The sequence below is a fragment of the Ambystoma mexicanum genome, chromosome 1p, assembly GCF_040938575.1.
Source record: "Ambystoma mexicanum isolate Mex_15411 chromosome 1p, UKY_AmexF1_1, whole genome shotgun sequence".
Classification (NCBI taxonomy): Eukaryota; Metazoa; Chordata; class Amphibia; order Caudata; family Ambystomatidae; genus Ambystoma; species Ambystoma mexicanum.
This window is the reverse complement of record NC_090921.1, coordinates 215,599,377-215,738,753: the sequence shown is the minus strand read 5'-3', so window position 1 is coordinate 215,738,753 and position 139,377 is coordinate 215,599,377. Positions and strand designations below refer to the sequence as shown.

Below are 139,377 nucleotides of genomic sequence, written 5' to 3'. Positions count from 1 at the left end.
GATACTATGCCCCGGTACAAGTACAGGGGCAGGGTACGATTTCAGCGCTGGTGGACACGGGATCTCAAGCTACCCTTCTGTCCAGAAGGGCCTTTGATGAACTGAATGCAGGAAGGGGAGGGAATTACCAAATTCCTCTCACCACTCTTCCTGGACAACTCCAGAACTTTGACGGGAAGGAAATTCCCGTCGAGGGGACGGCAGATTTGGACATTAAAATTGGGCGACACAAGTTGAAACACCCGGTCATAGTTGTGACCCCAGAGGGCCTGCCTTGTTTACTAGGGAATGACCTCCTGAGAAGGTTGTCACCCATAATAGATTGCGTAAACAAGGTCCTCTGGACCCAGACTAGCCGACCAATAAAATTAAAACCAAGTGTTAACCATGTTAGTTAAAACGGCACCTGCCACATGGTTGAACAAAAATCTGACCAAGTAGAATTTCACTTCCAGAACAACCAGATTCCAGACGTAACAGTAATAGCAGTAGGACAACAGACTGGTGATGGGGGGTCCTCTCTATTTCTGAAAATCAACCTTCCTTCCAGTTTAAGGTGGTATTCCATGCTGGAAGGAAACACTCTGAAATTCTATACTAATCCACAATCAGAAACTCCCACTTCTATAGTCCAGAATGATGTGAAATCAGCTCAGAGCCTGGCTGATATTCAGCAAATTGGAGAGCAGTTGTTCATCCCTGTTCAGCTAAATGATGGGAAGGACTCTGTTCTCGCTTGAGTGTGTGTGAACAACGGTAAGAGCTTCATCAGCGAAGCCATGTTCCGCCAACTCCCAAAAGATCCAGCCATTCCCACATTCAAACTGATAGACAAATGGGAAATGGACCTGGAAGCGCCTAATTCCAAACATCTCCTGCCAAGCAGGTGTATGCTCAAAATCTCCATTGGCAACAAGAGCATAGTCCATAATTGTTGGGTCGTGCGAGACGTCACTGCTGCCTTTTACTTAGGCAGTGACATTCTCAATTCTCAATATCTCAAGGGCGAAACATGTTTGGGGATGCTTGGGGTCTCGTGCAGAAGGGATGTGGCCTAGCAGTTCGGGCTGGACTGCCCCTTTTGGGGTGGGGCCAAGCCTGATTTGCATATGGTCTTTCCCTTCTGTAATGGCTTGGCAGGCGAAGAACGGTGGTCTGGAGGGTTGCCCAGAGCATTGCCAGTGGTTAAGATTAATTCTAAACCTTCCAGCCATCACCTCTTTGTTTTTGCTATGTCACCCCGAGTGGGACGGGCATGCCCAGACGTGGGTCCCGTGCCTGCTGGGCCTAGAGACCCAAGCTACTCCTCACTGATGAGCCCCTACAAGGGCGAAACATGTTTGGGGATGCTTGGGGTCTCGTGCAGAAGGGATGTGGCCTAGCAGTTCGGGCTGGACTGCCCCTTTTGGGGTGGGGCCAAGCCTGATTTGCATATGGTCTTTCCCTTCTGTAATGGCTTGGCAGGCGAAGAACGGTGGTCTGGAGGGTTGCCCAGAGCATTGCCAGTGGTTAAGATTAATTCTAAACCTTCCAGCCATCACCTCTTTGTTTTTGCTATGTCACCCCGAGTGGGACGGGTATGCCCAGACGTGGGTCCCGTGCCTGCTGGGCCTAGAGACCCAAGCTACTCCTCACTGATGAGCCCCAACAAGGGCGAAACATGTTTGGGGATGCTTGGGGTCTCGTGCAGAAGGGATGTGGCCTAGCAGTTCGGGCTGGACTGCCCCTTTTGGGGTGGGGCCAAGCCTGATTTGCATATGGTCTTTCCCTTCTGTAATGGCTTGGCAGGCGAAGAACGGTGGTCTGGAGGGTTGCCCAGAGCATTGCCAGTGGTTAAGATTAATTCTAAACCTTCCAGCCATCACCTCTTTGTTTTTGCTATGTCACCCCGAGTGGGACGGGTATGCCCAGACGTGGGTCCCGTGCCTGCTGGGCCTAGAGACCCAAGCTACTCCTCACTGATGAGCCCCAACAAGGGCGAAACATGTTTGGGGATGCTTGGGGTCTCGTGCAGAAGGGATGTGGCCTAGCAGTTCGGGCTGGACTGCCCCTTTTGGGGTGGGGCCAAGCCTGATTTGCATATGGTCTTTCCCTTCTGTAATGGCTTGGCAGGCGAAGAACGGTGGTCTGGAGGGTTGCCCAGAGCATTGCCAGTGGTTAAGATTAATTCTAAACCTTCCAGCCATCACCTCTTTGTTTTTGCTATGTCACCCCGAGTGGGACGGGTATGCCCAGACGTGGGTCCCGTGCCTGCTGGGCCTAGAGACCCAAGCTACTCCTCACTGATGAGCCCCAACAAGGGCGAAACATGTTTGGGGATGCTTGGGGTCTCGTGCAGAAGGGATGTGGCCTAGCAGTTCGGGCTGGACTGCCCCTTTTGGGGTGGGGCCAAGCCTGATTTGCATATGGTCTTTCCCTTCTGTAATGGCTTGGCAGGCGAAGAACGGTGGTCTGGAGGGTTGCCCAGAGCATTGCCAGTGGTTAAGATTAATTCTAAACCTTCCAGCCATCACCTCTTTGTTTTTGCTATGTCACCCCGAGTGGGACGGGTATGCCCAGACGTGGGTCCCGTGCCTGCTGGGCCTAGAGACCCAAGCTACTCCTCACTGATGAGCCCCAACAAGGGCGAAACATGTTTGGGGATGCTTGGGGTCTCGTGCAGAAGGGATGTGGCCTAGCAGTTCGGGCTGGACTGCCCCTTTTGGGGTGGGGCCAAGCCTGATTTGCATATGGTCTTTCCCTTCTGTAATGGCTTGGCAGGCGAAGAACGGTGGTCTGGAGGGTTGCCCAGAGCATTGCCAGTGGTTAAGATTAATTCTAAACCTTCCAGCCATCACCTCTTTGTTTTTGCTATGTCACCCCGAGTGGGACGGGTATGCCCAGACCTGGGTCCCGTGCCTGCTGGGCCTAGAGACCCAAGCTACTCCTCACTGATGAGCCCCAACAAGGGCGAAACATGTTTGGGGATGCTTGGGGTCTCGTGCAGAAGGGATGTGGCCTAGCAGTTCGGGCTGGACTGCCCCTTTTGGGGTGGGGCCAAGCCTGATTTGCATATGGTCTTTCCCTTCTGTAATGGCTTGGCAGGCGAAGAACGGTGGTCTGGAGGGTTGCCCAGAGCATTGCCAGTGGTTAAGATTAATTCTAAACCTTCCAGCCATCACCTCTTTGTTTTTGCATTCTCAATCGCTTTGCCATTAGTTTGGACCTAATAAACTTCAAAGCTTGGTCCCGATTAGCGGATAATCCCATGGGCTTTGATGATCCAGAAAAAGCATTTAGGTCAGCTCAATTGCTACCTTATGCAGTTGAAATTCAGATCAAAGAGGAAGTCACCATCCCAGAAAGGACCCGACAATTCTCCCTGGAAGTGAAAGTTAAAAGAGGACAAAAATTGCAAAACCCTGATGCTTATATTCATCTAAATGCTTCTCTCCAACAGCAAGGGTTAGGGGTAAACCCAACACCATTAGTCAACATAGAACATGACACCATTCTAATAGAGGTGGATAACAGCGACTTAAAGAGTATTACTCTAGCCGCAGGCACCATTATTGGAATGGCGGTTGATGACCGACATTTTTCCATTGATTTAGGTAATGAACTGTTAGGGCCAATCCCCAAGGACTGCATTGACAGTGACAGTGAGGACAATACAACACCAGACAGGATTTTTACCCGGCATGGGGGTAACTTCCTGGTGAACACTTCCTGCCCCTATGGTAAGGAAGATGTGACTTGTGACTTCAGGAGGGATGAGGTGATTTTCCAGGTCCATGAGGGCTGCCTTTCCCACCTGAAGCCTCCGGTCCAAATCAGCACTCTGACCAGGGACTTCTCCACCCAGCTGGAGGAGGCCGCGGAGCTAGCCAAACCAGAAGTCTTTCCAGGCTTCAGGCAGATGGTGGAAGAGAGAGTCAACCTAGCTGATGCCTGTGTGACTCTGGAACAAAAGCAAAAGTTGAAACAAGTTTTCTTGGATTTCCAAGATCTCTTTGCGGTAGACTCATATGACTGTGGTCGCACTGACATCCACACAACAACAATCCCCACGGACCCTGGCATGACCCCTGTGTTTGTGAAGCAATATCGCTTGCCTCTCGCATCAATGGAGTCCCTTACTGAAATAATTAAGAACCTTGAGTCCCGGGGAATAATCCGTCCAGTCCACAGCACCTTCAATAATCCGGTGCTGGGGATATTAAAGCCAAATGGCCAGTGGAGACTCTGCGCCGACCTCAGGGAGCTCAACAAACGGGTCCATACTTCCCGATGGCCTCTTCTCTACATTGACCAAGGGCTGGCCCAGATTCAGGGATCACAGGTATTCACTGCAATAGACCTGACCAATGGATACTGGACTGTGCCTTTCAGTAGGGAGGACCAATACAAGCTGGCTTTTACCTTTGGGGGCCAGCAGTACACATGGACCCGGACTCCCTTCGGATACCTTAACTCCGGTAATGAGTTCAATATTTTCCTACATAAGGCCATGCCCGACCTGGGTGCGAGGGATAACCTGGCTTATGTAGATGATGTCCTCATCAAAAGTTCATCTGTGGAGGAACACATAGCGGAGATCCGTTATGTTCTGACGCAGTTGAGGGCCGCCGGAGCAAAACTTTCCTTTCAGAAAGCACAGTGGTGTAGAACCTGTGTTAATTTCTTGGGGCATGAGATTACTCCTCAGGGTCTCTGTCCCCAGGAAAATAAAGTGGAAGCACTTCAGAAACTGAAAGACCCCACAACTCTGCGGGAACTAAGGAGCCTCCTTGGACTGACTAATTACAGCAGAAAGTTCATTGAGGGCTACGCAGAGATCACCAGACCCCTGATTCATCTCCTGAAGGGGGGGTCAAGTGGGAATGGGGTCCAGAACAAGCCGAGGCAGTAAAACAACTCAAAAGAAGCCTCTCAAAAGCGCCTTGCCTAGCTTACCCTGTCAGAAACAAGGAGTTCTTCCTGGAGACTGGGTTCTCTAATACGTGCTTGACGGCAGTATTATACCAAAAGCATGACAAGGTCAATAAAGTAATCTCCTATGCGAGCAAAACGTAATCCTCTGTGGAGGAAAAATTCAACGATTGTGAGAAGGCACTCCTGGCAACGGTGTGGGCATTGAAGAATTACCGCCCGTTTATCCAGGGGGAACACATCATAGTGGAGACTCCACACCAGCCTCTGCAATATCTCCAAAGTGACAGAATCCGGGCCGGAAATGTGAGTAATTCCCGAATTACTTCCTGGATTCTGTCAATGCAAGGCTTTCCTGTGGAGGTCAGATATGGCCAAAACAAGAAGAGTCCCCTCGCGCAAGGTCTGGCTGACTTGCATGATTGTGCCAGAGAAAACTGTCTCGAGGACGAAAGTCTAAAAAATCAAGGACAACATGGAGGCATACCTTAATTCCCCACACAAAGTCTTTGAAGAGAACAAGTGTGAGGGAATGCCCACTGTCTATGTGGATGGATGCTCTTACCATGTTGACAACAACGGGGAGAAAGAACTGGTGGCCGGCGTAGGGAATGCATGGGTGAATGAGTCCCCAGAACCCTCCGCTGGATACAAAATTGGTCCCCGAAGTAGTCAGGTGGCAGAATTGATGGCTGTGCATCAGGCCATCCTCACTGCTGTCCAGCATCAACTCCACGAACTGGTCATAATCACAGATTCTGATTATGTACGGAACGGGTTCGTGGAGCACCTGGTTAATTGGAAAACCAGAGGCATGTTATGTGCTAACAACAAACCCTTGAAACATGGGAAGTTGATCCAAAACATTGATGATCTGGTCACCTCGAAGGGAATGACCATCTATTGGAAGAAGATCAAGGGTCATTCCAAAGTAGAGGGACCAGACAAAACTGGAACTGACTTAGCTGATCAGCTGGCCAAAACCGGGGCCATCCAAGGGGATCTAATTGAGATTGAGTCCCTGTTGGGGGAAATCCAGGTCACTGCTATCACTAGGTCCCAGACAAATGCTCACAACGACCTTTCAATTGCACAATGGAGTAAGGAGACCCCTGATGCTGATTTAATTACCGCTCAGAAGGGGGATCCAATAATTGGTAAATTTTACCAACACCTTGAGGACCCTGAGAACTTTCCCCTGACGGATACCGATTACATTGGGAAAGAGGACCTAAGAGTGTTGATGAAATGTCCAAAAATGTTCCGAATGCAAGACGGTTTGCTGGTAAGGAAATCCAAAGCTGGCCACGATCAGTGGGTGGTTCCTACCTCATTACGAAGCCTGATGTTAAGTCACGCCCATAATGCGGCCACCGCCGGTCATAGGGGGTTTCACACAACACTGGAAATCTTAAGAGAGGTTGCATACTGGCCACACATGGGGCAGGACCTTGACCAATACTTGAAGGGGTGTCTTGTGTGTGCACAATTTCAGCCATCATCCCTCACGCACCGCGCGCCTCTCCAAAAGCGGGGAATGACACTGCCATGGTCAGATTTGCAAATCAACTTTGTAGGCCCTGTGATTCGCTCGTCTAGAGGAAACAAGTACATGTTGACCGTTACATGCTTGTTTACCAAGTGGGTGGAATGTCTCCCAGCCCCAAATTGCAAGGCAGAAACTGCAGCTGCCCTGATGATTAACCACATCTTTTCCCGTTTCGGCCTACCTCAAAGGATTGAGTCAGACATAGGTAGCCACTTCACCAGTGAAGTGATGACAAAGATGTGGGAGATACTGGGGGTCAAAAGGAAGTTGCATATTGCTTACCGGCCAGCTTCTTCTGGGGCAGTAGAGAGATATAACCGAACCATTGTGAGCATATTAAAGAAGTTTGTGGCAGATTCTGGGCCAAGTTGGGATATCCGATTACCTCTGGTCCTAATGGCCATCAGATCTACCCCTTCATCTGCAACCAAAATGTCACCATTTGAGTTGACGACTGGGTGCAAGATGGTGCTTCCTCAGCATTTGCTCTACAGGACCCAAGAGCAGACACTGATAAATGCCTCCACAACTCATGAGTATGTGGAGAATTTAAGGAAACACCTTCAACATGCTTTTGCTTATGCTCAGCAGAATCTAGAAAGATCAGCTGATAGCATGAAGACTCACTATGACCTGAAGACTTCCAGGAAGGAATATCAGGTGGGGGACCGGGTCTATCTATACAATTTCCAAAGGAACCAGGCCAAACAGCGAAAATTGTTGCCTACATGGAAGGGACCCTTTGAGATTATAGACAAAATCTCCCCTGTGGCCTACAAGATCCGCATCCCCAAAGGCGGTTTGGCAGAGGGGGAAGACAAGTGGGTCCACATTATCCAGTTGTAGTGTTGCCATCCCAGGCACACTCTGCAACAACTGGAGGAATCCTCTGGAATCCTAGAGGGTACTGTCTCAGACTAATTCAGTTCTAACTTAAAAGATCCTACATATCGCCTATCAAATTCTGAGTTTCTCAATGTGGGTGTTTTCGTTTTTGAATGCAAAAAGAAATGTGCATGTTCATATGTTTTGACTATAAATTTATATGCCACCCCACTATATCAATGGTGGGGGAAAAATGTCCATGAATAGGTATTGCCGCTCTTCCTTTGTCGTCCTAGGAGAAAGAAAACCTGTAGACTGGCCAAGGAGGACGATCCAGAGACTGGGAGGATGATCCGGAGACCGGGAGCAGAGACGCAAGGGGCCCAGGGTACCGCCCAATATTCCCATCAGGACCGGCGAGGAGAACCGATCGATCAGTACCGGATGGAGGAAAAGATATTGAACTGTGCCATCTATTGGAAGAAGATGAGGAAACATCCCAGGTCTTGCGAGTCCCATCAGTGAAACAGAATGGCCATCGCAAGAGGGGGGCTTGTGGGATGTTTTTACTCATGCATCCGAGCCCTACCTCAAAAACTGTGCAGTACTGGCATTGAAAACATCAGGATGGCCAGAGCTTCCCAGAAAATGCCCAGGGAAATGCATGAAGAATAGGCTGCCCCCCATTTTTGCCGATGTTATGGGCACAGAAGGGCACTGCCTAAAACCACCATTGGACTACCCACACAGTAGCCTGAAACCATTGGGAATGGCAATGCTGATTGCCAAAAGCAACCTACAATTGTGGGGAATACATTTTCTTAAATCCCAAAAATGGGTGCATTACCAGTACTCGCCACTATCAGAAAGCAGGCGTTTTAAAACAACACTAGACTTTTTTTTTGTGTAAAACTGAATAAATGAACCCAAAGCAGGCCAAAGAAAGACTTACTGAGAGGTGGATACAATGTAAAGTTATATTCTGAAGTGACTTGAAGGCTTATAACAAGAGTGGCTGAGCTGTGGATTTCAGCAGTTTAAGTAAATTTGGACTGAAAGACACTAAAAATCTAAATGTTTAAAAGAAATGAGTGACCTACTTTTGAGTGTCACATAGGTTGCAATTGTTTAAATGTCATAGTTTTAAACTTAGAATCAGCATTCTAGCTGTATATGTAAAAATGTTAGTTTTATTTGAATGCAGAAAACTGGGTAACTAAAAGTGACATTAGCTGGGGCCTGGCTTAAGGAACTGGATTCTGCTTGACAACTTCCCCCCAATTGGAGTGAAACTGGATCCACAGCAGTTCCCAGGCCTAGCTGCCTTTTGCTGTTCCCACCAAAAGGGATATGACACTTCTCTGATTGAATTACCTGGGCTCTGCAGGAAATTGAACAAAGCCCTGTCCTGACTCAGGCAAATGTTTTATTGGTGGGAGTCGTAAATGTGGCTTCCTCCTGGAAGGAAAGGGGAGGAGCACTGCCTGTGAGAGCAAGCTGGCTTGGCAGAACTGGAAAAACCAGAAATTCAACCTTGTGTTGGGGGGAAACCACACCCCTTTGGGGCCAGAACATAACTCTAAAAAGATGGATCATTCATAGAGCGGACTTGTGAACATTTTATAAATGATACCATAATTCTTGTGATTTTTCTGCCCACATTTTAAGAGGTTTTTAGAACCGGTGGTATGATCTGGGGGCAAGCTAGCAGTTAAGAGGGTATTACTTAAAATGTATGCATGTTAAAAATCTGACACTTCATCAATTAATTTCCATACTCCTTGCGCACATGTGTGTAAATTTGGGTTAATGTCCGAAATTGCAAAATCAGTTAAAAAGTGCAAATGTTGCCATTTCTGAATGCAAGCCCCCAGGAAGAGCAGATTTGGACAGGGTATACCTCCTGTGATATGTGATGGGTGCATGTAATTTTAAACAAATGTGTACCTGTGCAAATATGTCTTTTTGATCAAATATAGATTGTGTGTAATTTGATAGGGGAGTGCCCTTTCTGAAAGCCATTAAATGACATAATTCTGACACACACTCCTGCTCTCCAGTGAGAACGCAAAGAATTCTCCAACCTATCAGAACTCTGAAGGGGTTGGGCCGAGAAAGCTTAGCCTCTCCACCCACTTCAAAACACATAAAAGCAGACAGTCAGGACAGATAGGGACATTCAATTCCATTTGCTTCAACGCGCTCTGCCGGACCACACATCATCCAGAAGATACTAGATTCAACACTTAGACTTTAAAACTCCAAAGAACTTGATTCAGAACTCAAAGCAAGGGCCTAAACCCACAAACTGAAAACTCTTCTCAGTGGGCCTCAGCATCCAGCAGACCTAACAGCGATAGCCGCATCCAGGAGCCGTGCAGATCAGCGCTGGGTCCAGAGAAAGCTGTGCAGAAAGATCCAGAAGCAGTGCTGTACCCAGAGAAAGCAGAGCAGTATCCAGAACCAGAGGCAGAGCAGAGCTGACCCAGACCGCTGTTCGCAGAACCAGAGAGCTGACCCAGACCGCTGTGCGCAGAGACCGTCCGTGGCGAGTGAAGAAAACCTGACCAGATCCGTGGCGAGGCCCATTCTATTTCTAAATATATTGTGAGTACCTAGCAGAACCAATCTCTTAGTTAAAATAATATAATTCAATCTATTTTAATCTAACCAGAACTGTCTCCTAGAAGTTGTACCTTGTCATTTTGCAAAACTGTCACTTGTCACTTTGAATTTTAACATTCCAAATCCGAAAAAATACCTTTATTTAATCGCTCATATCTCCGTGACCGTTTGTCTTAGAGACTTGCAGTAACTTCCCTCTGAAAGCTGGGAGTCTTGGCTTTTCAACGAACCTAGAACCGCATTCCTACTCCCTATATTTTCGCCGCAATCACGAAAAACGCACTTGCGAATTTGTCGCGATTTGCAAATTTCTCCACGTGTGAAAACAGCAGCTTCCGTGCTTTTATTTGACAAAAATCCGTTTAACCTGCCAATCATTCCTAGAACATTGCTAAAGTAAGCCTGAACTAATTTAAACCAACTAATAATCAACCTGAACCTCCAGAGGGAATTAAAATCAGTTTAGCACATTTTCACTTCATTGCCAGCACATATAAAAGCATTTTGGGCCTGTGTTTTAAACTTCTGTGGTCCAAGCTGCTGGGGTGAACTGAATTACATTTGATTGCATTTCTGAGAACTGTGTGCTTTCCTTCCATTTCCTTGCATTGCATCAAGGGGTGGGGGGGAGTGCATTGCCAGAGAAAAGTGATTACATTGTTTTGTTGAAATCATATTGAGTATTTTCTGTATTGCATTTCATTCAACATTGCATCCATCTGAACTTATATAAAGTATTCTCTACCACCTTATTCTTCTGTTCCTATTCACAAGTGTGCTAGTGCCAGACTATCCATTATTGATTACTGATCAGATTAAGTGTGATATCCAATTATTCATTATAAAGTGTGATATATATCTATATTGTTTAAATTCTCAAATAAACCTTTTAACTTGCAAAACAGAACTACTTCTTGGCTCAGTGGGGTCAGGGGGATTCCAAGAGAGGGGTGTTATATAGGGGTAGTCATCCAGAACGCATGAACTGGACATAAAGATATATCAATAAGAGTTTCCTTTCAGTATCCCAGACTAGGCATTGACTTAGCTGTAGTGTTGAATTGAATCCTCTTACAACTGTGAGGGACATGCAGAAGTTTCTCGGCATATGTAACTATTGCCAAGCATGGATAGTAGATTGTGCAGCATACACCAACCCCTGTTACAAGCACTAAAAGAAGCTCAAAAAGAAAGCTCGGGGATCACATGGACTCCAGAAATGAATACAGCATTTGATACATTAAAGACCTAATTTCCACAGCGCCAGTTTTGGATACCCCATACTACGAACGCAAGTTCTTCTTATTCTCCCACTGTGACGGAACACTCATGACAGCAGTGTTGACGCAGAAAACATCTCTAAGACACAAGCCCCTGGCCTATTACAGCAGCACACTTGACGCAGTGATGCAAGGCCACTTCACGTGCGAACAGGCTCTCGCAGCCACCGTGTTCGCAACCATCAATAAAAGCACCACCATAGTGATGGGATGTTCAGTGACATTGTTTGTGGAACACTCCTGGTTTGCTATTCTAGAAAAATAAAAATCTACATTGACAACACAAAGAGCCACAGCATATGAGATATTATTCAGTTCAAATATACAAATTGTTCCCTGCAAATCAGTAAACTCAGCAACATTCATCACAGAAGCTTGCACACTGGAGGACATGCAAAACCATGATTGTGCCACTTATGAGGGGAAAGGTGACGACATACCCAAAGCAATTGAGAATGCCTTAGAGGAGGGAGAGGTGTATTTTGTGGATGGGTCAGATGGGTCAGCATCAATCAGGAGAGAAGCACGTAGGCAGTGGCAGTGCGACTGGAAGATGGAGAATATGAAACAATAGTGCAAAAGAGATTACCAATGCATTTTTCAGCTCAGGCAGCAGAGTTGGTAGCATTGATCGAGGCAGTTCACGCAGCAAAAGGGTGCACAGTAACGATTTACAAAGATTCAGCATACATGACGACAATGGTGCATAGAGGGTTGTCAAGGTAGGGGAGGAGAGGATTCAGGAAAGCAGATGGGACAACGGTACAGAATGCAGAGCTTTTAAAAGACTTAATAGAGGCGTTAGCAGAACCCTCCATAGTAGATCAAGTGAAATACCAGGCAAACACTAGTAACAGTGATGTTATCTCATTGGGCAACGCGGCAGCAGATGCCACCGCGAAGGAAGTCACCTATTTTAACAAACATATAAGAGGAGAACTCGTACTAAAAGGAAATGAGGAGGGGGAAAAAGGGACAGGGTATAATTCTATGTACATATCACAAATTATTGACCTGCAGAAAAAGAGCCTCCATTGAGGAACAAGAATTGTGGGTCAAAAGAGGATGTGCACTATCAGAAACCGATCTCCTTTGGTGCCAAAATAGCACAGGGAAAGGGGTAATGCCCCTAGAATTGTTACAAATAGCATTTCAACAATTGCACTTCCCATCACACGCTGCAAAGCAGCATATAGCAGCTGATATACAGGAAGACTGGTTGGTCCCAGGGTTGCAGGAACACGTGGCAAAGCTGACAATAGAATGCACAACATCTCAAACATATAATTCAGGAATGACCCTAAGAACAATGAGATGAACATTACGCCCTGTCATCAGACCGTTCCGTGAACTGGATATTGATTATGCAGACATGGGAGAGAGGAGCAAGTTATCTCATTGTGGTGGTCTGCCCTTTTTCACGGTTGGTGGAGGCAGGGCCCTGTGCCCACCCGGATGCGAAATGTGTGGCAACATTTTTAGTGAGAGAGGTTTTCCCTCGGTGGGGCATATGTGACGTCATAAGCTCCGACATTGGAATGCATTTTGTAAATGACTTGTTCAAGACAGTAACATCTTTATTGGGCATTAACCACAAATTATGCTCCATTAATCACCCGCAAGCAAACAGGATTGTAGAAAAGATAAAGGGCCCCCTCAAAAGCAGATTGTCCAAATTGTGTCACACCCTAAAGAAAAATTGGGTGTATTGCTTGCCCCTGGCACTATTTCAACAGAGAACACAACCCAGCAAAGACCACCAGTTGTCCCCGCACAAGATAGTGACAGGGAGACGCATGCATACTCCAATATCTCCCATCAGGAGGGCATTAGATGCGCACAAAACAGCCACAATACTAGAAGAAGAATTCCAGGAATATTTAACACAGCTAACAAAAGCAGTAAGGAGTATAGCAAAATAAATTGCACCGCCCTTTAAACGAGAGAATGAAACAGACAATGTCACAGTTGCAGACAGCCCCAATACACAGTTAATGCCTGGAGAGATGGTATATGTGCGCAGTTTCGTAAGGCGATGGAATGCTCCACGATTTCCTGGCCCATATGAAGTGATATATTGAACACCAACAGCAGTGAAAGTGAAGGGCCTGAAATACTGGATACATCTCTCGGACATACGAAAAGCACACAACAGCATAACAATTGAGGGAGGGCAACAAGAAGGGCACGACATAGCTGTGCCATGAGGGAATGAAAGACACATAAGACAGGTATGCCAGAAAATAAAGTGTGAGATCACATAAAAAGGAAATAACAAATATGATTACAAGCGTGCAAAGGGAAAATGTGTATATGCCTATGTAAATTGGTTAGTAGCTCTCCTATCTCTCTCGCTTTCTTTTCTCTCACTCTTTCTTTCCTTCCTTTGTTCTCTCCATCTCTTGTTTCAGCATTTTACAAACTTGGTACTGAAATGATTTATGACAAAATGTGAAAAAGGTAATGATAAATATGAATGTTTACTTAACCCATTATATCTCACTCTATAGGTACAAACATGGTTGAGAGGAGGGCCCTCAATACCAGCGACACAGCAATAGATAGAAATAGGGGAAATGTTATTATTAGGGCCTACTCCTATGAGTGCGGCCTATATTTTGATGTAATAGTTTTTTCTACAATGCTGTTGTGCCTTGGCATTTACTGGGCTATATCTTTTATTTGAATGGGTATAAAAGAGGGGTGGTGGGGGTTAAAATGGTACAAGAGGGCACCCACCTAGTATGGGATGGTTTTAACCTAATTTGGGCCCACAAAGTGTCAATAACCGTCACTACACTACACGAAACCAAAACTATCAAACTCCCACTGGTTGAATACTCAGTAATTGACACCCCCGATTATGATCTCAATGTGCATGATATGAATAACCCTAACACTGATGCATTTATGCTGCCACATGTTTATGTTTATACAGCCACACAACCTACCTCAAGAGGTGACTATATGTATGATGAAGCACAAACCCCCACCGTAGACCCCGACACAATGTATTGGCAGCAGAATAATGAAAACAGTGTAAACACAGTATCTGGAATATTCCCCATCCGTCACGAAAAGTTATTAAAAGCTCAGACTGGCCTAGAAGGGAGCAGGAGGTGGAAAAGGGGGGCAGGGCAGCAATGGTATGACGCATATCGTTGCCTGGGTCTAGATGCAGTAGAAGACCCACGTCACCCCGACCAATCAAACAAGTGGTAAGCAGATATGAGCAACATGGCAAAACAAGCAACTAGTGAAAGTTGCCATTTGTGCTCCTTGATACCCCATGCATCATGGACCCCAAAAATCTTATTGCCACAAGAGGCGTCTAGTGCTGAGGCTCAGTGTCTTATTCATCTTGCACTGTGTAGAATTAAAAGCACCTGCCAAGCACACACAGTTTTGTTGCAACAGTTGCAGAATGAAAAAACCTGCCAGAGCAAACCATGAGGAGTGATCTGCGTCAAAGAGCCATTCTTTGTTATTAAGGGGACACTGTTCATGGACAATGATGGCAAGAGGAGCAAGTGATGTGCAGAGCAGAAGCATTGCGAGGACTTGCGGAAGAGAAGTTGCAGTGGATCGAGAGAACATGCACTCCAATCTGGTTCCAGCACATTGCCAAACTAACATGGATAACAACTCTTGAAAAACCAATCAAGGTGCAACGTGAAATACTGTATGAACTTTGTTTCCATGGAGAAAGGAAGGTGCCCTTGGGCGCAAATAAACACTGCAAAAAGACACTCATACTGCCTGACATGAAGAAAGGAACGGCAGTGTTAATGGACACTTACTGGGTGTGCGGCAAACAGGCATACTTGCACCTCCCGCCATCATGGAGAGGAACTTGCGCCCTGGCTATGCTGCACTCGACCCTGATGGTAATTCCTGAAAGCCATGTCCAAGGGGAGAGGGTGCCCACTAAGATGTCCCAGGCACCCTGGTCTACAACTGTCACGAAAATAGAGGGCATCAAATTACATCTCTTCAGAACTATTAGCACAAGTTCCTGATAAGTTTAGGCTGTTCAATACAGCAAGTTTTTATTTCTCGCATCACCCATACCAAGCATTCAGGCTCGAGCAAATGCAAAATGGCTATAGATTGTCCGGTGGGAGCTGATCCAGTTGGCCAATGACACCGAAGAAGGATTCAACGTCATCAAGGTAGATCTTAGAGCCCTGCGACTGATGACCATGCAGAAAAGGTATGTGCTGGACCTATTGACAGCAATGAACGGTGGTGTTTGCCAAAAAATCAGGAGTGCATGTTGCACATTTGTGTCTTCTGCCGACGCAGACAATGGGACCCTGTTGCATGTGATAGTAGCAGTACACAGCCTCGGCGAAAGGATGAAGGAAGAGTGTGGCATGCAACCAAGTACATGGTTCGACAACCTGTTTGAGTGGGTCCCATCGTGGCTAGGGATGGCCATTAAAATGCTGATACCAGTCATCGACTTTTTTTCTACTCCTTTTATGTTTGTGCCAGGTGGTACTCAGATGCTGTGCACAATCCATGCCTAGCAGTGCAATGATGATGGTAACCATGGGCAACACAGCAAAGGTGCTTCAGGTTGCATGGGACACCCAGATCCAAACTGGGGAGAGCGCAGAACCCAAATATCGAATGACCGCAGTATATAACACGGGATACAGGGTAGATGACCTTTACCACACCACGATAAAAGAACCCTATGAATTAGAATGGTATGAAGAGGTATGGGTGGATCTCTATGGGGATGGTGGGTGCATTTATATGACTTGCACCCCAGATGAATACACCCAGAGAGTTGAGAGTCTCAGATCGGTGTGCAGGGCTTGGATGCCAAAAAGGGAACCCCAGCTTGGGATGAGGCAGTGGCTGAGATGGAAGAATGAAAACGTTTGAAAGCCTTAGCATCTTTGTTACTTTAGTAACAAAAGGGGAGGAATGTATGGGAGGAAGAAGCCGTTTTGAGCCCCCCAACATTCAAGGCTAAAACATATGTTATGCTCATTCAATTGTTGGCAGTACACCCTCGGCCGAACCCCGATGACGGGTGGGAGGTAGCCATTGAATGACACCCAACAATGCAGATCACAGGACTCCATCTTGCATTTACAACAACTCCATCTTTTGCTAGGACTCACATGAAACTCGCAGAGGCAAGCCTGAATCTCTCCCATGTCCAGCGCATTGCACAGTCAGCCTGATAACCCCCACCACCTCCCCTCTGTCTGTGTTGCGGCTGTCCTGTTCTCACGGAAGCGTGGGCGTGAATTGTTGCATGCTGACACTGTATCTCTCTTCTTCCTCTGAGATCATTTCCTTGTGTGTGACCGGGCCAGAGCCTGGTACTTGGAACCCATTTGTCTCCACATAACTGCCCAAGCACAAACAGCCCCCTCCATTAAGAGTCACTGTCCGAATGAACCCAGAGCCCCCCACCTCTTTGATGTAGCAGAGGTGGGACCCCGGACCATGGGCCACCCTTAATTGCCCCACAGTATAACTAATCCAGAGCAGACATATATTCTCTGTGTACTAACAAATCCTGACACCCCGGTTTGATCCTTGAAGCACCTGATAAATGTGCCCTAGAATCACACACGAGTTAAGGCACCCAGACCACCGCACAGCTGCCCCCCTCGGGTCTGGGTCAAGAATGCCCACCTTGGTTTACAATTTATCGATGTTAATGTGTTATGATGAACCTTGTGTGCCATACTAAATCATGCATGCCTGTGATTACTGTGAAGTCTAGCTTAGCCATAAATTATAGCTGTGGACCCAGCAAGACCCATCACCCCTCACTGATGAGCCCAGCTGCCCCACAAGCCTCTAGAAGTAATAACTTCAGCTCCAGCCAACCAGCACCGGCACTATTATACACTGTATAATGTCTAATGTTAACTTGTCCAATTAGAAGCATTTGTGTATCCCGTATAGAACACGCCATAGATGACACGTTTTGGACTTTGCGTGCCCCATTTTATCTTTATATAAAGATTACCTTTTACTCACTCGCAAGTTCTCCTGGTCTCATTCCCTACTGGGGTGTGTCCACTGGTGTCCAATCCTTCTATGTTTTTTATTATATTAATGGGAATGACCGCCTTCAACTTCTTCCTGTACGTTACTATACCTTTCCTTGTAGAGCTGTGCAGGATTAAAATAATGGCACATTTTCTTGCCTAGATGCTGCAACATTGGCTTATAATTTTTTGAAAAGCTGTGACTAATTCTTTGTCTACTGACTCCTTGGTTAGGGAGAGTAGAAATAAAGGTTGCACAATCTCTCATGCCCTTGACCTCAGAAAAGCACACATAAAATCCGACCAAGACAGAACTACTGTGATGAATCCAATGATATTATCACCCCTTTCCCAGAGGTAGCCTCTGCTCATGTGGCCAGGGGATGGCAGCCGCTACCTGATCCTGACCTTGGGGTGGATATTTGAGGGAGGACCACATGGGTGGAGGCGACCCTCAGGGGGTGGGGGTGAAGCAACATTATTGGGTGAGACATGCTATCCCCCTTGCCCTTTTAGGGACACCCCTTCAGTACCTCAGGCCGTCATGGCATGTTGTGGTCGTAATCCTCAATATTCCCCAACACTTAGTCATAGAACTCTCAAATACCCTGCAGTGTTATCAGTAACAAAGACTGGCGTGAGGAAGAGAGCAACCATAATGAAGAGTACTCTGCTAGACCGAAGTGAACACTCTAGCTGTTGGAAAAATCCAATTGGCTCCAAACAGCTCCCTTCACTATCACGGGAATTCAAAGATAAACCCGTGCAGAGCTGCCATGAGACACTACTGACTAGTGATTGGCGGGAGACCAGAGCGGTCAGCTGGACATGTAAGCAAAGAAGGGACCCGAGACCAAGCAGCCCGCTGACGCGAGACACAGAGCAGAGGAAGCTCTGCCACGTATGCCAGAGTGGGGAAGAGGATTGGGGAGTGTTGGAGATTCTGAGGCTTACAGAACCACAACCAAAGCGGAGAGGGGCACACGCAGAGGACGCCAAGGCCGCCAAATAAGGAGGGCAGTGAACAAGAGAGCTGGGACATTGTGAAAACCACCAAGTGAGCAAAAGTGAATCTCGGAAAACCAAGTGTTGTGGGAGTCTGGGACCCACACCCAGAATCACATATGCTGTAAAGAATCCTCAAGGAAGACTTGTACCCTTTGAGAGGTTGACCTGGCAGGAGAGTATGCCAGGGAGACCACGAGAACGAACAGAGTACAATTAAGACCTGGCAGGAGAGTATACCAGGCATTGTGCGAGTCTGGGACCTGCACTCATACGTGTAATTGTTGAAGTATACTATGTCAGGAAGAATCATAACCTTAGAGATATTGTTCTGGCAGGAGAGTATAACAGGAGATATGAGAGAGTGAAATCAACATTGACAAACCCGGCAGGAGATATATAGGTGTTTTGCGAGTCAGAGAATCCAAAGGAAGATTCATTCCCTGTCATGACTCCTGCCCCTAACCCTCATAGGCAAGGCACTGGAGACAGGCTATGATCCTCCATAATGGACTTAAAGGCCTTCCCATCTCATCTGAGACTCTCCTGGAGTCAGTCCTGGCGCATAAGGCGCCAGGCTCATGCATAATGTGAGGAAGACTTGACTACTGGACTTGTTAATGAACTTTTGTTCAATATGGATGTCCCCACATAGCTCAGTTCTATGAACCGTGCTATGCGGTCTAGTGTTTTGGGTGTGGTCAGGCCTTGGGATACCTAGGATACCTGGGGACTATAAAAGCCATGCCCGGGCAGAGGAACATGCTTCGTATTACTCTGTGGTCAGCAGCGTGACGCTCATAACGCTCAGCTCATTCTCCAGAGATCCGCGCCTGCCTTCCTGGAACTGTGTACCTGAAAGAACAAGAACACTATCAGCACAACACTTACCTGTGAGTAGAATCCTGTTCGCCATTCATAGCTCCTCTGGTCCAGAGAACACAGCATCTCGGCGGTGCCTCCTCCTTCTTCGGAACGCCGCAACCTGGGAAGAAGAGAACAAAAACAGCATTAGTAAGCGTTTCCATATTCCAATTCTAAAAATTGCAAGAACAATGACACGCTTACCTGGATTCGAGCCGCTCTTGGTCAACATCCGTTCCGGAACATAACAACCACCTACAAAAGAGAGGAAACACAGGTTAGCACATGAAGTCAAGAAGGCGCCGTGTACTGCGCATTACTCACCGCTTAGTGCTCTTTCAGCCAGCATCCATTCTGGGACATTGCAGCGGCCTGCAAGAAAAAAGAGAGACATGTCAGTACAAGAAGAGGCGAATAGCACCGTGCATCGTGCTTTCAGTCACCGGCTTGTGCTCAGCCCCAAGCAGCACACCACCAATGACCTCTTCCTGCACCTAGAGGAAGGAGAAGAGAAAAAGGGCAAGAGAAAAAGAAAGATCACCAAAACTGCAAAACCAATAAACCTACCTTGACGGACTGGAGTTACAGCAGGTCTGGACTCATAGGGCCCGCACCAGTGAAGCAACTTGGCCACGATGCGCCCACATCAACAACGTACCCCTGCACCGAGAAGCAGGACGGAGAGCGCATCATACAAGAAAGCAAGGTGAGGAGAAGACTTAAGGGGAAAGTTTGGTCCTCAAGGAAGGTGGGAGCCAAGCAACAAGAGACAGTAAGGCTAAATCTGATATTCCTGTATTTCAGGCCCAATCCTCGGCCGAACAGATTCCAAGGGAGGGGTTTGAGATTTCAAGTGGTCCAATCAGGCTGAGTGGCGTCCCCGTGGATATCAGGTGAGCATTACATTCCCTTAGGATTTTTAACTGAATTAAAAGTGGAAAAGGAAGTCATTTCCCCTGGAGTGAGCTGCAATATCAAGAGGGGGTTATCCTCTTCAAGTACAAAGAACTTGGTTATTATTTTGAACTTTTGCTTGCTGGAGAGAAACCCGGGCAAGGGAATCAGTCCATGTAATCGTAAACATCGTTCGTTTGGAACCTTTGTTGGATTTATATGTTTTTGCTGAACTCGAACATTTGCATCAAGACAAAGACACTACTCTTAACACCTTAGAGTTACTTTTAGAATGAGGGCTAGTATGGGATTTCGGACACAGGGCATTTTGCTTTAGACATCTTGACACAGGACAGGCCCTTAGTTTTTGGTTGAGGTAGGGAAATACCTCCTAGATTAGGGATACTGAGGCATTTCCCAACCCCTTTATTATTTAATAAAGGTTTAGGCCAATCACCATCCATGAGTCCTCTGTGCCTGTGTCTCCTTTCTGGTTCCTCACACTACATAGCTATACAATATGAGTAAAGTACCCCTCACACTCCGTGCTTGGTCAATATAGTTAAATAATGTCTTTTTTTAAAAAGTGATCCATAACATTAGTATCCCAAAGTCCTGAGTTGGTTTGCTGATTCAGTTTATTTTCTGGTAGTAACTAGTGCAAAAAACTCCTTTAGCCCCATTAATATATGATACAACAATAAACCATGTTGCTGCATTATACATTTCTGCCTCCATGAAGAATAGCCTAAGTATGAATCAGATAATGAGCCTGTCACAGCCAATGCCAGGTGGCCACACAGGCAGCCAGAAACACAAGCATTACCCAGGCTTGGCACAAGGTCCAGCATCAGTATTAGCCTAACAGTAGTAGAGGTGGGTAGTAGGCAGTAGTAGTCGGCAGTCACAAGCTGCCAATCCGGACTGAACCTCAGAGCACCCACACATATTTATAGACGCAAGTGAGTCAACTACTCTGCCCCTCCAATAAGTTAACAGGTTAAAAGAAAAAGTCCAGGGAAAGGCAATTCACAAATGCTTTGTAATGGTCCCCATTAAGAACCATTAAGGCCTAAGAAAACAGAAACGAGATGTAAAGTTCTGCGTTTCATTTCGCCCAATTGTGATGGACACAAAATTAGCGAACTATGAGGCATGATACGAAGGGTGGGGGTATAACTTTCAGACCACACAAAGTACAGCATGAGCAGAGAAACACACAATTTCAGACCATGCGAAGAGCTGCTGTCTGCGAAAATAAGGGAGAAGAGGCATGAAAATTTAGAGGTATGCAAAGAGCCGCTATGTGTGTGAAAAAAGCAAAGGAGGCACGAAACACAATGGTGTAGGCCAAATCAACTGCGAATACTGCAAGTTCCACCTTGCTTTCAGATATTTCAGCCAACCCCACCCACAACAACATGAGCCCTTTTTGCAAAACTGATTAAAGACTAACTACGCTCCTGTGACTGTAATAGCCCTAAACCCGTGGCCCAGACAAGCCTATATTTATGGCTATTTTGGGATGACTTTTCAAAATATTCAGAGTAAAATTAAGTAGGTCGGAATAAAGAGTGCAAATTATCTGTCCAAAAATAAAGTCACCCGCAAATAAAGCACTGGCTTGGATAGTGTTATTTCGTCAGAGAGGAAAGGGCAAGGAAAAGAGTCAACCGTAGGCAAAGGGTATACACTTCCCATATACACCAACAGAGCTATTTATAGAAAATGACAATGGGAAAAAGGCTAAAGTCTATTAGAAATTATAAGATTAATTTTTGGGTAAACTTTATTTTTCATATTTGAACTTTGAGAGATGTGTTCAGAGGAGGAGAAGGCTTTCATTATTGCAATGGGAGGGAAGATACATGTGAAAGGGAAGGTAAAAGCACCTCAATGAAGACCAAGTGGGCATGATATCCAAAACTAGCCAGGCTGCAGTCCCACTGGAGGCTGGGCTTACATTTCAACCACGATGGTTGTATCCTACTCTGTGTTCAGCCTCATTGGCTTTTCTTGGCTACTCGGGTCAGCGAGAGATGGGCTTGGGACAGCAATAGATGAAATTCCAAGTGCAGGCATAAGGCAACGGGTGGGGCAAACAAGGGAGCCATTTCAGTGGACAAAATGTGCCATTAGCGGAACCATAGTAGCGATTGATACAGATAGGTCTGGGGACTAGTTTCTTTCAGAGCCACTTGGACCTTTATTGAAAATGTATTCACTTTTAAGTCTGATCAGATGGTGGTGGCATTTAGTTTGCCCTGAATGCATATAGAACCGATTCTGTAAACCATTAAGGCTGGTATCTTCTTTCCAAGTGGTCATCATCTGGTCAATATAGGAAGGAGGAGAACCAATTGCCAGGTAACCAACAAGGGCTACACCTGGAAAGTAAGAGTCAGGTGACCAGGGGATATGGTTCTTCCAAATAGGTGAGCTTGTCAAGTTAATAAGAAACAACTGCTGGAATTTCCAATAGGCGTTGGGGGGGGTATCAATCCCTTTGCTAGTTGTGGAATTGGTCATCCTTGCATGCCTCGGAGGGTGGCAGCGCGACAAGCGCAGAAGCAGACAAGGATGCAGCAGCCTGCGAGGAGTGTGATCCCTAGTAGAATGTAGACCAGTGTGGTTATCCAGAAAGCGTAGAGATACAGCCCTTTGTGGCAGTATTCCGGTGACGCGGTATCCGTATATTCTGGGGCATAAATAGAATAGATCCAGACATTCCCTGCAACAGAGACAGAGAGACAGGTTAGTACAGCTTTCTGCTGAATAAAGATAATGTGACCTAGATCTGAACACTGCATCAAAAGGGAAAGGCAATTTAGAATGAAGATGGGATTGGGGGCCGTAGAAGGAGGAGAGAAGAAGAAAAGGAAGGACAGAAGGGATTGAAGACTGGAGAACAAAATAATTCAGCTGAGGGAAGCTGGATGAGGTGAGGGGTTGATAGCAAAGGAGGGTAAAATGGAAGAAAGAGGCAAGGAGCGAGGGAAAGGAGAAAATAATGAAGGAAGGCGAGTGGAGCAAAGGAAAGGAGGGAGGTAGACAATGCCAAACCCTGAAACTGGGATCATAGGTCACCGAGGAGGCAAAGCTCGAAACCTGGATCCCCTGAGTTTTTGTGCACGCGCTGCGGCAGGTGATATAGAACCGCTCTCCAAAACACATGGCAGTTGCCCATATTCACCTTCATTTTCTACCCTGCCCTTCTGCTGCCAGTTGTATTGTATGAGACTTCCCAAATATGTATATCTTTATATTTGAGAATACTGCCATGTGTCCCCTCAGTTCCCCCTCTCGGACCCACCTCTCGAGCATACATGATTTCTCTCATTGCAGGCTTACTTTGCTTAAAGGTTCCTCTAGCAGGGGTACGAGGGATGCAGAGTACCCTGAAGATGAACATCCTAGCCTTGCAAACTGACATGGCCTAGGCTGCTACATGGATTACTACCTAGCAATGAGAGGTACAAGTGTAATGTTCATTCATTCCACCTGGCCCAAGCTCTTTCCTAGTTTATTTATTTTTTTATTTATATAGCGCACTAAACCGAGGGGCATCAAGGCGCAGTTACATGAACCAGTTACTCACAGGAAGGATGCACAGATAGTCAATTGCGGCATCAAGATTAGGATCACTATCACTGTTTTAGGCAAACAGGAAGTCTTTATAGATTGGTGGAAGGTCTAGTATGATGGCTCGCCATGCAGGGCCAGCGTAATAATTAATAATAATTTGGCATTTATATAGCGCTATGAACCCTCAGGTATCTGAGCGCTGCTTATTATTACCCACGGTGTGTGGTGCTCATTTATCGACCTCGGAAGGATGAAAGGCTGAGTTTGGCCCTGCCGGGATTCGAACCTGCATCAGCAGGCTCTGCACGGATGTCAAAGCGGGCGTTCTACTCGCTGTGCTATCGGACCGGCTGCATTGTTTGGCTTGGGTGAATAAAAGTTTACAGAAATACTACTCAGGACTATCAGTCACACCAGAGCCCTACCCATAGTTCCAGACCATGTTAGAGCATTTCCCCAGTTCTCGGCTCAAGCCGAGAAGTGTAAGATAATGTCCCAAATAGCGGGACTGGGAGGCCAGCCAGGAAGAGAATGTATTTGCCACAACCACAGAGAAGTACTCACCTGCAATGAAGAAGGCCAGATGAAAGAGGGTAAAGATTCCTTGCAATGCCAGAATAGCTGGGGATGTCTGAGGAGGGTCCCTGCCATCCCCGCAAGGCAGACTGGTCAGAAGGATGATCACCAAGCTCGAGATGCCAGAAATAATCAGGTAGTATGGAATGAGGTGCTGCGCTTTGCACTGACTGAAATACACAGAACCTGCGGGAAAACAGAGGGCTCCATTAACTTAGCAGAATTGGCATTAGAGCGCACCTTCCATTTTACAAATCCACCACGCTCCCTCTCAACAAAGGCTGTAATAACAAAGCAAATGTGCATTTCAATAATTTGGGGGACAATAACTCGCAGGATAGCAGTGCCTCAACCCCAACCTCATAATGAAATATTAAACTAAAACATTGTCGCTCAGCCTCTCCATTCCCCATAAAAAAACATGTAAATAAATGTATTAAATGTATGTAAGTAAAGTATTTTGAGGCAGTTAAGCCAATTATAAGGGGACATACTAAGGGTGCTTTTTAAATTATTTTCTGTAATCCCCCACATTTGCTGAACTCTTCAGCACTAGCTTTTCTGAGGAGGAGAAACATGCCTTTGAATTAGCACAAGAGAGCCTGGTTACTTCTGTTGTCTGGGGCATAAACTGGGGCTGTACTACTGTATTGTATATCATGAATGATAGCTACAACCTTTGGGACAATGCACCTCCTCGGGGCCTGGTCCAAGGATGGACCAACTATGTAGCCTGGGAGTGCTCTCTTGCCCATGCCTGTGGCATCTGTTCAAATATGTAGAAATGCATGGGATTGCAATAGAGGGCTAGCAACAGAGTGCTGTGCAACAAAAACAAAGTTACATGAAGCAGGAACAGAGATAATATAAGGGAAAGGGGAGGCCATCACTGATTCAGTAGTTCGTATCCGAAGAGGTGCTTTCTTTGGAGAGCACAATCTTCAGTCACTCCTGAAGCGCAGGAGAGAGGGCATCCATCTGATCGATGGAGGTAACTGATTCCAGAGTGCTTCTGTATAGCCGAATGCCCGTTTTGTCTTTTTTGTGCTCCTTGCTTTACTGCCTGCTGTGGTCATTGCTCCTATTGGTGTGTTGGGCTCCTGAGAAGATTAGATAGATTTCTTGCCATGTATGTAGGTGCTTTTGTCATCCCCTTGTAGGAGATGCAGACTGATTTAAAAACGGTGGGGGCTTGGGAGGACAACCAATTAACCCTAGCAGCGCCTGGTTAGCTTGATAGCAACAGCTACCAGGAGCTATTTTTTTCTCCCTGGGCCAACTGATGCCAAACAAACACACCTATGTGACGGTTTACATCTTTTATGGAGGTTTGATTTGCGGAACGCTACGTACTAGATCCTTAATCCCCAATGGTAGTTCCTGGTCACTTATGAATACTGGAACCCCAGGAGCGTCTTTCAGCTCCTGCTCAGCCAATCTTAATTTCGAGCCCTGCCCCTCTTTGTTATTCATGGGGCTATGAAGGAATGGGAGGGAAAGGAGAACGGTCTCACTACACGGTATGATCTTCATATTCTATATTTTGGGTGACTACATTTGGTCAACTCTACCAAATGCAAAAACTACATATGTGTATGTGTGTTTGGGTAGAGGAGGGCATGGAGGTGGGGATTGTGCTGGTGTGGGGTAGTGAAGGTGTGCATGGGGGCAACTCATAACAAGGTTGCATTAAGGTCAACCAAAATGTAGACTATCAAAATGACTGTCAAACAATGTAGAACTCTTACAGACAGTTCATCACTTAAATTCTGCATCCTAATATGAGGACTGGCATTGCCTTACAACAAGTGAACTACCCCGGTGTGGACAATGCTAACACACCTTAGTAGCCCACAGTGCCAAAGAAGATGGTTACACACCCCATGGGCACTGGCAAAGTGCAGCATAGCAGTGGCCATGCTGCAAGATGTCCCACTTGCCACGGTAGACAGACTGTATGAACAACACTCACCGATAGTGATGCTTGCAATCGCGATGGCTGCTGTGAAGACCTTACTAGACCCTGCAAAGGAAGCAGAAGATCAGGTTAAGGGAGGACAGCAGCAAGGGGATCCAAAGAAAAGGTCCCTGGATTGAATACAACATGGTCAGCACTGCCTCTTAGGAAAGATACACTTGGAGTAGGGCTGCTGAGGTTCCAGCACTCAATCTCACGTAATGAAATTCATACCTTCCATTCAGAGAAAAACTGCTCTGCTCTCAATGCTGCCAAACTTGCAACTTCTAATCCTTTGCCAAAGGTAAAAACTGAACACTGTTAATTTAAGTAAATAAAGTAAAAAGACTTCCGTTTATCACTGGGAATGGAAGTCTTTGTACTAGGACTATGCTTAATGTAATATGTGGCGATCCAACTTGCCCACGTTTAAGCATTAGAAGGTATTTTCTCTTGGTATCTGGTATTATTTAATTACTCTCACGTTTTGAGATGACAATATCACTGTTGAACGTAAGTCTTTCAACTTGTCTGTGATCAATGTAAGAGTGTGCACAGCTAACTCCCACATATTTTACACTGGGCCGGGGGAGCCCGGGATGCTTATAGCGAAAACCACTGCAATTATAAATACAACGTTGTTGTATTTATGATTTCCATGGTTTTCTAACCATGGCAATCGTAAATACAACAACGTTGTATTTATAAAAGTACTTCGCTGCTCTCTGCGTCTCACTAATGAAGCAAAAGCTGCCACTGTAATAAAAGCTACTAGCAGGTGGCTTTTACTTCATTATTGTTCCGAGGGCAGAGATTATCTCAAGCACAGGAGGCTCACCCATTTCACAAAATGGATGACTCCTAGTGCTTGATTTTAAAGGGGTTTAAACATTATTTGTGTAACATTTTACATAGGAACTTTAGTTAAAAAGAGGTTTATTACATATTTTGTATTATTGCCCATCGTTTAAACCCATGAAAAATGTTAGCGCACTATTCCTTTAACAAGGTGCATGTTTTCTTTCTTTAGCATCGGCATCTTTGCTGTTCATACCAGAGCTGCACCTCATCTTGGAGGAGGCAGATGCTACTGCACCACCTCGTGGGGTGGCACATGGACCAGGCGCAAGAACTGTCTATGCAATTACCCGGAAGTGCAGGAAATACAAGAGGAACGGGAGAAGGCAGGGAGTACTTTCGATAGAGCACCAGGCAATTGATGTTCCCCTGTGCTGCCTAGTTTGCTTATTGAGTGGAGTTCTTGCAGGTAGACTGTTTCTGCTACAACACAGGAAATCGCAACCACTAATGTCTGTCATTTCATACATAAGCCTGTTATTAAGTGAGCCTACCAGCCACTGAACATGCTGAATTGATGTCCGTTAACTGACACTACGAAAAAGGGTCACATCAATAATTGTGTTAATAAATCACAGATCGTAACCAAATGGATTAATGTGAGGAACATTATTATTCTCATATTCGTTTTCATATCACTTTGCATGCTATTTTAGCAGTGAATAACACATTGTGCATAGAGACACTGATAAGTGTTTGCTCCCATTATTTGGCATTTATTTTTTGCATGGCATTATTGTGGCAATGGGATGGCGCCGCTCGGAGTCTCCACACGGCTGGAGGTTTCCATCGTCCCCCGCCGGAGACCACGGGATAGAAGGTAAGTGGGGTGGGAGGAGGGAGGAAAGGCTGGGGGGAAAAAAAAAAAAATCTTACCTGCGTCCCCGGCACGGGACGAAGGAAGCCTCCAGCCATGGGGAGGCTCGGAGCAGGGATTGCCCCGTTTAGAGCCTCCTCATTGGCCGAGGGGCTGCCACGCCCCTCGCCGGGAACAGAGTAGCCGGCACGCACGGCGTGGACGGGAATACCGTGTGGTATGGCTCACAAATGAGCCAATCACCACACAGTATACCCGTTCAGCCGCGTGTGCCGGGTACTAATGTTATTCAATTATGTGTCCCATGATTAACTGGACACATAATATATTTTGCCTGTTACTTTATAAATATGCTTGGATACAAGTACATTTTTACAGGCATCATCATTTAGCCACCCAGAGAGTCAAATGACAAAAAGCAGGAGGCTCCAGATTCCTAGTTATCGCAGCCAAATAGTGGAATATCATGCCCCCAGAGCTAAGAGTAGACCCTTCTCTCCGGTCTTTCTGTAGAAGCCTCAAAACCTGTCTCTTTAGCCAACACGCCTATTAAACCACTACTTTCTGGAAATGTAACAGCAAAATGAATACAATATATTGTCACTCGCTCATGACCACTGCTTAACCCATGCATGCAAAGATAGTATTGCTGAAGCATTGACCCAATGTAACCCCTGTACTCTGACTAAGCATCTAATGTAACCAACTTCTAAAGTATTAGAGCTCAGATGCCTGAGCCAGAGTAATCTTGCGACTAAGACTACAATGTAACCAACCTCTTAAACAATGTAGATCAGTTCTCTGAGCCAATGTAACTAATCTCATAAGTACAAGCGCCTAGATGCCTGAGGGCTTGGTGCGCGGTATAAATGCACAAATAATTTATTGGACTACTTGAGTTTCTTAGAAATCTTTATGTTTTTTTACACCTGCAAAAGACCCCTACTCAGTATGCTCCTGGATGTACAGATGTTCAATGTACTGTGCAAACAGAAGCTGCATTAATAACAGTGGGACCTCGCTGTAGAGGTCAAGCAGCGGGCAGAAACAGGCTCATGGCTTCTTTTTCACTTTATGCTTCAGTTATCCCCTCCTTTGGTCTATCACACCATTTATACAATGACACTTTTCAGAATCTCCTAATTATCTTCTTTTTGCCCCTATTTATTCCACTCTTTCTGCCCGCTTACTGGCAATCTAACCTTGAATGTCTGACCACTGTTTACATTTCAGTCCATCTGTGACAACTCTTGGATGTCGTCACTTCTACCTGAAGGGGAGCCTCTTCCCATGAGTCCAGGGAGGTGAGGACACTACGCGATAGTCTCCCTGGCGACGGTTCTCAGCGGGAGGATCTCTTGTAGAGAGACTCCCCCTCTAGGGACAAGGAAGACCATCCAAGGAAAACATGGTATGCCAACCCTTCATCACCTCCACCCATCTTCTACACATCCCCCTATCCCTTCACTAAACCCTCTGTAGCCCACACTTTCATTTGCCTCTGTAACATTGAAAACCCAATAGTAACTGAGGCGAGGAAGAGTAGGGATGAATTAAGGAGGACTTCACTGGAAGGTACTGGGACAAGGAAAATATGCAGAGGAAGGAAGAGTCCTCAAGAGAATGTATGCACATGTTCTAGTTGTTATGCTACATTTGGAATAAAAACGAAGGATGGATTTACGAAAGGGAGAAGTCGTCCCAGGAGAAACCACGGGGAAGTAAGCAGTTCGTCCGGGTATGGAGAAGAAGCCAGTGACTTCAGAAAGAGCGAGAGAGCCAGGAAGTCCCTGTTCGGTCTACAGAAGCAGAACCGAACGGAAACCCGGCAGACAGAAGGTTAAGGCCTGCAAGAAGCCTGGACAGTGCGCAGCAGGCTGATGTGTACGCAGAGCGAAGAACCACGCTGTGGAGCCACAGCAGCCAGCCAAAAGAGCATAGAACCTAGGGAAAGACCGAAGCAGAAACCCGGAGAGCCACAGACCAACCGGAGGAAGCCAGCAAGAACCCAATGGTATCTGGGTTGCTGGGAAGGTTGGTGAGGACATAACAGAGTTGTGGAAAACTGAGAATACTGACCAGGGGTGAGGAGGGAAACCATGGGAAAGAGACACAAATACAGGTCTGTATCCTGCACCAAAAGAGTGAGAAGGGTGCTCCAAGTCATCTTCTGCGTGGAAGTACCTGGCAGGAGAGTGAATCAGGTCTGCCAAAGCCTAGAGGAACTTGTGCAAACTATCCTCTTCGTGGCAGTGCATGATTAAGAAAGGCCAGGGGAAGGGAAAATTCCCCCTGCGGTTGTGAACTGTGAAACCAAGTGAAGAGGGGGCCCAGGGGGAAGGGAGTCATTCCCCTGAAATTGTGAAAGGGTGAAACCAAGTGAAGAGGGAGTCCAGGGCAAGGGAGTCATTCCCTCTGGCTATATGTGGAGAAAAACAGAGTCAGATGCCTAGAGAAGGGAGTCATTCCCTCAGGTAAAGGTCCCATCTACAAATGGAACTGTGATCCGCTGTCCGGAAGAAGGTGGATAGCTTCCACCATACCACCACTCCCCCGTGTACTGGACATGGGCAACAAGAGTAAACGGAGACATCTCTGCACCCACTAGGCTGGCTACTCTCTGGTGTCACAGATAATTCATCTGGTCCACAGGCTCCAAGGAAAAAGAGGACAGGTATCTCCTTTGCCAAAGTACTCATTGACAGCCATTACTCCAGAGGACAAGGAGGCCCTCGTTAGCGTCTGCAAACCACAAAGAGAGATTATCTGCAGTCTGTTCAAACATTTGGTCAGTTTCTAGCAGCATCAGCAATGGGTTGAAAAAGTTAACTTTTTTAGCTCGGAGAGCAAGGCATCCCTTAATCAGAGAAACACAACTCTATCCTTTATCCATAGCAGGCCAAGCCCAGGCTTGCAAGAATATGATCACTGAATTTGGAAGATGGAGTGACTGCATGACTGGCAATTACTGAACAGGCCCCACCCATGCAAGCACCCTACCGGCTTATTCAGGGAAGTCTCTTTCCCACCCTGTTCCAGCCAACACACAACATGCCTTGAGCCTTCAAAGACTCTCCAGGAAACACTACAAAGTAGCACATTCCATTCCTGACTAACCACCCTCGGGAAAATGAATACTTGTTTCTTTCTTTCTTGATTTTTATTAAACAATATCTGTAAATAAAACAAAAAACAAACAGCAAAACTGTGGGTGTTCTCTGTCTGTATGCACAAATGGTAGAGATAATTCCCGTGGAAAATCAAAAAGTAAATTTGACATTACTAAACATCAGCAACCTGTTGATACAATTATCCTCTGGGGCAGTGGGAGACCACAGATCTTTCCTCCACTGTATTCCAACATTTTCCACTACTGTCCAGTAAACAGCCCTCGACTCAACACAATTTGCCTTTAGCCATTCCCCACAACAGGTTGAGTAAAACTGCTGTTTACAAACGCTGAACGAGTGCACATGGACAGATAGAGTATGGTGCAGCCAGAGTCTGGTGTGTGGTGGAATGGAAACATTTAAATTCAATGCATGTTGAATGAAGGTATGCACCTAATAAAGATGAAGAAACCTATTAGTCCGTATAATGCAAACCAATAGAATCCTGCTGTGATAGTTAGGCCAGGTTAGGATAATTGTGCTCTCGTCTATATAGAGATGCGACTCTGTGTTTTCTGTAAGATACTTGCACATGTGTACGTATTTCTGCTTGGCAGATAGAAGGGAGAATTGACAGTAGGCCATCCCTTATGTTCCCTTTTGAGAATTGTTACAGGTAGGTCTAGAGAAGTGGAAATCCCTCCTAAAGGGAGCCCGGCTCACTTTATACTTTGTGGCGACAAGAAATGACAAAAGTGTTGCCATAGTTGATACTATAAACATTTATTCAAAGAAAAGACAAACCTATCTAACCATCTAAATCATCAGGAAATCTGAAAATCTGAAAATCCAAATTAAAACTGTGTCCCAGTTAAAAGCTCCTACGCTATCCTGGTCACTGCAATAAACAAATACTAGTTCTGGTTCTGATATTGAGTTCCAAACCCCTCTTCGTATACCTTGCTCGACTAGCATCTTGGGTTCCAAAGTGATCGCATTCGTCTTGACGGACTGTACCATAATGGGGAGTGTAATGTTTTTCGGAATCACCCCAAAGCAAATGCGCACAGAAACCAACCCTGCTACAAGTTCAACTTTCGTGCTGCAGTCATGAACTCATGCTAGAGAGACAATTCAAACATATACATTAAGCATTTATTTGAAAATTAGTAAATAACACATCAATATGGCATTAATGGGAAAAGGAGTACAAGTTATAGGTTACAGATACTTAGAGCACAGTCTCACATTCCTTTAAAGCCAATGCCCAGAAGCCGGTTCAGCATAAAGACTGGCTTCTCTCTCTGGTTGGCACCCCTCTGATCAGGCACTGCACAGTCTTCTCTGTTCTGGACCACAATCCCTGTTCCCTCCTACTCTGGTCAGCCCTCAAGTTAGAACATGGCAAGTAAGGAATTGCTTCCTGAGGGCAAATGAAAGCCTGGGTGCCTGCATGTGCTTGGTGCAAGTCCACGGGCGAGACCCTCCCTCCTCTCCGGGGTGCAAACCTTTTATCAGGTGGGCCCGTCACTCAAGGTGATGTAACGTTTATCGTAATTTCAGTGAGAAACATGTCTTCTAGTGGAAAAAACTCCATGCTGCATCTATCCAATTGCTCTCCCCCAATCCCCTGTCAATGCCTGTTTGCATATAGGAAGTGCTGCTCTGGAATGCACCTCATTAGTCCAGTCCGGGTCAAGCTGTTTTTTCTCATGCAAACACGTACCCATTTATAATAGATGGCAGAACAGCTCTTGCGAGCAGAGTGTTACAGGGAAAGCCGAATACATGTATTGCGATTAACCCTTTGTGAGCATTTTCCGTGCTTTTCTGTTTAAATGTAGCTCTCTAAAATAGGCGCCTAAGCACTACTTAACCCCCATATAAGGGAGACTAGTCCAAGATTGCCAGCATTCAGTACCCTCTTCGAATAAGCTGTCAGCTCTATTTCAAATACAACAGGTTAGATGCTCAATATCAGTATGTTTAGTTCAGCGGGTTTACGCACCTGCAAAGCATACTTTCATCATTACATTACACGGACTATCCCTCCAGCAAGCTGAGGTACACCTAGACCCATAATGTAGTGCGCACTGTCATTGGCAAGGAGGATGTCCCCTGTCCTGCCTGAAATTGGACACGAGTCACCGAAGCCTGACCTGTCCCCTCTGCAGGGTACAACCTCAATCTTGTCCTCCTCCTGAATCATCTGCTAGGAGACTACCGCCATCTGCCACCTTTTGCTCTTCAGTCTCTTGCAGCAACATCCCTTGCACACCCTCCTCATCCTTCTCCCTGGGGCCACCGACACACTCCTCCCACATCCCACATCTCTGCTTGGTTATATCATTAACCTGCTTTCATGAATATATGCAACCTTCTGCAGAGTCTTTGCATTGTCATCCACTCTTTAAAATATGTAATGTGTGTTGTTGTTATAACATGTAACACGCCAGCTACTGCTTCTTGCCAATAAAGAAAAGTTAAAAAAAAACAAAACGACAACCAAACTGCTCTTTTTGTCTGTGGGTAAATTCTGAAATATTACATGAGCCCGCCAAATATAGGCTAGTGGATTTGGTACGGCCCGCGAGATCAACCGGGTGGAAGTTCGTGCAGCCTTTCCTCAGACTATAAGTAGCCTGACATAGCTAATATCATAGGATGGGTCTTGGAGGTGTGACACATGGAATAGCCACACAATGATGGTTCTACCCACCCTAGCTAACATTACCTGACATCGCTGGAGGCACGCTGTACTCCCTGTATACATTCAGGAGGGGAGAACTTGGGGTTTCCTGTGCACATTCATCCATGTTTCCGGCTAGGTCTTCACTGTGTCAGGGGAAGGACTGTGGAGAGAAAAAGTGAAGCGGTGAAAACACACCCAGGTTTACCACAAAAGTAGTTCAAGGATGTGTTGCACAGCATGGCATGGCATTAAGGGCAGAGTAGGTTTTTAATCGTTATTCAAAAACCAATAGGGAATCCCCTTGAATGGAACTCCTCAGAATCGAAAAGGCCCACAAAGAGAACCACAACAGAAGGACATTCTCGGTATACCCCCCCAAAACTCTGGAATGATATGGTGTGGCCCTTCAGCTAAGACATCCCCCCACCTTAACTTTGATTAGACGCGCAAACTCATCACTTCTTTATAAGGCTTTATTTTCTGTTCCTTTATGTCTCTTGGCTGCTCTCCCTCCCTTGTTCCCACTATACCCCAGCCCCCTTCAACCATTAGTTACCATTGTGTCCTATGATTCAACAATGTGGGGTATGCCACGAGCAATCATCATTGTCGAACATCCTTCCACCCCCAAATAGCTTGCAATGTAACTGCTCTGCCTAGAACAAAAAGCCCATTAGCAATCCCTAACTAAACAAAATGGAGGAGGCAAGTGTGGCAGTTTTTATGGCTATCACAGAGAATGCTTAATTGAACAAAAAGATGCCAATTTAATCATCAACAAGTGCAACTTTAAATAACGCCCAAATGAAGGTATGTGTTTAATATACTTCCAAATGTAGCCTGAAAGTTTGATACATATGGTTTGCCTCCACCAAATGCCATCACTTTATATTGTTTTTGGCGATATGGTGGTGAAACAGAAAAGGCAAAGGATGTCGAGAAGCAATAAACGAGGTTAATATGACAACTGACGATGCTATTGCCATGCATTGGCTGCGTTACAGAATGTTGTGTTTGGTTCCCTGCTGCTCACAATGCTTCTCCTGCCAGCATTTCTCAGTACACGCATGAGCAAACAGCAATATCACATCCCCAGACATGAGGAACAATGTTCCACTGAAATAGTAGCCGGATGTAAGGGCAAAGCCATTGAGTTCCTAGTACACCAGTGTGGGGTGTGGCATACAAAATGGCAACAGAAGGCATAAGACTGTCCCATGTCCGTAGGAAGATGGCACTACAATGCAATGCCAACCTTGCACCACTTAAAAAGAAGTGAGTTTGAGCCTGAATTGGACAGACCTAAGAGAGAGAGTGGAAGGGAATGCAAGCGAACATGTGAAGGCGCTCTCAGATCCCAAGAGGTGCCCAATGTAAGAAGTACATATTTTTGGGGGTTATTGTTTGTCTGATAGAATGTTCAAAGGAAAAAGCAACAACGATCGATGTTGGGACTGTGGGACTGTCGTGGCTGTTGAATGCATTTATTGGAGTTGCATGCATACAGTTTCCCCAGAAATAGTTGTTCAAATAATGGGTTACAATGGCACAGTACTCTGAAAATTAGGTAAACGGTCACAATGTTTCCAATAGATTTTGGAGGGTAGCTCATGAAAAATATCCACTTGCTGTGTACTGTTGGTCACTTGCATCAACACTTTACAACACCTTCGCATGATGCCTTTTTCACACAATATAGGTCAGTGCAGGGGTCTGCAACCTTTGGCTGTCCAGGTGTGTTGGACTACACATCCTATCAGTTCTAGCCAACATAGTCATTGTTGAGGGATCATGGGATTTGTAGTACAAAGCATCTGGAGAGCCAGAGGTTGCAGACCCCAGTGTCAATGTAAAAAAAACATGTACACACTAGATGTGCTCATAGATTTCCAATCCCATGCTGGCTGTACCAAGATAGGCCACAATTCCCATATAGGAGCATAATCATATTTGCTTTGGTTATAATGCCATTAATGATACTATAAGAAAACATGTCCATGTTGGCTCTGCTACATATGTCGTTACCCCCACGTAAGAACATACTTTCGTTGGTTTTGCCAGTACAAATGACATGCCACAGTAAGAAAACCCTTCTAGACGGTCTTAACTAATATAGGCACTTATGGTCACATAGGAGCACTCATAATAATGCTTTACCTGTGATACCCAGCACACATTTCCATGCCACAGTAATACTATATGGCGGCTGGCTGTGCCAATGTAGGACAGTCAAGCCACAAAATCACACTTATGTTTGCATTATCACTGATGGTCAGTCAGAAAATGCTATGCCACAGTAATAGTATAAAGCCAGACTGGCTGTGCCAAAATAGGCCAGTCTAACCACATAATGTCACTTATCATAGATAAGTCAAAATTCTGGCACAATACTAGTATAACGCAAGACTAGCTGCACCAATGAAGGCCCGTATACACAAGAGATAACATTCATCAGGATTGCTTTATCATTAATGTTCAGTAAAAAATGCCAATCTACACTAATTATGGCCAGACAGGATGTGCCAAAGTAGGCTAGTCTAGACAAGTAATAATACTTAGGTTTTCTCAGACATTATGCCCAGTAATAAAAGCCATGCCACGTTAATAGTATATGGCCAGACTGGCTGTGCCACATTACACATATCATTAGGTTTGCTTTATCATTATAGCCAGTAAAAAAATACCACCACACTCCAAATCAGCAGCCCTGGGGCCTAGAAAAAAAACACACACACACACACACACACACACACACACACACACACACACACCCCCCCCCCGTCCCCCCCCTCCCCCCTCCCTCCCACCCCCCCCCGTCCACCCTCTCTTTCAAAAGCACACCCTAATACCCTACACTCGCTCATTCACGTGCACACCCAGGCTCCATGCAGTTGCTCATTCACATGCACATGCATCCATACATACATGTACTAAAACATTCATACTTTTATTATTTTCTTACCTTCAGCCCTGATCTGGACTCTTCCTCTTTTTGCCTTGAAGCAGGCACTCCGGCTCTGATGCAGCACAAACAGAAACTAGCAAGAAGGGAGCGCTTCCTGGTTCTGGAACATGAGCGCTCTATCCACAATGCTCCAGGCTGTGCAATGTGTGTGTAAGCCCAGGAGCGCCCTACGAAACATTCAAACATGAAGTTACCCAGCCTGCATCCCCAATGGGCCATGCAAGACTAGAGAAGCAAAACATCGCCAGACTTGCATGTCTCATTGGGGATTTGTGCTAGGGAACATGAAGCGTCCAAGGGAAACTAAGTTTCTCTTTGACAGTAAAGCCTAGTCCAGGAAAGCTCCCTCAACTGTTGTAAGTAACGATGGGGTAAGTTCAGTGTTTTACACTTGGTTAGCTTTATTTGTCCAGAATGGGTGGCAGGTCGGTGCAGCAGCACCCCTTATGTATGAGCCACCACTGCAGCGGGACCACCAATGTGAACCCATATACATGCTCTGGGCATGAATGACGGTGACAGTCTTCTGGAATGATATGGAGAAAGAACTGAAATGGTGGTAGGAAGGCATCTGCATCTGGAAGCCCTATTAGCAATCTTGAGCCAATGTGTTCAAGTCAGGGATTTGAGGAGGATGAGATAATATGGATACAGCATTAAATCACCTGCACCAAGAGAGTAATACCGAAGCTCTGGTAATTAGCAGAGCAGGCTTTGAAATGTGGCTTGAGGGATCTGCTCAGACTAGTAGCCTTAGAGAAAGCAGAAATAAGAAAGGGCCCATCATTACAGCTCACAAAGCTAGAATACCTCTTATTTTATATTAACACTTCTACTATTACTGTCATGGAAAACTATTTAGCTTTAGGAACATTGCTATACACAAATATGAATCATACTATATTAGTATAAACAGGAAACTATGCTAACCAAAGACTTAAGTTCATATCCCAGCTTTATGTGCTCCTCTCCAATTCATTTGACCTCACTGTACATAATAAAAGTAGGATCATCTAGCAGTGAATCACTTAAGCGTGAGTAAGTGAAGTAACCCAAACCCCGAACGCTCAAGGTTGTGCATGGAGGGCATGGGTGGAGGACAAGGTAGGAAACAAAGGGCAAATGTTGGCTCATATGGTCGCCTGTGGGCAGGGCAGAGAAGGTTAATAGAGGCAGCTCTCCAGGGTTCCAAGCCTGAAGTGTCCTAGTGGGTTTATGGAGTGGGAGGCAGGGGGCAATACTAGTCTGCTCTCTCCACCACAGATGTGGTGCCTGGCATCCTGCCTGCCTATAATATGTATGATACATGGCATTTATAACGCGCTTATATACAAGTGTTTCAAGGCGCGACGAGGAATGGGAGGGGAAACAGATGGAAGACATAAAACGATCCTACATTGAGATCGCGCAAGTGCAGGGGAGGGGGGCGGAGACAAAATGTGCAGGGGGAAGGGGAGGGGGCAGTGCAGTAGATAGGATAACAGTGATATAAATAAGACAATAAATAAAAGGGCGGCCAGCCGGTGGCAAGTGCAAGGGTAAGTGCAGACAACAGGGGTCAAGTGCTAGTAAGGGCTGTAGGGATACAGAAACAGTCCCTGAGTGCAAGGGTTGCCAGGGGGCAATGCAGGTGTGCAACTGGCAGGGAGGGGACCTGGGTCCGGAATCAGAGGGTAGCCAGGAAAACAGTGCAGTTTCAGCTTTAGTAAGGAGATCAGCAGAGGAGAGGAGGAGAGAAAGCAGAAGCAAAGAGGAAGGTCTCAAGATGATTCCGGAAGCATAGATGGTTCTCCTCAGGTTTCAGAGAGGCAGGGAGGCTGTTCCAGAGTGAGACCCCAGCAGAAGAAAGAGATCTACCACCAACTCGCTGCTTTGAGAAGTGAATGACCCGGAGGGAGTTGAAGGCGGATGAGCGAAGACCTCGAGAAGGAAGATATTTAGGAAGAGAGAGAGTTGAAGGTATTGAGGTCACCGGCCCCAGAAGGCCTTGTGGACAATGAAGAGGGTTTTGAACTTAATTCTCAGTGCCACTGGGAGCCAGTGCAGAGATTTCAGTCCTGGAGAGATACGATCTCTGGGCTTAAGGCCAAGGAGAAGTCTTGCAGTCCTGTTCTGGATGAGTTTCAGAGGGCGGAGAGTAGAGTCAGGCAGATTTAGAAAGAGGTTGTTGCAGTAGTGAAGCCTAGAGAGAACCAGAGCTCTGGAGACAGAGAGCTTCTGGGGGAAGGAGAGGAAAGGAACAATGCCTCCAAGGAGGTGCTGCTGGTAGTGTGACGCTTTAGAGACGTCAGAGATGTGAGGAGAGAAGGAAAGTGTGGAGTCGAAGGTGTCCCCAATGGTTTTAGTCTCACAGGTGGGAGCAGGAAGAGGGCCAAGAGAGGCCCTCCAGAGAGTGACAGGAAAGGAGCGAGCAGGTGTGCCGATGAGGAGAATCTTGGTCTTACTGGCATTAAGGCAGCATTGGCGGCACACCACTCCTGGATGGCGGACAGTCTGAGATGAGAGGAGAAGAAGAGGTGGCCGAGTCGAGCCTGAAAATGAGTTGAGTGTCATCCGCATAGCACTGAAAGTTGGGGCAGAGAGCAGAAATGCGGTGGGGGGGGGCAGAGAGCAGCAATGCGGTGGGCAAGAAGTGCCAGGTATTAGTTGCACAGCCAGGGAGAGAAGTTAGACCCCTGGGGAACACCACACGTAGAGATAGAGGAGAGGCAGGACCCAAGTTGGACCTGGGAGGATCGATCAGAGAGGAGGTAGGTCAGCCAAGCCAGGGCCTGACCGGTGATGCCCAGGTTATCATGGAGACGGTTGAGCAGGATGGCATGGTTGACCGTGTCAAAGGCAGAAGAGAGATCAAGTAAGATGAGGACACAGGGGGTGTTGGAATCAAGGTTGGAGAGTAGGTCTTCACAGATGTTCAGGAGAGCAGTTTCTGTGCTTCTGGCAGCTCTGAAGCCAGACTGATGGTCATGGAGACAACCAACAGATTCAGTGTGAAGATTAAGCTGGGAGATGGCCAGCTTTTCCAGGAGTTTGCCAAGGAAAGGAGTGATGGAGATTGGACGATAGATAGCCGGCCAGGAAGGGTCAGCAGAAGGTTTCTTTAAGCAAGAGGGTGCACAAGGGAGCACTTCAAGGGGGAGGGGAAAACTCCAGTGGCAAAGGAGTGGTTGCAGAAATCAGCCAGAACAGGAACCAGGGTGCCAATGTGGTTCTTCATGGTTTTGGACGAACAGGGGTGAACCTGTTTTGACGAGACTTTCAGAGATCGGACTGGTCTAGAAAACTTGCCTGAGGAGAACAGGGGAAAGGCAGAGAAGGAGGGAGGAAAGGTGGCCGAAGAAGGGCCAGAGGAAGAGCAGGGAGTAGAGGGGGCAGGGAAAGAGGAAGAGAGAGAGAGAGGACAGGATGTCCTAAGTTTTAGGGATGAAATGAGAAGCCAGAGTTGTGCAGAGGGCCTCGGATGGGACAGGAGAGGTAGAGACTGCAGCAGGAATGGCCACCTCCTTGCAGATTTTAAAGAGTTCGGCCGAGTTATTAGATGCTGCAGAGACGCGGGCTTGGAAGTGGGCTCTCTTCTCGCTGCAGACAGAGAGCCGGTATTGCCTTTGGCACAGGCAGCAGGCCAGTTTGTCAGAGGATGAACCGGAAATGCACCATTTTCTCTCAGCCACCCTGCACTTGCGTTTAAGGGTCACGGGGTCTGAGTCGTACCAATAGTTGAACCTGGCTTTGGATTTCAAGCGGATCCTCATGACAGGGGCAAGAACATCAAGAGAATCAGATATAGCAGAATAGTGCATGGAAAGGGCTGTGTCAGGTTGTGAATCAGCCAATGCGGGGGGGGGCACAGGGAGAGGGGGAGAAAGTGACGGCGAAAGCCTCAACTGACACACGCTTCATGGGTCCGATAACCGAGGAGGTAGGTGGCAGTGCTGCAGTTGGCTTGGCTTGTTGAGTGGGATAGAAAGGGGAAGGTCTGAGATCAGAACATCCAGAGTGTGCCCTGCAGAGTGAGTCAGGCCAGAGGGGGGAAGAGGGAAAGAGAGAAAGAATGAAAGAGAGAAAGAGATAGGCAGAGGTCACGAGAGAGTCCAGTGGAAGGATAGGAAGCATCCAGGTGGATGTTGAAGTCTCCTAGAAGGAGGAGTTGAGTGGTGGAGACTCTGAGACAAGCCGTGAGGTCCGCCCACTTAGAGAGGAAGGAGGAGATCTGACCAGGTGGCCGATAGATGGTAGCCACAGTAAGGGAATGGCCAGGAGAGAGTGAGAGAGAGAGCCTGCAGACGAGGCATTCGAAAGAGGAGTAGGCCTGTGTAGGAAAGACAGAGGCAGGAATCCACTCATGGAAGATCAGGGCTACCCCCCCGGAGCGGTTGGATCTGGGCGCAGAGAGGATCCTGTAGCCATCAGGGAGGAGAGTGTCAAAGCTTGTGACAGAGCTGGCCCGGAACCATGTCTCGGTGAGACCGAGGACATCAAGGTCAAGTTCCACCAGGAGGCGGCAGATGTCAGAGGAGAGTTTGACAGCTGAGTGAGAGTTTAGAGTGGCAATATGGAGAAGGTTGCCATCCTTGAAAGACTTCCGTGGAGGGGTACAAATCAGAGGTACGCCCTGCAGAGGTGTAGAGGAAGACAGAGGGGGGGGCATTCGTGGAAGGAGGTGAGGGCAAGGAAGCCGTGGAGGGGACAGCAGGAGAAGAAAGGAAATTGATGAGGCGCGGGAAGCGTCCATCTAAGAGGAGAAGGTTGGCTTGAGGGCCTTGCACAAAGACGGTACCATTCTGGTAAACATTAATGATGCCCTTAGAGGAGTGGAAGGAGGCCAGGAAGGCCTCCCACCGGGTGCCACCATTAATGGGAGAGGAAGAGAAGGGAGAGAGCACAGAGTCCATATGTTGAGTCCATTGGTCTGGCGATGGAATGACGAAGAGGATGTCAGTGAAAGTTTGCCTGGAGGAGGCACCGTTATAGGTGTCAGCGATAGGGAGGCCTGGGTTGGAGACCAGGATGTCCTTTTTAACTTCTTCCTACCAGATATAGTGAGGAGAGCAGAATAGTCGATAGAGAAGCCGTTAGAAAAGATAGGACGACAGGCACTAAGTGGTAAAAAGGTCCGCTAGATGAGTGCTTTGCTAGGAGGCAAGTCCCAGCACGGCACTACTTTCACAGTGCACTTTTTAAATACTTTCACAATGCCATTTTAAATACTTACACAATGCAATATTAAATACAGGAAAATCACACCAAAGATTGAGTGTCCTGAATAGGGGGGAAAGGCCCAAGTTTAACAGAGCAATTTTACATACTCACAATGCAATTTTAAATACAGGAGAAACACACCTAAGATTGAGTGTCCTGCATAGTGGGGGAAACGGCCTAGGTTTAACAGGTACATTTTAAATACTTTCACAATGCAATTTTAATGACTTTCACAATGCAATACTAAATACAGGCAAAAACACACCTAAGTTTGAGAGTCTGTTATATAGCAGGGTAAAGTGAGGTTCTATCCATAACCCGGGCCACTCTTACCTTCCCTAAATCGCTGCTGGTTGACGGCTGGCCACTGGCTTCTCCTGCTGACACCTGCAGACACAAAACGAAGCCACTTCAGAAAGAGACACCTTTTGCCTGGGGCCCTAAGCCACAGGCGCTGCACAGGCAGAGGGCTGCCCTGGAAGGGTCAGACATGATCAGCAGATACCAAACGGGAAGGAGGGCGGGCTGGAAGGAGGGAAGGTGCAACAACCAGGAAATGGAGGCTGGGGAGGGGAGAGAGGGAGAGAGGCATCTGTCGCTGGAGCGCTGCAAAGAAAGTGAAAATACAGTAGAATAAGGCCAAGTAGGCTCACAGTGACACAAGCTCACCTCAAATCACAACACCAAAGTCAATGGCTGGTAGAATCTGCCTTGGTATGTTGCGCCTTAGGGGTTAGTGGTTGCAAAGCCATTCGTGGGGTGGGGAATGGCCTTCCTTCCATGCAGACGGACTGGAAGTGTCCTTCTCTTCTGCAGTTGGCGCACCTTTGAGAGAGTGCAGGGCATGTACCCGAGTGTGGAAACGCCTTTCTGCAGTGGTAGCACTGCCTTTGTGGTCTGGGCCCTGGTGGACCGGCTCTTCTAAAGAGTGTGGCTCCTCTGTCACCTGGTTGCTGGATTGTTGGTTGGATAGCGCAATGAGTTCATCTTTGTCTTCCTTCGAGCTGGGGTGCCCTTCATGGATGCTGCCTGTGCATCCACTCTCTCAAAGATTCTCGCCAGCTCGCTCACTTCATTGATTGAGAGAGGTTTCTTCAGCAATTGTTTCTTGAGAGCAGGGGACAGGCATCCCTCTTTCACTCGCAGTCTTATTGCCTCACCCAACGAGAATGCATTGAACTGACAGTGTGTGCCTTTAACTCTCAGGCGAGTGATGAACTCATCGACTGTCTCTTCCCCTCTCTGCGTACACTGATTGAACATGTATGGTTCATAGTCTCGATTGGGTTCGATCACAAACTTCTTGTTTAGTGCGTTGATCAGCGAGGTGAAATCTGGTTGATCTTATGGAGGAATTGTCCTAACGAGGGTCTTGATTTCGCTGCCAACAAGGTGTCATGGCCACTTGCCCAGGATCAAAGGAGCTGCACCATCAGGTTGTGGGAGCAAGGGGTAGCATGGTTCATGCACGTCCCTTTGGGACGTTTATACACAGGGGACCCGGTTGCTCTGTAGCTCTGCTGGGCCGCAATCACACCTATTTGGGAGAAAGATAGACATTATTACAGAGCTGACAACAGGCTGTGAGAAAGACAATACAAATACTTCAAGACAAAGAGAAAACTGAAAGACACTTACCAGAAAGGCATGGAATAGTCGCAGCTGGACTGGACACCACGTATAAAGGACCAGTGAAGGAACTCGGTCCTCATCCTAAATGCGCCCCCGCCAGAAGTAGTAGAACAGAGATCTCACCATTAATAATCTACAGGTGAGCCTTTATGGGTCGATGCATGCTCACGGAAACCAAGCTATGGGAAGAAGGGTTTGAGAGGGAATGCACTCACAGGCCAGCAAACTTACGTCCTCTCATATCTACGCAGGAGCAGTGTTCCAATTCATCGCAGCAGCACACAGACTATTTACAGCGGGAGAAAGCAGACAGGGAGGGGGTGTTCTACTTCCTGGGATTGCTGCAACCGTGCCCCAACATTCCCGTAGAGACCAGGTGAGCGTAACACAAGGTTTATGAATACGTCCTGTAGGTTAGGTGACTTGTCCTCACCGGCTGCTTTAACAAAGTGGTTAAAGTCGTCCATCCACTCGACGCACCTCGGACCTTTATCCACTTGCGTGGTAATGGTGAACGGGAGTGGCACGCGCTGCAGGGTTGACTTGGACCTTGGCGGGGTGGCGTGCCTGGGTTACTCATTGCGGCAGGTGTGGCAGTTTAGGTTTGGGCACCCCTAATTGAGTACTCCCAGGTTTTGGTTGCCATGGCAGCGCCGTGCTGCAGGATCACAGGCACTCAGGAGGTGCGCAGGTAGCGCACTGGAGCAGGAGGTCGTGAGGCTGGGAGGTGTAGTGGGATCACCTGCCAGCTGGAGGCCTCCGGTGTGCAGGAGAGCGCCTCGTTGCCAGTTGTTCAGCCTTGTGGGCTTTCAATAATACAGACGCGACACCGGAGGATTCGGCAGCATCTTTATTACAAAACTACATGCATACTGCCCTTCATCCCTTGAACTCCTCCCCTTCCTTGTTCTTCCCCCACGTGACTTCTTCGTCTCTCAAGGGGACAGAGACTAGTAACAGCATCCGTAATGGGAGGCAACTAGTTCGCCATGTGAGCCCTACTGTCTCTGGTTCTTTTTAAGACTAAGTGTAGCTTTGCTACGGTGCTGGCTACCTGACTCCCTAGGGGTCTCCTAACTCTCCCTCACCTAGCCAAAGCTGTTCTCCTCCCACCACTCCGTTATCCCTTCCTACCTCGACCCCCTTTAGTGTTACCTCTTGTGAGGAACCTGATGGCGTCCTCACTTCATTTTCCCCAGGATCCTCCTCTCAGGTGGCCAGGGAAAGGTCATCGCTTTTGGATCCTGACCCTGGGTGTGGATATGCGAGGCAGGATCCCCTGGGCGGATGGAATTTGGGGAGCGGGGAGATGACGTCCTTAGGTGAGACATGGTATTCCCATTTCAGAATGTAACCTCTATCCCTCAAGCCTTTGTAGGCTCCTGTCAGCCCTTTCCCTTTTGTTCCCTCCAGGAGTGGTGTGTTGTGTGAGATGCGAGGGATAACGGAGTAGTGGGAGGAGAACAGCTTTGGCTCCAGTGTAGAAGAGGGCCAGGAGAGATTTTACGTGTGTGAGAGAGAGAAAGAGTGATGCCGGGCGGAAGTAGGTACCAACCATAATTCCCTAATGCTAAGAGGTGCTAGGTGAGGGAGAGTTAGGAGACCCCTAGGGAGTCAGGTAGCCAGCACCGTAGCAAAGCCAGACTTAGTTTTAAAAAAGAGGCAGAGACAGTAGGGCTCACATGGCGAACTAGTAGCCTCCCAAAACTACCATTTCAACACTGGGACGAGGAAGAGTTCAACTAGGAGGATACATCCTCATTTGGGAGAGATAAACACGATATCCAGTGAGTTTACCAAAAACATTTTTTCAAGGCATTTTTCACCAAAACAAAAATTCACCAAAAAAAAATACTGATTTTCTTATATAAAATGCGGGGGAGTAAAGGAATAAAACAGGTGGGGGTGTTAAAACATAGGGAAATCGGGGATATGGAGGGGTGAGCCCCCCAAATAAAAAAAATAAAGAATTCAGTATGTTTTTCAGTGAATTTGCTTTAGTGAAAAATGCCTAGAATGGTTTTCGGTAAAATCACATAGAACTGATAAACACATGTCTGCCTTATATTCATACAGATTCATACACATGACACATATCAGTCAAGTACCAAGACGAGGAAGAATCAACACAGAGTTATGCACACTCTTTTAATTCAGTTAGCCCCAAACACCACTTTGGTAATGAGACGAAGAAGAGGGCTATGGAGTTGTGTCGATGAAACAGCCACGGATGTCCAGCAAATGAGTTTTACTATGGTCAGGCAATTTAACCTGATGGCCCACATCTGTAGTCATTTTACAATTCCAATAAATATTAAATGCCTTGCTTCCCAGGAACACAAAAGCAGGCTGCAGAGGCGGGCTGGAGAGAAGCTGGCTGGAGAAAGAGGAGCGGGAGGCATGGGAACCAGGAGCTGTGTCAATCAGGAGAGAGGGACGACGTGGCATAGGCTGGGTTTGAGGGTCTGGAAACCCTGCAAGCCCTCCTAGCCAGGCACATGCAGCGGAAGATGTGTGGCGCCAAAGCACCCCAGTAGCTGCAAGAGCCAGGAAAGAGAGCAGTGCTCTATTACATCTGCAAAGGGAGAGCTGAGTCACGGGAAGCAGTTAAGCAGTGCGAGGAGCAGAGGGAAGCTGAAGGGAGCTGCCATGTGGAACCGGTCAGTAAAAACAGGGAAACTCTTACTGGGGCGCTCAGGGAGCCTGAAACATGCATTCTTAAGTATCGAATTAACTAAAAATGGTTAAAAGCACTTTTGAATGCTGAAACAACTGCTAGAGAAAAATACAACGAACTGAAAAGTGTCATTAGCGATTTTGAAGGTTCAGATACTTTTGAATACCGAACGAATGGGACAACATTAGAAGCACTTTTGAATGCCGCACAGAGTAAAAGCAAGTTATGCGTACTTGGGATAGAAAGGAAGCAAAGTGGTGCAAGAAGCAGATACCACGGAATGAATTGTTTGGGACAAGTGTTGGAAAAGCCAAGAGAATACCTAGAAGGGTATGAGAGAAGAAACCAAGTATTGGGCAAAGACAAAAGAGTTCAAGGAACTGCAGGTTATGGGATAACCTGTGTTGGCAAGAGCCACAGGAATACACAAGGTATAGCAAAGTGCATGGTAGCCAAGCAAGCCACGGTTAAGTGTTGGAAGAGTGTGACACTGATGAAAGAAACAAACTTCACTTATAGAGGAAAGCAATGGACAATTGTTGATGAAAAGCAGATAAGAAGGGCTATCGGGTGGATGACCTGCAATGGGTGAACTGTGTCGTCCGACAACTGCGCCTAGACAGAGTGCCCCCCTATAAAGAAGCTTGAGTTTTGCAACAGCCGCTTATGTGAATTTGAAGTCAAGAAAGACAAGAGAGCTGGGAAGTGTCCAAAGGAATTGTATTGTTTTGAAAAGATGAAAGATTTGAACTCTTGGGAAAGCGGATTATAAACCGAGAGCTGGAAGGAGCTATGAACTTTCTTTTGAACACTATCATTTTGATGCCGTCATCCCTAAACATTGTATACAGTTAGTTGTGAAGGCATGTATACGATTTCAACACAGACTGTTATTTGATTTGGACATTCTGACACACAGACTATTCTTTGTTTACTTTAGGTAGGGATATCCCACCTTAGCATAGGGCAAGTTAGGCCTTACTTCATCCTATCTTTTGAGTTGAATAAAACTTTTGAGTACACATTTAAATCTGTTGTCTGTGTCTACTTCATGATGCCTTCACAAATGGTATAAGGAATGTGATACGGGTCAACCGATACAAGTTGTTGAACCCTAAAATGTGAAAAGTTAAGTCTAAGAGCATCGTGCCCCTTAGTAGTCACCAAGGGCTCTATTGGGTTTGATATCTGTAGCAGTATGGAAGAGATTATTCCCCTGGGTGAAAGAAGACCGATACCCACTAACTGGTTTCTGACTCCACCCCAGATACCTACATCAGATTGGCTCCCAAATCAGGACTAGCACGTAGGCTTGGAATTGATGTACTAGCTGGGTTTATAGATCCGGACTTTAGAGGGGACATCAAAGTATTATTACAGAATCATTGAAGGGATCCCTTCCAAATCTATCAGGTGGCTACAATTGTACAAGTGCTGCTCGAGAGCAGTGTTCCTTAGGATAAAGGAAGAAGCCGGGAAAGAGGTAACAGATTGAGGTACTTGAGGCTTTGGGAAGGCTGATTATACACCTGACGCCCCTCGAGACCCCTGTGAGAAACTTGAAAGTGTATCACCCACTAGCCCCCGGGGATCTGTCATCCAGGGGGCCAGGACATGGCCATCGTTTTTGGATCCAGTTCCTGGGGTTGGACCAGTCAGGAGGATCACCTGGATTAAGGGACTTTGGATCCAGTTCCTGGGGTTGGACCAGTGCGGGAGGATCACCTGGATTAGGGGTCTTCAGGAAGTGGAAGTGGGACAGCGGACGGCGAGATGCGGGATTCCCTTCCCTTTAACACCTTTTCCCCATTCTACCAGGTAGGAACTCAAACCCCTCATTCCCCTCCTTCCGACACAAACACTTTCTCACGGACAGCTCACTGTGAGAGAAAACGGACTAACACCCGAGCTGTATACCTGACATGTCCAAATACAATGGCAAGGCAGGGTCAGGCAAATACTGATCATTACACACAACGGACTTCGATCACACTGCCCCACACGGATAAAAGGCGGAGCACGAAAGCACACTCTGAGCATGGCAAAACACACGAGGAAGTAGCAGTTCCAAGATGGCAGTTTAACACAAGGAGAAAGACGGGAAGACCGAAGAGTGTGGCAAGGAGGTGAAGTACCCTTGACCTTTTCAGAGAAAGACTGTTACTTTCGTGAGACTTTGAGAATAAGAAACACTAGAATCAAAGCTGAAGAAACGTGCATTGTGTGTCGGAGCTACATCAATAGCCAAGGCGGGGAGGATTGTTTGCCGCTGTGGTACTGTCCTTGGCTCCTACAACAAAGCAGCGCCAGTAAAGTCAGCACAGCTGGTGAGTTGGGGAGTCTGATACCAGACCGGTCTGTGTTAAAACCAAGGTTGCAAGCTGCCACATTGTATAGAGAAAACTGGAGAGAACAGTGTGTGAAGCGTATGTGACAAGCGACACAAATAAAATGAAACAGCAGATGAGTGACTGAACTTTTGAAGCCAAGACAGATACACTTGGATGTCATCCTCAACTTTAGCCTGCGTTGCACCTACATAGAAATGTGAATGTTAGCATGTGCCACACTTGGATGGAATTCTTAACCTAGCCTGTGTCGGATGTAGATAGAAATGTGTATGTTAGCATATGCCACACTTAGATGGAATTCTTAACATAGCCTGCGTCGGTTCTAGATAGAAATGTGAATGTTAGCATAGGGCACACTTATATGGAGTCCTTAACTTTGGCCACCATCGCATCTAGACAGGATTTGAATGATGGCATGCGCCACACCTAGATGGAATCGTGATCACTGGCCTACCTGAAATCTAGACAGAATATGGAGGATTGGCCAATGCCACACTCAGATGGAATACTGAATGATAGCAAGCATCACACCTAGACACAATTGCAAGGACAGCAATGCCAACCAACCAATCCACTAACAATTTCATCCCTCTGCATACACCTCTCAAACTCTAACCAAACACAACCACAAACCTCAAACGCAGCAAACCGCACAAACATCACTACAGTGCAACAACAAAACAAACCACACAGACTTGCACAACAGCACACAACGACTACTGGCCGTAAAACACCCCAAGCCCAGCCAACGGACCCACCGGGCTGAGGCTGCCATCAGCACATCACTGCTCTCTTGCACATTTTCAGCTTATTCCCACTAACTCACCCCCCCCTTCTCCCTTTTCAGAGCCGCATTGGTTCTTGGACCTTCAGCCATATTGTTTCACAGTGGAACACCGGAAGGGTCAAGACCAGGGAAATGTCAATTTGCTCTTGTGGTTTCCCTGTGAAACATCTAAGACCAACCTGCATGGGGGAAGGGTATGTGAGGTACCTGAGGGCATCCTCACTTCTTTTTCCCCCAGGATCCTCCCCTCAGGTGGCCAGGGAAAGGCCATCGTGTTTGGATCCTGCCCCTAGCAGGGATCCTTTGGGTTTAGCTGTAAATCAGGGAAAAAGTCTTCAGTGGTATCATTAGATCACTAAAACGACCTAACATCGGACATGCCAACATTAGCCATTGCATCCGGTATAGACTGGTCCAGTCCTGGTTTAAACTTTGCGTTCTGGGACTTTTAGTCCTGGATTTTATTCATTATACACCCCGGACTGGAATCTCCCCAAGGGAATGGATAATGTAGACATGCATGCAACATTTCAAGGAACTGAATGTGCAACAAATCTGCATATTTCAATGGCAGTTTCAGCAAGTTTCTTTAAAACACAGGAGTGAAGAAGGCAGAGCCTTTGCTTCCTCCATGTAATCAGAGGAAGGAAAGTGTGACCGGCTGGTGTGGCATATTGTCCTCAGACAGGAGAGAAAATGAATTCTTTGAATTTAGCTGGCAAAAAATGGCTACTTCAAAACAAGCATCCACTGAAGCTTTGGGTGTTAAAATGACATTCCACAGATGCATGCCCACCAATAATAGTCTCTCTTGAAATATTACCCATCTAAATGGTACTTGTTTGAGCAACTCCAGACATAAGATGCCGAATCATGCATGTGTGGCATGTGATTGACTCCAACGCATCACTGTATGCCTTTCAGAGTTATATGCCTGCTAAAAACTCTTCACAGTCCCAACATGGTATTCATTCTAGCGACCTCAGACATATGAAAGGCTGCTTGCGCACTTATTTATTTTTTTACATTTGGAAAGCGCCTTAGCCCACGGGCATCAGGGCGCTGTTGTGACCATTTACATTTAGGACAGCTACAGGCTGGTTGTGTGGTCTCAAAACAAGCATAACAAAAAACAATAAGCTGTACAATGTTACTTTAGCCGTTACGTAGGGGACACCGTCAGGCAAATAGACCTTTTTTAAGCGATTTTTGGAAGGGCCAAGAGGAGGTTTCAGCCCTTAAGTCAGGAGGAAGGGAGTTCCAGTGGTTCACTGCCACTGTGGGGAAACTGGACCCCCTTCCTCTTGCTCTTTTTACCCTTGGTAAGGCCAGGCGATGAGCATGCATAGATCTTACTGGTCTGGAGGCCTTGGCTCTTGAGAATTTCTGGGCTAGATATTGGAGGGCTATGTTGGATAGGAATTTGTGGGTGATGGAAAAAGTCTTGAAGATGATCCTTTCCTGTATTGGTAAGCAGTGAGCCTTCTTCCTGGCACGAGATATGTGGTCTCTTTTTGGAAGGTTCCAGACTGTTTGGAGAGCATTATTCTGGATTCTCTGTAATTTGTTAAAGTTTTGTTTGGATGTTCCTGCAAAGAGGACATTACAGTAATCCAGTCTTGCACAGATGATTGCTCTGGTGATGGTCAGGCAGCTGTCCAGTGATAGGAAATGTCTGGCTGCGTTGAGTAGTTTGGCAGTATAGGCCGATGCAGAGGCGATTGCATTCACTTGTTTGGTAAGGGAACAGGTGGCATCTAGGTAGACACCTAGTGTTTTTACAGTGGAAGAGATGGGTATCTGTATTCCATCTATGGTGAAGGAGGAGAATTGAGCGCTGAGTTTCTTGAGTGTGATGGGTAGCCGGATAATAGGATCTCAGTCTTGCCATCATTTAGGCACAGGTGGTTGGTGGCCATCCACGTCTGGATTGTCGAATAGATTTTGTTGATAATAAGGGAGTCTTCATCGTGGGAGACTGACAGGGGAAGGTAAATTTGGGTGTCGTCGGAATAGTTGGTGTAGAATATGCCGACTGTGTCCAGGAGGTCGAATAGGGGTTTGGTGAAGATGTTATAAGTGACAGGGAAATGCATGATCCTTGGGGATGAGTGGGGCACTAGCGATGTCTGAGAAGAATCTCATGGATCTGTCTGCTAGGCAGAATGCGATCCGAGATGCCGCTTCCTACGAGAAATTGGAAGAGGCTGAGAGGTGGTGGTAAAGTGTTTTGTGATCTACCAGGTTGAAGGCAGCTGATAGATCGAGAAGGGGGAGGAGAGCTGATTTTCCCTCATCTCTAAATGCATCGAGTTGGCATTTCAGATCTAGTAGCGCTGATTCCATACCATAGCCAGGCCGGATACCTGATTGGTGCATCCCTAAAATGTGATTTGTTTCAATGTATAGCTGTATTTTGTTATAGGCTGCTCCATCTAGAATCTTTAGTAGGAAGGAAACTGTTGTCATGAGCTGGTAGTTGTTGGGAGATTGTGGGTCCAGCAAGGTTTTTTTTTAGTAGAGAGTCCCCAGGACTATTTTAAACTGACTGGTACCCCGCTAGACGAGAACAATGAGTTTATGAAACTTGTGATAAAAGGGACCAGGGTTTCAGAACAGTCTTTGATGTGGGTGGCAGGGCAGATATCTCCCTTACATCTAGTTGCTTGGAGTTTCTAAAAATGTTCATTGTATCTGCTTCCAAGACTTCTCTAAACTGGAAGGGTGGTGAGGGTTGTGTTTTAGTTATAATGGGGGTGGGAGGGAAGTTTTGTGGGGCAAACCACGGCTTGTTTCTTTTCAATTTTTGTTGTAGGGAGCTTATTTTACAGCGGATAGCATTCTGAGTATTGGTACACCAGGTCTCGTCCTTGGTGAAAGTGGTGGGTGGCGGGATAGGAGACTCTTGTTCTCTGATGATTTTAAATAGCTTGTGCGAGTTGGAGTTGGTCATGGCTATTCTAGAGTTGTAGGCTTCGACTTTTGCTGTCAAGATGGCCTGCTTGTATTCTCTAGATATAGTGTGGAAGGCGGATTTAGGGATGGTAGTTGGGTCTTTCCTCGATATTGCCTCTGCCCGATTTATTTTAGTGCGCAAGGATAGGACGTCAGGAGTGAACCAGGAGTTGCTATGGCTTGATGGCTTGGCATTTCTTGGGAGAAGGGTGTACTACCAAGTTTACTGCTCTGGTCAGGGTACCGGAGCATAAATCTACTATGATCTCTGGGTCTGTTGAGTTTAGGTGTTCCAGGTATAGAGGTGATAATAGCGGAGAGATGGATTCTTTGGAGATGTTCCGCGAGCTGCAGGCCAGGGTAGGTGGCAGGCCTTGGGTGGCTGGGGGTTGTTGGTTTTACAGGGGGAGGGTAAAGCATAGCACATGATCTGACCAAGGGGAGTTAGAGGTGGATATCTGGCTGTTCCAGTCCGCAACCCATTCCAGAGTTCTCCCTTTGATGTGGGTGGGGTCTGTAACCCTGTGAATGAAGCCTAAGTCAGTCAGGGCTTTTGCCACAGTGGTTGCAGTTGTGTCCAATGGGTCATGGGGGCCTAAATTGAGGTTGCCAAGGAGTAGAAATGTTGAGGGTGGTTTGATGTTGTTCCCAATCATGTGACACGTGACTGAGTCTGCCCTTGCGTGAAAGTCCTTTCAGAGATTCATGCTTGCCAAGATCGCATTTCTATTGCAATGCCACAATCTGTAACACTCTTGAGCCCCTTAATATAAATACAGACGATACAAGGCAGGATTTGGAACTAGAGTCTTTATTCCATGTGACTCCTCTTTCCCGCGTACCACGCCGCAACTGGCGTATTTCCCATATGCCACTCTCCGCCTCCTCCCACGTGGTCCCTCCCACATGGTCCTTGAGGTGAAGCTGCGGACCCATTTAAAGGGTCAGCGCCATTGCCTGGTACAGCAGAATCTACAATGGTACTCATTTTAGGGGCCTCAGAAACACTAAAGGATTTTGCCTACATGCTTAGTATGCGATTGACTTTCCTTCAGCCCTGCTGGCCTTTCAAAAAGGTACAGGCTCTCTCTCTCCTTAATGTAAATTACACATCTCAAGGCTGCTCATTTTACTGACCTCTCAAGGATGAAGGGTTGACCCATGCAAGCCCGATTGAATCAGCCCCTGGGCAGTTTCCAGCCAACTTGGCGCCCAAGGCGAAACACTAGAATGCGCCATGCCCCGCTGCCCCATCCCACGACTGGCACACATCACTGCCAAACTACACATCTGTGTCGGACAACAAAATATCTCCTCAATATCAACACATCATTGCTATATAAATGAAGCTGGTTTCATTACAGTGCAATTAAAGTACTTTACAGAAGAAAGCTAATGTTAAAACACAGCTGTTGCTGCCCAAGTAAATGGTTCTCCAGTCACCTGCTCTTAGGGAAGGCCTTGCCTGAATGCAGTTTCAAACAGTCTGCACTGGCACACTTTAGTGTGACCAGCGTACCGGAGTCTGAGGGACCACTGGCCCTGTGGGAAGGCATTCCTGTTCGTACCAACTCACTCTTGTATTTCACAAGGAGCAATAATAGACTAACCATATTAATTACTTTCTGATAGAAAGTTATAATTCCAAGACAGACAGTCTGGTACACGCCTATTGTACACCTTCAAAATACCACTGAGAGTGGAAAAGGGGACAAATCACGCCAATGAGTGTAAATGTCTGCTTTGCATATAATCAAAGAGCATTTCAGAAACACAACAGTGATCAGAGATCTATATATTTGATAAAGAAGTCTGTGACGAAAGGGTTGTATGTTTCAATCTCTAAATACATAAGACACATGGCTTAGTGCTCACATCACTATTCACAACACTCACCCTAACATTCAAATGTTTGTAACCATGAACCATACATACTCATTCGGACAGATTACGTATTTAGATGCGAGTGTAAAACGGCTGCAACATCAGCCCCAGAATTGGGGTTCAAGGGCTCTTTTGATTCTTGTTTCTGGAGAAATTTAGTAGACATGGGGTTGGGTCTCAGTGTGAGAATGCCCAACCCCCCCAATACAGAAACACATGTAGGAAATTATATCTATAGACAGTAAAGGATACCCTACAAGAGACCCGATAAACAATGCACAAAAAGGATACACAAAGGATTGCAGCTCTTACAAACATTAGCATGACCAGTAATAAGCTGATGAAGCGTTTTAAACAAAACCAGCTTCTAATGCTTTGTAAAGGGTCCACAGTTCCTCATCCAATACCTCCTCACCATTATGCAAGCCTCAAAGGTTATTTCTGCAACAAAAAAAAGAAGAGCAGGCCCATGCTTAACCAGAGCTGGCATTAACATCTCTTATTAGTGCTGGCCTTCAGCTAGTGAAAATCATGGTGTGGCAGTGTAGTAGAAGGGGCGTTTGGCCTAGTGGATGTACAATTTGAGGCAACTTCTTTGATTGCTTTATGTGTTTATGTGTGGGCAAAAGTATGGCATACTTGTCAGAGCCACATACACAAAACGTTCCAGTGTGCTATTGTATGGCCATATCAAGGCTTTTACGCCTTGCAATCACGTTACGGTTCAACAGAAAATGAGCCCCATAGTTTGTATTGCGCTCGTACCCCTGTGTTTCAGGCTGCATGTTACCGCTGCATCGAAGTACAGACAGCATGCTACACAAATGCGGTTTTGAAAGAATCTGTGACGCATACACAACAAATTTGTGCACCACATTTTACGCCGCACTTGGGACACTGCTTATCATGCATGCACGGTAAGCTGTGTTTCCAATTGAAATTTAAACCTCCCCGACGTGAGCATGGCAAGGAGGGTTTAATTCTCATTAACAGGTGTAATTGTAGAGCACACGTTCACCATCAGAGGGGCATCTTGGTGCTGTTGACAGATAACAGATGTTTGTTGTTAACCAACTTTATGGTACTCATTTTATCGCCCTATGAAGGATGAAGGGCTGAGTGGACCTGCCGGGATTCGAACCTGTGACCATGAGGTCAAACACAGGCCACTGTAGTGGATGCATTAGTCCACTGACCAACAGACCTGGCATTGCATACACTCCCTGTCATGTGTGTACAATGTATCCCTATGCGGTCCACCTGCTTATGCACAAGCATAAAGCAGGTGGACCGCATAGGGATCATTGTACACACATGGCAGGGAGTGTATGCAATGACAGGAATGTGGCTCAGTGGACTTGTACATAAAGCAGGCAGACTTCATAGGGATCTCCAGTATTTGCGGTGGCATGAAAATCCACACTGGCACAGATGCTGGATTTATATAGCGAAAAGGAATGGAGCGGCAGAAATGCAAGTAGCGTTCCACCCCTCCTCTCTGCCATAAAAATAATTGAGAATTAGCCCATACATGTTTTCCTTTGATTGATATTCAACATGTGGCTATACTCTACTCACCGACGACCTTCCTTACTGGTCGTGTATTGATTGATTGCTGATCATTCGCAGAAAATATCTTCTTACATACATGCATAATCCATGCACACACAGCAGCGTCTCTTCAGCTAGTCTCACGTACATAGATCTTGTCTGATGAGGAAGCATCCTCTTCTAGTGCCTCTGCACCGGTACAGCCAGCAGCACTACTTGCTATTCACTCTTTCCCCATTACATGCTCCTCAACAATTTGATACAACAGACACCAGCAATCAAGGCCCTAGATGGTCCCGCTGGATCGAAACCTAGCGCAACCTCAACATATATATTGATACTATAGGTTTGCAAGACAAAAGAAAAGGAAGCATCCTCATTTTATCAGTAGGACCTACAGTCCGTGACATCATCTATGAACTGCCAGAAATTAACATTGGCACATTCAATGATCAAAAAACGTGTTTTACAGATTACTTCGCTCCACACAAAAATGTGTATTATGAGCATCACATCTTTCACTCCACCATGCAACACAAAGGTGAATCAATGTATTACTTTGTGATGAGATTACGCTCTTGTGCCAAACACTGCGATATCCATCTTAATTATAACGATGCAGAGCTCAAATCACAAGCGATGGTAGGATGTGAATCCCCTACATTCAGAAAAAAGATCTTTAAAAATAATCCTGCATGCTTGATGAAATTCTGCAAATGGGGAGAACAGCGTTAGCCATCGATCAACACTGTGCTGGCAGTCTACCTGTCCTACATCAACCTCAACTGTGACATGGAAATTACAGTTGGGGCCCGGCAGTTGGTTTGGCAGCAATACTGGTGTAATACAAACGGGACTCCACCACACTTCAACGAATCGTGTTTTATGCAAGCAGGAGCCTTTCTTTGACTGAACAAGCATATTCACAACCAGAAAGGTCCTGTGAGCATTTTCACCTCTATTGTGAAATGTCCACCATACAATAAGTCACTGATCATCGGGATCTTATCACGATTTTTGACAATACTAAAGCTTGCATGTTCCATCACCTCCTTACTGCTGGGTGGGGGCTAAGTGGTGGGATAGGGATGCAAGTGCAACGCCCCAGGCGGGCAAAGAGATTTAGAATGCCCAAGACATATTAGCAGGTGGCACAGAGTTAGCAGTATTCGTTGGGCGCAGCAAAACGCGCATGTATACGCTTGTAGTTAGCTGCGACACATATTAGAAACATGTAGTTACACAGAATAAACAAATGTATTTATGTTGCGGTTGCAGAGGTTAAAGATAGGGTGATGTTTGTATCTAGCGGTAGTGTATGAGGTAGTGTTTTCAGAGATGTGCTTGTAGGTAGCTAATAGAGGTAGACGTGTGAGATGAAGTCAGGGAAGCGTTGGGACCCTACGAGGTCCGGAGGCTAGGGTAGCAAAAGTTACGCCATGTTGGAATCAAAGGCATGGTACAGGTTGCGCTTGCGAAAGGATGCACGCTAGGCCTCGTGTAGAGCTGTGGCTCGGTTTAGTTGATTCAGAGAGGAGTCTCCCTTCCATCCCCCAGAGAGAAGGTATGCTGGCAAGGTCAGAGGTAGCCGAGCTGTAGCGATAACAGTTAATTGGGTCCATCTGCAGAGCTCAGCAGTGCTAGGAGGGGAATGCTGGGTCAAGTGGAGAAGGGTTGGGATGCGTCTTTGAAGGTTAAATTCATGTGAATAGGGAATGGTGTTTTGTGAGGCCAAGAGATCTGATGATGATTTAGAGCACTACTGCCCTCACCCAAAGGGTGGTCACTATTTGAACTGCCGGCGCTGCACTTAAGGGGATTAATAAATAACAGAAATTCAAACAGTAGAGTGCGTCCACGATAGTGGCATCCCTGGGCACCTGGGTTCTCACAGAGATAAGAGAGGAGACATGCTAGGGCCGTACCATGATTTGGGATGGGAGGAGCAGAGGTGATGCCAATGAATTCATTTCCGAGGTCAGGAGGCTTCCTGTGTGTGCCACGGTGTCTGGTATAATGTGGAGACCCATTGTATTATGAAAGCAGAGTTGGCCTCGCTCTTCACACTTTGATCAGGTTCCCACAGGGGGATGCACATCACTCGATGGTAAAGAATGTTTATTCAAAAACAAAATACATTATGGCAACAATGTACCTGGTAGTCAATCAACTCTTAAGTTTCATAGTGACGATAGTAAGTTACATGTTTAGGCAATGTGTTTTAGATAAAGTGTGACAATAAGTTAATGGACTATAGGGCATAATTATACTTGTGTATAGGTGTTAGCCAATGGGTAGTTGGAGATTATGTTGTACTCATCATTATGCATAGCTTTGTTAATCTGTGGTTTTCCGCTATAAAATGATTGAACGTCTTTGGATTGGGCAAGCTCTGTGTTAGTCTGGTTCTACATGACAGTGTTACTTTTGCATGTAATAAACCTTCCTTTCCCTGCAAACAGGGCCTTGGTTCTTTGGCCTACTTGGAATTGTTTTTATCATCCAGATTTTGGGTCATTCACCTGACAAAACTGGTAACCCTGCCGCGCATCCTAGGTCGTGCCACCTGTCCGTAGTGATCAGTCCCACATGCACAACCTGAAGAGGTTTGTGGGTGCCGTGTTGCCAGAAGGCCTGCCAGTTCGCTGGAGCAGGACGTTGCGCACTGTTGTGCAGGTTAAATGATGGGGGACCCACGACGGAGGTGCTCGGGAGAACATACAGACATAAGTGCACCTTTGTGGGAGAAAACTATGCGCGGCTGATGTATGAAATTGAGTGATGCAAATGCGTGGAGAGAATCAACCAACCAACCACATGCAATATATATTATTTTTATAATAGTGGCCAAAGGAATCTCCTCTGATGAGAGGAAAGAGGACGTTCTAAAAAAGGTATCCCTACATATTATCTCCACCATAGGCGATATTTTTGGGGGGGGATAATTTGTGGGAGCGGGTGTTGCGGGGGTGTCCCCCGCAGGGTCCATGGTTCAATATCACCACAAAAATATGACAATATTTTTGTTTCGCAATATTTTTGCAGGGATTCTAACACGTGGAACCGTTCTAACTAGTATGGCAGTGATAAAAGAAAAGAGGAAACAAGCTCCCCTCATACAAGCAGAAAGGTAGCACTGCAAGCAGAAGTAGCAGTCCATTATATAGGGGGTCAGGGATCTCTCCGCCTGGAATAAGGGGGCGTGAGGAGGGGAAATTCCCTCATCTCGGGCCAAGGGGATAGAGGAAGGTTCTACACTATTGTGTAAATAAGTGTGATTTTATGTTTTATGGTAATTTTTGGTATTGATTGTGGCTTAAAATGTGTATTAATTTGTTGTGGCGTGGGCAGTGTTTGCCCAATTGTATGAATAGAGGTGTGTGGTGGGGAGCATCCGTGTGAGAGGGGGAAGAGACTAGCGGGCAAGGGTTGTGTTGAAGGGACCGGGAGTATGGGCATGAGGAGTGTGCGCAGCGTTGGCTAGCTGAGAAATAAGTCATTTTTTTGGTAAAGGAAAAAGGAGGAAGGAATTTTGGGCATCCCTTTCAATACATGTGTTCTGTGCTTCCAGGAAAAGATTCTCAAATACCAGAATGAGTGGCTCACTGGTACAAAAGGGGAATGCATATGCTGCGGCACGAAGACGGAAAAAATATTAAAGACATTTTGGGGCATATGTACACGTATGTGGCCGTGAAGTATAGGGAGAAAATGTTGAGAAGTAGGCAAGGCATTCTTGAACTCTGGAGAATGGTCAAGGATTTAGAAGATGCCCCAGAGGAACAAAAGGAGCAGAATGGGGAAATACCTGCACCTAGTGTCGTCCCCACAGCCCTGCCCAAATATGGGTGTTTCCCCCTGAAACCCGCAGCAGGGTATACCAACCCCCAGTATGTACCCCAATCCGCACCATGCCAGAGAGCTCCCCCTGTTAGCATGAATGCTGCACACGCTTCAGTGGCTAATGCTACTTGAGACCCATAGGTCATGGAAGTAGAAAATAGGGCGCTGAGCGAATTAGAAATGGCGCTCCACAGAAGAGATGAGAGCTGGCGCGAGCATTGCAGGAGCAGGGTGAGGCACTGAAAGTGACAATAAGCACAGAAAATGGAGAACAGGTGATATTTTGTTTCAAATCTATAGTAGAGTGATTAAGGACGTGCAAGTAGCTGCAAGTGAAGATAGCCCCAATGCTGGGGGAATCTAGAGGGTCCATCACAAGCTGTTAGTGTAGATTAGGACTCGACTCAAATGGCCAAAGATGTAGAAGTCACAGAGTAGTAAGTTGAATGGGCATCAGAGGGGGACCGGAGGGAGGACAAGGAGTAGGCAATTCCACCAGTACCGACTCCAAGGGTAGAGAGCCTATGGGGCTCAAGGCTTAGGGTACGACCAGATTGAATTGCTGTAGCAATAGGTAAGGGAGGAGGGAAAACCGCACAGGATAAACGAGTAGGAACACAGATTCTGTTACCAGACAAGGGGCATGGAAGGACAAACATTTTATTAAAGGTAAAAAGTGCAAAATAATCCTCACAAAACCTACACTAACAGGGAATTCCCTATCTGATCTAAGGTCTAAGGGCATTACTCCTATAATTAACAAAACTGGACCTCACACTAACCAGCAAAACATTCAAAGTAAAACATAAACAACATAAATGAGTGAATAAGCCAAATACCAGTGATTTGGAAGACCTTCACCTGTCCTGGGTAGATCCCTTCCCCACGATTGCTGAAAGTCAATTTCTCCCAAATGTTCAAAAAGTAAAGTAAAGTCTTGAACCAGTTCTTGTAAGTTCCAATTTAAATAAAAGTTCACCATACAAAAATCCACTGGTAACAGTTCTTCAGCGTTCTGTTGAAAGGTTCCCCTTCCAATTCCAGACAAGAAAACAGGACCAATGGTATCATGGATATCCGCCTTCCAGGATGGGTTTGCCACAGTTCAAAGAAAAAAGAAACAACTTCTGCTTCAACAACTTACTTTGTATTTCTGACCTCTGCAGTGTCTTTGGTGTAATTGTCGGGATTCTTCTTAGGGTGTTGGTTTCCTCTCGACAACCCCTTTCTGAAACAATTACCATGGGAACTACCTCCTTTGTTACACAGTATGCCACTACTTCAACCAATTTTAGGGTAAGATGCACTGACATGATTATATACAACCACAGTTCTAGTAGTTCTACTCCAACTTGAAATTTTAGAATTGTAAGCTGTTTTAAAGACACAAGTTTCGCCCTCCGCGGGTGGGCAAGGCACTCGTCTTTCCTAGGTTATAAGAAAAGGGCCGCCTCTTTGGCCTGTCTTATTGCACCAATATAACCTGCCTCTGCTTCAGACTGCTCCTCTTTCAACTTCAACATTCTCAGCATTACAGATTGTTGACGTAATGTTCTTACAAGCACACAGCTCCCTTCCCTAGCTTCATTCACAACCTTCATAGTTCCAGTAGTTACTGTGAAGCTGTATTGCCACACTTCCAGCTTTGGATAACAAGGTCACATTTGTATCAGAGGACACTGGACCGTCAACAACTTTAACAACCTCATAATGCGAGTGAATAGATCTCAACAGGGCTGGTTTCACTTTAAAAAGGATATTCCTACTGGCTTGGGCAATGTGTGTTCTTCTCAACAGTCAACAACATCTACATTTATAGAAGACTCGTTCTGGATGTTACAAGGATCAATCTTCAAAATAGAAACAGATTCAAGTACACACAACCACTCTTTAAGGAGGAACTTTAACTTTAAAGACCCCCTTTATCAACACAGAGTTATATTCTGGCTCCGGTCGGGAATCACAATTACTCAGACGCGACCGCGCTTTGATGGAACATACCTTTTAACAATTTGGGAAAGTCAGCTTTAGGTTTCCAAGTGATTTGGAGAGTGTTCCCCTTCTTAATTGGAGACACGCGACCATTCCGGTAAAGAAAATGAAAGCTTTCTTTTATACGCAAGCACTGCGACAGGCATTGGAAGTGCGCGTGATACGTTTTCTTTATTAGCAGGACCCTTCACAGCGAGGAACAACTTCTACTCACTCCCACTCTTACACAAGTTATTACAGAGCTGGAAACAGTTACCGGCAAGGTTTGCACAGTGAACCTGCACACAGAGCTTCATTCGCCGACTCCAGGAACACTGCGATTGTGGGCTGTTTCCACTTCCCGATTTCTTTTGCTTCTGCTACTACTTTAGGCAATTTTGGGACCCACACCCCTCAGCAGCATATGTATCTTCGGTCCTGGCCTTAACCACAGGGTGTCTCCTTCACCTCTGTCTTTCGGCTTGCTTCAGTACATGGGTCTTGGGTTGCAGCATGGTCAGAGCTCTGCAGTCTCAGCAACTAGGCGTACCTCATAAGACTTTGATCCCCGGCACATCTCGCTCAATGCATCCACGACAAAACACAGTTTGTGAATGCAGGACCCTCTCAGGACTTGCAGGTGAAATCTGATTTCCTCTTGCCCCCGCGTCCCTTAGGTGAACACACTTCCTCATGAAGTGCCAGATTAGTGCTCTTCTTCTTGTGCTACTACTAGCAGCCTTCCAACTCTTGCTCCAGCTCCATTCTACTTCATCCTCCTGCTACAACCTTTTATGCTTCTTAGGTGGAGCAATTGACTTCAGGTGTAGACCCTCTTCTTCGTCTCAGTCCCTGTGGGATTCTGGAACATGTAGTTCACTTCAACGAAATTAGGTTTTTCTACTTCGATCATTGAATTAAGGGTAGATTTAATTCCCTTAATATTTTCAAAAGATGGATTGCAGTTTTTAACCTTGTCAGAGGAAGAAGGAATAGAGAAAGCAACATTTCCGCTACTCCTTGTAGTATACCTTTGGTATTGAGGAGGACTACGTTTATGATAAAGAAAAAAATATTTGTTACAACCTTAGATTTTACCACCTTAGTTTTAACAGGAGGCCAAAAGATATTAGATGGACAATAAGCCACAACATTTTCTGGCATGGTGGTAAGAAAAGCACTTCCAGGGAGGGGATTTTAGGGTTTTGGTGAGGGATCCACAGGATTCTTCCCACCACACATGGACCGAAATAATGTAAGGAAGGAGTTACCCTCACTCACGGCAGGGGCAGGTAAATGGATAAAGGCACTAGAAAAGGGGACTACAGGGATTAGATTGGCAGTGCGGGACATGAAAAGTGAATTTGCTGCGCTGCTAGGAGAACAAGGTGGGGTACCGATGAATTATGACAACCATGATGGAGCACAGTATGACCGTTGAATGAGACTATGAAACGCATTAAGGTCAGCATACCCAGACATCAGATATTAATTTGATTATGGCCTACACTATGAAGTTAGACGAAGAACCCATATTGTATATAAAATCGGATTCAAGAAATGTGGAGGGTGCAGACTTGGAACCCCTGGGACAAGAACATTATGACAATATATAACATGCTAGAGAAGAGACTGAACAAATATGTGCAAAATGCTTTAGATAATGTAGTAGGGATAGAGGCGAAGGGATGGTCTGAGATTCAGGCAATAATGCTGCATCACTTCTATAATCTGGGTAGCCCTCCATCCACTCTGTGCCTGCCTTGCATCCTGCTGCGCCTTCTACAAGTAACTTTGCCAGCTTCTTCTGAACTAACTTTGCTTCAGCCTTCTATGCCTACTCCGCGGTTTTCTTTTCCTGCTCCTGTCTTGGCCTGCAATGATGCAGAATAGGGTTTTTCATTCCAGGAGACCCGTTTTATAATGTTACAGGGTACGATAATCCATTATATCGGAGCGAGTGTACTAGGAGGGAGCGTTTTTCCACTCCAGGGGTTGAACACATATCCCCAATAGGGCAGCCCACAGAGAGTCTCGACATGCCCAGTACTGTCAGTGCCAACCCGGAAGAAGAACCCCAGGTAGGTATGAGGATAGAGAGTAAAACATTCACCTTCACGGTAGACACGGGAGCTACAAATTCCTGTTTTAATGTAGGCCATATTCCCTGATCATGAAAGGTCATGGACACTCAGGGGTTCTCTGTGGCAATAATGTTGGTTCAGTTTACAAAAGACTTACCATCAAGGTAGGTACCCAAGAGGTGGTAGTCCCACTATTCTTTTCAAAAGATACCACAGTGAACTTGCTGGGTGGGGACCTCTTGAGCAAATTAAACATGACTATTGCATTTACTGAGGACGGTGTTGTGCGTATGACCCAAGGAATATGTTATGTTACAGCTGCTGTGATAAGACAAGCACTTTAAAGTTATGGCGCAACCAGAGGGGTGCCAATGCACCCAGCGCTTTTCTTATATGGAGTAACAGTGTTCATGGGTGTTAGGGAGAATTCTAATTTCTGTGCCAATTCCCTTCAACCTTATAGACCCCCAGCCCATTTGCTGGACTTTAGGACTCTTTAATATTTACCCTGGGGTGAGTGAGCCCTTTTTCTCACTCTCTCATGTGTTTTGACCTGACTTATGTGTTTCCTTTGTTTTTGGAGTCTAACAAACTCCATATCTATAGACATCTACTTTTTGTATGGTGACATACAGCACCTTCAGTGCTGTGTCACAGAGAAATCCTTTAGATTTCTAATAAGGTTTAAATACCTTTTCTTGTGTGAACTACTGTTTCGAAGAATAGTAAAGTGAAATTGACTTTACTTACCTTTTGTCTTTGTAGGTCCAGCACCTCTTGGGTTTTACTCTGTGCATCAAGCCAGGTTTGAGCCCTTTGTTCATTTTGCTTTGGCGGGCTTCAGTACTGAAACCTGCCTCTGGCGCCAATGTGACTGGAAGGGCTGGAAGTGAGGGAGGCTCCCGAAACTCCCCTGTCCTTTGTCTTTAGGAATGCCTGAATGCACCCAGTCCTGATTGGCTGGCTGGCTGTCCTTTCAGGACAGCCATCCTGCTGTTTGGGTGCATGAATGGGAGAAACCTGCTTAAAAGGTGAGGGCTTTGGGAATGAAGACAGAGTCGACCACTGGGAAGAACAACCCGACAAAGAAACCGTGAATAAAGCTTGCTGCATCCTCCTGGCCCGTTGAACTGCCCAGTGAAGCCTTGCTGCTGTGCTGAAACTCCTTTTTCTAATCATCAAGAGAAGCTCCGGAAGGGATCACTTCTTCCCTTGGGTTAGCGGGACCAACTAACCCCGAGACGAACTCCATTGGACCATCTTCCCTGACTGGCTGTACTTCTTTGCTGCTGCAGGAATGAGTGCCAGGGGGTCGAGAAAACTATAGTCTAGTCCAACACCTGGGATCTGGCCAAAAGCTCTGGGAGTTCCAGCACCCTCCAGAAGCAGGACGACCAGAGCTTGACTCGCCTCACCAGAGTGCAGGACTCAAGGAGTGAAGGTAGCCCAACCGGTGTCCAGGATCCACGGTGGTGCCGTTTACCGAGCGCTGACACCACAAAGTGCTGCTGGCCTGAAAAGTGCGCGTAGCTGCCGCCGACCTCCGAATTGCTGCCGCAGAAGTCTTCCAGATGTCCTCCCACTTGTCTCCATGACTGAGGCCCAGGAACCCAGGATCTGCATAACTGCAACCAGACAGAAGCCAGCTGGACCACTCTTCTTCTAACCTAAGGTACTGTTCTGACTTGGGGTACTTAACTCAGTGTGTTTAGCTTTGCTCGTCTCAGTTGAGTCTTGCAGTAGCTACTGTGCTAGAGTTGACTTCAGATCTACCCTTCTACCCTTTACAAGTGTAACAGCTTGTGACCCTACAGTGATTATTCTTCAACAAACTACTTTGTGCAAGACGTTGCTATCTAAGAAGTGCCTCGGCTCCATAGACTGTGCTCCAATTGGCTTTGGCTGTCCCGACTCCCTGAAAACTATTCTAGTTCATTTGACTTTGATACTTACTGTCCTTAATAGGTGATACATTGGTTTTTAACTATTATTGCTGGGAAAGGTTTTCATCTAGACTTCATTGGAAGATTTAAAAGTGCTCACATGCTCTGAGAACCTTTTTAACCTTTATCCTTCCCTTAAGGTTTCCTTTCTACAAACCTCCATATCTACAAAGTGTACTAGTGATATATGATTGCCATTACTGTCCTAGTTAGTGAAGTTACCTCAGGGTGTAGAAGTGTGCATGAAGCATCTCTAAAGAGTATCTACTAGCTGTGTGTTGATTCTGGAAAAGTATTTTAAATTATATTTGTTACACATATTGCCCTTTTTAAAGAATGCTTATTTAAAAAAAATTGATGTTAAATAAATATTTATAACTAAAACCTTGAGTATAAGTTAGGCCTTCTACCATCCTGACATTTAAAGTTAATAAACATCTTTTGTTTGAATTTTAAGTCTGTTGTCTGTGTCTTACTTCATGATGCCTTCACAGTCATCAACACTCAATCAGGAGACGGGACAGAGGCATACAGGTGCGGCGGTCAATCGCCTTATTGATGCGAAGTACAAAGTAGCAGTTCAAAAGGATTACCAACACATTATTATGCATAACCAGCGGAACTCATCGCACCGATTGAAGCACTAGAAGCATCACAAAGACATCTAGTAACAATTTACTCTGATTCAGCATATGTCACATCTACAGTACACTCAGGGTTGTCCAGATGGCGAATGAGAAGGTTCAGGAGGTCTGATGGGATGCCTGTGCAGCAATAGAAATATTGATTTATGTTTTAACCCACCCAACTGTAGTAGCAGTGGTAAACTGTACTACCCACATATCTAGAAAAACCAGATGATACAGCATATCCCAAGGTAGCTCATCAATAAGTACAGCTAACAGTATCTCACACAGCAGATCCCCTCACACAGATAAATGGATTACAGGGTCAGGCACCCAAGGAGGAAAAGGATTTGTGGGCCAACCAAGGGTGCGAACTTTCACCGACTGATCTTATCGCTAGACAAACCATTACAGGTAAAGTTGTAATGTCACAGGAATTGCTTATGTGCGTCCTTGTACAACTGCATTACCCGACGCATATGACTAAACAATATGTCACAGCGGACATACAGGAGGACTTGTTTGTCCCCCACCTTCAAGAGTACATCAATATGTTTGTGGCAAACACCACAACCTGTCATCTTTACAGTACTGGGCACAAACTCAGGATGTTGTGTGGTACACTGCCTCATCCAAAAGGACCCTTTTGAGAGCTCCACATAGATTATGTGGCTATGATCAACAGGTGCAGTAACCCATTATCTTATTGTTATTGTGCATGGTTCTAAATTGAGATTCGATGAGCTGCAGCTAAAACTAGCTCCTGGGTGTCCCTGTAGACAGGAGCTACTGCAGGGAAACTTTGTGTCGAAACTGTGAGATGAACCATCATACAGTACCTTCAAGAAACACATCAAAACCCACTTCAACTAACTTTTCTCCCTTCTTGGTCCCCCTTCTCATTCATCCTATGTAAACAGCTGTATCCGGTCATTGCATTGACAACCAAAGCATCAACAGCCAACCCATCTAAAAAAACGCATCTAATGCATTTTTTTAGATGGTAAAGGGTTTCGCTTAATAAAAATGGGGTTTTTGGGGACCCCCCCATTAAAAAAAAAATTAAAAAAAATAAAAAAAAGGAAAATAAATGCATTAGATGCTTTTATTTTAGATGCTTTATTTTTTCTTTTAGAGCGTATGGCATTAGATGCTTTGGCTGTTGATGGAATGACTATAAACTGTAACCAGCGTCTAGATGCCCTCGGGCTTTGTGCGCTCCAAAAAATTTACAAAAAAGACAAAAATACATTAGTATGAACCATAGTGTTTAAATGTGTATTACATTTGGTCTCATTCGTCTTTATTAACATGCTCAAATACTTTAGTTAATGTCACATTTACATATTTGCATGCAGTGCCCTTTGGGACCACTACATGCAATTAGGACTACAAGTGTAAGCAGAATTTCACCTTTGGTACAAGCCTGTACTACACAGTAAAGTGGTAGCGATGGCTGAGCAGCCAGGCTTATCTCAAGAGTTTAAGTGAGCAGTAGAACAAGTTACAAAAGGACCAACCAATACAGTGATTGAAATATACACTTACTCCAGGTTTCTTGGCAAAAGAATATACATTTATTTACATAGTTAGTTAGAAAACATTACACCAGCACAAGCAGCTCAATATCACCCACTAATAAACCACAAATACGCAACTGGCAAGTAAATGAACAAGTTTAGCTCCAAAATGAAGTGGGAGCAATATGGCACTTCTTATACTTTAAAAAGGGGTATAAAGACAATGGGCCTCATTACAAATCGCCCGGTATGGAAACAACGGTGGCGGTAAACCTGCCGCCACCGTTGTTTCCATGCCAGGCGATCACAACTCCTGCAGGCGGGAGGTGATGTTCCCGCCAGGTCATTACGAGATGCTGCCGGTGTTTCCATGATCCCCATTCCCATTGAGTCCCATAGGACTCAATGGGAATGGGGATTAACACCATTCCGCCTCTGTGATTCCTGGTAATTCCGGGAATCACAGAGGCGGAATGATAATACGAGTCTGGCGGTAACCAGGCGGTTTTACCGCTGCGGTTAGCGCCGGACTCGTAATGAGGCCCAATGTTATTCAAATCAACAGCACACATGCATTCAAAGGCAGACAAAGGGTTTCAGTAACTACAACCAGCAATTCATCTCTTAGGCCTGGACCAAAGTCAATGGTTCAGAGTCTTTGTATTGGATAGCACAGTTCTGGTAGAAACGGTAAAGTCTTTGCCACAGAGTTTAGAAGAATTTGGCTAGGCGAAAAGTTTGATGAATGTTTAGGGAAGGACAAGCCTTCAAAGTTGAGGAAAGTTTCACACACTTTCTCGATGGCCGAAAATATTTTTACAGACCGCGTTTGCACAGTACCTTGTAATTGAAGAAGCTGAGGCAGTTGTTCCTGGCAGTTCGAGCAGATCTCGCAGTTCCTGAGCTTCAGTCGTGGGGACAAGAAGGAAGATGTCGGGAGGTTCCTGCACTGCCCAGGAATGAGGCCAAAAGCTTTAGCAAGAGGTCGATTTAAGGTGCGAGTGCCTTAAAGACCACAAACTGGTTTCCTTCCCTTTGGCTATACAGTTTTCAACAGCACTCCCACCAAACTCGAGGGAAGAAGTTAACCTTGAAGGGCTTCTCTGTCGATTGGAGTTACAGGCAATTCGGACCTGCAGCAGGGATTCACTGGTCGTCCAGGAGTTGCAGCAGTCCTCTTTCTTCAGCTCGTCTTCGGTTCTTTCGTTCCAGTGGTCGACTCTGCTTTCCAAGTCCCAGAGACCTGCTTTTAAACCGTTTTCCCCCATTCCTTCAGCTTGGCGGTCATTCACCCAGCAGGGTGGCTGTCCTTGCCGGACAGTCAGCCAGCCAATCACGCCAGAGTGCATTCAGGTCTCCTAGGAGACTAAGCACAGGGAGTGTTGGGCACCTCATCACATCCTGTCCACCCCAGACACTCTGGCACCAGAGGAGGGCTTTGGCACTGAAGCCCGCTAAAGGGCACGAACAAAGGGCCCAAACCTGGTTTGGTGCACAGAGACAAACACAAGAAGGACTTTTACTAAAAGAAATGGCGAAAAAAGATGACCGGAGTCCAGATAGGTCTGGGGCGTCAGATTGGAAAACATGGCTGACCCGATTGTTTGCTACTGTTGTTAGCGGTCGCGAAAAATCACAGTAGTTGATCTAAACCACTGCCACCAGCCATTTAAAGTAGGAAAAGGTAACATTTTACTGTTACATGAGGGTTTTGACTCAGGGGAAGTTAGGCAACCCCTCCAGCACGCTATAGGAAGATAGTGTGCGCTGTGCGCTGGGTCAGTACATTTAAAAAGACCAGTAAAGCCAAATTAATTTTACATGCTCTGAGACGGTAGTCAGTCCCAGAGAAGGTATTTAAACCTTGGGCAGTCTGAAAGACACCCCTGTGGCACTGCACTGAAGGTGCTGTGTGACACACAGAAAAAGACGATGCCACTGGAGTTGCTTTTAAAACTCCATAACCAAAGAATACAAAAGTAAAACACACACAAAATACATGGAAGAGTGGGGAAAAAAGGCTCACACTCTTCCCAGGTAAAAACATTCAAAATCCTAGAAATTCAGCAAAGTTGCTGGCGGTCTCAAAAGGTAAGGGAAATTAGCACATTTTGAGAATTCTCCCTAAAACTCGTCCACCCCAGACTAAGGGACAGGAGGATTTAATCAGCTCCTGGATGAATCTCCTTACTCCAGTCGGTCAAACATCCTGGAGAGACCATCAGGATTTTGGTGGCGACACCCTGACCTGTGTTCAATGTTAAAATCAAACCCTTGCAGGCTGATTGACCATCTCAGTAGTTTTGGGTTTTCCCCCTTTCATTTGCATCAACCATCTCAAGGGTTGGTGGTTAGTCTGAATCACAAAAGTAGATCCATACAAGTACGGTCTAAACTTCTTCAGTGACCACACAATAGCAAAGCATTCACGCTCAATGGTTGCCCACCTGGTTTCTTGTTCCTTCAGCTTCCTGCACTCACGCTCAATGGTTGCCCACCTTGTTTCTGGTTCCTTCAGCTTCCTGCTGATGAAGCAAATGGGGTGCTCCCTACCTTTCTCATCCAGTTGACTAAGGACTGCACCTATACTTGTATTCTAAGCATTAGTTTGTACAATGAAGGGTTAGTTATAGTCGGGAGCTCTTAGGACTGGAGCTTGACAAAGGGCTTTCTTTAGCCTTCAAAGGCTTGAGTGCACTCCTCATTCCACCGGACCTTTTTAGGGAATTTGGGAGAGGAGACCACATTCAAGGGAGAAGCTATGGTCCCATAGTTCTCTAAAGTTCCTATAGTACCCAGTGAGACCTAGGAAGGCTCTCACCTGGGTTTGAGTAGTAGGGGTGGCTCAGTTTTGTACAGCTTGTACTTTGCTAGGCAATGGTCTGATTTCATCTCCTCCTACCTCATGTCCAAGGTAAACTACTTCACTCTGACCAATTTGACATTTACTAGCCATTATGGGCAGACGGGTCCACTCAAGAGTCTGCAAAACATATCCTAAGTGGTCAACATGTTCTTTCCAAGTCGGACTGAACACTGCAATGTCATCCGAGTATGCCATGCAGATGTCCTCCATCCCATTCAGAACTTGATTAACCATCCTTTGTAATGTAGCAGGGGCATTTTTTAGTCCAAAGGGCATTACCCTAAAGGCCTGCTGGGGTCGAAAATGCAGTTTTCTCCTTGGCATGGTCTGTCAGTGCTATTAGCCAATAGCCTGAAGTGAGATCAAATGTACTGAGGTACTTGTCTGAACCAGGTTTATCCACCAGTTCATCTGTCTTTGGTAAATGGTGGGAATCAGTCTTTTTGACTGCATTAAGAGCTCTATAGTCCACACAGAATCTCACTTCCTTGGATCCTGCCTTTGGTACTAGAACAACTGGACTAGACCATGGACTGGTAGAGGGCTCTATTACCCCGAGATCAAGCATCTTGTTGATCTCCTCCTTTATGTGGGATCTTACATGATCTCACATCCTGTAACCTCTGCTTTTAACAGGTAAACAGTCACCAGTGTGAATATCATGCTGGCCCCAAGGGGTCAAGCCCGGTGAGAGTGAAAACAGGGAGGCAAACTGATTTAACAGAAACTTGCACTCCTCATGTTGTTCAGGTGTCAAATTAGAGAGAGAGATTAACTCCTATTTTCTCATCTAAAGGCTGGCCCCTGAGTAGGTCAGGTAGAGGTTCACTCTCCTCCTCCTCTTGGGCTGAAGCTAGAAGCAAAGCTCCTATGTCTGGTCTTGAGACATAAGCTTTTACGCGGTTGGTGTGAAAGACTCTGGGAGCCTCCTTAGGATTGCCTAAGTCTACCAGATAGTTGACCTATCCAAGTTTACCCACAACCTTGAAGGGTCCTAGCCATTTGTCCTGTAAGGGTGTCTGCCTTGTAGGTACCATAACTAAAACTAGCTGGTCTTGAGAAAACTCAACCATGTTGGCCTTCTGGTCATGCCAATGTTTCACCAGAGCCTGACCTGCTTTTAAGTTATCAGATGCTTCTGCCATCATGTTTGACATTCTCCTCGGAGACCCATTACATAGTCAGTGACTCTCACTGGCTTGGGGGAAGGAGCACTCTCCAACCCCTCCTTAATTAGGGCCAAGGGACCTCTAACTGAATGGCCATAGAGAAGTTAAAAGGGACTAAATCAAACTCCCTCCTGATGGACTTCTCTATAGGCAAATACAAGGCACGTCAGTAGAACGTACCACTTTAAGGACCTGTCATGCTCTTCATTGTACCATTGAACCTCTCTACCAATCCATGTGTCTGGGGATGGTAGGCAATTTAGAACTTGTAAGTTACTCCACAGTTTTTCCACATGGCCTGCATGTAGTGGGACATAAAATTGGATCCCCTGTCAGAGATAACTTCCTTAGGAAAACCTACCCTGGTAAAAAAAATACCAAGTAGGGCCTTAGCAACAGCCTGAACTGTAACAGTCCTCATAGGTATAGGTTCAGGATACCTAGTAGCATGGTCTACTACAACCAGAATAAACCTGTTACCTGAAGATCTTGGAGGGTCTAAGGGACCAACAATGTTGATTCCTACCCTCTCAAAAGGGACTCCTCCCCCCCACTGGGAGAGGCACCAAAGGTGCCACATTCTTGGCCCCTCTCTTGCCAGAGGTTTGGCAAGTGTGACAGCTCCTACAATACTTGTCTACATCAGACCCCAACTTGGGCCAGTAGAAGTATAAAGAGAACCTTTCCTTGGTCTTCTTAAAGCTTAAGTGACCAGCCAAAGGTATCTCGTGGGCTAATTGTAGGAACTGGAGTCTGCTTTCAAGAGGCACTACAAGTCTTCTGTAGTCCCCTGGGATAGACTCAGTCGGTTCACTGTAGAAGAGGCCATCTTTCCAGTACAACCTATGCTTTCCTGGCTCGTGCCCGTCCAGCTGGGAAGCTGCCTGTTGGCGAAGTCCTTCAAGAGTAGGACACTCTCTTTGACCTCTGCCCTACAGGGTCCACCTTCTGCCAGTAAAGACTGCAGCTCAGGATGGTCTGCAGGATCCAGATCTCCAACAAGAGCAAGGTCCTCTTCCTGCTCCGATTCCTCAGCAGCTGATTCAACCACATAAGGTTGTTCCACACACTCAGCCTTAGCTCGTACAGGAGTCACAGGTGTGACTTTGGACAGTCCTCTCGGTGATGTCCTTGTTGGTAGCATAGGAGTGCTGGCTGGTTTCTTCCTAGAGCTTTTAGGTTTCCCCTTTTCCTCCTTCTTCTTAGAAATGGCAGTCAGTAAGTGAGGTATAGTTTCCTCTATAATCTCCCCTTGAGAGCCCCTTAAGGTACTCTCTCTGGCCTTCCTAGTCTGCTCCTGTTTCCTTTTGCTGGGAGGCCTGGGGGTGCTTGATACAACTCCAAGAGTTTTTAAGTCATTCCCCAACAGGACTCTCCCAGGTACTTCACTCTGCACACTTACAGGTATCTTGACAGTCATGGCATTGCACTGGATGAGAGCTGGTAACGATGGAAGCATTTGGACAGGGCCTCCAGCAAGCTTAGTTAGGATCTTGGGTGCCTTAGCAACATCCTCAACCTTGAAAAATGTTTCATCAACTACAGTTATGCTGGCCCCAGTGTCTCTGATGGCAGGGGTCGCCTGACCATTCACAAGAACACTGTCTTTATAATACTCTTTAGTATTATCTGGGATAGAGTTGTACAGATCTAAATTCTGTTGTTCCCACAGTCCCAATGATACTAAAGAAACACTGGCTGAGACTTTCATGTGTTCCTCAGCCAATAAGTGAAAGTTTCCACTTGCCATTGGTTCTTCATCCTCTGGGGAGAAGGCTAAGGAGACAGTGTGGATCCCTGATAGTTTACCCTTACATCTGGGATCCCCTTTCACATGGTTAGTTGACCCACAAGCATAACATTTTCCTAATGTCTTTATGAATGGGGGTTTGTTCTGACCTCCTCCTGGTTTGGCACCAGAAGGTACACTAGCCTGATTCAGTTTCCCAGGGGGCTTACCCTTATTATGTTTGTGGCCCTCTTTTGGAGTGGAAGTATTGGAATTCTCTTTGTTGTCTTTCTTGTGCTGCTTTCCCTCCTCCTTCTCAGTTACCCCAGAATCCTTGTGAGTAGCCCTGTTGGCAACCCACAAGTCAGCAGCCCTTGCTAACTTCTTTGGATCAATTTCCTTAAAGTCCGCCAAGTGCTGTCTCAGCTCAGGATGACATGCATCATAAATAGACTCCAACATAAACAGATTTTTCATACCTTCATAAGTGTTTACCCTGTAACCCTTAACCCATCCATCTATGTTTTTCAAACATTCAGTCACCCAGGTAGCCCAAGCATGCTTGTTGAGGGTCCTAAACCTCTTAAGATACTGTGAAGGGGTCTTCCCAAATCTAGCTATTAAAGCTAGCTTCACAGTTTCATACCCCTTTCTGTCTATATCCCCCAACTCCATTACCACATCAGTTGCAACAGGGGTTAGCCTAGAAAAAAACCAAGGAATCAACGGATTCCCTGTAATGTCTTGAATCCCATGGTTATATTCAAAAGCAGCTAACCAATCCAAAATATCAAGCTTAACCGCACACGTACTTACTGAATCTTTGGGCATGCAGGGTCTCTTAGGACTGGAAGACCTAGAGGACTCTGGGAGCGAACCAGTTTCAATAGACAACTTTTTCCATTTCTAGTGCACGATTCAATTCCGTTTCTCTGAGCCTAGCTCTTGATGTTTGTTATGAGTTTGAGCTTGGATTCTTTTAAACTCTAACTCAAGTCTCATTTTTTCTAAAGAGACAAATTCAGGACTTAATGTTGGACCTGGTGGGGTCCCTGAGGTCAGAGGTTGAGGCCTATGAGCAGGTAGAGGTAAAATGGGGCCTACATTTGAAGACTCTTCTTCCTTATCTAACTCATCCATAACATTTGAGTTACTCTCAGACACATCATCATCCTCATCAACATTGCCACATTTGCTGCAGGTGTGGGGGATTCAGACCCACTCCTCAGACTTTGGTATTCTAACAACTTTTCTATCAACTCAACCTTTTTGCCTTTTACAGTGAGATTCCTAGCTTTACACATATCTCTCAATTGATCAACAGTTAAAGTGACTAGGGTCTCCTGTCTGTAGATGTTCATATCAGTCATGATAAAAACAGTTGCTTTACTAGTGTTGCTTAGCCTTGGAAGGATTATTTGAACAAAGATAAAAGTTGCACTCTCAATGTAACAAGTATACTTTATCCCACTGCTGCCACCAGTGATAGGCATAATCACATGCAGTACCCTTTGGGACCACTACAAACAATTAGGACTACAAGTGTAAGCCCAATTTCACCTTTGGAACAAGCCTGTACTACACAGTAAAGTGGTAGCGATGGCTGAGCAGCCAGACTTATCTCAAGAGTTTAAGTGAGTAGTAGAACAAGTTACACAAAGGACCAACCAATACAGTGATTCAAATATACACTTACTCCAGGTTTCTTGGTAAAAGAATATACATTTATTTACAGAGTTAGTTAGAAAACATTACACTAGCACAAGCAGCTCAATATCACACACTAATAAACCACAAATATGCAACTGGCAAGTAAATGAACAAGTTTAGCTCCAAAATGAAGTGGGAGCAAAATGGCACGCCATATTGGAAAACATGGTTGACCTGATTTTTAGCTACTATTGGCGGTCGTGAAAAATCATGGTAGTTGATCTAAACCACTGCCACCAGCCATTTAAAGTAGGAAAAGGTAACATTTTACTGTTACATGAGGGTTTTGACTCAGGGGAAGCTGGGCAACCCCTCCAGCACTCTATAGGAAGATAGTGTGTGCTGGGTCAGTAAATTTAAAAAGACTAGTAAAGCCAATTTAACCTTACATGCTCTGAGAGACTGTAATCAGTCCCAGAGAAGGTATTTAAACCTTGGGGAGTCTGAAAGACACCCCTGTTCCACTGCAACAAAGGTGCTGTGTGACACAGAAAAAGATGATGCCACTGGAGTTGCTTTTAAAACTCCATAACCAAAGAACACAAAAGTAAAACACACACAAAATACATGAAAGAGTGGGAAAAAAGGCTCACACTCTTCCCAGGTAAAAAATAATCAAATCCTAGCACACAACAGATGCAAAATCAATAGCCAAATATTTAGTACACATCTTCTTTCCTTCCTCTCTGGGGGGATATGTGATGTCCTAAAGTCAGAAAATGCAACTCACTTTGTCAACAAATTAAAGAGATTACAGCCCTGCTAGGAATAAAAAAAAAAGCTCCATTTACCACCCTCAATGAAACAAAATTGTACAGTGTCCCAACGGCTTCTTGAAACAAAATCTGTCAAACTTATGTCATACGTTAGGGAAGAACTGGCTGCATGGTCTCTCTCTGGCTCTGTTCAGCCAGAGAAACCAGCCAGGTAAGGACCACCACTTGTCCATTCATGAGATAGTGATGATGAGAAGGTTGCACACACCATGTATACCTGCACGCAAAGAGCAGCTGAGATTTTAGGGGAGGAGTTTGAGGTGTATTTGAGGGAATTAACCAAATGTCTAAAAGTTCTTTGAACAGCTCGCTCCCAGGAGCGAAGAAACAGCTGCCACACCCATTGTCGACCCAACATTTCTACAGGTGCCTCAGCTATATCTAGGAGATTTCATCTACGTCCGTTCCTTTGTGAGGAAATGGAACGATGATCATTACCAGTGCCCATACAAGGTTATTTACTGATCCTGCCTGCAGTGAGAGTGAAGGAGTTGCAGTATTGGATTCACCTCTCTGATATGAGAAAAGCAACTGGCACAAATCACCTCCTGCAGGCCCTCAAAAAGGATGGCATTAAAAATGAATGTGGTTACTTTTATAGTGACATTCTTGCGACCACTGCGTCCCCATGGGCACCATGCCACTATGTTTTCTATTTAACCACAGCGTCCAGGATTCAAAGGTAATGTAATCTAGTTAGTATTATATGTAGGATGCTTCTGTCTCTGTCTCTCTTCTCCTTTCCTTTATCATAGGTAATTGTATATGGAGTGCGCATATAAAAGGGGGTCAGTAGTAATAAAAGATGATAGAGAATCATTAACATTATGTATAGGGATGGCAAGAAACAGAAAATGCAATAGAAAACAATCAGTATAAGAGGGTCATTTTAGATACAGCACCACCCGAGACAGACATGGGACAATCATATGAAGGAAGTGGGAAGGGCGAGGTCAAATGAGAGCTGCTCTATTTTCGTCCTTATACCCCATGCAACAGGAATGCCCAAACTGCTTATCCGGCAGTAAATGCTACCTCTAATTGCCCAATGTGTAGTGCACCTGGCCCTTTGTAGAGTATGAAGACTGTTCCAAGGACACACCACCCAAGCATTCATAATTGATAGAGATGAAAGCAAGTGTGCGAAGAACCAAGAGCAGGCGCATTGTCAATTAAGACCACAACTGAAATTGGAAGCTGTGCTGTTCAACGACAGATGGGTGAAAAGACTTGGGATCTGTACAGCGGGAGCTCTACTAAGAGTTCTCAGAGGATGTAGTGGCATGTGCAATGAGTAATGTGCTAACATTTGGAATACCTATGTTTCAAAACTCACATGGATTGAACTGAACGAGAAGCCTGTTAAAAGTGCAAATATTGGCACTCTTCTCTTTTTGCTTTGGGGGAAATGGCACTGTACTGGTGGGCACAAATGAAAGATGCAATAAGACCCTATTAATTCCTGATCTGACTAATGGTACATCTGCATAAATGGATATGCAATATGTGTGCGGACAATATGTACATCTCCACCTCCATCTATCCTGGAGAGGAATTTGTTCACTCGCCACTCTGCATTCGGCTGTCCTCATAGTGCCCGATTCACATTTGACTGTCATAAAGATGCCACCCCCAGTCGCAACTAAACCCCCTCCACATCAGCAAGCTCGCCGATCACTAAGATGTCATCAACAAAAGAGATCTAACTGTTCTGACAAGCGGAAAGAGATCCCAGAACAATTCTGTCTGTTCACAAAGACGGAATCCTTTTTTACCTCCCTCCTTGTGCCGGGCATTCAAACTACAGCAAATACAAACTGCCTGCAAATAAAAAGATGGGAGATGCTCCAGATAGCGAACCAGACAGAGCAGGGTCTTAATTCAATAAGAACAGAATTCGGGCTATCCTTATGACCCTCCAGAACTACTATGTTCTTGACTTTCTTATGGCAATGGAAGGTGTGTGTGCAAGAAGAGAAGATCCTCCTGCTGCACATACAAACCTCCCCCAATGACGATGTGGACAATGAATCTCCAACTCATGCCATAGGGCACTTCACAATTTGCGGGTTGGCATGGTAAAGAAAGCTGGAGTGAGTGTGGAAGACTGGATTGATTCAATGTTTTCATTGGCCCGTCTTGGTCAGGGATAACCATGAAGGTGCTGGTTCCCATTGTGGTTTTTTTTCGCGTCTTTTTTTGTTCGTGCCAAATAATGCTACCACATTGCTCCAAGACACTGCATAAAAGTGCAATGATGATCTCTGTGTCGAAAACAACAGGTAAGCTCCCCTCACAAAACACATGTACACACAAACTGAGAAGTGGAACGGAGACAGAACATAGGATGGTGAGAATAGACCAGCCAGTTGGTCCCTCTGGGACACCGTTTTATCCCCACCTGATCCAGAAAATTATGTGGAGTATTGGGTAGACTTGGCAGGAGATGGGGGATGCTGCTGTATAATGTGTACTTCAGAAGAAAATGCCCAAATGGGGGAAAGCTTATGTCACTTGCGCAAGGTGTGGGTACCCAAAGATGATGATTATAGAAGGAGGAAATCAGTAGGGTTAGTTAATGGAGCATTAAATAAAGGGGGGAATGGTAAGATAAGGATGCAAGCGCAACGCCCCTAGCAGGTGAAGAGATTAAGATTGACCAAGACATATTAGCAGGTGGCATAGTGTTAGCAGTTCTTTCGTTGGACACAGCAGAATGCCTTAGAAACACCATGTAGCTACACATGATCCTATTGATTTTGTGGTTCTATAGCATGCTTAATTAGTGGCGGCTAATAAGCTGGCGCCGCTTAAGTTCTCCCGAGCGCGTCATCCTTGGTTCTCAGAATAACTTGCAAGATCAGAACTTCGGCAAGCTGCACGGAAATGGCGTGTAACTTATAATATTAGTGTTAAACCTATTTATACTAATTTATCTAGGAAATATCATGAAAAAATTCAACAGGCTAAACAGAACTTCACCCAACTGCTCCAAGGAGCTTTTTTCTGTGGTCAAATCCTTCATGGCTCGCTTTCTTCCCAGGTACGCTGTGATGCTATAGCAATTTTTTCTGCACGGAAATTGAGGTTATACGCTATCGCATTTTGCTTGACCAGACCACTACTGTGCAAACAGTTGGCCAATTGAGGCAACCTTTCCGCTGCCAGCTGGTCTGACTTTCCTATCTTTGCTCATGATATGGTCCTCCGAGCCGCTGAAGTCAGCAGCTCCCTCCGAACCAGCTCCACTCAAGGTCCTCAAGGACCTTTATACAGAGCTAATGCCGCTGTTTACTCTAGCAGTGAACTCTTCTTGTCAATTGGGCCATATTCCTGAGATGCTCAAGCAGGCCATTGTGATCCCTTTGATAAAAAAAGCCATTGCTGCTGGACGAAACTGACGTATGCAATTTCCACCCTATTTCTTTATTTCTGTGTTTTATGAAACTTCTTGAAGATTTTGTGTCTCCTCTTCTTTCTTGAGTCTTCTTCTCTGTTGGACCCCTTTCTGTCAGGTTTTAGGCCTGGCAGAGGCACCGAGAGCATGTTGGTTTCGGTAGTGGACGATCTAGCAAGGCTGGTCGATGGAGGCAGTGTCATGGTCCTGATATTGTTAGATCTGTCAGTCGCCTTTGACACCATGGACCATTCTATTCTCCTCGAACGCCTTGCTTCTGCTGGCCTATCTGGTAGCAGGTTTTCCTAGTTGACCTCCTTTTTGACGAGCAGGGCCAATAATTATCTCTGTCTCCTTTTCTGTCTTCTGCTGTCTCTCTTTCTTGTGGTGTTCCTGAGGGTTCGGCCTTGTCCCCTATGTTATTCAACATCTTTGTTCGGCCCCTTGTTGAGCTCAACCACTCTCACGGCTTCAGGTCCTACTCATACGCAGATGAAACACAGATCCTGATGTAATTAGATCTCGACCGGGCTGAGGTGTTGGCTCGTCTGTGTGACTGCCTCGCTGCCATGAGAGATTGGATGAGCAGCAGTTGACTGAATCTTAAAACAGGGGTCCTAGTGGTGGGTGCTTCTTCTCCTACCTTGGGCTCTAAGTTCTGGTATTCTTCTTTCTGGTCTTCCTCACTTGGTGCTCCACCTGTTCAAGTGACGGTTGTTAAAAATCTGGGGGTGTACTTATCCTCCTCTCTCCATTTTTCTGCAGGTTAGTGCAGTGTGCAAATCTGGTCACTTCGTATTGAAAGTGCTCCATAGAATTTTGCCATTTTTACCCACCCGCCTTCACCCTGTAGTTGTCTCTTCTCTTGTAAATAGTCAGCTAGACTACTGCATTGACTTTTATCTAGCCCAATCTAAAGGCCTCATTAATCGCCTTCAGTTACTTCTGAACCTGGCTGCTCGAGTAGCTATGGCTACCCATATGGCTCTTACATCAGGCCAGTCTCAAGATCACTTCACTGGCTTCCTGTAGAGAAGAGAATATCTTTTAAATCTTTATAATTGTACATTGGGCAAATTATAAAGATCGGGGCTGTCTTTCCCCAAGATAAGTTTGTTAGTTTTATCCCTGGTAGGGCTCTCCGATCTGGGAACAACTGCTTGGTCACAGTTAATTTCGTCAGAGCAGGGTAGGCAGAAGGGCCTTCTCTGTGGTGGCTGGCAAGCTGTGGAACTCCCTTCCTGCTAGCTTGAGACGTATTAGTGACCATTTTCATCGCCTTCTTAAGACCATTCTTTTCTAAACTCGATCTGTTGTTGCTTTGTTAGGCTGCATCTTCGCGCCAAGATGCCCCTGGTGAACATGCGTGCTCCAAATATGCCTAACATAACAGAATAAACAACAAATGTATTTATGTTGTGGCTGCCAATGTTAATGATAGGGTGATGTAACTTGTATTTAGTGGTAGTGTACGATGTAGTGTTCTCAGAGATGTGCTTCTAGGTAGCTAATCGAGGTAGACAAGCAAGATGGAGTAAGGAAAGTGTTGGGACGCAGATGAGGTTTGTGGGCTTGGGTAGCAAGAGGTGCACCATGTTGGAATTGAAGGCATGTTACAGGGTATGATCACAAAAGGATGCACACTAGGCCTCGCGTAGAGCTACGGCTCTGTTTAGTTGATTCAGAGAGGAGTCTCCCTTCCATCCGCCCGAGAGTAGCTATGCTGGCACGTTCACAGGCAGCTGAGCTGTGGCGATTACAGTTAATTGGGTCTAGCTGCAGAGCTCAGCGGCACTGTGAAGGGAATATTGGGTCGAGTGGAGGAAGGGCTAGGAGGCGTCTTTGAAGGTTACATTCATGTGAATAGGGAATGGGGTTTTGTGAGGCCAAGAGACCTGATGATGATTTAGAGCACTACTGCCCTGACCCGAAGGGTGGTCATCCTATTTGAATTGCACTTAAGGGGATTAATAAATATACGAAATTCAAACAGAAGAGTGGTGCCTCAATAGTGTTATCCCTGGGTACCTGGGTTCTCAGAGATAAGGGAGGGGACGTACTAGGGCTTTACTGTGATTTTGGACGAGAGGAGCAGAGGTGATGCGAGTAATTATGGCAACAATGTACCTGGTAAACAATCAACTCTTGAGTTTCATAGTAACGATGTAGTAAGTCAAGTGTTTTGGGGAATGTGTTTTAGATCATGTGGAACCAATTGGGACTATAGCAGATACTTAGACTTGTTTATAGATGCTAGTCAATGGGGTGTGCAGGATTATGGTGTACTCATTATTATGCATCATTTTGTTAAGTTGTGGTTTTCTGCTACAGTAATATGTAACTTATTTGGGTGCGGCGTGCTCTGTGTTAGTTTGGTTCTACGGGAGCGTCTGCTACTTTTGCATGTAACAAACATTTGTTTTCCTTGCAAACTGTGTCTTGATTATTTGGCCTACTTGGAATTGTTTTTATCGTTGGGGTTTTGGCCCATTCACCCTACCTAAGGTATAAGTTACAAGTTCACAATAATACACAAACCAGGCAAATATGCCAACCCGGCTCATTTCTTGTCAATCCAGTCCAAGGAAACCATCAACTGCAGCAACTACGTTATACAGCAAGCCAAACCTCAACTTACATCACTGTCTGAAATTGAACATCACACCCAACAAAATCCTGTTCTGAACATCATCAGAAGATGCATTGACGCAGGAAAATTGAAGCATCTTAAAGGAATGGCTGAAGATGACTGCTTACGCAATTTAGCATTAGTGAAGCCAGAACTCTCCGTAGTTTTGTCTAACTTCATCATAAAAACTGAACGCATTGTCATACCAGCATCCCTGTAAAGTAAAGTAATTGACGTTGTACATGAAGGACTTTGAGGCATTGTGTACACCAAACAGATGCTAAGCCAAATAGTGTGGCTTCCTAGAATGGACAAAATTAATTGAAACTTGTCATCAATGTGCAACATCTGTCAAGTCTCACACTCAGCCAGAACCATGATACAGTTGACAGGAGGTATCTGGGAAGAAGTAGCTATTGCTTTCTTTGGTCCCACACCAGGATGTACATATTAACTGGTAATCATGGACGAATATTGCAGACACCCAGAACTTCGTTTACTGCCATCCATCTATCCCTGCCCCAGTGGTAATTCCAACAGTGGATAAAATATTCACAGCATAGGGCATGTCCAAAATAGTAAAATCAGACAAGGCCCCTCAATCCGCCCATTCACGAGCAAGGATTTTGCAACTACATGGGGTGCCGACATTGCAGAATTCCTTCCTTATGGCACAGTAGAGAGATTCATGAGGATCATCAAGAAATCCCTACATATTGCACATTTGACCAAGAAATCATTTGAACAAGTGATATATCATCTACTCAGGGACTACTGTAATAGGCCTCACAGTACGAAACACGTAAGCCCCTCTTCACTCATGTTTAGGCAACACAGTCTCCCAGGATGACCTCATTTGAGAAGTAAACATGAAACAGCTCCAGGGGATCATCAAATTAGAGAAACAGAGAACTTGGCCAAAGCAGCCATGAAACAGCGCATTGATACTCAGCAGAATGCAAGAGACTCGACTTTAAAAATTGGGGCAGGGTAATACCATGTCAAGCTTTCACGAACAAGACCACAACTCAGTGTCGACCAGAAACTATGACAATTGTAGTAAAAAGGTTACTCTGGGTACAGGGAGCCATCTGAGGTTTAACTCAAATCTGAAGTCCTATTTCAACCTGATGTACATGTTTCCACATTAGATCGTCCGTCATCAGAGCTCAGACAGAAACTAACAATGAGAAGACCTATCAGATGGGTGTAAGAAAGGAATTCCTAGACGTAAAATTACAGTCCGGGGAAGATGTCTTATATTCAGGCCACATTGTTATGTCTGAGGTTCAACTGTTGAGGGTGGACAAGGGTAGTGACAGCAAGGGAAGGGAGAAAGTAAGGGCAGCGAGAAGTATAAAATAAAGGAGTTTAAGATGCAAAGCTGACATTATAGAAAGTGGTACTTTACAATACTCACTGAAAGACAGTGCATATTAATGATAACAATATCAGGTTTTATGTACCGCTTCAGTCCAGATTCCTCCTCCTTCTAAGCACTGTAGCAATAAATAAGAAATAAATATCCAATCTAATGGCGCTAAATTTACCAACCTCAGAAGGATGAAGTAATGAGTACAGGATTCAAACCTGGTGGGATGTGAGGAGCAAATAGGGGGGCCTAGAGGAGAGTGAGGGATGGTTTGAATAGGTGGGCCTAGAGGAGAGTGAGGGATGGTGTGCATGGGGGGGCCTAGAGGTGAGTGAGGGATGGTGTGCATAGGGGAGGCCTAGAGGTGAGTGAGGGATGGTGTGCATAGGGGGGGACTAGAGGAGAGTGAGGGCTGGTGTGCACAGAATAGTCTGCCTAAATCTCTTTGGTGAAAAATACTGTTATTTATTATCCAGTACTGGACAGTGGGGTAAGGCATGGATAGACATAAGAATTTGTTGAGTAAGCGCTAAAAGCAGTTCCTAGGTATCCAGCAACACCAGAGAGCAGGACTTTTCTGACTCTTTGTTTTCGGAAATAGGCGGTGGTGAAATTAAAGGTCAGAAACAAGGAAAGAGAATGTTTACAAGAATGAGGATGAGCATGTCTACCACATTATCTGAGAGTGCCACCACTGACTTGAAGCCACAGAAACAAGCAATCCTCGAGCATAGGCGTTCCTATACTGGCTGCATGGTGCTAGGAATTCATCTCCCTTTTGACAGAACAGTGTACTTGTGCTAAATCGGGCCACATGGCCGTCGCCTCACATATCACTCTGCCCACCCTCCCCTTGCATCATGATCACAGACCCGTTGCTCTTTTGCTTTGGAGATCACAGAGGAAGCATGCCTTCCTGCTTCAGCCCCATGTCCCAACTTTAGCAGGCCTCCATGCACAGATGCCTGGCTTGCCTGCTGCCTTTCATTTACATACAGGGAAAATCAAGGTACAATCATACTCCTTTTGCTTAACATGTTTTTTGTAATGCATTATATTTTGTCAGATTGGTTTATTGTGTGATTTGTGTACATTTACTGTCATTTCCAAAAAGCAACATATTATTTAGCCCTTGGAAGTCAAACATTAACATACATAACTACCAACTAGAGCTTATCATATTTTGTCAAAAGCCTAAACTCCAGGCAGGGATCAAAGTCTTGGCTTCCCAACTTAACCAAAGTGAGTGATCCGGGGGAATCATTTAATCACACTCTTATTTGACAATATTTGACGTATAGAGAAGTGATTCCGTTCAGAGTGTACACTTTTGTGTTGAACTGGCAAAGCCAAAGATTATGGCTTGCGAAAAGTAAAAATGTTTTCTTTGTTGGAGCCTACTCACCATACAAAGAAATATTAGTTGTTTCCAAATGTGTGGGTCACCCCGAATATCTTGGTTACAGTTGCTGTTACCAGTAGAACATATATAATAAGCTTGAAATGTGGCTACTGCCTCTAGTTATACTTTCAATTCAGAGCGAAAAGATCGAAAAAAAATACACAAGCAATAGAAACTTTTTCTAATACAAGACCTAGGAATGTGTGAATTGGACCAACTTTGTTAAAGGGACCTTATGGTTAAGTTGCACTAATAAAAACATATGAAATTAAATGAAAAAACTTGTAAAAAATGTGTTATAGTTACAAGTAAAACAGAAAAACCACAGAAATTCGCCAGTTATGGTAAGCTAAGCAACTATAACTCGTGCCACCACCATGCACTGCTAAGACTAACATCCAGGACATCAAAGATGACCCGGCCCAGTCTGGCTTTCGCCCCGGCAGGGGGACAGAAAGTGTTCTTGTCTCCGTTCAGGATGACATGGCCAGGCTGGTTGACAAGGGGGGTGTCGATGCCCTGATTCTTTTAGATCTTTCAGCTGCATTCGACACTGTGGATCATGCCACTCTACTCACCCGCCTGGGTCAGTTTGATGTCTCGGGTCAGGTATCGGCCTGGTTTAGCTCCTTTTTGGCAGACAAATCCCAAACTCTCTCTCTTCCACCTTTTCTTTCTAAATCTTCACATCTTACCTGTGGTGTCACTCAGGGTTCTGCTCTGACCCCCATTCTCTTCAACATCTATATCTTTCTGCTGGTAGTCCTCATCTGTTCCTACGGCATCAGGTGCTACTCGTACGCTGACGATACCCAGCTGTTCATCCGTTTAGGTCTGTATTAGGCTGAGGTTTCAGCATGCTTGGACAAGTGCCTGACTTCCGTGGGGCAATGGTGGGGCAAAACCGGCTGAAATTGAAGGGGACACAACTGGAGGTTCTGGTGGTGGGCTCCCCTCCCAACCCTGCGGATCTTTTCCTTTTGGCCCTCTTTGGGTCCACTCCCGGCTCCCTCTATGAAGGTAAAAAATCTTGGAGTGACAGATGTCAGCCAATCTTTCTCTGGAGCCCAAGTCGCCCCGGTATGCCAGCAGGGGCACTTCCAGTTAAAAATTCTTAGGAAAGTGCTCCACTTGATTACACCTATATTACGTCCTCCAGTAGTAGCAGCCATGATCCTGAGCAGGCTGGATTATTGAAACTCCCTGTCCCTGTCACAGCCCAAGGGGCGGATTGGTAGGTTACAGCGCCTCCAGTATTCGGCAGCCAGACTGCCAACAGGCACCCCGTATGGGTCCCATATATCTCCTGTACTTCGCTCCCTCCACTGGCTTCCAGTGGCACAGCATATTCAGTTCAAGGCACTCTGCATTGTGCACCGGGCCCTGCATGGCCAAGGGCAGAATATCTTTGTGTCAAATTTGAGCACTACTGTCCGGATCGCCCGCTACGCTATGCATCGGCAGGCATGCTTTGCGTGCCCTTCTACCTCTGCTCTTGGCTTGGAGGGTGGGCCTTTTCTATCACAGCGGCACAACTATGGAATAGTCTTCCTCTTGCAATTAAATCGCTGTCTAATCATCTAACCTTATGGAAGGCCCTTAAAACCTAACTTTTTTAATGTGCTGCTTTTTCTGGCTTCTCTGCCTTCCTGCTTGAGTAGCTTTTCCCCTCCTCAGCGCCACTATGCCCTCAGGCGAACACTTGCTCTAAATATCTCTAACATAACATAACACTCTCCCTTCCAAAAGGTATTTGTTACCACATCCAGGCGCACAACACCACTGAGCTAAACGGGATTCAGCCCCCCACACCCTGAAATGTGACTTGAGGGTCAGAGCTTCAGCACATAGCTTTTTGTTAGGGGAGAGAAGCCTTTCCTGAAACTGGCTGCTTGAAAGTGTTACTGTTCGTACACAAAAATGTCTTTGCACAAACCGAGCAAAACAAAGCTGATAGTTCCAAGAAAGGCTTACCTCACCTCTCTGCCTAACCAAAATCAAATCCACACACCAACCCCCTCCCCACGAATGCGAGCAAACATTTAACCAGGGATGTCATTTCACCATAATGCCAGGGGTAGCGGAAGTGAAATCAGATGACCCTTGACCTCTGACGTAACAGGAAGTGATATCATTTGACCCCACACGAAGTGACATCACGGGAAGCGATGGAACACAACCTTTACCACTTGACAAAACAGGAAGTAGCATTACACAGCATTGTTAATAGGTACACTACGAAAAATATGGTTACGAGATCACTGTGAAGTAATATACATTTCATACAAGAATGGATCACCATTATATATTAATATCAGTGCTATAGTTAATATCAGTGTGTATAGGCCCATATTAGCAAATTACTGTGAATGCAAGCAGACGCGTTATTATATAGCACTCACGCTTAAGCGCTTCATATAGAACAAATATATATACACAATATCACCCAACCTGTGTTGGTACTCATTTATCAACCTCAACAGGATGAAAGGCTGATTTGACCTTGCCGGGAGTCGAACCTGCAACCTACTGATCACACACACAATGCAGCAGCGAGCGCACAACCCACTGAGCTATCTCACCGGGTATAGCTATCAGAGATCCAGCCACTCCAGAAACAAAGAGCCATATGCTGCTGGCCACAGCGCAGACGCCACAATTTAGAAAGAAAAAAATAAGATATTTTTCTTCCAGGGGTTGCAATGGAGATCTGAGGGGTCGCAGGTGCGACCCCGTCTGACCCCTAAATGACATCCTTGATAGAACAAGGTTATGTATTATTTTGCATCCGAGTGGAAGGGGCTGAGGTGCAGACTTGGTTTGTTGTCAGGCAGAGAGGCCTGAACTAGCAGTGTTAGAGGGTGTTGCATGTTAGCACATTATGGGCCTAATTCACAGAAGCGTTTTACAATAGCAAAACCCCATTGGAAAATGCCCTGTGAATAAGGGCCTATGTATGTATGCATGTGCGCAAGGAGTGTGTATGATATGCACGTGTGAATGAATTAGTGTGTGCTGTAAGCAGAATGGGGTGTTTAAATTAGTGTGTGGGTGTGTAACTGTGTGTGTACTTTTAGGTGCAATGCTGGGCTGCTACTATTTAATACTCAGGTCCACTCCAGACAGCCCTTGGGGTAGAACAAAGGGGGTGGAGTCTCCAGTGTGCCCCACTTGTACTTCCCCCCCCCCCCCCCCCAATGTAGGTTTCGTGGTGCTCCTCCCACATCACATTCATCCACTACCTCAAACACACAACCCCCAAGCATGGTCGTAATTTTAGGGGTGTGGGGGACAAGACTGTTTATCCCCACAACTTTCGTGGCACACCATTTTGTCCCCCTCATTTGGCAGGGATCCCTTTCCTTTAGATGTTATGTCACCCCAAAATTTTCAGCAAAGTTACTCTACTGCCCCCAAGTACCTGCTTGAGGTAGCGTTCCGTGTGAAGTTGCTGGGTGCTCGTTCCAGCAAAACTCTCGACGGAGTCCTGCTCTTCGTCTTCGTATTGCTTGGTGCTTGGTGCTTGTTTCTCGGTGTGCAACCACGAGGGGGGGGCGTGGTCCCGTGTATCCAACACTGATAGTGGCGATAGGTCTGAGCCCCCAGGCGTGTCCTTAAGTACGAGAGCCGAGAAGAGAGACCTTAGACGTGTAACATTGGTGAGCGCCTGGTCCTGCGCGTGCACACTTGTTGCGTCTGTTGTAATGGGTCTGTGTCGTGAGGTGACATCCGAAATCAGCCTATGTCGAAACCCGTCAATAAGCCCCGGTTCCGTGCAGCACTATCGCACTTCCTTTGTGGGTTTGTCGCTTCCTCGTCCGTCGGAGGCCGCTGTGGAAAGTGCACGGTCCTCCTTCACTCACGGGAGGGGCCGGGCCCTCCCTCTGCTGTGGGTAAACAAGCGCTGAGAAAGGGAAACTAACGGGTCGCTGCCAACAGCATTCCCCGGTTGCGATGTAGTCGAGCTCCCAAGGACTGGCACTAAAAACAGACAGCCTCGCCCAAGGCTCACCAGGTGACTCGGCGGTTTCAATTGGGATGGAATAGACGTTTTTAGGGCTCTAATTTTTTCTTTTTTTAAAATGTGGAATTACAAAAAGAAAGTTAAGACACTAAGACTGCACCCCAACATTTGGCTGCAGAACTCTGCCACCCTCATTCCCCAATGTTGTCCTAGGGGCCCTCCTGCCAAATCTCACCGACCACCTGTGCACAGCTGCTTCTTGCCTTCCTCTCCCTCAGTAAGAAGTGGTGAAAGCATGTTTGGGGGCATCCCCTACTCTGAAGGCACTTAGGCGCTCAAAACACACTCTCAAGGTACTTTGCAGTCCAAAACCACCCCCACCTGCCAGGCACATGTGCCAGGGCCTTTCAACTTTCTCATTTGAAAAGGTAAACTGGCATTGGGGGGGGGGCATTTTCCTCGGAGAAAAGAAGCTTAATATAGTTTTATAAATTGTCATTTAGACTTTCCGCTCCCTGCTTTATTATTTTTTTTATTGTGTTTTGGGTTTTAAACTAAACCTTTCACAATTAAAACATATATATATATATATATATATATATATATATGTATATATATATATATATACACAAAGTAAATTCTTTAAATAAGAAAAATACAAGTAAATTCATAAAAATTACACCGGCAATAACATCCTTAATACAAACACTATATGTACAATTGTGAAGGGGGAACACCCTCATCAATTCTCTAGAATGTGTCCAACAAAAAAACATACAGGGCTGTAAGGGTTTATTGAGAGACCATCCTCAACACAGGGAGTTCCTTTCCTCCCCAAACTAGGTGTCACACGATAAACTGTTTAATTTTAGCTCTTTTATCCCGACCTATCTCCAATTCATCGAATACCCCTTGGATCTCTCCCCTGAGATACCAATGAGCCAAGAACCAGGCCGGTGTACAGGAAATATAGTTATATTTATTCGAATGAGATGTTAAAAGAACTCACACTAAAACGTCAAACACCACTTTATCCATGGCACAACAAAATAAACTTTTCTCAACATAAATATATTGCACAAGTGGGTAGAAAAGAACACAAACCACAATTCTTTACTTTCTACAAATTTCACTTCAAGAATGATTAAACTGATCACTAAACAACTACGTATGCAATGCAACTTAAATTTTCCTGCGCGCTTTAATGGCTAGCAGTTTAGTTTTACAAATGTGTGCAAATGGATATGGCAATTGTTTTTTCAGCCACACGTTCGCTTTAAAATAAACCCAGGGTGATTTAGCAGTTGGTTTTTCAGACCCCCCCTACTTAAGTCTGTGTTGGGAAGTCTGACAGAAAAATTTGAATGATTTGTGAATTTTGTATTTCAGACCCCCTCCAGTTAAAGGCCTGTGTTGGGGAAGCAGGATAGCAAAAATAAGGGTAATTGGAGAATTTTGGATTTCAGACCCCCTCCACTTAAAGGCCTGTGTGAGAAAAGCAGAATAGAAAGATTAGCCAATTAAATCACAGTCTATAGTTTTGGCACACACAGGGAATGAGCTTTGTTAATTAAAGATTTTTTAACAAATTAGATCTTGGTGATTCTTTTAGTTAAATTGGCTAAGGATCTACACAGTTCCCACCTGCTATATAGGGACAGGATTTAAGGCCAGCAGACAGCCCCCCCCCCTGCCTTTTTGGTTGCAATGGGTTCACTTCTACTTATATAGAAAACCTCTGATTAAAGTTCAGGAAAGCCAGCTGCATGTCAGGTCCCTCTGGAAGTACAGTGCAGGGGTCTGGTCACTCCACTCTCAAGGATGGTCCCCAGCTCTTCTCCATGAAGTCCAGTCAGACTATTTAGGCCTCCCTAGAAATAGACAGCTCCACCAAGATGCAAGCTCCTTTGGTGAGTCCTTGCGGCTGTCAGAAGGTAGATTTCAGTAGCTCTCTTGCTTCCTCCTAGTGCATTCACTTAATATAGCAGGGATGACACCATCATGTTTACAATCTTGGGGAGTATCCTGCAAGAGTTCTCGCCAATAGGATTGGACCGCTACCCTTCTCTCTCCTCCCAAATCCATCCCCTCTCTAAGGATTGGTTTAGGTGTCTGGTGCAGACATATGGTAGCTTCCATTTGCAATTCCCATTTGTTTGCATGTCAACTGTTTGGCAAAAACTAGTTATGTGTCAAAAAATGTGTGATGTACTAGTAACTGCCATAATATATTTAAATTAGCTTATTGTATAATAGTTCCAAAATAAACGGAACTATTTTAAGTTGTACACATATTCTTTTAAATGACGGAAATGTATTATTTGAGCTATTTAAGTTTATATGTGTAATTTGTGTTTTAGTAACTGTAAATATTATAAAAGTTAAGTTTATTTTGAACTATTAAACAATAAGGTTATTTATTTAATATATTTATTTTCCGATTCAGCTACTCCGGGGGAAGTTAATAAAACAACAGCCAAGTCCTCACCATGTTGAATGGCGGTTAGGCAATTTCCCGCCTTTTTTTACAAAAAGCATAATCGTTAGGAACATGCAATGTATTCACCACATAACTCATTTTACCCTCCACCAGCACGCCAACTCTCACATTCTGGACATGTTAAAAACAGCCAGAAACCCATTTTAGATGGCTATTACAGTTCCCTGAGACACAAGTGGATGAACTTTATATCACCAAAATCACCTGGAAATTAGCTACAAAATGAAACGTACATGTGATCAGTGTGACTTGTGGTTGCTGAGAAAAAGGCTGAATTTATAATAGTCTTTTTAAACAAAGAGCATCTTCATATGTGCAAATATGAGCTTCCCTTACTCCAAGAAATGTGTCTCTCTCTGCCAGTGTTTTTGTTAGTCTCTTTGAAGTTGGCAGCCTGAAGTTATACATTCCTGGCATGCACCAGCTAGAGCATTTGACCTGCTCATAACTGCCCTTTCAAAGACACCAAGTAAGTTGCCTGAAGTTATAAATACCAGGCATGTACCAGCTAGAGCATTTGGCCTGCTCAGAACTGCCCTTTCAAAGACACCAAGTATAGGGGAAGTATGTTTTCAACACCTCTTAGCTGCCACACATTATTGCAGTTGTAAATTGGTGGGGGTGTGTGTAAAAGCCAGGCTTGCAGTGGGAGAGTTCTTTGTGAAGTTTTGCCGATCAACCAGTTTTTCTTTTCCCTTGTTGCTGGTATTTTCCATGTGAAGCATAATATACATTACATCTTGTTTACGCGCACCATGTCTTTTCCATGACATCTTTATGTTGGCAGGGGAACCTTTTTCTCTTGTCTTGCTTTAAGCTGCAAACACACATGCAAAGCTATTTTAGTGTCCGTGTTTACAAATCATGTTGTTCATGTGAAAGGGACCTTTGAATTTCTTCTGGCTTTGTGAATTGAAATGCTGCTTTTCCTTTGGCAATGACAGGTAGGTCTTTTTCACATGGCCCTTCCTTTCTGTTGGTTTGGGGACCTTTGCGTACACTCCACATGCCCCCCCTTTCTTCCAAAATTCTTTTGTGGGGAAGAGCAGGGCAGTGTGAGGGTTTCATCCCACCCCTTTTCTTTTTCATTTGTTTTCGTTGGATCCTGTCCGGCTCAATTTCTTTAATTAGGGAGTGAGTACGCCAGTCTCCCCTTCAATCTTTGGGTTGGGGATGTGGCACAGCTCCCCCTTTCTTCCTTTTTCCGGGGTCCCCAGGGTCCTCCCCAGACTCCCACCCCATCTGCATCCAGGCTGGAATTTAATGGAATTAATTTCTAATAGAAAGAAAAAGAGGTTCAATACTTTTAACACACATATTTCCCCGGGAAGATTAACACAGAATTGGCAAAAACAACAACAGACAATTATAACGGATGACATTTTCACCATTTCACAAAACCTTATTTATTTAGTTTTTTTCTCTTTACAATGATCACTAAGTAAATTACTCCCTGTTTATTACATGGCCTGTGGTAGCGGCCATGTAGTTATGGTTAAGTTGCTAAACCCATAGGAAGAGCACTTTTTTGGGTGGCTTATAACCTCGCTCCCCCTGAACGAATCCACACCAAACCTTGCAAAAAAAAAGTATATGGCACACTCTGAATATTTTTGCAAAGTTTGGTGAGGTTTGGTCAAGGGGGGGGAAGTTAAAGGTGGGGTCCCAAAATTTCTTTTTTTCCCATAGACATAATGGGAAAAAACTTTGCTCATGCCTACAGCCCAAACCGCTGGATGGATTTTCACCAAATTTGCGGCAGGAGCGGCGGCTTGGTCCCAAAAGCATGCTTTTGTTAATTTGGTGTAAATCCGTCCAGTAATTCTTTTTTAAACAACCAAAACGTAAGGCAAAAAAATTGGTGATATCTATGGCCGCACCGCAGACTCACTTCTCTATTCGGTCCATGGACTGGCCTCTGATTGGCTGTTCTGTCTGCCGACTGGACTCTGATTGGCCAGAACATTCACAGACTTTTGCGTGGTCCGCGGACATCGGGACACGCTCGCTGATTGGCTGGTGGGAAAATGTGAAATGCGTCGGTTTTCCTGAAACATCCGCCATCTTGGATTCACAGACTTTTTTTGGGGTCTGAGGAAAGCGCAGTGATAATATTTTTTTTAAAAAAGCAGCATTTCACTTGTCAAACTCAACAAACAATCTCTGGGTATGTGGGGGGGTGAGGATTGGATAGGATATGGCCATAGGAAGCCAAAAAATGGGTTGCCTCACCCCCAGAATGTCCGCGAACACTCCAGATGTCCTGGGGCAGTCCTGTGGTGTTTGCGGACACTTCAGATGTCATAGGATATCTGTACCTATTTCTGCATTAAAGTTTTTGGATGGCTTGTAACTTTAGCGCCACTCAGTGAAACTGCATGTCCTTTTGCAATTTTATTCTAGGACTAATCTTAAATGGTTTTGCAAAGTTTTGTGGGATTATGTCAAGAGAGGGCAAAATTAGAGGGGGTGTCCCAAAATATTGTAAAGGGATATAAATGTGGTGTCGTTTGAGGAATCTGCACAACATTGGGCAAAACGATTTTGGGTCTAGATATAAATGGTTTTCTAAAGTTTGGTGGGATTTTCTCAAGAGGGGGCGAAATTAGAGGGGGGTCTCAACATTTTTAGATGGCTTATAACTTTGTTGCTATTTGACGAATGTGGACAAAAGTTTTGAGAAAGATTATAGACCCAACCTTCAATGTTTGTGTTAAGACTGAATGGATTTTGTCAAGTGGGGGCTAAGTTATATGACTATTGTATGTACATACATTTTGACACTTTAAAAAAAAAAACATTGGCAGATTTCAAGCAAACTCTTGAGGAGTATTGGCAAGGACATTAAATCATGGTTTTGCAAATGTGCCTGTGTTTTATTTTTTGACAAGTGTAATAATGTAGGTACAAAAAATAGTCATATACCTTTGGTGACTGAGGTATAGCCTGTGGCCGTGGGCAGTAGCCAGATTGTCTGGTTCATGGCATAAAGTCATGACTTGGACAATCTGGCTACTGGCCATGACCGATAGGGATGAAAAATGGTATTAAAGTGGCTATGTCTACCTGGGCCCGGCTATGTGGTAAAGTTATTCAAAGGTAGGATAGGTTTGAAAGGGGAAAAAGTGCTTGTGGTAATATGTTCAGAGGGTTTTGCAGGCTGCCATGGCAAGGGAAGAGGGTCTGTGTACGGAGCCCCTCCTTCTCTTTCCATGTTGGCTGTCTTGGAAAAGCGTCCCGCTGTAGGAAGAATAATCCTTCCTCCTTACGGCGGGACACGCAGACGTCCCGCAATAGGAAGAAAAATCTATGTTTTAGCCCCCTGGGTTCCCGCTTTGGGAACCAGGGGTGCTAATGGCCTTTATCCCCCATTTCAGGGGCTGCAATGGAAGATAATGGTCCGTAGCCCTCCTTATTTATTTATTTATAACGCACCAATGCCGGCAGACATCAGGCTGTATGGTTACAGTATTTGTTGAAGAAGATGAGGTGGAGGAAGACAGCTTGCTACTTGCTGAGAAAGAAACAACCTTTCTGAGAGCATTGCGGTCATTGGATTTGGTATGGCGGCGCATGGAGGTGGTCCAGTAGGAGTACTGTCCAGGTAGTATGCGACTGAGTACAGAATTGCACTCCGTGCATTTCACTTGGTAGCTTTACCCTTTGGTACACTCCCAACAGTAACAAAGAACTGGCACACCCATGATTCGATCTTGGTGCTAGATGTAGGCACTTCCTCTACCTCATCTTCTTGGTCCTCTTCATTGTCTTTGAAAGGACAGCACTATTTTTGTTTTGAAGGTCCTCCAGCTGGTGGTGGTGGTGGCTCTTGGGGAGGAGGGATGGCAATAACTGATGCCATTTTTGAGATAAATAGCTAGCAGTTTTGATAAAATTCTTCCAAGTATGTACTGTGTACTAGATTGGTAATGGATAATTACGTACAAAAAGGTGTTGAGTTGTGCAAGGGAAATTTTGAAGTTGAAAGTTCCTAGATCAGTAGAAAATGCAGTTCCGAACTGTCCACGAAGGACGGATCTTATTCCGAATTGTGGATGGGTTCTCGGACACGCCATCATGCCGCGCGCCAGTGTATGGTCATGTGGCAAAGTCCAGAGGGTCCGCAATGAAGTCAGATGTTCGTAGATGTCTACGGATGCAAAACTAGTTGAAATAGTTTCAAAAAGTGTATAGAAGTGTTAAAAATGATTCTAGAAGGTGGGAAATGGCAGAGTTTTAAGGTGACACTGTAAATTGGACACAAATATTGTTATATTAGGTAAGTATGATATTAATAAGTTGTAGGAAAATAGCATGCACTGGTAAAAACCCATAAAATTCACTGAAGAAAAGTTGTTAAAGGGACGTTATGGTTAAGTTGCACTAATAAAAACCTATGAAATTCAATGAAAAAACTTTGTTCAAGGGACGTTATGGTTCAGTTGCACTAATAAAAACCTATGAAATTCAGTAAAAAAACGTTGTTGAAAGGACGATATGGTTACAAGTAAAATGGATAAACACCTGAAATTCGCCAGTTATGGTAAGCTAAGCAACCATAACACGCGCCACCACTGTCCACTGCTAAGACTAACACCCAGGACATCAAAGATGGCATCACAAATATCATTGGTGACATCACTGATGACATCACATGTGCATTTACTTTTCATACAAGGGGTTGTGAATGTAATGTTGGCAAGAAAGTATCAGGGTTATCGGGAGATGTGTAATAAATGACATACTTCATTACGCAATGTAGTGTTCTAAAGAATATTCCATTGCAGTGTTCTATCTAGTACGGGAACCTACTCATACAGAAATATAGGTATTTGCTGCAGCATACACCAGAGGTGCTATATTTGTAATTTTCCAAAGTTATATAATAAAACGGTGACTGCTTCTGTATCAGACTTTTCCGTACTGTGAAACATGTACTAAGTAGCTAATAATGCATCACCTACTGCATATTTCTACTCATGCACACAAAACATAAATAGACTACAATGCATACAAATATGGGGCTTATAGATGGAGAGTAAAGTAAGCAAACAAGAGGCAGTATCATTAGTAACTGTATAATCTACAAGATTGTATTCACGCACAAAAATGATTGCTGTGTTTCAGGCCTGCTTCTTCCCCTATATATGTAGATCATAAGATGCGATTAAATTCTAAGGAAAGTAGTGTAAGAACATGTGAGAATAGCAATATCTATAAATGTAATACCTTTTGAAAGTTACGTTTCTGACTGTCAGTAAATAAAACCACCTGGCCTAGATATGGCAGTGAACAAAAAAGAAGGGGCTAGACATGTGATGTCATCAATGATATTTGTGATGCCATCTTTGATGTCCTGGGTGTTAGTCTTAGCAGTGCACGGTGGTGGCGCGAGTTATGGTTGCTTAGCCTACCATAACTGGCAAATTTCAGGGTTTTTTCAATTTTACTTGTAACCATAACGTCCTTTTATCAAAGTTTTCTTTTACTGAATTTCATAGGTTTTTATTACTGCAACTTAACCATAACGTCCTTTTAACAACATTTTTTCATTGAATTTCATAGGTTTTTATTAGTCCAACTTAACCATAATGTCTCTTTAACAACGTTTTTTCATTGAATAAATATATATATATACATATATATATTGTGGGGTGAAAATACAGTCCCAGAGTGACAGAGATTGAGAGGCTATGCAAGGCCCCATTATAAGGATGAAGCTGGGTGATGTTGATACCTTTTGGAATATGCAGACCAGTCCAAAACAATCCTTTTCCAACACGAGGCTCAGTGAGTGATCGAAAATGGACCTCCCTCAACTTTGGCAAAATGGAAAGGCACTCAGCTGAAGGATAGTGTGCCTCAGAACTGTAATATTGCTGTGTCCAATGCATACCAAAAAGACATATGGTGCTGCAGATGCTGACTTTGTGTAAAAGGGGAAAAGGCACATTTTGACAGATTCGAAACTACGGCAGTATAGCATGGGAAATGATACATTGAAATGCTGTGCATTTGAAAAATAAAAAGGAAGAATTGTGCCTTACATTTAATAAGTGAGGCCATTTTCTGATAATCCTATATTTTCCCCGATCGCCCTGGCTGACCTGCTTTTGGGGCACTAAATCAATTCCCCCGCCCCTGAGCCTGACATTATCAAAACATTCATATTCCCCGCCTCTCCCCGTGACGTTACTGTGCTGCGTAGGCAAACGCGCCCAGTCGTCTTCTACGCGACTCCACACAGAACCCGGAAACCAACACAGATCAACTCACAACACAGCGCGCCACAATTCGGAATATGAAACTGTACTTTAAAATGAAACAGCAACACGGTACATTTGGCAAAGTACATTTATTTGACATTAAATGTTTAGAGAATATTCAGCAATTGACATATGAACTCCGGAAGCCATATATTTTCTTTTATCTGTATCCGCAATAACTGTTCCGTTTCATCTTGAGTCACGCGCTGTTCCTTTATGTTCCTTCCGTAAAAAGAATCACTTTGGAAGCACGGTGAACCGCAAGGCTGTTCCATCAACTAGGCACTAGTCCAGCCAAAAGGTTGATATGTTGCTTCTAGCCACTAGTACAGCGTAAGGGCATGTGGGCCCTTGGCGATCGTCCCATAATATGGTGATCGTGCTCCAGTTGTTGACACGAAGCTGCAGGTGTCTGCTGAAGAATCCATCCGCCGGTGTCTCTAACAGATGGCAGTGGCAGAAAGGGATCAAATACCTGTTATGAAAACAAAAAAATGATAATTAGTCTCGCTAGCCGAACTTCATTAATATTACTCATTTTATTTATTACGGCCGATCAGAAACTATTTGCTTGCAAGGATAGTTCAATGGAGTATGTTCGTCTCTAAAATCAATGCGAAAAGTAACGAGATAAATCGAGGCCAACACACAATGATAAACGACAGTCTACATGCGTGAGGAATGATATGATATATGATATGGCATGTGTAACGCGCCTATACTCAAGTGTTTCTAGGTGTGACGAGGCAGGTGGGGAACAAGGGCAGACAGACAACGATCCTACTATGCCAGGTGTCTTTCTGATCGCGCATGGGGAAGGGCTGTACATGGTTAGTTGAATACAATTTAAATAATAGGGCCAGCTGGTGGCAAGTGCAAGGTAAATGCCGGGAGAAGGGGCTGAAGGATACAGACACAGTCCCGTAGTGCAGGTAGGCAGTGCAGGGAAAAGTGGCTGGGCCAAGTACCGAGATCAGTGAGACCAGTGGACCTGCATGCCCATGTGCCCACTACGAACAGTTTTACTTGCTTTTCCTAGCTCTTCATTCATTCATTTATTCATGCATCCATTCATTAAATCTTCATTCCGGTATAAAAGCGTGTAAAGATTTACTTACATTATATTTGAAATTTCCATTGTGTCTCTTCGTAATGCAGTCTGTAAAACGGACCGTGCTCTTGACAACGATTTTTCATATACTGACCTAAAATGAAACTCGGTCTAGTTTCTGAATTTCCTGCCTTATCGTCTCTTACGTTATTGCGCACTCCCTTCAAATGTAGTTCTTTCGGCATGGTCCCTGTCTCAAGGTAAAAAAACAATAGACCCTTATACTTCCAGTGCGACTTGTGGGCCTCATCTGGGCGCTGTCCTTCACATTCTTTATTTGCAACATCACGTAGTATAGGCATCTGTGAGAGAAGTTTAGAATCCGTCTATGTAGTGCGCCTCAATGTGCAAATGCGAACTGGCTTCTCTCCCAAATGCTACGGCCCGCTTGGCTGGCGCGTTCTAAGTGCCCCAATTTTGTCCCCGTTGTCTGCGAGCTTTGCAGCCCAAATTGAGACATTTAATTTTTGGCAGAAGGTCAGGGAAAGTATAAAGTACCACAGGAGTTGAGTTAAAAGTGAGATTTATTGTTTGTTTGTTTGTTTTATTATTTGCAATACGCAAGCCTCCCCTCCGTTAACAGTGCGCAGCATTTACATGAGATGAGACATGAGAAAAATATATACATACACATATGTGAGGTGAATAGAGAGAATTCAAAGACGACACCCAGCTTGTTCGCCACCCATGATGGTGAAGGTAGGGGTTAGGTTTACAGGTACACTGTACAATAACATTTATTTACAAAAAGACAATCGTATTGCAATTATTTAAACCGGGATTTGTACTTCACAATCAGCTGTGCTTCGGGTGGGCATGGCACAGTCGCAATGTTCGGTGGCAATAGATCACTGCTCTGCACAGAAACGTCCAAAATTCCATATCTGTGCTTCTCTAACACAGCAACAATAAGGCCTTTCACAAAGTCGAACTGCATTTCATCATAGACTGGTTTGATCACCCATTGCTTACTTCGTTTTGAAAACACCTTAGTGTAGCGAGGCATCCTTACTTTACCCCTAGTCCTAGATTGTTCACATCCGACATTGCTGTTATGGGCCAATACCGCTAGTAGAGTCCTATGTCTCATGCCCCGAAAGCTAAAATGCAAGCGCTTTGGCCTGTACTTTAGGCACATATTGTGGAACACCTCCAAATCTCCTGTGTGACAGAATTCTGTCAGTCCTCTCAAATCTCTTGATAGAGTTTTGTCGAAAACAATCTTCTCAATGGCTTTGTGTGTCGGTGAAGATGGAATCAACCACTTCTTCTTCCGTGCCTCCTCTGGGGACAAAGGGCCATGTTCACATTGGTGGAAATGTTCATTTGCTGTCCAGCGGTGAACGTTGGTACAGTGGTGCATCAGTGACCGCCATTTTTCAAGTAGTATTTCCACTGACCCCTCACAAGTTTTTGAGCTCCACCAAAGATGGTTGGTGATAGAATGTGACCACTGCAAAATACTTTCATAACCTTTTTTTTTCCCTGCAGCCGAGATTTTCTTATTGATTGATTTAGCAAGATGCCATACGTCAAATTGATGTTTAATATGTGGGAACTGCTCTCTCATTGTCTTGGCAATTGAAACGTGTCTATCCGTGGCTATGAGGTCGATGTGCATTCCCCTCGATTGTAGATATTCCACTGATTTTATAAAACCTAGTTTCTCCATGGCCACTGAGGATGTACATTGAGTTACCTGCACGACCACCGAACTCACAATTTTCTTACTATCCATGTCCTGAAAGTGGTAGGTGCAGAACTTGGCAGAAAATCCAGGGCTATGGCACTGTCCATCGCCGGCTAGCCTGAAACCTTTGCCTTCGAATGTACTTGCTAGAGACAATTATTCAATTTTCCAAGCATCACTAATGGCCGGAAACAGATAATCACGTTGGTATGTTTAGTACAGCGATTTAGAAATGAAATGGAGTCCCACAAACTGAAAGAAAGCCTCTAACTTTCTAAAACTGGAGCCACTAAAAAGTGATGCAGCTGCACACAGTAGATTGCCTGCTGGCAGTTTCTCCAGCATTGGTTGTGCAGACCATGAGAACCTATGATTTAATCTACAGGCGGCATTTATTTTGACGTTACTGCCTTTTATTTGACGAGTCACATTAATCAATGGCTTCCCACATACTTTCCCTCTAATGGAATGCACACAAGGTTTGTTTTGGTCGCAGGAACTATACCAGTTCATTATGTGCTGCTTAGTATTTGCATAAGTTGCAGAAATGTATAATTGATGTGACTGAAATCTGAACATGTGACTCGTCCCTTGGATGTTCTGTCTTGCACGAGAAGGAAACATGCTTACATTATAGACTGGACCCCCGAAGGATGCAATTCAATGACAATAGACACAGATGAAAATAAATAGATCTATTGATAGCATAGCAATGGAAACTCAAGTCAATACCAATGAGACCAATGAACATAGCACTATTGTGTATTCTACTCGAAAATAGATAGAAATTTTAAAATCTGCGAAATATGACCAGGACACATGGCCTTACCTTGACCAACAAACAGTTGGATTCAGCAAGCAGAGCAGTATGTTGCGGGAGAATAGGTGGATGGCCGCAGGTAGCGCACTGATGGGTATGCTCGAAGCGGTCACAGAAGTTCACGGATAGCACGACGACGAGCAGATTAGCATAGATCTCAGTGGTTCCCAGGTAGCACGTTCAGGAGTTGACTTGCAAAGCACAAAGATGTTCTTATGAGACATATCGAGTGGTTTTTAAAGTATTAGAAACTGGGGTGTGTTTGTGAATGAATGACGTGTGTATGTCGTGGTATTAGGGGGGCGGCCTGCTTGAAGGGGAGGCCTGCCTGGAGACACGGGGTCTGAGAAGGCCATGGGACCGATGGCCCCTTGGCGCGGGTCACCTTTTGAAGTGTACATGCAGTTTGGCACCTTGGCCTTTCGCGCCCCTGACAGCCCCCCATGCCAGCGCTCATCCCCGGGTGTGAACTGCCTTTGATAGAGGGGGGTGGGATGGATGGGCCTGGGGCGTGCAGATAAGGCACAGGAAGACTGCTGAATGGAGACACACTTATGTGGATAGCAGGGGGGCGGCCTGCTTCAAGGGGAGGCCTGGCTGGAGACACGGGGTCTGAGGAGGCCATGTGACCGATGGCCCCTTGGCGTGGAACACCTTTTGAAGTGTACATGTAGTTTGGCACCTTGGCTGTTTGCGCCCGTCACAGCCCCTCATGCCAGCGCGCATCCACCGGCGCGAAACGCCTTTGATACAGGGGGGGTGGGATGGATGGCCCTGGGGCGTGCAGATAAGGCACAGGAAGACTCCTGAATGGAGACACACTTATGTGGATAGCAGGGGGGCGGCCTGCTTCAAGGGGAGGCTTGGCTGGAGACACGGGGTCTGAGGAGGCCATGTGACCGATGGCCCCTTGGCGTGGGACACCTTTTGAAGTGTACATGTAGTTTGGCACCTTGGCCTTTCGCGCCCCTGACAGCCCCCCATGCCAGCGCGCATCCACCGGCGCGAACCGCCTTTATATCAATATACAGTATATCGCCTTTATATCAATGATAGTATATCGTTGCTTATCAATAACAAATGCCACATACCGGAGATTCTTGTGAGCACAGACCCACACTTCAACCGGTGTATTATAGTGGTCAAGACTTTATAATCCAATGGTAAATGTTAGTATAGATATATGTGTGACTTTTATAGAGACATAACCTACTGAAAGACTTTGAACAAGTGTGTTTTAGTGCATGCATTATCGAGAATATGTTATGTTAGCTTAGATAGATAGTGACCACCCTGCTTCACAGCAACCAGACCTTCCCCATTCGGAGCACAGATGTCTGACGTCCATCCTTGAATGGAGAGACACTTGATTCATTTAAAAAATCGAGACAACCGTTGTTAAAATATATGTGGTGTTTTATTTTGTATCTTATTTTCATGACACAAAAATACAAGACTTTAAAGATTATACAGGTCAGGTTGCAGCACAGCGAGAGAAAATCCCCTGTACTGACTGCTGTCACTCGGGAACGTTTCTCTAATGGCATGAACGGCACAGGCGGGTATCACTCTTCGAACGCGGTGTCCAAGCCTTCCGTGAAGTCACTATGTAAAGGAACGATAGGCCACCAGCCTGTACCACCTGTGAAAAGGAATGAAACAAACTGTTTTTAAATTACCAAGATAAGTTTAATAAACGTTTGTTGTGAATGACAATTCTTGTAACTAATGGCATTTTACACGGACAAATGCTATCTAGACAATGCACACTATTCAACGGCTTACATGCGTTACAATGATATGTAGATGTAATTTTGGATATAGTAGAAGACCATGAAATAGGAGTGGCATGACAAGCAGAGTATACTTACTCGTTACTCGGATTACGAGGACGAACAGTTGCTCGAAGTTCGTGCATAAGCACCATCATTATTCTCAACACGGCCCGTGTGAGACAGTCTGCCCTGAAGTCTGGCAGCTCGGTGATGCATTGCGGTCGTGGCTCGCCTTCAGAAATGTAGGCCAGGCATCCCGAGTTTTCTCGGCAGCAGCAGTTCTCGTCCTCAGTTGGCATTAGCTTGCACCGATTGCATGTGCACCAGGTGGAGACGCCGTCCATTCCACTAGGCCCAGGTTCTTAATCTGTTGATTCGTCCTGCCAACTGCCGTCCGAATCCCCATCGTTTTCGCGTGCTTCCCTTTCCAATAGTTCCTCCTCGGTATACTCGGGCCCGTACATGTAGGGCATTATTGTAGCCATTGTGTGTTAAACAAACTAAAATAATTTATAGCGGTGGTACTGGTATCTGTTCACACGGGCTACAAGCGGCGAAGGTAGCTGACCAGAGCACTGAAACGAGACACAGAATACTCAAAGTAACACAGAGAGAGGAATGGAATCGAAAATCGGCTGCTGTGTGTTGTGAAACGGTCTGTTTATACTTATTGCGGAGAGAGGCGTCCTGCCATTTCCATGGCGACACGTCATTAGCTGAAGCGCAGCGAATGTTGACACGAGACGTGCTTTGGCATTGGGAAATGGGCGGTACGAGTCTGCTGATGACAGGGTCAGGGGCGGGGGAATTGATTTAGTGCCGCAAAAGCAGGTCAGCCAGGGCGATCGGGGAAAAGATAGGATTATCAAAAAATGGCGGCTCCCTGGTGCTTGTTTTCGCGTGCGTTTAATGGAGGAAAACTCGGGTAAGGTCCATAGGAAAGTTTTCTAAAATCGAGCCACTTAGGCTTAAAAAAACATGGCCGATCCATAGGGAGAATAAAAAATTTTACTAGACCATGCCTTTAACTGTGGCCTATGTGCGAATAATAAAGTGAGACTTGTATCATTTTAATTATGGTCTTAAGGAAAGATTTCATTCCTGGACATCAGGACCAGGTGAAATATCAAATATTATATGTTAAAACACATCTTTTCGATTTAAAACACTTTCATTCTCAGAATTATGCATGTAACTGGCTGCTGCTGCTTCCCCCACTGAACTGCTGTGTGTCTGGAACTGTGACCTCCAGACATTTGGGAGGGCCACAAGGAAATTGGGCCTGGTTTTCAGTTTAAAATACAAAGAAATATAAAGAATTGGATCAGAATTTCTGAGGATGCAGATAAGCCGGCCAACAGAAATGAACTTTTGGGGCTGACTCAACCCCAATAAATGGCCTCTCAGAGCCATAATGGATCTTCAAACACTGTGTAGAAACAGGCATCTACTGATAAGCTGATGTTCAGGTCACATGTGAATGGGGATAAATGAAACTAATGAGGGGCTTTGTGGGGAATATGAAACTATGACCATCTATAGGTATGCATTGCTATGGATTAACATTGGGCCCCCTTTTCTTGAATAAAACGAGAATCGTTTGTCTCAGTGAGCTCATCCAGGACTCTTAAAGGGCATACAAGGCCAGCCAGTTCCCTGTGATTTATAGACTTTGAGTTGGGAAGAAACCCATGATCCCGACCTTCTCATAATTCAGAGGAATTAGAAAGTGGGTGAGGTGATAGATTGTGAAATTAAAGTGGCATATTTTTCACTATTTCAGCTTAGGAGCAAATCACAAAAAACAATAGCTGCTCCCAGGAAGGTGGTTTCTGAAATTAAATTAGTATTCCCTGATTCGCCATAAAATGTAAAATTCAAAAATATACACGTTCATGCACTTATCTTAAAAATTAAGGTAGTTGCCATGTAGTGAGATTTTGTGTAAAAAACAAAATGCAACATCATGTCATTTTGAAATGATGCATCTTCCTCCTCCCCCATTATCCATAATGCAGACCTCTAAAGTCCTTGCCCTATCAGGTGGCAGTGGGCGGCTTAGTGGGAGGGGGAGAAAGAGAGATGTCCAATCCATAGGGTGGGAATATACATCATATGTAACTGTCATCAGCGCTATATAATATCAGTTTCACACAAACCTGCTTATTTCTCATTTCCATCTCATGCAGCATACTTTACTCACTTTTTCGTCTCCCTCTTGCTTATACTTATTTAATTGTATTTTGGTTTAGTTGGGTGCCTGACCTCTACTACAGTCACAGGGCTCATTTCCATGATCGTCTGTCTTTTACTTTCAGACCTGCACTCACCCTGCAAGTTTCTCCTCGCTGCCTAAGGGTAGCTGAAACTGATTGGATCTCACAGAGGCTCTGTGTTTAAAGCCTCCTAACTTTACCTGCAGGTCAACTTAGACCATGCTGGGAGTGATCCCATTGTGCATTTTGCTTTTTAAAAATTTGCAAGTTTTTACCTTCTATATTCAATTTGATTTATTTTGCTTTCTGTTGCCGAGTTTCACCCGAGCCTGCTTATTTCTCATTTCCATCTCACGCAGCATACATTATGATTATATTTAATTAATTGTATTTTGATTTCCTTGTACTCCACGCATTGTGGGCAGAGGGTGCTGGGCCTCTACTACGGTGACAGGGCTCCTTTCTGTGATCAGCTGTCTTTTGCTTTCAGACCTGCACTCACCCTGCCAGTCTCTCCTTGCTGCCTCTGTGTAGCTGTAGCTGATTGGATTTCGCTTCTCCCATGTGTAATTTAAGTCGCCCTCAATCTCGGTTGCGCAGTGTCCGAGCGCAGCGGGTATGCCTGCGCCGAACTCCAGCCCAAGTCTGGCCCATCTGCACTCATCCGCGCCTCAGATGGGCCTTGGATCTCGATCCAGCCCCCGCTTCAACGGAAGTGCTTTTCACGCGAGGAATTGATTTGCGTGGCCCCTGCTAATACCACCTTTCCAGCAGACTGGTCCTGTTCGAACCCCTCTGCTCCCAATATTATTATATCATCTCTGGTTCAGATAAGATGCCTTTTAGTGAACTTTCATTTATTAGCGGCTCATGCCCCTAACGGTTATGACCTGCTTCAAGATCTGTCGCCCGACTTAATTTTTCTTACGGGAGCTTGTCTGACCTAATCTGATTCATGTCCTTCTGGAGGACTATAGTATCATTCGACTGAACAGAGAACCCCCGTGCATGCAGAGGAATTACTCTGATACACCGTATGGACCTCACCTTCTCCTTGTTACCCTTTACTCCTGTTCTGTACATGGAAGCATGCCTGTTGTGCATGAAATTCTCAGCATCCTGCACAGTTCATGCTTTGCTGGTGTACAGACGGCCTGGCTATGACGCAGGTTTTGTGCCCAACTTTGTTGCATTGCTTATTGATCTGAGATTGCAATGTCCTTCTTTTTTCATGCTGGGGGATTTTAATCTTCATCCGAGCAATGCTAAAGATGTGTTGGTGGCCAATTTGGCACCTTAATCTTCTACAGCTTGTCGTTGGCCCCATGCATGTGTCTGGTAACGCTTTGGACCTTCTTTTTGTTCCACCGACGCTTGTCAGGATTTATAATTGCTTGGCAGTTTTATTGATGGATCACATGATACTTCCTTTTGGCATTCTGGCCGAGCCCGATCCTTGGCCTATTGACATCCTACGTCCACACTCACATCGATGGTCCGATATCTATCCCGCTATGATTGCAGCCAGCATTGAGCAGACATTGTCCTCTTGTCCTCCCAGAGACCTCGATTCACTGTCTAAAACTCTGCGCAGTACAACCGATTTTATTTATTTATTTTTTTGGCTCTGCTGAAAGCTTGCAAGCCCCGGCTCATCCTTCCTGGTTAGCGGATGCACTGGCTGTGCTTTGCCAGCAGCGTAGACAGGCTGAACGTATATGGCGCTCATTTTACTGCTCCCTAGTATGTCTGGCCTTTTGAAAGGCCACGTCAGTTTACCAATTGGCTATTTTTAAAGCAAAGCAGGTCTACTGCTCTGCACGCATTGAATCTGTTGTTATCTCTCCTCAACAGTTGTTTAAAGTGGTGCAGGCTCTGACTGCTTTGCCCTCGGCAAACAAGGTTATTCCCTCCCCTCAACTTTGCACTTCACTCTCTATGTTCTTTCGAGATAAAATTCTGGCTATTCGCCAGAAGATCTCTGGTTCGCTGGTCACTTGCGGGCAGGAAGTCATTGTAACGGCTAGAGGTTCCATCCACATTTCATGGGAGGATTTTAATCTGTTCACTGAAGATGATATTATTACAGCCACTCAGAGCTTGAAATCTATCTCTCCAGTGGACCCCATTCCTCTTACCATCCTGAAAGAGATTATTCTGTTGATTGTGGTCCCAGTGTCATCAACGGTAAACTCTTCTTCAACAAGCAGTTTTTTTCCTTCCTCACTCAAGCACCCATTATTAAAAAAAAAAAAACAACCTGGATCTTCTTTTACTTTCCAACTTTCTCTCTGTCTCTCTTTTATCTTTCTCCATGAAACTGGTTGAGTCTTTGGTCGCTGCTCTTCTTTGCTCTTTCCTGGAGAGCTCTTAGTGTCTGTATCCTTTCCAGTCCGGATTCCGTCGGGTCGAGGCACAGATTCTGTTTTGGTGTCTGTTACTGATGATCTGGCGCAGATCATCCATGAGGGAGGTAGTAGCATTTTGATTCTTCTGGATCTCACAGCGGCGTTCAACACCATTGTCCATTCCATCTTGATCCAGAGACTTGCCTCTGTGGGTATCGCTGGCCGGGTCCTTGACTGCTTTGCCTTTTTTCTTTTTTGTCAACTGGTCCCAGACACTCTTTCCCCTTCACTTCTGCGCCTCTTCCACTTACCTGTGGGGTCCTCCAGGGTTCTGCTTTATCCCCTCTTCTCTTTAATATCTACCTTCTGCCTCTGATCGTTTTGATACACTCTTTTGGTTTCCAGTGTTATTTTTATGTTGAGGATACCCAGATGCTTATACGTTTGGATCTGGCGCTCAATGATGTGGCTGTGCTCTGTTGTCACTGCTGTCTACAATCTCTACCTAGATGGGCCAAAATTGGCTCCAACTTAATGGCGACAAGACTGAGGTCTTGGTCGTTAAGGTCCCCCCTGATGTGTCACTGTGGTCCACCACTTTTTGGCCAGAAGAATTTGGCCTGCTACCGCAACCCTCTGCAGTAGTAAAAAACGTGGGGGTCATCGCTCTCTGTATCCCTTTCTATGCTCCCCCAAGTCAGCACTGTTTGTCAAGGGGTTTATTTAGACTCCATACTCTGTGAAAAGTGCTTCCTTTTCCTCCAGCGTGACTCCGTCCTACGGTTGTGTCCACTCTGGTTGCTGGATCACCTGATTACTGTAATTCCCTCTATTTGGCCCAGCCAGCTTATCTCATGTGCCATCTACAGCTTCTCCAGAACTCTGCTGCCCGGCTGGCCATGGGTGACTCTTGTTACACCTCCAACTGCTTCATTGGCTCTCGGTGGCCGGTCGGGTCAAATTTAAGGCACAGCACCATGTCACTGATGAGGCCCAACAAGGCTGAAACACGTGTATGGGGTTGCTGTTGGTACTCTTGTTCAGAAGGAATTGCCATAGCATTTCGGTGCTGGACTGCCCATATGGGTGGGACAAAGACTAATATGCAAATAGATATTTCCCTTCTGTGAAAGGTACAGTGAACTAAAGTGTGGCTGCAGACTCTCGAGTGGGTACTTTTCCAAAGAACAAGTCATTTATCCGTGTTAGTTCTCGTAGAGGGGCAGCTATGGACTATTTTCTGACTGTGTATTGTGCACTGTACCTTTTATAAAAGTAGTCCGGAGCATTTGCAGGAGAAATTCCGCCGGTATGTTCCCCCTCGCCGCTTAAGATCTGTCCACACAGTCTGTATTGCAGTGCCTCGTGTCAAGTGTGTTCGCATGGGAGGTTGCTCCTTCTCAGTGGCTGCGGCCCGGCTGTGTAACTCTCTTCCTCAGTCTCTCCGCCTTACCGAGGATCACCTCCTCTTTCGGCGTACCATTAAAACCTGGCTTTTCGCTACCTAATCTTTTTGCGTTCCTTGTAAGGAACTCATTGTGGCAACAGTAAAGTCAGACACAAGTGGTCACAGTTCAAGGATATTTATTAAACTTTGTGCAGGTTGGAAAAATGCTTAACCTAAATCTAAGATGGGAGCAAGCTACGACAATCAAATAATAATAAGGCAGTCCTAGTGGCGTCTTGTCAAATAAAAGGGCCTATACCAAAGAAATCTGGTGCCAATCCTTACAACTAAATAAAAGAAGAGTGTGGGATAGTATTCACAAGAAAGAAAGAAAGAAGGGTTCTCAAAAGATAAGTCAGGATGTGGAAGCCGGGGGTCTCCCCAAGTTTTGAGCATGGGACAATGCAGGATTCCTGAGTGCATTTTCAGACATCGGGACCTTCGGTGGTTAAGTTTCTTTTCTACAAAAAGTCTCTTGCCTCAGATGACCTGATGTGTTCAAAATAACAAACAAAAAGTTCCTTTCCAAATGTTTGTTGGGTGATGACTTTTCAACCCTGGATCCCCCTCTTCCGAGTTCAGACCCACAAAAAGTTCCTAGCAATGTCAGGGCCTTCGGTGGTTAGGTCTCTTGCTTCTGAGGATCGGCTATGTTCATAAATGGACATATAATTGAACTCATAGACCTAGAGTCCTTTAAGACGAGGTAGCAATACTTAGAGGTGGATGGGGATGCAGAAGTTACTCAAACATCAATAATCAAAAGGACTCAGGGAGTTGGCAAAACTGCATTTGTTTCATTTTCAATGGTCTAAAACTGGGAGTACAACGGACATCATCCGACATGGCACAGCACAATCTTAACACATTTCAGAAAAAAACAGTTCTTTTATAACAAAACTCGTCCTCACTGATGTCAGGTTACGTGATAAAACTACAAAAACCTATGAGTAACGGTGGTTGGCTTTCTGGGAACACCTAGATATACGTTCTATATAGACGGGAGTTATGATTGGGTATCTTATGTCAGGTGGACAACTGAGCCCAAATAACTGGTCATCATCATCGTCACTACATACACGACGATTAATTGGTTATACAAACTATAGGGCTCCCAAATACGTAGCCCACTACAATTGGTTTGGCACCCTTGTACCCTTCTGGAATATTCCAGACACCAGCAGCATACAGGCTACCATTACAGGTGCATGGAGAGTTGGTGTGGTCTTGTCTCCCCACCATTTAGCCCAACAGCTATCATCACTCCTACAGTCTGCCAGTCAATTAAGGCCTTGAACTCGGCCTTGCTGAAGCTGTCTGTGCCTGAGAAATAAATGGAGTATGGCATCATTCTGTCTTCTGGTTTTGATGTAGCTTGACCCAAGCTATTTTGATCCCACCCATGTGACTGGAGACCACTCTTTCGAGCCTTTTGCTGCATTTAATAAGTTTAAATGATGAACTTTTGACGGCTTCAATTTGTTTTTCATTCTGCTTCAAACAGGAGTTTGTTCTTTTCTCACGTTCGTTGTAGCCTTTTTGACAGGTGCCCAATTCACTGTGGCCTCGTCTTCTTGGTGCTGGGCCAGCCAAGCCTTTCTCGAAATTCGTCCTCGCCATCAGTTCTAATTCCTACTGCGCCATACACTGAAATCCTTTCTAATCATGGGGTTTCAAGCCTTGCTAAAGTGCATCGTGGAATATTCCGGTTCTGTACATTCCTATATGTATACATTGGTGCATCGCTGCAATCTAATTCACTACGTAGCCAGCCTTTAAGATTACTTTCCCTACTTGCATTGCTGCGTCTGTATAAATATAAAATGACTTGACATCTTATTCAGTGCTTCTTTACATGAGCATCTTCATTTCGATCCCATAATGTTGATTAACTTCGATACTTCATCTTCACCTCTATAGAATCTATATATTTTTATCTTGTGCGTCTTTTCTGGGTGTGTCATTTCTTACTTCGCATGATGTCATCAGTCTCCTTCCTTATTCAAATGCACATTTCTTCTGGCACCCCAGCCAGACAGGCACTATTTCTTTGTGCATTTATATAGGGTTTTCTCAATGGGTACCTTGTCTTGAAGATTCTTTGTGGTACAGGCATTCTTACTGGCACTGCTCATCTAGCCATTTCTGGTTCCCAACATATGGGCAACATGGGGGTGGAGCTTTTGATGGGGGTACTTGGCTCCCCCTCTACACTCCACCCTCTGGCCGACTCATCGACCACTCTTATCACCATTCTTCACATCCAGACATCCTCGTCTGAAGAAATGCTTCTTTAGGACTCATATCTTCACTACTCCTTTCAGGTATCCAGCTGATTTCACATGCTCGTCAACACTCCAGGTCATAAGCATGCGTTGTCCGTTTGGGCTGCAGTAGATCCATCTTCCCACATACTTCTTGTGGTGTCTCGGATACAGAAACATTGTTCCCTCAGGTGCATGAATGCTGGCCTTTACGTAGTCTCTGATTTTTTCATTTGTCAGCTCTTTAGGTTCAAATCCTGATTTCAATCTATCTTCATTCCTACTGCTTTCTTTGCAGTCTTCTTGCATTGTGTGATTATTATTCTGATCACACAAAATCCAACCATGACCATCACTATCAGGGCTCCAAGGAACTTGAATATATTTGCCATTCATTGTGGAACCCACGGGAAGATCGATCCAAACCAACTGTCATCAGCAATGTCTTCCACTTCGTCTATCTTGACGTGCAGGTTTGTGTCAGCATCGATATGGCCTCTGTCAAGGTGCCGTTCTCATCATCGTGAGAAGGTATGAATGTGCAACATGATTCTCCGATATTGGCACAAACACCTCCATCCATAGCTGTGATCATGTCAAGCACATATCTGTTCTGGGGAGTCATCAGTCGTATGGCTCTCAGCTCTTCTTGATGGTAGAGTTGATTGTCTGTAGGAGCTCCCATCTGGTTATCTGTAACCATTTGGTGTTTGCTTCCGTCTGGATCCTGGGCGTGAAGATTATCATGAATATTAATGAAGTCTTACTCATATGGGATGGAATCAAAAGCTTCTATTGACTTGGCTGAGAAATAATTCTCCCTCTTCAATCGATTCAATAGCTTCTTTCGCAGGTGAGCATCTGCCTTTGGGAACTCTCCAATGTTCAGGTCACTTTTTGGAATCACCAATGCTGGAACATGGACAATTACTATAGAACATAGTCCTCCCCAATCTTTGGGCAACTTCATGTAAGCTCTTGATCTACAGGCCCAGCAGTGTTTATGTGTGTGTTTATTATTTATATTGCGCTCCGGGTACCCAAAGGCTTAAGGGCGCAGACAACAAAAAATAAACAATACAAACAAATCTTACGTGAAACAAAAAGGCAGGCAGATTATGTATCAACAACAATGTGCAAAACGTACGACTGAAAAAGACAAAGAAGTAGGGGAACCTCCTTGAACCGAATAAATAATCAATGATTAACTTAATGAAAGCTAGAACACAAAGGAACAAAAACCAAGGAATCTACATTGCGTTTGTAGATTTGTCGAAAGCTTTCGATACCATAAAAAGAGCCAAACTATGAAAGAAAATGGAAAGCTGGGAATGTCCACAGTCACTGGTGGAGAACATCAGAGACTTGTATACGGATACAAGCATCAGAGTGAGATTGGACACAGCGGGTACATTAACAGACGAAATTCAGACAAAAACGGGCTTAAAACAAGGATGCCCGCTGGCACCGGAATTGTACAACCTGTTCACATCAGACCTTAAGGATTCATTTGAGTTCACCCGCTGCTTTCCACCAAAAATAGCAGGAACGCCGATTGGGAGACTGCTTTACGCAGACGACATCGTCCTAATGGACCAGACCCAAATCGGCTTGCAAAGACAGTTTACAACATTACAATCGTACGTGGACTCAAATGATCTGGTAATAAATCCAGAAAAATCGAGAATTCTGAAGTTATGCCCAGGAGGCAATATAAATAGAGGGAAAAAACTAGGATGGTCATTGAAAAACAAAAAAATCTTGGAAGTGGAAGCGTTCACGTACTTGGGAGCCTGTATAGATAATACGAAAAACAACATGCCAAGAATAGTGGGGCTAAAGGAAAGCAATCAATCTAACTGCCCAAGGGAGAATTCTGCGTAAAATATACTGCAGATTCACCTTATTACCCCTAGTATCCTTTTATAGGATGCAAGTGGTGCCAATATTAACATATGGGGTAGAATCACCAACTCCCCTACAAGCCCAAACATGGTCAATCCTGGAGGGCCTGTTTTGGCGGAAAGTGTTACAGCTGCCTAAATCAGTTCCAATACAGCAAATAAGGAGAGAGCTGGCATTGACATCACTTAAAACAATAGCGACATGGAAAATGCTAAGCTTCTATCGAAAATGTCTTGAGGAAAACACCACGGGAGGATTTAGGGTGCTGAAAAAAGCCCTAAAAGACCAATCTGATATAATCCTAACAGAATGGCAAAAGATTTGTCAAGGGATCCTAGCGAACCTCAATGAGTCAGAGGATGACTTATGGATCAATCCAGACAAAACTAAAAAGAAACTATACATGGCAGATTGGATAGAAACCCAAGAAGACAACTGCAAATATAAGAGCTATGAAGACTTCTGGGCCCAGCCACGAAAACTGAACCAGATCCCGAGCTACCTTACCTTATTCCCCAACTGGTACTTCCGTGACCTTTTTTCTGAGATTCATATTGAACATTTTACCGACGGGAGAAATATTACAAAGAAGGAAAAGGTTGGATATCCGCAAAGGCTGCAGAATGTGTAAAATAAAAGGAGAGATAGAATCTCCGAAACACCTTACATTACAGTGTATTGGTCTAAGGAAAGACCGAGAGCTGTGCTTGGGGGACATCATTAGAAGCCATATGACAAGGAATGTTGATGAGTGGTGGAGGACTCTTGTAGAAGGAGAAAAAATGAAAACGACATTAGAACTCATCAGACTAGTGATTTTAATCCTTAAGAAACTAGAGGCGATCAACAACACGACCCAGGCATCATAAGGTGATACCAAGTACTGCAAGTAGGACATCGCTCACTAAATTGGAGATATACTATGGAAGAAGGGATATGTTCAGGTTAAAGGTTTCAAATATGGAAACCATATAATCTGTGTAAATAAATTTAAAAAAAAATAATAATCAAATGATCACATTACAGCTGGAGGATCCCCTCGGAATGTATCTGCACAGTCTTAGGAAAGCAGGTAGTGAACTAGTCCCACACCCTACTAGGACACAATCCTTCTTGCATGCATGCTCCAGTTTTTCAGGTCCATCCTACGGAGGATTTTGAAGTGCGATAGTCTGACCACACCCGGCCCAGTTCTCTGTCTAAGCCAGGCTAGGACTTTAAACCACAGGGCTTCTTTGGGTTCATGACCATTAACCTTGCTGATGTTAGTAATGATTAAGTTTCTCTGATCCGAAACAAAATCCTGAGTGCTCGTGTCTTCTATTTTGGGCATCTGACATTTTCTAATACACAGGTTCTGGGAGGAGCCGAACTTGGAAAGGGCATTCATCTGTAGAGGGGATTTATAGGCCTCTTGGCCTGATTTCTGCGGGGCTGCTATAATGGCAGCAGGTGGTTCCAAAATGGAGTTGACAGTGTTGGGCTTTATGGTTATGCTACTTTTGTTAATCGGGAGTCTGTGTGATGCCAGAACTTCCTTACTACAGTGGTCCGATTGTGAGGCCTTGTCTAGTAGCTCTTTTTGAACGTTGATTTGACAGGCCTTATCCAGGTTACCTGTCCGAATCCCAACACTAAGACAGAAGGATTCATTAGTTTGTGAGGCCATATTCTTGCTCAGTGAGCTTGGATACATGACCAGTTTGCGTAGTGAGTACACTAAGAGTCCCAGATCGAAAAGGCGTGTATATAGCAGCAGTTCCTTAACAATACTGGGCATGAAATCCGGCCAGTGATCGAGTACAGATTGATCTAGGGGGGAGGGAAAAAATCCAGTCTCCTCTTGCGGGACACCAATAGAAGACTTAGGGTGCTCCATGTTATTTCCTGAAGGATTCTCACACCCCTCATGGACAGGGGAGACAGCAGGATTACTAACATACTCCATGGTGATACTATTTTCTGTATTTAGGAAACTCCCTGGTACTGCAGGGACTATAGGCAGTTTGGATTCAGATTGCATATTCTGCAATCTTCGTCTTCTTCGGGTACTGAGAGTCATGACCTCCTGTACCTGATCTCTAGTAGGCCAAGAAAGAGAGGTCGCGGGGTCTGCCTGTCCCATTTCCATTTCGGTCTGATTTGTGAGGACTTTATCACTACACACGGGAATGAAAGGACTGCTTCTGAATCCTTGGGCGTAGATTGTGGACACTCCCTTTTTTACTGGTGGCCATAAAGTAAAATATTCCTTACAAGTTGTAATTAAACAATGCGCCAGCAGGGTAATGGCCAGCTAAGCATGTGTGCAGCCCCTCTCTCCAAGGAAAACTAAGTCCATGTGAGAGACCGCACACCTTCTCTTCTATCTGACCCGTACTTCCCACGCTGAGCAGCCAGAAAGAGGGAAAGGCAAGAGCAGAACACAGCAAAAATGCAAATGGCGCTCTGTGTCTTTTTTTCCCCCGGAAGCCTGAGTATCGTGCCTTACGTTCCTTTCCGATACTCACCGGCTACCTGTTTAGGTCTGTTAAGTCTGTTAAGGCAGCAGTTGCGAGGTACACGTGTAGATCCCAGCACTGGACACAATTTCTCGGTGCTGTAGGCTCTGGAGACGCCGACCGCACTCGCGACCTCCACGGAGGAGCTGCACGAAATTGCAGCCGACACGCCTGCAGGGTCACGCTGATTAGAGGAAAGGACCTAGAATTACCAGTGGACGTCAAGCCGCACGGCCGTAACCGCCGCTTCCGACATCATGATCATTATCACTGCTGTCCCAATGTTTATTCCTGGTACATCAAAGATTCAACCACAATTTTGATTCTCTCCAACCTTTCTTGTGCCATTTTTTCTAAAACACAGCTTTGCATTGTCCAGAGGCACTATCTGTAAAGGACCTCCTTTTTCTTTGACCCATGTCAGTAGTTTTGCCGGCAGAGTGCTATGTGAGAAGGGCAATGTGCTGTTTGGACATCTATTTCAACAGCTATGAAGACCTTACACTTTCCCATAGTATAAGGCAGGAGTGCACATACATAGCATTCCGCGTCAGAAGTTCATTTGCCCACCTCTTTCATAAGCTGATACCACATATTGTTTCCCAAATGTGCTGTACTGTCTAAATATTTATTTAATTCATAATCATCCTGTGTTGTGCCTCTCTTGAGTCTCTTCCTTGCATAATAATTAGGCAACCAAAGATCATGAAAAATGTGTAAAGCAGATCTTCCTCCAAAAGGAAGCCTAGACCCATTGTCATAGAACTGGGTGCTTTCTCATGCACCACTGATGTGGGGACAATCACATAGGGCCTAAGCTTTCTTGAAATATCTAACTCTCCATTGGTTACTGGAGTGGGAAGAATTAGATGACCTCTTCCCTTCTTTGGGCCCACAATATACAAAGCATGAATTATCAAGATTGGAAAATCAATGATAAACATTGAGCAAGCATGTATTATGCACCAGTACATTATGCTCCACCGACAATGTCTCTCCATTCGTCGTTGTCTTTGATCACTCTCTGGAATAGCTAAGTGGTGTATCGACCACATGGTTTGCCTGTAATTACTTTATTACTTTTAAGGGAAACATTTATTTTTTATTCAGGCAATTTCATGAAATAATCTTGCAGCTGTTGATGATTGATTGGATTCTGAATGAACACAAATGTGTTATCCTTGCGCCAAACAAGATGAGAATGAGCTTTAAGCAAATAGAAAAAGATCAAGGCCAGTAAATTGTGAATGTCATGACCCGACAGGACCATTTGTGCGTTCAAAGAGATGTTCAGGTAATTGTCTAATCTGGTCTAGAATTGCTGACAGAAGTCTAATCGCTGGGCCATTCTTTGGATCTTAGACGAAAGTGCGCACATCAACGCGACTGCCAATAAAAGCAGGGTAAGCTCTGAGTATAAAGATGAAGACGGCAAGAAGGAGTCTGTGTACCTCGACATCAGTGAGCACTATATGGTCCACCAAAGAGAAATTAGGTTTGGAAAGAGTCGGGGAACTGCTCCATCTTCCAATCGTCAAACACATAGTCCAAATCTGGCATCCTTTGCTTTTCTTCTGTACTCCAAAGACCAATGTCAACACACTTCTGTGGCTTAAGAACAATAACTCTTACTCCTTGCTGTAGCATATTGTGATGCTGGAAATGCATTGGAGGGACAGGGCCTCCCTGTACTTGTCCTGTAGTCCTTTTTCATTGTGTTCTGTATTGTTTTCTGCTCAGGAGTCCATGTGGGATTCCTGGCAGGGCAGCTCTTCCTGTTTTCGGTTTGGTGTACAGACCCATGGGATACCCTTATGGCACCCATGGGTGGGGGTACAACCCTGTGCCCCTAGTGTATGTTTTTGGGCACTTGTGGGTGGCCCACAGAGCAGGGTATGGGCTGGTGGCAGCTCCATGCTGAATTTGACAGGTCTCTGAGTATCCTCCATTTTGGGATACCCAGGCCCTGCCATTGGAATCAGTTGATTCCTGATAGGAAACAAGATGGCCCCTGTGGCCTCTTGCTTTCTATTGCCTGTTACCTTGTTTTCCCAAAGTCCTGGGAAGCCCTGACTCTGTCCCTTCCCCCTGACTGGCTGTTGGGTGGAAGTTCCATATATGGTGTTGTTGTGAAGTCTAGTCCAGAATGGCTGGAGCCTTCCCAGTGACTGTATGTTGTGGGTACACCCTTTGGGTGGGACCTGCGTGAATGGAGTGTGTGACCAATATGCACTTCTTGTTGTGGCTGTCTGGTTTCTTGTATGAGAGACAAAGACTGAGACAGCCCTGCCCGAAACTGGCCTGAATGCAGTGTGTAGTGTTGAATGGCTGGGTACTTCTCCCAATCCACATTCCTTGTTGTGAGTGTCTGAGAGGGAGGAGGATGGCCTGAATGCACTGTATGCCTGATTGGCTGACTGACTGCATGAATGCCATTCTTTATGATTGGCTGCTGAGTGTGACCCAGCAGTGTGGATGAGAGACAGAATAGTATATCTGGGGACCTCTCACCACTGGAAATTGTTCAGAAGCTGTGTCTACACTTGAAGAGTAACTGGAACTGCTGATCCTCGACACCCAGCTGGAAGAAGAAGATTTGCTGTTGTATTTGCTTCGACCTGATTTGAAAGCTGCCGAATTCGCCGAAAACTGATCCGAGAGAGGACCTGGTAAGGCACCCTCTTCCCATGCTCCGAAGGACCATCGAACACCGCTAACCTTTGCCGAAGTTCCCTGGAAGTCAGACCCTTGAAAGGCTGCCGACCGGAGGCGGGGACCGCTGAGGAGAACGAAGTGAAGCACCCGGACTTCGCCGCTGTCGAAGTCCTTTGCCGCCGACCAGGGTTCGCAGGTTTGTGTAACCGCTGGAGGCCCATCGAAGCCATGTTGCCCCATAAGAGGGGACCGCTTGGCGCTGTGCCGCCGACGACCGGAGCCGCCCGCTCCTTTGCCTAAGTATTGAATCGAAGGACTCCCTTGTCCGCACCGATGACCGCTTTATCCTGCCGTTGAGAATCGAGGCCGCTGACACACAGAGGAGAATCCGCCGGTGGGTTTCCCGCCACCTAAAGGCCCCAAAGACTTTGATGACTCGACACCCTTGCTGGGCCACAGTTCTTCTGAAACTTTTTGCGGTCCAGAACTATCAAACACTGAGGTGCCCCGCACACCTCATCCTCGCAGGACGTCGCCGACGAGCACCACCTGGATCGACGCCATGGTGTCGGCACCCTCAAACTTCTCATCGACGCCAAGTTCACCTCCTTCGACGCCTCTCGACGATCCGTGACTCCTGCTTGAAAGGGGGTCACTCAAGAAGGATCCGTCGACGCTTCTTCGAAGAACTCTGCTCCACCAGGTACATTGGGGAGGTAAAAACATTATAGGAGAGAATAAGACTATTGATCAATATATGGACTGGGCTTGTGCTATATCCTTACTTTACAGGTTGCCCAGGTGGGGGGATCTCCACACAGAACTGTGTCTAGGTAAACGGGGCCAGTAATCTGCCAATTGTTCAACCATCTTGCTTTCCTTCCTCTCTCTACTGTTGGTTTCCTCTTTATTGATCTGTGTGACATTTTGACAGTATAGTTGATGCGCTTTAATGAGATCTAATAATATTTGTGGTACCACTGTAGAACTGTATGTATTTACCATTGTTGATTTCAGATTACAAAGTGAGTTATTGTGATAGTCTACATACCTTTGAATATTAATTATATAAAGACTGTGTTTTCAGTAATAGAGTGTGTGGACATTCCTTTGTGGGGGCTTGGGGACTACACTGTACTTAAGAACCAGCCTGCATCACCTCCTGAGAAGCTAGGCCTTGTCAAGTGGCACAGCGAGTAGAGCGCTCGCTTTGACATCAGTGCAGAGCCTGCGAACGCAGGTTCGAATCCCGGCAGCGCCAAACTCAGCGTTTCATCCTTCCGAGGTCGATAAATGAGCACCACACACCGTGGGTAATAATAAGCAGCGCTCAGATACCTGAGGGTTCGTAGCGCTATATAAATGCCAAATTATTATTATTATTATTATTATTATTATTGATTGCTCGACTACATACCAATAATAGAGAATCTTGGCTGGGGTCCTCTGTGCCTCCCCTTTACCATATAGAGAACAGAAGTACAGCCCCCCCTCCAGCCTTTACACATTTACAAAGAGTGTTTTCCAGGGAAGCCACAGTCCAATGTCACCAAATTCCTGTGGCTCAAGAACAATTACTGTTTTGCACTCCTTCCATGTAGCTATAAGAGTGCCTGCGAAGGAGCCACAGTCCAAAGTACTCTTTGTCTATCTATTGGATAGTCTCTGCATCCTTCTTCCTCGTCATCGATCTAGTCTGCACGTGCTGAACTGCTTCTGCTTGACTTGCTTCCGAATGGGTTGGAGGTGCGAGGGTCTCTCCAGCATAGACTTTCACATCACCTTGATGAATCCAAGCTTGTCTTCCTTGGACCTTGACTGCCGATGGAGTGACGTTCTCCACAATAAAAGGGTCACCAAATCTAGGCTCATGCCACTTCTTTGTGAAATTTCTGATCAGTATTTGATCTCCTGGAAAAATCTTAGGTATAGATAGTTGCTAAATGGTCTTCTTCTGTGTTCTGAGACCGACACCCTGTCCGCTTGACTTGAACTGAAATGACAGAGATATTAGCCTTCATGCATGTTAAGTAATCATGTAACTCAGTTCCTAACAATTCTGCAGTTGTCTGGGCATCACTCCTAGTCCTGGATGTAGGAGTTAGAGGCATTCTCAATTGCCTCCCTGTGACTAGTTTGTGGGGTGTGAGGTGGTGGTCTGAGCCAGGCTGATTTCTCAATACATATAATGCAAGGGGCAGGCAGTGCAGCCACCCCTTCTTCAGAGTCAGTTTCAATTTGGCTATTCTCTTTTTGAACAGACCGTTGAGTCTCTCACATATCCTGTTCGCTTGCGGGTGATCAGCAGAAGAAAACTTGTGTTTTATTCGCAATAATAAACATATTTGTTCAAAGACTTCAATCACAAAATGGGGGCCATTATCTGATCTCAGCACCTCACATACTCCCCATCTAGGAAATAACTCTCGGACCAAAACCCTTGCAGTGTAAGTGGCGTCAGGGTGTGTGCATGGATCTGCTTCGATCCACCTAGAGAAGGGGCACACTACCGCTATCATATACCTATAACTATTACAGACATACAGCATATCAACATAGTCAATATGTAAATGCTGAAATTGACTATTCGGTCGAGGGATAACTCCACTGACTGTTCACAGCATGTGTCCAGCAGTAAACCTTTGACATATGATGCAATTTACTACATAAAAAGCAACGTGTTCTAACAGGTTTGGTACAAACCAGTCCTCCGCAATGGTTGCTGCAAGGCTTTCCCTAGTGACATGTGCAGGGTAGTGTAGCTGTTCTAACGCCACCCTAATAAGGCTACAGGCATCACCAGTTTACCAATGCTGTCTTGTCACCACAGTGCTTCAGTGGGGGATAGATAACACCCCCTCCGTGTCCACAGATCTTTTTCTTCCTGTGGAGCTCCACTTTGAATTTCCATCAACAGAGTTTTGGCAAATGATTAAAACCTTCCTTCGTTATCACAGCCATAACTTCTCCCTTGCTTACATAAGGATTATCAAAAATCGAAATGTCTGAAGAAGTTGCAACTGTTTTAGCTTCTTCGTCTGCGGGTTGGTTTCCACATGAAATAAAGTCGGTTCTCTTAGTATGTGCTGCACATTTAACTATTGCTATGGCTGCTGGGAGCTGTAGTGCTTTTATTAGTCTATCCAATAGCGCAGCGTGTTGCACTAGAGTGCCATCCGCACGGAGGTAGCCCCTTCTTTTCCAGCATGCCAATCCTGCATGCACGGTTGACATCACATAGGCAAAGTTACTGTACACCGTCACTTCCTCTCTTTCATATTTCTCGAGCTCAATAATCAGAGCTACCAATTCTGCAGCTTGTGCTGAAAAATGAAATGGCAGCCTTATGCTTGCCACTATTCCAAATTCTCAATTTTCTCTATATCTCACCACAGCTGTGCCAGTCAGTTTTTCCCCATTAATTTGATCAATTTTTGAATTAACAGCAATAAAGAGGGTTTCTCCACCAGATAACGCGTTTTCTTTCACACGCGACACGTCTTCATATGACTCTTCATAACTAGCGCAGTCATGCACATGTTCACCCTCTGCCACATGTTCGGCTACAAACGTGGCAGGGTTCACTATCCTGCAACTGACTATTTTAATGGCAGGATTCGATATTACCACCTCGTAAGCGGAGGCTCTTTGAGTTGTCAGCTTACCCTTAGGTTTCTCCAGAACAGCAAATAATGCATGCCTAACAAACAATACCATAGAACACCCCATTACTATGCTTGCAGATTTCTCAATGGCGAACGCGGCTGCAGCCAAAAATGGTTCGCAAGGGATGTGATCCCTCATTACTTGGTCAAAAATCCCACTGTAATGTGCTAAGGGTTTGTACCCCAATGTAGTTCTCTGTGTGAGTACTGCAGTCATAACTTCCATTCGTGTGCGAAAATAAGAAAAACTCCTCAGAATAATTGGGAATTCCTAAAACTGGAGCCGTGCAAATTGCTTTTTTCGAATCATCAAACCCCTCCTCCATCTCCTCAGTCTATTCAATCTTTTCCTTATTTCCCTGCGCCTTCTTCAGTGCCTGCAACAAGGGTCTTGTGTATGAACTATAATCAAATACCCATGCTCTTACATAGTTACATAGCCCTAAAACTATTGCATTTGCTTTATCGTGTGTGGTTTTGACGTTTTCATAATTGCCTCAGGTGTAACTTTCTTTCCTTCATGGGAGATTAACTGTCCTATGTACAACACATCTTCATGGCAATACTGCAATTTCTCTTTGTTCCGCCTTATATCCTTTCTGTGCTAGGATAATCATTAACTGAATCGAGTCTCGTCTGCACTCGTCCCCTGTCGTGATGCAAACTAAAATGTCATCTACGTACTGCAGCACAACACTCAGCAAATCAATATTCCTCAGGTGCATTTGCAGGACCCTATTGAAAATGGATGGTGACTCGCAATACCCTTGAGGTAATCTTGTGCTTTTCAACTTAGTATGAAGGAACATAAATGACGTCAGATCTTGGGAATCTTTATGCAACAGGATTGAGAAAAACGTATTTTTCAAGTCAATCACTGTGAAATATTGTGCTTCTGTGGGAATACTGCACAGAATCATCACTGTATTTGGAACTATATGGAATTCTGCCTCTACAATTTGGTTAATCGGCTTCATATCTTGAATTAAACACCATGACCCCTCTTTTGATTTCTTGATCGGATACACTGCGTTATTGCATGGTGACTCCGACGTCCCTAAGATGCCTTGATCCATCATGGCTGATCTAGTCTTAAAAATCACCTCATCTGCCCCTCGAGACATGGGATACTGTCTCGCTCAAGGTAAAATTGCTCCTGGCTTCAGCTTAATCTTGACTTCTCCCACCCCTTTCAACAGGCCTAAGTCATAAGGGCCCATAGTCCATAAGGAGATTGGTATTTTGTCCATGTCCTCATCAAAAAATGTCAGATGCTGCCACACAATCACCATTCGCTGGGGGACTCTCGTCTTTCTCTCTTAATCTAATAAGTCATGCGCATTTCAAACACTACTTCATCATCTGACGGGCTGTCTCTAAACATATCCTCATCAGTGAAATTGGTCAGTCTATATCCTTCCCCAATAGCAATCACTGTTCTCCATGGCCTGCCCTTGTCATCAAATCCTACGAGCATGGCCAACTGCCCTCGTACTATGGCTGCCTGTAATTCCAAGGGAAGTATCTGTCCCCCCTCTTCGTCCATAGCTATCTGTGGTCCGAACAAAAATTCATTAGGTATTCTCATAATTTTACCCACTAATCCAGGTAGCCATGTTAATAAAATGCATACCCCATAGTAAAAACCCTCTGGTTCTAATGGCGCTCCTCACAAAGCTATTTGCCCTGTAAATGCCATAATGAATTCACTCACATTCAAATAATGTATTCCTGGTGTAGAACACACTATGCCTTCATCAGTGAAAGAAATTGTTATATATAACTTCGTCATTAAATCTCAACCCAGTATATTGAAGGTGTCTGTTTCAAATACAAGAATGGAACAGACATATCACACTCTCCTATAGAGACTGGACATTTCTCAGTAAAAGGAACTCTGCTTGTAGCTCCTGAGAATCCTTGAGCATTCATGGCATTACCTGACAGTAAACATTTTCCCCCTCGTATACATGAGCGAGTCACCCTAGTGTCTACTAAAAAAGAAAAGGATTTGCCTTTTATCATGACGTCAACCCTTGGTTCCTCTTGAGGATTAGGCATCGGAGACAGTACTGAACACATCAAGTCACCCAGTGAGCTGTCCTATTGTGGGCACAGGATTCCCTCACTCCACGGTGACACCTCCTACCCTAGGGGTCAATAACTGCCCTGTATTTTAGCTTTGCTGTATCTGTTGCGCTTACCTGGTATCCACGGGAACACCACCCAGCCCTGGTTGGATGATTTGCACTCTCAAACCCTCTCCCGGTCCCTTGGTAAGGCCTCTGGTGAAAGATGGGTCTGCAATATAGGAGAGCTGGATTCAATACCAGATTGTCTTTATGTTTTCCCACCTCCCTTGGCCACAACTCCTTCCTCCCCCTTGGGCCTTCTCCTCACCTTAATATTGTAAAAGGTGGATTCTCCGTCCTGCTCCTCATGGCAGGGGCGCGTAGATGTGGGGGGCGAGCAGCGACCAAGTTACTTCACTGGTGCAAGCCCCCCTGTGGGAACCCAGGCCTGCTGCGACTCCCTAGGTTTGCTTCTTTACAGTCTTTATATGCAGTTCTTATGTTCCTCTTAGTTCGAATAATAATGTCTTGCTTCTTTCCTTTTAGGTATGGAAAGGTATTTTGGTGTTGTAATGCAGTTTGAAGATGAGCATAGGCCGGTAGGCGAAAGTGCGGTGTACGCGATGCTGTCCGGTGAGCAATGCGCAATATGTGGCACTGTTTCGCCTTTTATATTGCTAACATGTCTCTTTTCTCTCCTTGCAGGTCGCGATATTCCTCGCCGAGTGCCGTAATGTTCCAGCGATGACACTGACCAGGAGATGACTTCCCAGGTAAGAATTGAGTGACTTTCTTCGTTCGGGAGGAAACGTGAGTAAACGCTTACTAATGCTGTCTTTCTTTCTCCTCTTACTAGGTTATGGTATTCCAGGATGCATGCTATTCAGGAGGAGAGGAATTCGCTGACGGGCCCATTGGTCAGCACTCACCCTCTAGAACTTGTAAGACAAGATAGCTGCACCATGTGAGGACATGATTCACTTACTCCGACACGACTCAATAACGAGGACTCAGTAGTTTGGCAAAGGGAAGTCCGTTTAATGACATGTACATCAAACAGGGAAGCAAATGGGTATCGGTTGTAGTGCGATCTCCTGCCTCGCTCCGACTTCTGACTTCTTCATGCAAACAGTAACCTTTATAGCAGATTTTTGTCATCATTGACGTTTAACTCTATAAAAAATCATCATGCAATATAATTTGTTTGGAAAGGTAACTTAAGTATAGGTGCTATATCTGTATAGGACAGTAGAGCATGCGGATTGGTTTACTCTTATCGGGCGTGCGTCTACGCCCATCCCTCTACAACACATGTGATTGACGTCACTACAAGTACGACGTCCTATTGGTTCAATTATCTATAGGACCTAGATTACATGGTCCCTTGTGATTGGGCAAGTTACACCCCTAAACATAAATCTCCACTTTAATTAGCAGCATGCAGAATGGACACCCAGGTGCCTAGTGTCCCAAGATTCACCCTTCCTCCTTTCCATCAATCAGTGTTTTAGGGCTATGTGTCAATTAGTTGGCTGGGTATGACCTCGGAACTGTAGCCTCTTATCAGGAAACGTTTTGGCATCCTCGGGTTCTGGATGACATCAGGCGGTGGTACCTCTTCGTGCCTGGCTGGTCACGTGTTGGTTCATCGTGAATCTGCTTAATTTTCTAGCTTTTCGTGCATTTAATTCTGTGTCAGCCTAGCCACCTGCATGGGCCTCTCTTATCTTGACCTTCATGGACGGGCTGGAATGCTCTGTAGTTGGAGTCTTGTGAGCTCATGCTCTCCTCCCCTTCTCTGGTTGACCTCGATTTCTTAAGCATGATCCGCTCTTTGCTGAGTTTCGATTCCGTTTCGGTTCCGCTCCTTCTCCTGCCTTTGGCTGGGTTTTGAAACTTGGCCTGTCAGGCCTCTGGCCGCCTAGGTACGTTTCTGCTTTTACAAAATGGAGTTGCACTCGTATAATGTGCCTTATTGAGGTAGATATATGGTTGGCGCTTGCCACTCTATCTTCTACTAAGCATTGCAGGCAGTATCGATTTCTTAGCATCTTGCATTTCAAGCCTATTTACACACGTTTAACAGGACGGTTGCTTCCATCTTGTCTCGTAGCACCATTTCCTTACGTTTTAACATTGTTTCTTCTCTGCGTCCATTACATTTATTTTCGTAGCTAGAACACTGGCCTGCTTGCCTTCAATAGCCACTTTTGCTCTTTCATGTGTCTGTTCAGGCCCTTGTGTCATTTCCACTGGCCTTCCATTACGGCTTGTGGGGTCTCTTCGTGGACTGTGTGTAGGTATTCCTCATTTCGTATCAGTGGCTGGTATGGCTGTCTGATCGGGTACCGTGCTGCCCAGGGTTGTCGAGTTATGGTTGCTTCAACCGGTACAGATCTTCTTACGTACAGAGGGCAGAGTCCCAGTGCGGCTCTCTGTCAGTTCGTTTGCTCCTCATACGTCACATACTTTGGTGAGTACCCTCTTGGTAGCTCAAAATGAGGGGCAGGGGTGCAGGTCATGTCTGGGACCTCCTTTACAATGCGATGCCGGGTGAAGGAGTTCATACCTTCAGGTGAGTGGAACTGAAGTTGGCAATGGATTTAAGACGTGATACTGTTCCAGGTAAGTTTCGTAGTGTTCTTTCTCTCTCTGCAGGTCCTTGGTTTCAGGTAAGCTGGCATCAAAGAGCGTTACATGTCACACTGCCCACAGCAGAATAACGCAAGCGTGTTCTGCTGTTTGGGTGCGGTTTAAATAGTCTCAGGTAAAGTAGTCCAGATAAAATAGTCCCAGGCCTGCCACACCCAAAGTAGTCCAGGTTAAGTAGTCCCAGGCCTGCCACACCCAAAAGACTAGACCGCATAGCTCAGTTCCTTGTAAGTTAGCTATGTGTGTGCCACCATGTTGGCTGAACCCCCCCAAGTTAAATAGTCCCAAGTAAATAGTCCCATTCTAATGTTGGTCTTCATGATGGTCATGAGCCTGGCGCCAAAGTCGCCAGGACTGACTCCAAGAGAGTCTTGGATGAGGTTTTAAGGCCTTTGACCTGGCCCTAACTGGAAGGCTGACTTGCCAGTGATGGCAAGGGGTAAGGGTCATGACAGTATCTGCATGGGTGCATGCTGCGATTGTCCCTGTGGCAGACTCAATGGTGCTTGCTGTGATTGCAAAGCATGTTGTGTTCATGGTGCTTGTGTCTGATACACTGTCTGATCTTGGGAAAACCCATCCCTACTTTTTGGGCTATATGCTGGAGGCTAAGCTGTCCCCCAATTGAGAACTGCTCATTCTGCACATAGCCATGGCTCCCACATGTTTGTGCTATATGTCCTCTCATTCCATATGTCCAACATAGAGGAGGGAATCTCCTAACCTGTCCTCCCTGCACGCCTTGGTTATCATTTTGCACATTTTGAAAACCACCTTGTTTATTCTGGAAGCCTTCCCTTCCCCTAAGACCTGTTCCTCTGCCTCGTGGCATGAATCCGTTTCCTCCTTGATCTGACTGCCGTTGGTTATTCACCTGCAGCATAGCTGCTGTTTGCTGTAATCCTGGCCTTCTCCACTAGTCAACATTGCTCCTCCTTTAGCATACTTGGATAGTTTCTTCTGCACTAGTTTAGCTTCCTCGATCTTCCTCGTGTCCTCTCTCTTATTATTCTTCTCTTGCAACAATCGGCAATGATGCGCTATGGCCAGCTGTATTTCTGGCCATGGCTTCGCTTCCATACCCACCAGCTTCTTAAGCTGTCTCTGTACCTGTTCTGGCAAACCCCTGACATAAAATATGATAGAATACCGGTATAGATTTTCCCCATGGTTCCAGCGTTTCCAAACTCCAATTCTCTTGAAAATTCTGAATGCAAATAAGCAGATCCTCCCCTTCCTGCATCTTGCGTGCCATTATTGCTCCCATATCTGACGTGTAATAAAATTATATTCTAAGCACCTTCCAGACTGCCGCTCTACAGTTGTTAAACAGCGCGCCATCATGTGATGTGTTTTGCGCAGTGACACCTGAATATCCTGCTCTCGTACAAATGTTGTCAGCCCATTCCTCAAGGATGGCTGCAAGGAGACCCTTACTGTCCCCTATGGCCAGAGTATTTCCTCCAGTCATCTTTTCTAATTCATAAATCCATTTTCCCCCACCCGAAGTTAAACTCGGGACCTTACACCTTAAAGTATCATTGTCCATTTGGGGCCACGTTATAACATGCGGACTAGCCCCTCCTTTCTCTAACAAAGGGAATTGCGAATTCCCAAAATCGCAATTGGCTTCCATCGTTTGCCTATCCATATTAGGGACAATGGTACCTGATCGCCTTCTTCCTGGCAGTGACCTTAGTCGGCTCACATATAGTGGCGAGTCCCCCCTCACACTATGGGATCGCCCTTTTAGGTAGATCTGGCCACGCCACAAGCTCTGGCGCCTTTGGGTTAGGTAGGTCCGGAAAACATCCCTTGGAACCACATGCACTGGCTCCCTCTTCCCCACAGAAGGTTTCCCCTTCTTCGTCTGATATATCTTGTCCCCAACTCGTATGGCTGTCCTCTTTCTCATCCCTATTCAGAGTCAGCCTGTCCAAAGACAAAGCTCGGTGCTCGGAACTGAACAGACTTCCCTCCTTGACTCGTAACTGGGAAATCTCAAATTGATCATTTTTCCCCTTGTTTTTTAATTTACTTTTTGTTCTCATCTCGTGATATGCTTTTGTAATTCTATCTCCTATAGTTCCTTCTTCAAATTCCTCCTTTAGATTTATTCTACAGGGACCTGGCATTGGTTCCTGTGGTGGGAAGAATTCCTCTATGTCCTCCCATGCTACTACGGGATTTGGTTCCATTAGCTCTTAATGCGATCAATGTCGCATGCTCTCTGTCTCCTCTTTCATTCCATTTCCTCATCAAAGGCCCTTTGGTTCTTTGCTTCTTCTCTCTCTCTTCCTCCTGTCTTTTTGCTTCCCTTCTCTTATTTGCCCTATGCACTTCTTCATCCTTTCATCTTTGCATTATTTTTTCTCTTAATTTCTGTTCTTCCTCTTCTTCTCGAGCCTGTCTCATTCTTCGATCGCTCTCTGCCTATTGTCATATTTTCTTTGCTATTCTGCCCTTTCTTCCTTTCTTAACTGCTCTTCCTGATACATCTGTTCTTGTCTTTGTCTATTCTTTTGATTAGACACATCTTCTTTCAATCGTTTCTCTCATTCCCCAGTCTTTTTTTCTTGCTCGTCCTGATCTCCCCTTTGCCTTACTTCCTTGATTCTCTTTCCATCAAGTTTGAGCAATATCTGACCCCCCCATCCACTCATTCTGTATGAGTGCTATCTCGTCAGTTTTATCTTGCTCTGCTTTCCATCTCTTAATTTGTCTTTCTATGTCCAGGGTCACACCTGATCGTTCACTTTTCTCTTTGTCCCGTGGGACCTTTAGAGATCACATCTTTTTCTGGAGCGCTCTCTGGGCTCTCATCACTGCTATAAGCAGGCGGTTCATACGTCGGATTACTGTATCCTGACGCTGCTTTGAGCTCCCTGAGTGGATACACTCCATCATCTTTTGCACTATCGCCATTTACTTCAGGCGTGGTAGGGGGAGCAGAAGGCTCATCACCCCCTCTTTACACTGGTTAAGCATCCAATCTACAGGAGGCGGATCTTCCCGTTCCTCCTGATACATCTTCCAAAGCTCCAAGCTAGCTAATCTTTTTTCCAACTTTTTTCCTGTGTTCGCACCATGCAAGTATGTGGTCATGTGTTGCAAAACCGCTTTTGATAGCGATCCCCCTTGTGGCCATGGCATGAACATTTTTTCTTTTGTGCTCTTAACCCATTCTTCACGGTAGTGTTTATGTTTGGGTGCGTGTTTTGGCAACTGGTAATGAACTAAACTGTTTGCAGAGATGTATGAGCGGAGTAACATCCTCCATTGTGACAAGTTTCACTCGACTGTCAATACTTATCGCGTTTTACACAGACAAGACTTTTCAGAAAAATAACACAATATGAGCGTGCATCAATGGTCGCAGCTCCAAGCCTCTATATCTCTCTTTACTTCAATCTACCTACTCAGTCAATATTCTCAATGACTAAATAAATAAATACATTTTTACTCTCGCCTTTTAAACACAATTCTGCTATTTGTCGCTTTTCGACACTTCACTTTTTCTTTGCACATAAAAATACACAGCATACAATACACATAGACAAACTGGCTGTCCCACATATATCTCTGTCAACACGCCTCGTGGCTACTCTCTGCCCCTACGTGACTCCTGATAGGGAGTTTAGATTGTTATCTTTAACAAAATCTATTATGTTCATCACCTATCTCTCCAGGACTGAAATCTCTACACTGGCTCCGAGTGGCTGCGAGGATTAAGTTCAAAACCCTCTGCATTATCCACAAGGCCTTCTGGGGCCTGGGGCCAAAATACCTTCAACTCTCTCTTCCTAAATATCTTCCTTCCCGAGCCCTTCTCTCATCCGTCTCCAACTCCTTTAGGGTCAGCCGCTTCTCAAAGCAACGAGCTGGGGGTAGATCTCTCTCCGCGGCAGGGGCCTCCCTCTGGAACAGCCTTCCTGCCTCCCTGAAACTTGAGGAGAACCATCTCCGGTTCCGGAAGCACCTCAAAACCTTCCTCTTTGCTTCTGCTTTCTCTGTCCCTCTCCCCTGCTAAATTCTACACTCATATTGCACTGAATCTGCAACTGGGCCACTCTCACCGACCTCGGTCCTGGGCCCAGCCACTCTCCACTTGCACTGCCTCCCTGGCATCCCGTGCACTGCGGGACTGTCTCTGTATCCCTACAGCCCCCCCTTCCCAGCACTTGTCTGCACTTACCTTGCACTTGCCACCAGCTGGCCCTATTTATTTATTTATTTTTATTCTACTTACTTGTACTGCACTTCCCCCTCCCCTTCCCCTTGCACTTTTCCCTTCCCCTACCCCTGCACTTGCGTGGTCTGAATGATACCAGGCCTAGTAGGATCGTTGTCCGTCTTCCCCTTGTTCCCCCCTCCCTGCCTCGTCACGCCTTGAAACACTTGTGTATAGGCATGTTACAAATGCCATATCATATCATATCATATAACATTCGGATTTTAAAACAGCCTCTTCTGACGTTCCTGTATGCAGGCCTCTGGGCTTGTCTTTATGGATCGCTCGTCGTCCATATACTCTTTACTCAATACTCTTTATCACTAATCTAATACCCAACCAACCCTCTGTTACTTCTCCCCATTATCATTTTCCCCATGCAATGTACTTTTTGCCACATTTCCCAATCTACTAACCATTCGTGTTCAGCTTCTGACCCTCTGGATCATCTCCTTAACCGTCCACTATAGCTTCGGTCCGCTCAGCTGCCTGTAGAAACCGGGAGGCGATTCCATGAAAGAGGGTCCCGTCCCACCTATCTTTAGTGACTTGCAGGTTTTTACAATTGGCCGGTATCCACAGGCAGCGTCACGTTCCTCCAGCTAAATGGCAGAGGACGTCCAATAGTCCGAGACCCTTAAAAGCCTACTGGGCAGATGGGGACTTTAACTATCACCTCTCTGCTACCACGTGAACTCATAGACCTAGAGTACTTTAAGACGCGGTAGCAATACTTAGAGGTGGATGGGGATGCAGAAGTTACTCAAACATCAATAATCAAAAGGACTCGGGGAGTTGGAAAAACTGCATTTTTGTCATTTTCAATGGTCTAAAACGAGGAGTACAACAGACATCATCCGACGTCACACAGCACAATCTCAACACATTTCAGAAAAAACTGTTCTTTTATAACAAAAACTCATCATCACTGACCTCAGGTTATGTGGCAAACTACAAAAACCTATGAGTAACAGTGTTTGGCTTTCAGGGAACATCTAGGTATACGTTCTATATAGCCGGGAGTTATGAATGGGTATATTAAGTCGGGTGGACAACCAAACCCATACCAAATAACTGGTCATCATCATCGTCACTAAATACACAACTAACAATTGGCTACACAAATTATAGGGCTCCCTCCGTGGCCATCTACATTTGGTTTGGCACCCTTGTACCCTTCTGGAATATTGCACACACTAGCAGCACGCAGGCTACCATTCCAGGTGCATGGAAAGTTGGCGTGGTCTTTCCTCCCCAGAAATTAGGTTAAATATTAGGGCACCTGGCAAAACCCTGAAAAACCCAGGTAGGTATACTAAAATATACAAAAACAAAAGATCAGGGTGAGAGGTCACACCACTCGAACATTCTAAATATATAACACAGTCACTGGAAATACATTTTTCTTCACATAAATGTGTTTTAATAGCATCTGGATAAAACTGATGGGGATCGAGCACCCAGGAGTGTTTGAGAATACAATACAAATAAATATGATCGAGTAGACAGAACTGGATCTTAATGCAAAAAAACAGCAACAGCAAAATGTTACTCTTGGTCAATCATGACACTTGTGCTGTCACAGGGAAGAACATAAACTCAATTTCATGAACATGTATACAAAGAGTCACAAAGAACAATAACATTGCTAGAATGGTGCACTGTTCAGGTGGTATTTAACGTCGACACAAAGGTGTTTCAGCCTAAAGGAGCTGTGAAGTGCAGCTTGGTGGGCAGGCCTTCAACAGGACGTGTGATGAAACAAATGGTTGTCCCGGGATCTCTATCTAAAAACAACAAATGGAGTGTAGTGAGTGGAAACAATGACCTCAAATATAAAATGATAATTCAAAAAGCTCCCACAGGATGCTTGATTACGTAACAAAGAAAAAACTCCCTGTCTGAGGAGCCTGATTCTTACCAAAGACTTATCCAGTGCAAGGGTAAGCAAGACAGTCCATCATCAGTATAGATGTCTGGACTGCATTGAATGAGCCGTGGAGGAACAAGCGTGTACCTGTAATGACATATGAGGATCTGTGAGATACTCTATACAGATCCTGGTGTCATACAAACTCGAATGGTAAAAGCTTACCTCAAACGGTAAGTAATGTCTAGGTTGATAGCGGTGAAGGCACGTCTTGCAGATGGTGTCTGTTGACCCAGATTGTCTAAAGTTACAAAACCTGTGTACAGAAAATGCACATGGGTGAGCAAAACAGCGTTGCTGTAGCAGATGTACTGCAAAAGCCTAAATTGTTCATATTGTTGAATGGAACACTAGGTGGGCGCAATTACCCAAATCACTGGCACAAACTAAACTACACCACGGGTAAGGCGGTGGCTTTGCTAACGCATGTGTGCTACAAGATTCAAAACTGCTCATATTGGTAGATATAACAACTCTATGAACGCGGAAATGGTGGGCAATCCGAAATAGCTCAAGACATTGGTGCAAATGGGACTTACTTCTGTGATTCAAAGTCCTAATCTAGGCTGTAAGTGGCGGCGTCTGCTCAGAACGCCGACAGAGCCGTGCAATTAAAACTGTTACCTAGGCGACCAAAGGTAATCAAACCCCTGCTCACGTTGATAGGTCCGGTGATGGCGCTCCTACCGTGGGGCGTCATGTGAAGAATGACCAATCACCAAATGCCACGAATGCTACGGGCCGGGCCCCTGACCGTGTTGGTATGGTGTACGAAGAATGCGTACTGCAGGATTGTGACGAGGCGTGCGCACGGCGCGTCGCGCTCGGCCAGCGTGACCGCGCAGACAGCCCCTCATCGAGTGAGCCAGGTGCGCGGAAAAAAAAAGTGTACGAGCTCGGCGTCCACGGGCAGCTGCACCCCCAGCTGCACCCCCAGCATGAGCTCAGGGCGGAGAGTACTCAGCCCTTCAAGAATTTTTGTGTAAGGATCACAGTGATGCAAATGCTATCACAAGGACAAGAAAGGCTAGTGAACCATGTCTCCCATTTAAAGGTTGACTATATGTGGGCACTGTAGGGCGATGTATGTGTAAAACATATGAATGCCTGCGCTAACACAAAAATATATCACAGACTGATCGGCAAGTAATAGTGCCCTGGACACCAAATTACAGTCATGTGTACTTCTAAGATTGAGATCGACTGCCAGGGCCAGACCTATTTTATCTTGTGGAATCACATGTTTACATTGTAACAAAATGTGGATGTCATCATAAAATTGATTAATGTTAACAAACATTTCAGTACATAACGATGCGTTTGAATAATGCTAATAGACATAGCAAGGTATCAATGTCTTCAAAACATTTGAAAAATTGACAATTCAGCCCTTTTCCAAAGCACAGCAAGTCTTTCGGTGGACACAAAATTAGAGTCATGTGTACTTATAAGATTGAGATCGACTATCACGGGCAGACCTATTGGATCTTATGGAATCACATGTTTACATCATAACAAAATGTGGATGTCATCACAAAATTCATCAATGGTAGCAACACATTTCAGTACATAATGATGCGTTTTGCATGGTGCTAATGGACATGGCAGGATATCAACGTCATCAAAACATTTGAAAATGAAATCCTTTTTAAAGCGCAGCAAGTCTTTTAGTGAATAGGTCAAAAACCAAATAGGTAAAGACCACATAAAAACAGTGAGGGCTCTAATGACCCTAGTCTGATCCCGCCCAAATGGCCCCTAGATGGTAAAATATAGGGGTAGAAAGAAGCTGAGAGTTCTTAGTTACTGGTTATAGAAATTTTTCCATTCTACCGATACATTCAAACCAGTTTTGACCGTGTCAAGTTTGTGAACTAATTGTTGTTCCACCCTCGTAAGTGCTTTCTCCCTATCACCTCTTCATTTCTGTGGAGTGAGTTTCTGTATGATGGTCCAAGACATATCTTCGTTGGTGTGTCCTAGTCGGTTGAAATGCTCGACCAAGGGTTTGTCCGGTATTCTGTTCTTAATACAGGATCTATGCTCTGAGATCCGCTGTTTTATTGGTCTGGTGGTTTTGCCTATATATAGCAGAGAGCATGGACAGCGTATTTCGTAGATCACAAACTTGCTGTTACAATTTGTGTGAGTTAGTAGAGTATGGTGGTATTCTCTGTAATTGAAGGTTTTAGTGGGAGTGGTGTAGCGACATGCCACACAGTTTCCACAACGGTAGTGTCCCACAACATTTGGGAGGTCCCACAGTGTGTTTGGGGTCTTGATTTCTTCGACATATGTGTGGACCAAAGTGTCTCTTAGATTCTTGTTCTTTTTAAATGCAAATATGGGCTTCTTCTCCAGAGTGCCCTTGGTTTTCTTAAATGCCAATGCATGTTGATGGTCTGTTTGGCAAGATTGCTCAATGGGCTGTATGTTGTGACACACACTAATCTGGTCATCTGAGTTTTCTCCTTCCGTATCAGACATATAGTTCTGTCAGTGTTCAGTGCCCTTTTTCTTTCTTGTTTAATTGATTTTTTGGGGTACCCCCTTTCTCTCAGACGATTTTTTAGGCCATTGGCATGTTGTTCATTTTTCTCTTTGTTGGAACAGTTACGTCTGATTCTCAGAAATTGACCGTAAGGTAAGTTGTATCTGAGGCCCTGCGGATGGTAACTAGAGAAATGTAATAAACTATTCCAGTCTGTTGGTTTCCTGTAGAGTTCGGTTTGGAGAGTGTTTCCTGATCTATATATGTGTAAATCAAGGAAATCCACAGCCTGGTAGCTCCAATCGATGGTAAACCGAATGTGGTCATTACATTGATTGATCCATTGATGGAAAAGATCCAGATCAACTTCTGTGCCAGTCCATATGAGCAGAACATCATCGATGTACCGTCTCCATAGGAGTATCTGTGATTTGAAGGGGTTATGGTCATTATGTATGTGATCTGATTCATACTGGGCCATATACAAATTGGCAACATCTGGGGCAAAAGTAGCCCCCATGCTTACACCTTTTAATTGTTGGTATAATTGATCCTTAAAATGAAAGAAATTCTCCGACATGGCGAGCCTCACACATTCTAAAATGAAATCTGTTGGTGTTGTAGTCACATCATTCCTTTTATTGAGGCAAGTTTTAAGAGATTCTAGCCCCTCTCTTTGTGGTATCGATGTATAGAGAGCTTCAACATCCATTGTGGCCAGAATACATTGTTGCGGTAAATCCAGGTCTTGCAGTATCAGTATAGCATCCGTGGAATCCTTGATGTAAGAAGGCATCTTGCTCACAAACGTTTTAAGGAAAAAATCTGTGTTTAAGGATAACGGTTCCAAAAGAGAGTCACATGCAGACACTATAGGTCTTCCCGGTGGTTGTGTTGGGTTCGTATGGATTTTCAGAAGAATGTAAAATGCAGGAATTCGTGGGTGTGTTTTGTTTAAGAAATCACGTTCTCCCTCGCAAATCCAACCCTCCTGTTCCGCATGTTTGGTTAAACTTGTGATCTCTTCCTGGAGTCTGGTGGTATGATCTCTCATCAAGATTTTATATGATGTTTCGTCCGCAAGAAGGCGTAGGCACTCTTCGTTGTAGTCGGTTGTTGCCATAATGACAATCCCACCGCCTTTATCAGCCGATTTCAGAGTGATGGTGGAATCCTGGTTGAGATCTGCTAGAGATTTCCTATCGTCACGGGTTAGATTGTCTTGGTAGTGATTTCTTCGAGCCAGGCCTTCGGTCAGTGTTTTGGTGACCAATTTTTCAAAAGTTTCAAACTCAGCTGGTATCGTATGTGGTGGGGGCATAAAGACTGATTTGGGCTTAAAACCCGTGGTATTTTCAGACACTTGGTGATTGTCAGATGAGGTCTCTTGGTGTTCGGGTAAGTACACTTCAAAAAAGTACTTGAGTCTGATGTTACCGAAAAATCTCTTCAGTTCCATCTCGGCTTGGAAGGGATTAGCTCTAGCGGATGGTATGAAGGAGAGGCCTTTTCCCAGCAAAGTTTCTTCTGACCGAGTCAGAGTTCTAGATGACAAATTGAAAATGGGGATCTGTTGTCTCATGGCTGGTTCGAATACCACTGGCGGGTCCTCATATATTGTCCTTGTTGTTGTGGCCGTTTCTTGGGAAGTCCCCGTTGTCCCCCCGGGGAAAAAAGGATGTTGTGGAGGAGGGCCTGCCGCGTTACCACCAGAGAGACTAGGATCACTCCCACTGGAGGATGCAGAGCTGCCGGAGAAATTCACAAATTTGTTGCGCCTGTAGGAGTTACTCTGTTGTTGCTGCTGTAGATCGGTATAGTATGTCTCTCGTAGGTAAGGATAGGTCTTCTCCTCCCCGTAGCTACCCAGGTCTTTCCGAAACATTTGAATCTTCCTGTCGATCGTGATCTGTTTAAATTTGTCAATTTTTTCTTCTAATTTTTCCAACATCTGTTTCGCGTCTTGTATTGTTGCGTTCCCCGTGAATTTTTTCTCCAGTTCAAGTAGCTCCTCTCCTTGTTTTTTACATTCCTCCTGGGCGGTATCTATGATCAAAATGATCCAGTCCCTGCTGCATTTGTTTCCCACGCCACTAAAGTTTTTCTTGAACTTAGGGTTATCGATAAACACTCGGGTATGTTTTTAACCTGTAATCCGTCTGGAATGATTCCTGCCCTTAAATACTCGAGCATGAAGGTACCATGCATCTCTGTGCGTATTAACTTATTTTTGCGCTGACTGATGCCATCATATTCATCCTTATGCGATTTCTTGGGCTAAAGCGCCTTCCGGTGTTCCAAGGGTCGTTGAAATGCCCAGTAATTTTTTAAAATATTCGTCAGTATATGCAACAACGTGGACTTTATCTATTGTTCATTCAATTATAGGATATTGGTTCCTTTATTTTGGTCTGTACACAGTACTACAAAAGCCCCACAGCCAAGGGCTGTACTAGGATTAGGTTAAATATTAGGGTACCTGGCAAAACCCTGAAAAACCCAGGTAGGTATACTAAGATATACAAAAACAAAAGATCAGGGTAAGAGGTCACACCACTCGAACATTCTAAATATATAACACAGTCACTGGAAATACATTTTTCTTCACATGTTTTGCTCACCCATGTGCATTTTTTGTACACAGGTTTTGTAACTTTAGACAATCTGGGTCAACAGACACCATCTGCAAGAGGTGCCTTCACCGTTATCAACCTAGAAGACATTACTTACCGTTTGAGGTAAGCTTTTACCTTTCTTCTCATTCGTTTTTGTATGACACCAGGATCTGTATAGAGTATCTCACAGATCCTCATATGTCATTAGAGGTACGCACTTGTTCCTCCACGGCTCATTCAATGCCGTCCAGACATCTATACTCATGATGGACTGTCTTGCTTACCCTTGCACTGGATAAGTCTTTGGTAAGATTCAGGCTCCTCAGACAGGGAGTTTTTTCTTTGTTACGTAATCAAGCATCCTGTGGACGCTTTTTGAATTATCATTTTATATTTGAGGTCATTGTTTCCACTCACTACACTCCATTTGTTGTGTTTAGATAGAGATCCCGGGACTACCATTTGTTTCATCACATGTCCTGATGAAGGCCTGCCCACTAAACTGCACTTCACAGCTCCTTTAGGCCGAAACACCTTTGTGTCAACGTTAAATACCACCTGAACAGTGCACCATTCTAGCATTGTTATTGTTCTTTGTGACTCTTTGTAAACATGTTCATGAAATTGAGTTTATGTTCTTCCCTGTGACAGAACAAGTGTTATGATTGACCAAGAGTATCATTTTGCTGTTGCTGTTGTTTTGCATTAAGATCCAGTTCTGTCCACTGGATCATACTTATTTGTATTGTATTCTCAAACACCCCTGAGTGCTCTATCCCCATCAGTTTTATCCAGATGCTATTAAAACACATTTATGAGAAGAAAAAATGTATTTCCAGTGACTGTGTTATATATTTAGAATGTTTGAGTGGTGTGACCTCTCACCCTGATCTTTTGTTTTGGTATATCTTAGTCCCCAGCAATTAGCCCAACATCTATCATCACTCCTACAGTCGGCCAGCCAATTAAGGCATTGAACTCGCCCTTGCAGAAGCTATCTGTACCTGAGAAATAAATGGAGTGTGGCATCATTCTGTCTTCTGGTTTTGGTGTAGCTTGACCCAAGCTATTTTGATCTCACCCATATGACTGAAGACCACTCTTTTGAGCATTTTGCTGCATTTAATACTATTAAATGATGAACTCTTGACGACTTCAGTGTTTTTTCATTCTGCTTCAAACAGGAGTTTGTGCTTTTCTCACGTTCGTTGTAGTCTTTTTGACAGTTGCCCAATTCACTGTGGCCTTGTCTTCTTGGTGCTGGGCCAGCCAAGCCTTTATCGAAAATCATCCTCGCCATCAGTTTTAATTCCTACTGCACCACATACTGAAATTCCTTTTCAATCATGGGGTTTCAAGCCTTATAGATTCTATATATCTTCATCTTGCGCATCTTTTCTGGGTGCATCAGTTCTTACTTCGCATGGCATCATCAGTCTCCTTCCTTGTTCAAATGCACATTTCTTCTGGCACCCCAGCCAAAGAGGCACTATTTCTTCGTGCATTCCTATAGGCTTTTCTCAATGGGTACCTTGTCTCAAAGGTTCTTTGTGGTACAGGTATTCTTACTGGCACTGCTTGTGTAGCCATTTCCAGTTCCCAACATATGGGCAACATGGGGGCAGAGCTTTTGATGGGGGCACTTGGCTC

General features: G+C 45.2%; 1 protein-coding gene across 1 annotated transcript; it reads right to left on the bottom strand.

Annotated features, from left to right (window-relative positions):
- Positions 1-21,747: 21,747 nt before the first annotated feature.
- LOC138567902 (transmembrane protein 272-like) lies at positions 21,748-88,629 on the bottom strand. The gene is made up of 5 exons (XM_069646402.1): positions 88,031-88,629; positions 33,614-33,731; positions 26,110-26,160; positions 24,126-24,323; positions 21,748-22,707 (listed from the first exon to the last, which is right to left on the bottom strand). The coding sequence occupies exons 2-5, from the start codon at positions 33,693-33,695 to the stop codon at positions 22,502-22,504; spliced, it is 537 nt and encodes a 178-aa protein (XP_069502503.1). The 5' UTR covers positions 33,696-33,731; positions 88,031-88,629; the 3' UTR covers positions 21,748-22,501.
- Between the last annotated feature and the right edge of the window lie 50,748 nt (positions 88,630-139,377).

Excerpts from the sequence above, each read along its gene's own strand:
- LOC138567902 (XM_069646402.1), bottom strand. The coding sequence starts at position 33,695 with ATGGATGAATGTGCACAGGAAACCCCAAGTTCTCCCCTCCTGAATGTA. Across the intron at positions 26,161-33,613 it reads CGTGCCTCCAGCGATGTCAG|GGTCTAGTAAGGTCTTCACA; the intron begins GTAATGTTAGCT and ends CTTCCTTTGCAG. Across the intron at positions 24,324-26,109 it reads GATTGCAAGCATCACTATCG|GTTCTGTGTATTTCAGTCAG; the intron begins GTGAGTGTTGTT and ends GTTTTCCCGCAG.